This window comes from Mixophyes fleayi, chromosome 8 (assembly GCF_038048845.1).
Source record: "Mixophyes fleayi isolate aMixFle1 chromosome 8, aMixFle1.hap1, whole genome shotgun sequence".
Taxonomy (NCBI): Eukaryota; Metazoa; Chordata; class Amphibia; order Anura; family Limnodynastidae; genus Mixophyes; species Mixophyes fleayi.
In genome coordinates, this window is record NC_134409.1 from 128,888,073 (window position 1) to 129,026,927 (window position 138,855).

A 138,855-nucleotide genomic window follows, 5' to 3' on the forward strand; every position below is an offset into this window, starting at 1 on the left:
AAAATCATAACTAGAATTTGGTTGCTATGAGCAACACCTTCACTTTTCTATATTAGAAGGTTTGATCTATTTACCCCTTGAGAGATGCAAAATCTTAATACTGTTACATCCCTACAGGTACCATCAACCATTTTTGGTGACAGTCTCCTGGGTTTGCTGCTAAAAGGATTTTGGACCACTGAGGATAAGTAGGAAAGACTCCATGACTAATTTCAATGTCAGAAACATCACAGGAACAAAGCAAAATGTCCAATAGAACTGATGACCTCGACCTCATAAGCCCTCATGTCTTTCAAGAAGTCTAGATAGCCCAAGTCAGCATTTGGCCCTTCAGGAATTTAAAGGTTCTTTGCTGCTTATATTCCAACACTTAATAAACTAACTGTGTACTATTTCTTCCCTCTGTGTATATTTATATTACTGGAAATTGGTTTATTCAGCCGTATATTTTTAAGTATAAACTACATTATTCTCATGCATTAATATATAGTAATACTTTATTATAGTAGTAATATTTATTATAGGTGGACTGTGAATAAACTATTTGGATATATAGCTTGACGTTACAGGTATATTTAAAACGTACTTATATTCCACATAGCAGCAGTTCTACTGTGTATAATATTTGCTATGGTCTCCGACAAGAAGGTAATAATGAAATATATTTTTCCGGCCTGGTTTAATGATTTAGTAAGGATTGCTGGTGTAAGAATCTTTTAAAGGTCTCTTCCTTTTGTTGCTCCACATGAAACTCCATTGTACACTTTGTCCAAGCAGCCTTAATTGGCTTCTCACAGTTGCCTCTCTTCCATCTCTTTTTAATGAGCTGAATTGACCCTGTGCACAGCCAAATAGCGTTACTAACCCCTCACATCAATGCTGAGGACAACCTGTATAATGCAGGATCAACACTAACACTTCCAAGGCGCTTACCAGTAAGCTAGACATTGTACCGTTCCATGTTTTTATATTATCTACAGAATTGGTGCCTGTGGAGTCCTGTTCCCCCTCCATTCAAAATATGGGTTTGATCATATTTGAACCTGTCTGTCTTTTCTGCGTTGACACTGAGCCAAGCTAATGTGTGTCAAAATTTCCGGCTTAACCCCTAAAGTGGATCCAAACAGTCATTTTGAAATAAAATAGGTTTAAAATCCGGAGCATGTCAGGATTAAGAGTACACTGCTCACCTTAACACACTGTTCTTCATTGTCGTGAGATGAACTGTTTATAGGGACCTTATTCTGAAGGAGCTGGTGATATCACTTCCTTTTAAGTTGATAAAGGCTACATTCTCCTTTGCATTGGTCCAGCCCAGAAAATGGCTACCTGCACTCTGCATATTGGGTATATTTTAAATGGCCACTAAGCCTAAAATACAATAGGTTTCATTTAAAAGAGCAACTAATAACATTCACAGATTATTTATACGAGGATGTGCCCTGAGACTGGAGGGAATAGGTTCAGAGGAAATTTGAGGAAAAGTTTATTTTTACAGAAAGGGTAGTGGATAAGTGGAATAGCCTCCCATCAGAGGTGGTAGAGGATAATACAGTAGAGCAATTTAAACATGCTTGGCATAGACATAAAGATATCCTTACAAAGAATAAAGGACCAAAAAGGGTTTGAGGTTACTATAGGTTAAAAATGGGCAGATTAGATGGACCAAGTGGTTCTTATCTTCTGTCAAATTCTATGGAGTTTGTATGTTCTCCCCGTGTTTGCGTGGGTTTCCTCCGGGTGCTCTGGTTTCCTCCCACACTCCAAAAACATACTGGTAGGTTAATTGGCTGCTAACAAATTGACCCTAGTCTGTCTCTCTCTGTCTGTGTGTGTGTATGTGCGGGAATTTAGACTGTAAGCCCCAATGGAACAGGGAATGATGTGAGTTCTCTGTACAGCGCTGCGGAATTTGTGGCGCTATATAAATAAATGGTGATGATGATGTTTATAGTCTATGCATGCGGAGGCTGGAGGGAGTCATGGGGTGTAGAGACCTGGGATACTGGGATATTTTTTGAGTGGATACAGGGCAATGAGGAAATTAATTACAGGTGAGGGTGGGAGATTGTTACTAGGTCACACTTTCCTGCACAGCCAGGACTCATTTCGAGCTACAATGGAGACTGGACGCTAACTAGCGCTGTTTACCCTCTAGCCGTGCCCAATTCTGATTGGTCACACCTCAATACGCTGGTCATACTCCCTCTAGCACCTCTTCCAAGAGGCAGCACACACAGTACTTTTTTTTTGCCCATGGAATGGGCGAATCAAGCACAATGCACACCTTAGCTTTTTTTTTCTCCCCAAGAAGGATTGCTGTCTGTCCTGCCCACATTCCTGCTGATCCCTGGTTGGGTGTAGAGGTTGAGCTGCGTGCCAGCCTCCTACACATCGGCCTACGGATAGATCAGATTGTGTAAGCCAGCATGAAATGGTTCAGCCGTATTCCTGAAGCTATGTCCTGTCCTCTCGTCAGCAGTCATCCTGATTAACCCCCCACCCGCTTCTTACCCTCCAGTTCACCCACCTCCGTACCATGTGCCGACTGATCATCTGAAGTGCCAGCATCACGTCTCCATGGCAGCACCGTCAGTGTTTCCATGGCAGCAGAGCGTGCCGGCCTCGTTTCCCCTACCTCTTCCAGGCTCCTGCCCCGAGTTGTATTAAATATTTCATCTTCACCTCCCGCACCCTCGTACACACACCCTCACTGTACAGCTGTTCAGCTACTAAGATAGGGATCAGTAAATATATTTGGCAGACACTAAAATAGATGATGGTTATAAGGCTGGGTACACTACAGGGTTGTCAGCCAATTATCGGGCTAATCACATGAAAAACGACCATTCGGCCCGATATCGCATTAGTGTGTACGCCTTTTAATGATGAACAATTGTAGTTCCAAAGCACATTGTATTGTTTGATTTTTAAACCGGACCGAGAATCTTGTTCTGCGATGGAACGATGTTGTTCCAATCCTGCAGTGTGTATGCACTCAGGACTGGCAGTGTCCATAGATCTCTATGGAGTGTGTATACACTCAGGACCGGCAGTGTCCATAGATCTCTATGCAGTGTGTAAGCACTCAGGACCGGCAGTGTCCATAGATCTCTATGGAGTGCGCAGAGTCAGGATCTTTTCAGCCGATGGTTATGACACATGAAGAGCACAGATCTGAGGGTAAAACATGTTTAGTAGTACACAGGAATCAGCTGCAGAGCGGGACTTTTGTTTTAAATCGTTAACGATATTGCATCGGGTAACACTTTGTATAGCGTGTACCCAGTCTATGATAGATATGGAATAGATAGGTAGATATGAGATAGATGATGGATAAGAGTAAAATAGATATGAAATGGGGAATTTGAAAAGATAGAAGTCTGAGGTTTCACATTTACTCCTTTCCTTATTCACTACAATAGAAGTTGTCAATTAGATTGCACTAGTATTTGTTTTTTTACATTATTGCAGGTCTGCAAAACAGCTGAAAATGTAAAATTTTGTTTTATTAAAAAAATAATTATGCTTTGTAGATTAAATCGTTAATTTTCTGTACTTTAACAAGCATTCTTGAAGCCTATTTAATGCATTTTGATTATGATAGTCCAGAAATAATGTAAGGCAAATGGACCTGATCTGATGATGGCATTGGGTTTCACCTAGGAGGCTCCCCTCACGGAAATGGTGCAGGTGTTAGGTGGGGGTGGCATCCTCTACTCAGGGTGCGGTGCTTGGCTGTGACATCATAGCGACCCGTTACACTCCCAGCCAATCAGAGACCTAGTGGAATGGCAGACGACAGCTTAGTGGGTAAGAAGCTGGCGGCTGTAGCCCCATGTAAAGGTGATATTCATAGGCAAACCGAGGGGGAGGGGGTTTCCTAGTGCCTGGAAACCCCCTCCAAGCCTGGGGTCTGTATAATTGAGGTGGCTGGGCCCTGCCCTCGCTTCACACGTCTCTGCTTGAAAAGGGAGAGCTGTGTGCACCTAACAGTAGTGTACGCAGTGTTGCCCATGTATATTATAGGGAAAGGAAGAGTTGGAGAGCAGCCAAGCAACGTCTAAAATTATAGCCACGCCCCCATGCAGGCTGGTCACGCCCACTGACAGCGTGGTGTGGAAACCCCCCCTCTACAAATCCTGTGTTTGCCCCTGACAGTCGTTCATTCAGTGTTTTAACCATTGGTGTCCTAGGCCAGCGTCTAGGTTGGCCTAATGGTAGTGCCAGCTCTGCCATAGACCTGTACAAACATATTGTGACGAGGAATCGTTTCCCTTTGCTTTGCATAGCGCCAATTCCAACATGGCCACGCAGTTGTCACAAGTGTCATCGCTCGGTAACATACAATGTAAACGTATGAGAACCCATTAGAATGTACAGCCACAGACGCATTATATATCTTTCAATTGTTTTTTTTATTTCAATCATGTCAATTACTGTCTTTTGCAACCCAACAAATGATAATCCATATAATCAATAATCAAGTGTCTTTTCTTATAATCATATTGATCAGAAAAGTAGTCAGACTGTGTCTTTATTGACAGACAACCAGAAATGTACACAGGCTCCGGAGAGGACAAGACCATTAAAGCACAACACCAAAGAAAATGACAGTACTCAGTTCTGCGGTGAAATTATTTGGGCAGCAGCCTTAGCACAGTATCGGGAGGAGAGGACACGAGGACAGAAGCCTTCTCCAGGGCTTGGGTGAGGAACGACAGATGCTGAAGCCACAGTGATAGTTTGTTCTGCCGAAAATAAAGGACAATGACAGCAAAGTATGTTTTGTACAGTGCACAGGTTGTGAAATACACCTTGAAATTCAGCTACCGTCTAATATTGAATATACGTGGATATTGCTGGGTTTTGTATATGCAACACATGGTTCTCCAACTGTGGGTCAACAAGAACTCTCATCTGCCTTGACCTGCAAGTATTTAGGGTTCTTGATCCACTGGACCACATGTCCTAGTGCTGTTCTAGATAGGAATTTAAATGGACTTCTTCGTACAAAATGGGCAGCAAATCCATGCAAAACAGAATCCGTTCCTGAAGAGGACTATGGGTAGGCAGAACGGGCAGCTGCTTAGGGGCTCATCAATGGGTACACTTATATGCTGTAAGCCAGGCCTGTTCAACCTGCGGCCCTCCAGATGTTGTAAAACTACAAGTCCCAGCATGCCCTTCCAGCTATCAACTGGTTGTCTACCGGCAAAGCATGCTGGGGCTTGTAGTTTCACAAACATCTGGAGGGCCGCAGGTTGGACAGGCCTGCTGTAAACAGACAGCAGGCCTGTGATGTTGTTTGCCTTCTCTTCCAGACCGTGTCAAGTTAATTGATGCCCGTCCCATAGAATGATAAAACAGAAGTGACTTCGCGGAACTGAAAACTTTCTTCTCACTTTCTTTAACATCAAATGACAATTTATTTACAAGATAATTATAAAGGCCGATGTAGAAAACGGAAATCTGTTTTGCATCAAGCAGCAACATCGGATGTTGCAGAAATAGGGCACAAAATGATTTGGGGTTTTACTGCAATAGACTTGGCTCAGGTGTTCTGCTATCTAATGGGATCTAGTGGCCCTGTCTCTACACCAATGACAGCTGCCTGGACCATCTGCTGTTTGAGGCTCTAGAGACGTGACGCAAGACCATCCATCTGGCGTGAAACGACCGTATGTTCACGGCAAGGAGAGAATACAAGGTTCTTTATATATTACACCCCAATGTTGTAGATAATGAAAGCCGAATTAGTGCCATGGCTCGTCTAATGATCACCTACCATCGGATTTATAACTAGACAGCTAGGTTAGTAGATTACCGATACCACTAGGCGCCAGAAGGTTCAGAAAACACTAGTCGCCTCTAGAGTATCACTAGTTCAATTTATTTATAGCTGTATTCCCTAATTATTATTTTAACTCCTTCTTTTATTATTTTATTGCACCCACTTAATTTTTTTTGATTTAAGTATAAGCAATCCTTACTTATCAATGTGTGTGTGGTTTGGCATGGTAATTGTGCATTGTCTGGCTAGCTAATAGAAGCACAAAGATGTTATCTTTACCCCACACCCCCAAAACTGGACAGAATTTTAGTGTTTTGGTTTTGGCAGCTAAATGTTGTGTCACCAGCGATGAAATGCTGGACGAGTGTGAAAGTATAGTCTGTCTGACAGAGTTGTCTTAGATGTCACATTGACAAATGCAAACTCTGTACATTCAATTTTATCCCGTCCGTGTATAAAACCACAACAATAGATGCTGGTGGTGGGGAGTAATTGTTAAAACCTTTAATTTCCTTGGAGTTCCCCTTTAAGTGTAAATTCAACACTGCTCAATATTGACTACAGTCATTGTCATGTGAAGAAGCAGGTCTGGGTACAATGTACACAAACCCTCCACTCCTAGACTCCTCTATTATGAAACTATGCAGAAGTATGTCAGAATATTTACGTGTCTTTAACCCATTTGGAAATGAGTGTAGAAAATTAATTAGACATCCACATTCAAACATTTCCCACTGATTTCACCATCCAAATTCATGACTAGTGTATAGCTGATTCCATTGTACAATTTATTGCCACTTGTGTCTATGGTGAAGCTTGTGTATATGAGTGTATTATCCTCTTCTTATCTGTGTTACAGCCACTGCAAAGTCAATGGAGGGTGAACAGCTTTTGAAATGGGGATCTTAGATCTCAATACTGGATCGGCAATCTATATACAAGGATGATGGAGAAAATGCTCGACAGGAAAAAGAATGTATGACCCATGTCTATTTTCTAAAGCTGTGCGTACATACGGTGTTCCATAGATGTGAATATAGTGGGGCTTTTTTATCCACTTAGACCAATATATATTGTCAAAAAAGTTAGAATCCAGCCCATGACAATTTTTGTATTTTCCCTGCATCCTGATCAATACTGTCTTTGAAATATCCCCTTCACAAATCATGGGCTTGCCTCTGGCTTCAGCATAAGGATCAATGATCCCTGTTCCAAGATCCATTTGCGTGTGTAATTAATATGGTGATGGGAACACAGCTCAGATTTGGCTGAAGAGTCTGTGGGGTATATTTACTAAAATGCAGTTTTGAAAAAGTGGCGCTGTTGCCTATAGCAACCAATCAGATTCTCGTTATCATTTATTTAGTACATTCTACAAAATCATCATCTATTTACTTATATTATATTTGGTAAAAAATAATTTTTTTTTAAAGACGTGGCCCCCGTGCTTTCGTAAAATCATTACCATCTCTTAATAACAGCACCAGTAAAATTACGGGCAGTGCCCTATAGTCCTGAAGATAAGGATTTTGTTGGGTCTTATGTGAATGTTGAACTGGATTCACTGGTCTCGCACTCCCTGCAGGGCTATTAATAGATTGATTTCCATCAGGAATTATGTATCCGTCTTCCTACTCAATAACATATCCTGCGACAGTGTCGCTCGTTGCCTCATTACATTTTTATGACTTGTGCGAAGTGTCCTAAATGCCAGTTCACATGATAAAGGTCAGCTGGGTTCTCTTGCAGACACACACATTTGTTAAAAGCTCCACCACTGGTAGCATCAAAAATCTAAAAACATTTTTGCAAAGCATATTATAGATTGAGTGATATGAACCAGAAAAATAAGAGTTCCATTAAGGATAGATAAAACCAGCACTTTTGATAGACAATCCTCTAATATCTATAAAGAAGACTTTGACATGTATATCGTTGTGGAGTGAGATGAGAATGACAGGTTTATTATGTGCTTTGCTTATTAAAACACGTTACACTTGTTGAAAAAAAAAAAAAAAAAAGATATAATAGGATTTACTAATTTGCCGATTGATATAGGGGTAGATTGATTAAAACTTCTATAAAGGAAAAGTGGAGGTGTTGCCCATAGCAACCAATTAGATTCTAGCTATCATGTTCTAGAATGTATTAGATAGATGATAGAATCTGGTTGCTATGGGCAACACCTGCACTTTTCCTTTTTAGAATTTTTAGTACATTTACCCATTAGTCTGGTTTTTTTTGGGCATCCAAGGAAAAGCTCACTTGTGCTCTTTGGATTAATAAATCTGCATGTACCCTGTCGTTAACATGTCGGAGTAACTTTTTTGAAAGTGGGGAACAAAAGACGCTAAAGTTCTGGGTATGACGACCAACTTGTGTAACTTAAATGTTTGAAGCTCAGAGGTGGTAAAGATCAGGAAACTTTCATTCATGTATTTCTAGTTCCTCAGCCTCCATGATTCACCCAGAGAGCTCACCAGTGGAGGAGAATAGATCATTTTGGGGCTTATTGAATAACATGTTACAGTGTGTACACATGTGCTGTAACCCACGTTGTAGACCACGTTCTCACCTACTCTCCTGGACACAATATCTCTCCATGTCTGACTGCCCAGCAATAACTGACTGCAGCAGGATTGTAGGGTGGAGTCTCCTGCAGTCACTGTAGCTGGTCTATTGACAGTGAGATGAGGAATGGAGACAAGTGACAGAGGGGAAGTGTCCTACAGTGACCATAAACTGTAGGATTTGGCCTAAAAACAACCATTTTAGAAAAAAATATTGTATCTGTCTCGGCTTTTAAAGGGGGGGGGGGGTTGTAACACGTGACATGGACTGCATGTGTGGTAGTGGATTGCGTAATATGTGAGAGGGATCTCTGCCATGTGAGGCAGAGGAAGTGTAATGTGTGATAGGGATCTGTGGTTTTGAGGCAGGGGGTGTGTAACGTGTGAGAGGGATCTCTGCCATATGAGGCAGGGGGTGTGTAACGTGTGATAGAGATCTCTGCCGTATGAGGCAGGGAGAGTGTAATGTGTGATAAGAATCTGTGCGCTGCAATGTGGGGGGTGTGCAATGTGTGAGAGGGATCTGTGCGGTGTGAAGCAGGGGGTGTGTAACGTGTGATGAGGATCTCTGCTGTCTGAGGCAGGGGGTGTGTAACGTGTGAGAGGGATCTCTGTCGTATGAAGCAGGGGGTGTGTAACGTGTGAGAGGGATCTCTGCCGTATGAAGCAGGGGGTGTGTAGCGTGTGAGAGGGATCTCTGCCGTATGATAGGGATCTGTGCGGTGTGATGCTGGGGGTGTGAAACGTGTGATAGGGAGATTTCACTATGGGGCAGCAATCCCAAGTCCCCCACTGATGGCGCATAGCACTATGTCAGCACACAATGTATTTTTGAAGGCATCTTTTTAATAAATATTATGTTTTTGTTTTCTCATAAGGCTTTCAGATATAATTCTAGATTGGTTGACTGTCGTTTAAGCCGATTCACTGCCTATCATAGAGCCGACTGTTCCATTTTAGTAATAAAAAGTCCAATTTAACACAGTTACCCCAACATGTCTACATATGAAGCCTCCTATGTGTATTCTTCCATTTCCCCCCCTCTTTTTTTTTTTTTTAACCAAGACTTTTGCTTATATATTGTTCTCTGTCATTAAAACTTTACATTATAAGTATGGGGTTGCACTGCTCTGCAGATTGTCAGCAACTCATAAAGAAGTGAGAATAGCGATGATGCAATTCAATAAATGTACACTTTCTATAACAATTCATGCTGCCGCTTCTAACCTCCACCTGCGTTTCCAGTTGTAGACCACCACCGCCCCCCCCCCCCTCCGCCGTCTTCCACATGGATCAACAGACGCAGCATTCAGCATTTCAGTCTATAAGTAACAATAAGTCGAAACTGGCTTTTTGTTTTACCCTGTTGCGAGAAGTTCTTTGTGACCAATGTACATGTACAAATAACAAATAAATAGTTTTTGTGGCCCTGTACAAAAGGCGTTCGCTGAAATCAGGCCCAAGCGCACAGTGTAGCCAAACGTCAGCCAATCCATTATATATATAATATAATGCGCACACAAAGTTCGCAGAAAGTATTCCTCCCCCCCCTCCCCCAATTTAAATTAAAAATCCTCCTCGTTTTTGGGAGCGGATGTAACATCCAGGAAGGTTGATTTTCAGAGGTATAAATGCTTTGATTTCTTTTTTATTATTATTATAAAATTGCAACGCATTTCATGAATAGTCCTCAGCAGTCTCTTGCGGTTTTAATTAATTATAATGACAAATAAAAGGATGTGAAGCTCTTGTTCGTAGCATTGTTTCCAATGACCTTTGAGTACATCCGTGGTTGCAGTGGAGTAGAAGGAGCAGGTGCGATGCCAATGTTGGTACTCCCAGGACAAAGGGGTCTTAACTGTAGATAGGGCAGTGCAAGCACCGACTGGGTGGAGGAAGAATTCTCTTCAAGGCTGAGATGCAGAACCAGATTTTGCTGGCGGGGGCTCAAGGCAGTGTGGCAGCGGAGAGCAATACAAGAATAAGGTTAACGATACCAATGGGGCGGGAGGGCGGTCAGCCTGGAGACATTCCAGCGTTTGGTGAGGGTATCACGTGCCCCCTCGGGTTTCAGCTACTTTATATCCTCTGTTAAAAAAAAATTAAAGCAATTAGTTTGCATCCCTTTTAAATAAATATATTTTGCTATGCTTAAGAATGTATACAAACTCGTACATCATACGTTACTGATGTTACCTGTAAACTGCCTCATATATATTTCTCACATCAATCTCTAGGTATAAAATACACTATTGTTTGCTCTCAGATGCTTCAAGAACATGCTTGAGTGCTGCTCTATATTCATATCTGTAAACTGCCTCCTATATATATTTCTCACTTACATCAATCTCTAGGTATAAAATACACCATTGTTTGATCTCAGATGCCTCAAGAACATGCTTGAGTGCTGCTCTATATTCATATACAACAGATGTATCAAGTTGACTAGGGCAGTACTTGGTGAACGCAGACACTTGAGTCTTACAGCCAATCAGGAGATTACTCTTTATGACATGCACCAGCTATGCCAGTCACTGACTATTGTACAAATACACAACATCAGCCCCTAGGTGAGGTTGCCACGTCACTCTCTCCCCTCTTCTTTTGAGAGCAGAGGGAGGGGGGGGGGGGAGCACACTAGACTAGAGTGACATTGCGATGCCCCTACCCACATTTTGCTATGGTGGCTGGCGATACACCACGCCATTTAGAGATGACATTCAGGATCTTTGAACGTCCCACAGGCCTGGTGAAAATTTCTGAGTTGATGACGGCTGCAATTTTGCATGGGCCCTTTATGTCTTTATATTCCAGCTGGATTTCTCTCTTATTACACCCACCTACATCACAGAGCAGAATGAACTGATTCTATGGGGCATATTCAATTGACGGCGGGATCGCCGAAAATCCCGCACTCCAAAAATATTACCGTTAATACGGTAATATCTCGCTGGATTTCAGCTCGCAGCTCCCTGAAATCCAGCGAGTAAATTACCGTATTAACAGTTTTGACGCGTAGGATTACCGTATTAACGGTAATATTTTTCGAGCGCGGGATTTTCGGCGATCCCGCCGTCAATTGAATACCCCCCTATATTCAAAGACTATAAATTCCGGGAATACAAGGAATATGGTGCTTACAAATACTTTAAAGAATGGCCATTCCGTGAAATGTTGGGAAAAAAAGTTTGAACTTTGCATCGCTGGAACATCTGCCGCTAAATGTGATTCGTGCGATATGCCGACATCTTAGCTAGTGACCAGTTTACAATGCAGAGAGCATTCCAGGGACCTCAATACAACACAGGGAGCATCTTACGGACTGACATGCAATAAGGGGAACATTCTAATTGCAAACACAAGTGATACAGAGAGCATCTTGGGAACCGGTATACAACACAGAGAGCATCTTAATGACTGATCTACAAATCGGAGACAATTCTAATGACAAATAAACAACACAGAGATCTATATACCATACACTGAGCATTTAACTGAAATGCAGAGAACACTCCATTGAATGATGCAATGCAGACAGCCTCTGATGCATTTTAGTGCAGAGCTGCTGAAAGTTTTTGTTGCCTCTCTTAATATCCATCCCTATGTGTACGTTATACCGTTTAACTTGTGTTTATATTTGTGTCAGGTCTACTGAGCTTTGTGTCCAGCGAAGAGAGCACAACAGAAGCTGTGTTATATTCAACGGCAACAAAAACAAACAACTCTGTCTGATGATACAAAAACAGGTCTGAAAAGCCCAGAAGAGCGCTAGAAAAATAAAGTGAACCGAAGGTGGAAATAACACATAACTGTCCTGCTTTGACAATGTAATTATTTGTAGGGAGTGAGTAATATATTTATTATCTTTGGGCTCCTGCTGAGAAGGAATCTGTTGGGGAGCCTTGAAGATGTCATTTTCATTTTACAACACAGAACGTCTGCTTTTCTGGGTGTCTGCATTATGTGCATGAAAATATTTCAAAGAAAGTACGTTCAATGTCCCACAAACGTAACATGACATCTTCAGATCTTATGGTGTAAAATAAATAAATAAAACACATCACAGCTGTATGTCATAGATGCCTATAGGGCTGTTTCCAAGACAAACTGTCATATTAATTTAATACACTAAAATAGTACTAAGAAGCAGGGTGCTACGGCTGTATCTGGCCACAAAGGGGCACTCTTACTTCAGTTGCCATTTTATAGAAATCCTCCTTTCTGCCATAAAGCATATCATTTTCTGCTCTCTGTATATTTCTTGATACAGTCACAATAGGTACATCTGTGTTCTTCTGTCTTTGAACATACGGTGTTCTATGTCTTTGCTATAAAAAAAGGATTACATTACAAATTCACAAAAATGACAGGTTTATTCCACATTTAGGGCATACTTGCCGACTTTCAAACGTGGGTGTTACCGGACGGGGCTATGCAAATCACAGTATTGGAGGGTGGGGCCAAATGCCGCAATTCATTTTTGATCTAATTCTGCCCACTTCACTAGGAATTGGGCAGATGCTGGAGGCTGCCCTACTCTCCTGGGAGTCCAGGAGACCTACCCTGAATCCGGGAGTCTCCCGGACATTCCAGGAGAGTTGGCAAGTATGATTTAGGGGCATATTTAATTGAGCCGGCTACGCATTTAAAGCGTCAATACGATACCGCTGCATTGTGGATTTCCCGAAACGGAAATCCGCGGTGTTGCAGTGACGTGCTGACATTAGCCGCGTGTGGCTGCGATGTCCGGGCTTAATTGAATATGCCCCTTAGAGAATTGTGGACGGTACATTGAAAATGTTGCTCATATGACCGTTTTGGGGAATGTGGAAGGGGCCCTAAGAAGTTGCTGTACTGGGGCCCTAAATTCCTCTTGGCGTCTCTGGCTACACTTGGTGTCCTATGAAAGTATAGAGTGTAATGGAATTGTATTATCATGATACACAATGGTCAGGTCACGTTGGGTTGGTGTAATAATCTGTGTAAGCATAAAGCTATGTGCACCCTACATATACACTTTCAATTTTATAATAGCGCCTGGTCAGAAGTCTGCAAATTATTTTGCAGTGTTAAAAGTATTTATATATGCAATCTGATTGCAGTACAATTCATTCAGATGTTTTGCCTATACGTGCTTAAGGATTATCTCCATGTGATCACAATGCAGCCAGGCAGTGATCACTTCTTACATGTGTGGGTTTAATCATTCTGACCTCTCTTCTCTAATCACCAGATAGACAAAGTAAAACTCTAAATTCACTTACCACAGTTCCAACAAAATCTGCAATACAAGAAAGGACACAGGTGTAAATGAGAAGTTGCCACATTAAACATTAACTAAACGTAGATCCAATAAGATACAAATACATTTTGTTATTTGCAAATATACATATTTACCCTGGCAGAATGAGTTAGAGAAGTGTGTGTGCAAATAAAAACTACCGGTATTTTAATGATTACAGAAAAAAATTCATTCTAATATTGTGTGTGTTGGAACAATGGACCGAAGCGCCACTGATCTGTGATTCTGCTGCCGCTGAAGGACAGCAAAGTGCAAAATAAGTGAACCCTGGCTGCTTCCATGTTGTACTGATGACCTGGAGCTTCGGGGTAGTTACTGCTATGAGCGACTCTCAGATGTACAAATGTGATTCGTATCAGTGACTATTCCTGGAAACTCCAAATAATCAGCTGCTAAGTTGCCCCCCTGAAAGCTGGTCCCTTTGGATGAGCGGATATGGAACATTGGCTTGGAAATGTGGGTAAACCTGTACAATGTGACTGGTGATGTGTCTGTGCAATAAGGCTAAACCTGTGCTATCTGGGTGGGACTGTGCTATGTGGGTGGGACTGTGCAATGTGGGTGGGACTGTGCAATGTGGGTGAGACTGTGCTATGTGGGTGAGACTGTGCTATGTGGATGAGACTGTGCTATGTGGGTGGGACTGTGCAATGTGGGCGGGACTGTGCAATGTGGACGGGACTGTGCAATGTGGGTGGGACTGTGCAATGTGGACGGGACTGTGCAATGTGGCTGGGACTGTGCAATGTGGCTGGGACTGTGCTAAGTAGGTGGGACTGTGCAATGTGGGTGGGACTGTGCAATGTGGGTGGGTCTGTGCTATGTAGGTGGGACTGTGCAATGTGGCAGGGACTGTGCAGTGTGGACGGGACTGTGCAATGTGGACGGGACTGTACAGTGTGGACGGGACTGTGCAATGTGGCAGGGACTGTACAATGTGGCAGGGGCTGCTACATGAAAACAAGGAGCCTTCACACACAATACATACATTGCAGCAAACCTCTGAGTGTGCACATCCAATCACAGAGAACATGCTACATACATATTAACATGGTGGAGTATCTGGAAATACATATATAGGTAAACGTTGGCCACTGGGAATGCCAATCAAGACTCAAGTCACCCTTAAGAGTTTCCAGCAATATAGTGCTGGTTCCTGAGGTGTTTATGTGCTGCATATGTGGGGTGTAGAAACCAAGTGAGTAAGGGTCATTTTCCTTAAGTAAACATAACATAATCCATATATAAATGTCTACCATCCTAAAAACATAGGTCTAATAAGAAGCCAATAAGAGCCCCAAAATTTATTTTATTTTGACACCTCACTAAATATCTGCAGATCTTCAGGAGGCTCTGTTCAAGTAAAAACTTTCCTGCAGAAACTCTGTTCATACCAGTTCATTTATACTTAACCCAAAAGATAGAACTGAATGTAATGATGAGTGCACTGAGCCCTCACACAGAGGCGGCCATTTGTGGGCTGAATGAGAATGCAGCCTATCAATTCACTAGGACAGTGATGTCACCAGTTCCTAGTAAATGGATAGGCTGCATTCTCAGTTATGTCACTGATTCCTAGTGACCTCATAGGCTGCATTCTCAGTGATGTCACTGGTTGCTAGTGAATGGATAGGCTGCATTCTCAGTGATGTCACTGGTTCCTAGTGACTGGATAGGCTGCATTCTCAGTGATGTCACTGGTTCCTAGTGAATGGATAGGCTGCATTCTCAGTGATGTCACTGGTTCCTAGTGAATGGATAGGCTGCAGTCTCAGTGATGTCACTGGTTCCTAGTGACTGGATAGGCTGCATTCTCAGTGATGTCACCAGTTCCTAGTGAATGGATAGGCTGCATTCTCAGTGATGTCACTGGTTGCTAGTGAATGGATAGGCTGCAGTCTCAGGGATGTCACTGGTTCCTAGTGACTGGATAGGCTGCATTCTCAGTGATGTCACTGGTTCCTAGTGACTGGATAGGCTGCATTCTTAGTGATGTCACCAGTTCCTAGTGAATGGATAGGCTGCATTCTCAGTGATGTCACTGGTTGCTAGTGAATGGATAGGCTGCAGTCTCAGGGATGTCACTGGTTCCTAGTGAGTGGATAGGCTGCATTCTCAGTGATGTCACTGGTTCCTAGTGACCTGATAGGCTGCATTCTCAGTGATGTCACTGGTTGCTAGTGAATGGATAGGGTGCAATCTCAGTGATGTCACTGGTTCCTAGTGAAGGGATAGGCTGCATTCTCAGTGATGTCACTGGTTCCTAGTGAATGGATAGGCTGCATTCTCAGTGATGTCACTGGTTCCTAGTGAAGGGATAGGCTGCATTCTCAGTGATGTCACCAGTTCCTAGTTTATGGATAGGCTGCATTCTCAGTGATGTCACTGGTTCCTAGTGACTGGATAGGCTGCATTCTCAGTGATGTCACTGGTTGCTAGTGAATGGATAGGGTGCAATCTCAGTGATGTCACTGGTTCCTAGTGAAGGGATAGGCTGCATTCTCAGTGATGTCACTGGTTCCTAGTGAAGGGATAGGCTGCATTCTCAGTGATGTCACCAGTTCCTAGTGAATGGATAGGCTGCATTCTCAGTGATGTCACCAGTTCCTAGTTTATGGATAGGCTGCATTCTCAGTGATGTCACTGGTTGCTTGTGAATGGATAAGCTGCATTCTCAGTGATGTCACTGGTTGCTAGTGAATGGATAGGGTGCAATCTCAGTGATGTCACTGGTTCCTAGTGAATGGATAGGCTGCATTCTCAGTGATGTCACTGGTTCCTAGTGAAGGGATAAGCTGCATTCTCAGTGATGTCACTGGTTCCTAGTGAATGGATAGGCTGCATTCTCAGTGATGTCACCGGTTCCTAGTGAATGGATAGGCTGCATTCTCAGTGATGTCACCGGTTCCTAGTGAATGGATAGGCTGCATTCTCAGTGATGTCACCAGTTCCTAGTGAATGGATAGGCTGCATTCTCAGTGATGTCACTGGCTCCTAGTGACTGGATAGGCTGCATTCTCTGTGATGTCACTGGTTCCTAGTGACCTGATAGGCTGCATTCTTAGTGATGTCACTGATTCCTAGTGAATGGATAGGCTGCAGTCTCAGTGATTCCACTGGTTCCTAGTGAATGGATAGGCTGCATTCTCAGTGATGTCACCAGTTCCTAGTGAATGGATAGGCTGCACTCTCAGTGATGTCACTGGTTCCTAGTGAATGGATAGGCTGCACTCTCAGTGATGTCACTGGTTCCTAGTGACCTGATAGGCTGCATTCTCTGTGATGTCACTGGTTCCTAGTGAAGGGATAGGCTGCATTCTCAGTGATGTCACTGGTTCCTAGTAAATGGATAGGCTGCATTCTCAGTGATGTCACTGGTTCCTAGTGAAGGGATAGGCTGCATTCTCAGTGATGTCACTGGTTCCTAGTGAAAGGATAGGCTGCATTCTCAGTGATGTCACTGGTTCCTAGTGAATGGATAGGCTGCATTCTCAGTGATGTCACTGGTTCCTAGTGAATGGATAGGCTGCATTTTCAGTGATGTCACTGGTTCCTAGTGAATGGATAGGCTGCATTTTCAGTGATGTCACTGGTTCCTAGTGAAGGGATAGGCTGCATTCTCAGTGATGTCACTGGTTCCTAGTGAAGGGATAGGCTGCATTCTCAGTGATGTCACTGGTTCCTAGTGAAAGGATAGGCTGCATTCTCAGTGATGTCACTGGTTCCTAGTGAATGGATAGGCTGCATTCTCAGTGATGTCACTGGTTCCTAGTGAATGGATAGGCTGCATTTTCAGTGATGTCACTGGTTCCTAGTGAATGGATAGGCTGCATTCTCAGTGATGTCACCGGTTCCTAGTGAATTGATTGGCTGCATTCTAATGAAAATTGGTTTAACACAAAATGGCCGCCTCCATTGTGTAGGGTATGGCTGCTCTTTAATGATCGCTTTAAGAAAACGAATGCACTATATGGTTTTGTAATATTTTCCTAAACAGTGTTCTTAGTTGTCCTTCGCTGTAGACCAGAGTGATGCTTTATACGGCATAATTATGATGTGTTACCTTTGTTGTCTGCTTTAAGGTCCTCAAGGAGCAGATCATTCTGTCTGTTACCCAGTACAAAGGCCAGGAAGGAGAGGATGAGGGCGTTCAAGATCCCGATGATGGCCAGGATGTAGGCCCAGCGGACGGAGCAATCTCCCAGGGAATATTTCCCAGTCTTGTCCCCACACATATCCCTGATCGTCTCTGCGTCCCATCCGTCTGGGAATATCATGCAAGCAAGCACCAGGCATACAGCTGCGGAGAAAGAAAATTATTATCATTATCATTTTATTATCAAGAGCCACAATGTTCTGCAGAGCTGTATAGTGGTGGGAAGGGGGGGGGGGTAAAGGGTAATACATTATATACAAATACAAAATGCATAAAAATAGTGCAAAGATGTAATAATATAACAAGCATAAAACAGAACAAACATGAAGCATTGAACAAAGAAAGGACGAAGAGAGAGCAGTTGAGAACACAGGAGGAAAGAGGTCCCTGCTCCTGAGAGCTTACAGTCTAGTGAGAGTCTATAAATAAAAAAGAAATTGTTATAAAACAGATCTTTGCATGTACTTTATCTTATATATAAAAATCATTGGTCTGTTCGCTTGTCCGGTTATGCATTCAGACACCCCTGCACCGATTGAGATGAAACCAATGCGAGGTGGTCCAGTTGGATCCTGGCTAGGTTTTTGGGGTGTTAGGGTCCCAGTTTAACCTCCCGTTGGTGTACACTGGCCAGAACTTTGACCCAGGGAGCCTGTTCTGAACCTTCCACTGGATGGATTTGGACGAAAACTTCACAGACTGGTAACATTAGATTCCAGAACACATACTAGGGGGGCTGAGGTCCCTGTCAGACCTCCCGTTGGTGTTACTCAGGGAGCCTGTTCTGGGCCTTTCACTGGATGGATTTGGATGACATTTAATCTAAAAACAAAAATGACACCAGGCAGCCACCTCATGGGTGTGTTGGAAGCTGCTAAGCTGCTAATTATTTTAAAATGTTGACAGTTACATCCAACTCACTGATAACTTAATAATTTGAAGATTTAAACCCGGGTACTTCAGCTAGTGTTATATATAAAGGGATGACGTTGAATATTTCGGTTGCAGATGTTTACCATACCTCACAAAATGTCTAACTAAATAAATAAAACAACAGGAAAATATTGGTCTTGCTCCTAATGGCCAACTACCCTCCCTTTATCCATGATCACGTCCTCAATCTGATACTCCACATCTCTTTTGCCGGAAGTAAAACAGGACAGTCTCCACCATTTCCGACAGTTCTGTTTATGATTATGATTATGATTATGTCTGGCACTGCATGATATGTATAAGCTGCTGCACTGTCATATTATACAGATGAAACTTAAATAAAAAGGAACTTTTTCAACTAAGCGTTTCTTGGAGGGCTGGTTTCTTAGTCTAGCTCTGGATCTGATTTATTCATAGCTGCTGAGCAGGGCCCTCTTAACAACATTATGGGCCCCCGGGCAAAGCAGTGCACCGAGGCCTCTATATATATATATATATATATATATATATATATATATATATCACCTTCTTTCCATCTTTCAGCCGTCAGCGTCCCTTTAAATATAAAAAAAACAAAACTTTAACTTACCTTTTAATCGGCCTATTCTCCTCTTCACTTTTCTTCAGTCACTGCTGCTGCCTGCTGAATGCTAGGTATTACCTTTTTTTTTTTTGGGCAGGATTTTTCTTTTCAGCGCTGCCTCGATGGGCCCCCTGGGCTGCAGTGCCCCCGGGCACCTGCCATTTGTGCCCAATGGGAGAGACGGCCCTGCTGCTGAGTTAGAGCGGTCTTTATATATTTTTTGATTTTCTTAGCCCACATTCAGCAAGGGATTACGCCATATGCCCAGCTCTGTCCCTGCAATCACTTCCATCTTTGCACATTATGACATGCGCTCAACCACATAAAAGTCTAATACATAGTCGCATGACATCACATAATAACATTTGTAGCTGCACGGAAAGAACTTTGCAGCTTCGTTATACAGTATGCTGACGCTCTATAAGCTAAAATAAAAAAAATAATCTCTATAATAATAACATAAGCTGCGTAACCTGGAACATGTGACCAGCTGAGTGGTCTGGAAACTGTGACAGTTATGTGCAGCCCTGCTGAGTGACCTGAAACATGTGACCTGCTGGGTAGTCTGGAAACTGTGACAGTTTTTTGCAGCCCTGCTGGGTGACCTGAAACATGTGACCTGCTGGGTGGTCTGGAAACTGTGACAGTTATTTGCAGCCACATATATCAGCGCGTTTTGCGGGGACTATACCCAGCAATGTAACATCGATACAGATGTACAACTGTTAATACGAAAAAAAACTAATTACATTGTTACTATTGAGAATAACTTTTACACTGTCACAAATTTCACATCAGGAAATGTTTTTATAAGTTGTAGCACAATGAAATTAATTTGTCTTGTAGCCCCTGCGCCGTCCTGTTATATAGAATATTGTCAGGGAGATAAAAAACTACTTTTTATGTCTTTATTATTATTGAGGTCTGCACAAGTTGGGTTACTTTGGAAACATAAAGAAAGTCCCAGTAGGGAAAAAATGTTTGTTCTCCAGAAAGTCTGTAAAGTGGTCGAGAGATTCCCTGGAGTTACTTTGTCATATCACATAGTTCTGTCTTCTATAGAAAAAAAAGAACCAGAGATTATTTTTAGCCTCTTAATGGGAATTATATGTACTCAGGACTAAATGCAAGTAACTTGTTAGGTGAATAACATATCTATTCAGAATCCTTTTCACACCGTGGAGCGGAGACCATGTCCTGGTGGAACAAAGATCAGGGGTGTCTTATATTATAACACTAAGAATAGGTTAGATCCTATTAAAACTATTATTTATAATCTGGGGAGGGTCTGGGCATAACAATAGTCAGTGGTCCAGGCCGTATGAGTTATGGTGTTAAGTGCCCCACTCCCAGCTTACCGCTAGAGTTGAGTAGCAATGGCCGACAACGTCTCTTATCAACGGCGGGCGCTGCAGGGGCATTAAACTCCCTAGAGGAGTAACAGTATGCTCCCAGGGTATGATTAAGGGTGCAGGGCGCTCTTGGTTAATATGCTCGTAGCACCCCCTCACCTACCAAGCCAAGCTAAAGTTAAAAACAAACTCATCCACACAGTGGCGGAACTAACATTGGTGTGGCAGGTGCCATGCACCGGGTCCCGTGGAGATAATGGGGCCCACTGCATGTCAGATACAGAGGATCAGGGGCCCCAGTTCCCTCCTCCCTGCACCGGGGCCCACAGGTCGCTAGTTCCGCCTCTGCGTCCACATATTAGTGACTATTATGTATTGATCGATCATACAGAAAGTATTTTGCTGACCCTTATACAATTTGGAAATCAACGCTGACCATTGCATTTCTGCAGTACTGCTCTGTGCAGAGTGGAAAGGAATGTAAGGCAAGAGGCCAGCAAACCATCCTTCCCTTGGCTATAAAGGGTCCGGTCCCAGTCACAGTTTGCCAACAGTTCTGTCTCTGGTTGCCGGACAGTTGCAATTAACTCACATTAGACAAGCACAGGACCGTTACTTGTCATAATATGACCATTACATGTGACTAAAATCCAATTCTCCTATAGCTCAATAAGTCATACTACACAGCCCAAGTCATTAGTAAATAAGATTAATGACAGTTGTATCCGGCACACAGATGATAAATAGTGATATCATGCAGAACGTTAAGAATTGCACCAAGCAGACATAACAACAGAAGTTATACTGTGGACATGATCACCCCTACAGTATATAAACAGAATCCACAATTTTAAATCCCTTGCAGCTATAGCAAGAAGATGATTCTAAACTGCACAACAAATCATCATTGGCATCAAGACATTTATTAATGCAATAAATGCCGTTTCTGTATGTCTTAAGGTGATTTAGCGGGTGGATCAAAATATTGCTTATTTGTTTAAACTTTCTTTGCTGGAATAGCATAACAAACATACAGGATGTATAGTATGACAAACATAAATACGTTCCTTGCTTGATCAACTAGTACACAACAAAATATTGCTTTGATGTTAGATATACTGATATTTGGCATTATCCAATCACGCACCCAACTTATAGAAACGAGTGCCCGGGGGTTTGACTTACAACTGACTGGCAGGACAGATATGGATCACATCGTATGTGAGCACTTGGTGGGATATATTGTCCAGAATACACTGTAAGAACTGTCTTGTGTTTTTAATTTGAAGATTGCATTCCTCATCACTCACCCACGACAGTATGGAGCACAGCGTATCAAATGAATATAATATCAGAAAGTGATGTTAAGAACATGAGACACCAATACGTGAATGTAGATCGGATACAAAATAGCAATCTGCATTCTAGAGAACAGCCGCTGTCAGTGCATTTATTTACAATTAGCAAAAGCAAATCAAATATTCACCTCTTATTAAACCCAACCCCCCCCCCCCCACAAGTGTTTATATACTTAGACCCCGGTCTGACACTATAATTCTACAAGTAATAAGTATTAAACTAATGTTTTTCTCATTGTGTAGAGTTGTGAATTTATTACACTCAATTCCTAAGTCCCATTTACCTGGGCACATGTTGATGAGTTGTCAGCAAAAATATATCCTAAACTATGTTTTTTTAAATTATCAGCGCGTGGGGGGAGTTGGACATTAAAACCATTAAGGACAGGAAGCTCAGGAAACACTACATCTGGCACATTTGGAGGTATTACCGCTGAAAGTTCACAGCCAGGCACTGTGTCCCTGGGCACTACTGTAACTCTGCAGCGCCGAACCACTTCACCCTCGTTGGGGTCTATTCCTGACCCTTTGGGGTATATTTAAGAAATAACGGTAGTGCACTATCGTGCACTTACCGTGTAAATTAGTCCACGATGTCTCCTACTCAAATTTATTAAAAGTGCATCGATATCTGCTGCTTTGCACTCCTTATCGTTTTTGCGAGCAGTCACCATACAACAGTTTGATGACTGCTCTGGCCGCAATCTAACAAGTCACGAAAAAATCTTTTGTGTTTTGCTGAAGCTGGCGTACATTATCAGAATTGAAGAAATCCAATGCTGTCAGCTCTGCTCCGAAGAGCAGAAATGGACAGCGCATGTGTGGAGGGATCACATGATCTCTCCCTGTCACTCACACCTCTCTCTCTGCAACTATCGTTGCAGAGACAGAGCAGGGATCTTTGTGTTCTTGGAACTGCACATGCGCAATTGAAGAATGAAAAGAACGAGGAGAAGACCCGGAGAAAGCGCTTCCGAAGAGGGGGATAAGTATGATTTTTTTACATCACAGAAACAGCAGTTTTTCAGAACTGCTGTTTCTGTGCAGGGCTGTACATAAATGTGAGAAATAGTTCAATCCTTATCATTGCGATAAGGATTGAAAACTCCTTTTCACTTTATGTGAATATTGATAAATGTGCCCCTTAGTAACGTACTGAGCTAGCAAAATTGTTCAGCAGGAACAGTGGCTGCGATAGGAGCTTGTCCCGGCAATCGCTAAACACTTCAGAGCTTGATAAATTGGTCCATACCGCAGCCCCCGTTCAGAATTGAGAGGACTGCGCTATACTGCGACAGTCTAATGCAAGAGGTACGTTAAATAGCCAGGATACTAAAATATGCCTAAACCTATGCGGAAACATCCGTGGCTTGATAAAGAGGACTCATAGTTCACGTCTTTGCGCCACCAGAAAAAGGAAAATCAAGTAGAAAGCTTGCAGAGGTCGGCTGCTGAGACTCGGTTCAGCAGCCTATTAGGAACATTTTAAAGGGAAAAATGCAGGAAGCCGAGTGACCCAGCCCAAGGTAGCCGTTCGTAGGGCAAATGCCCCCCCCCAGCGCAGCCAGCGCCTGGTGTCTTGTCAAATGGAGGCACTGACTTATTTGAGTCACATAACTCTGCAATAAAGTGCATTCATTAGGGGAATAGGTACAGAGAGCTAGAGAGGTTGAAAGTAGAGATGCTCAGGCTCGGTTCCACGAGAACCGAACATATCCGAACTTAGCAGATCTGAACTCGGTACTTTCGCGCACCCTTGAATTTGAAAACGCGGCAAAACGTCATCGTTACGTCGTCGTATCTCGTGAGTTTTCGACTACATTTTAAGAATCAACATAACGGTGGGTGGGAGGGAGGGCGGTCCCAAGGACAATTCCATCTTGCACCATTTTTCTTTTCTGCCACTGCTGTGTCCCAATGTGTCCTAGATGTGCTAGGAACTGCCGTGTGTTTGTGGCATTGCTCTGTCGCTTACCATCCAGCCAGGTCGCTGCAGTATTTGTCCTAAAGTGTATGAAAATAATATTGTGATCTGTGCGGTGGTCAAAATTGACTGCAAATGACTTGAAATTAGCATATTAGCATATTTTAGGATTTTTTTCTAAAAAATACAAAACCAAAACACACGGGGGCGGTTTTACCAAAACCAAAGAGCAAAGTCAATCCAGATCCAAAACCAAAACCAATTCATGGGGGTCAGTGAGCATCTCTAGTTAAAAGTAACTCTCCGGATGGCCCGATGTTCACGGGCTGTCTGCATTATGTGACCTTGTGTGGCACAAGGGAATTGGTGCGGTGGGCAAAGAGCCACTGCCAACCTCCCCTGTTCGCCTCTGCCTATAATTATATTCTAAATAGAGGCTTAGACTTCCAATTTGCACAGTGCCATGATACAATATTGATAAGTGAGTCTTGAAGTGTTTTATTCCCCTCACCCAGAGGACCTCAGCGTAAGCCCTTCCGTGCAGAAGAGGCCTGTCAGGCAGTCATACATCTTGCTCTACATATAAAAAAAAGGCCAGGATGCCTCTTAATATCGCAGGTTTAGTTAAAGCTTCATTCCTCCTCTGCAAATTAGCAGCAGCAGCCAACATTAGGTTTAATGAAAAGCGCTCTCCCCAGCCACCCACCAGCACTTGCAAATACTTTCAATTTTAAGATTCGCTGCCTCCTAGACAGAATCTATTTGCCTTCAATATATCTCTCTTAACTTTGGGCTCCTTTGGGGCCCGGCTTCTCTAATGTGCTTGAGAATTAAGTGTTTATTGGTTGTGAAAGAAAAAGTTAGATTTTGTGGCACTCGACACACACACACACACACACACACACCTACCTGTCTTTCTGTAGCAAGTACTTTATATATATTCAATTAACGTTACTTGTCAATAGTATAGTCATTATACATGGAAATGGTTTTTTTTTTTTGCTAGAAAAACATTTATAAATGTGTTCCTAATGTCTACTGTACATTACAGACATATTACAGTCGCTCCTGAGTGCAAACACATGTTATAGCATGCACACTTGACCGTCATGACTAGTATTTGGGACTTAGACTAGCCCTGTAGCTGGAGCAAGAGATATGGCAGCAAACTCCCATACTTCTGTGTGTGCTGGACCTTTACGTGGACGTGGCTGCAGGTGACCATCCTTACTGTACACTGTCTATGTGCATCCGCCCGTTCCCTCCCCGATGTAATAAGAGTCATTTGTGCTTGAACCTGGCATGGATGTGGCTACATTCTGTTGCATATCATCCGGTTCTACGCAGAGTGACATTTGCGATCGATATGCACAAAACTGGCAGATACGCTCAATGGCCCAAAGTGTTAGAAAATAATAATAATAATAATGTCTCCATATTGTAAAGTGGAAGGAAGCATCTACGAAATGATAATTCCCATGCTTGTGCATAAGCGGCAGTCTGTGCCAGCCTGTGTACGTCGCTATCTAGAGTCTAAGTAGCCTAACGGTAAACGTGCAACTATGGCAATTGTTACTCGTCCCCCACTTATTTAATTAGCCCTGTAGAATGATATACAAGGACATGAGCCCATGGTATTAATCACTTGTATAAACTAGCAAGTCTGGTAAAATTGCCAGCCTACTGGAAAAGAGATTCATATATTCATATATTTAGAGGGAGGAATGGCCCAAAGCAATCTCATAGAACATCTACAACGTGATTGGTGGGATATAGATTTCTTAAACTCGTCTAGCTAACAACAATATATATAATGTCACAAAGAGTCATCCTCACACTGGATGGTTGTTATGACCAATTTTTGTAACAATGGAAGCAGCCTTATAATAAGCGACTAAGTAGTAGCTGCTAGGTGCATGTAAATACTACAGGAAATTCACTGTTGGAAATATAGTCATCATCACCATTTATTTATATAGCACCATTAATTCCGCAGCGCTATACAGAGAACTCGCATTAGTCCCTGCCGTAGTGGAGCTTACAGTCTAAATTCCCTAACAAACACACACACACACACACACTCACACGGACAGACTAGGGTCAATTTGTTAGCAGCCAATTAACCTACTGGTACATTTTTGGAGTGTGGGAGGAAACCAGAGCACCCGGAGGAAACCCACGCAAACATGGGTAGAACATACAAACTCCTCACAGATAAGGCCATGGTCTGGAATTGAACTCCTGACCCAGTGCTGTAAGGCAGAAGTGCTAACCACTGAGCCACCGTGCTGCCAGCCTTAATCAGCTGTAGTAACGACAGTAAAAATAAACAGTTTGAAATAAAATAATAATTCTAGCCCCTATAGTGGTCAGAGTGCCAGCTGACCACTATGCTGTAGTGTCATAACACACACACACACACACACACACACACACACACACACACACACACACACACACACACACACACACACACACACACACACCACAGTTCTTGTCCTCTCCTGAGCTCCTATCTGGCAGGATCCAGTCCTCAGGGGACAGATCACCTCTCCATCCCCTATTGGTCTTAAATCTCAGCATCACACTGAGGAGCTCTGCTCTGAGACCGCCCCTGAGCAGCAGGTGGGTGTGGCCACATGCCTTTTCAATGCTGCTGGGGAAGATCCCATACTCCAGGGCATGAACAGGTTACAAACTAGCGACCACCTATCTTGTAACTGTCACAATGCATAATCGTATATTTTATGGTAAGAAATGATACTGCAAATTATTTTTGGAGTCCTCTGTTCATCTTTAATATCTGCCTCTATTTATATTCCGGATTAACAATGACAACAACGTTCATATGCATCTTCTATCTTGTTCTCTAACCGGCTATTCTACCTTTTAGTTCTGGATTTGCAATGTCGACTAAAAATACTGGGGTCATTTATCAAAGCCTGCAAAGTGATGCTCTGTTTACAGCTGGCAACTCTCGGCTGGTGCCTGATTAATGATTCCTGTAAATTCCTCGCTTCGAACATCCACACACATCCACTCGCATCCACACACGGTCAAACAAATTTGTCTTACTCATTTTGGACTTAGTAATTCCAATTGCCCAGCCTTCTGCTCTCCTGGGAATTTTTAGTAATTGCTTGTGGTCATATGCTCCGAGCCTCCACTTCAGGAGATCAATGAGGACTGCTCAAAAGTTTGTGTCCGAGAAAAACAGCCCGTTTTTGGTGATTGTAAGACTTACCTGTGTCACTGGGCTGTATCCGGGGAATGTTAATGTGGACAATATCATGGGAGTTTATGCTCTATTAATATAATCCTTTCATATACATTAGTGACCAAACTTGTTTCCATATCTGATTCGGTTACACCCAGATTAATATGTTTTTAGGATACTACGCTGCTAAAATCCTAATGCCAATACTGCCTCCAATCACCTGTCTCTCCAACTCAAGCTGATCTCAAAAATGACTCTCTTTATCCACACACACTGGGAGAGTTCGCACCCACAGCTCGTTGAACATTGCACAATTCTTTGACAATTCATTTAGGATTACCTACATCCCTCTTGTTCTACAGGGCAGGCACATGTTAAATGACTATGTCCCAAAGCTATTGGATGTGACTCCATATCTGCAAATACAGATTGCTGTTGGTAGATTTCTCAATGTTGCATTAATACCCTATTTCCTGGAAATTTAAAATGTAGTATTAACCAATAACAACTAATATAAGATTATTCGAATAATCCTGACAGGAGTATTACTTAATACACCTGAAATGGTGGAAACTTGTCGATTCATTTTGCGGACTGAAAAATATAGGTATTCACAAGAATGCAGCTTCCGGTTAATCCGAATTTCAGTCCCTCTTAAATTTCAGTCAAGCCCATTGAATCAGGCACCATTATACATCTTGGGGTCACCCGTAACCTTATAGCCTCATGCCCAAATCCTCTTTATGGTGACTACAAGACAAAGTCCTTTGTGGTGGCTAGTATGCAAAGCATAGGCCAAATTGGTGATACCTGTACTAAACTGAGCAGTTCTGTTGGCTAGTATATAAAGCAGCATCCATGCTAGTGAATATTTTACAAAGCAGAACAGAGTCCAATGGCAGGTACACAAGGCAGTGCCAATTCTGGTGGCTAGTGAACAAAGCAGATTCTAATCTGAAGGTTAGTACATAAAGTAGCCCTATAATCTAGTGGCTAGTGTTTAGAACAGAGCTCTAATCTAGCGGCTAGTGTTTAAAGCAGGCCTTTAATCTGATGGCTAGTGTTTAAAGCAGATCTCTAATCTGGTGGCTAGTGTTTAAAGCAGATCTCTAATCTGGTGGCTAGTGTTTAAAGCAGGCCTTTAATCTGATGGCTAGTGTTTAAAGCAGATCTCTAATCTGGTGGCTAGTGTTTAAAGCAGGCCTCTAATCTGGCGGCTAGTGTTTAAAGCAGGCCTCTAATCTGATGGCTAGTGTTTAAAGCAGATCTCTAATCTGGTGGCTAGTGTTTAAAGCAGATCTCTAATATAGTGGCTAGTGTTTAGAACAGAGCTCTAATCTGGTGGCTAGTGTTTAAAGCAGGCCTTTAATCTGATGGCTAGTGTTTAAAGCAGATCTCTAATCTGGTGGCTAGTGTTTAAAGCAGGCCTCTAATCTAGCGGCTAGTGTTTAAAGCAGGCCTCTAATCTGGTGGCTAGTGTTTAAAGCAGGCCTCTAATCTGGTGGCTAGTGTTTAAAACAGATGTTGATGTTAGCCATTTTTAATGCCCATGAATATGACTTTAGTAATAGTTATATGCCAGCAGTAGTGTACACCAGTTAGTTACCCCTCCACCTACTTCTATGTGCTCCCTCTGTCACTGCACCTTACCCTCCTCTTCCGATGGGCAACACGTGCAGAGTTGGTGCTGCCAGGCTGCTCTCAGGGACATAATGGTGCATGCGAGGTGCAGTAGAGCGGGGTGGGGGGGCTCAGTGGTATAAGCCTTGGGAACACCAGGACCCGCCAATCTCTCCAGCCTCTTTATCACCTCTGCTTGTGTGCACTTGATGGCAGCACTGAGTACCTCAGGTATCTCCCTGCTTCCTAGTGAATTCATTAGCTGCATTCATATCAATATTAGATAAGCCCAATGGCCTAGTGCTTAGCACTTCTGCCTCACAGCACTGGGGTCATGAGTTCGATTTCCATGGCCTTATCTGTGTGGAGTTTGTATGTTCTCCCTGTGTTTGCGTGGATTTCGTCCGGGTGCTCCGGTTTCCTCCCACATTCCAAAAACATGCTGGCAGGTTAATTTGCTGCTATCAAAATTGAACTTAGCCTGTCTGCGTGTGTGTGTGTTAGGGAATTTAGACTGTAAGCTCCAATGGGGCAGGGACTGATGCGAGTCAGTTCTCTGTACAGCGCTACGGAATTAGTGGCGCTATATAAATAACTGATGATGATGATGATGATGATAAAGCTCCATAGCTGACTGTACAGGCAAATGTTTCAGCATAATGTCCCTTCAGGCATGTCTGATTTAATCCACCGGTGATAGGGATCTAAGGAGACTGTCTCTGATTCGTAACATTTAACCTGCTTGATTAGTGCTTTTTCAGCACTGTCGAGAACCTGGATGGAATACTGATAAACTCTAGGCCGGTAAACAGATACACGGTATAGATAGGTTACTGAGAGTCATCTGCGACTGCCCTGGGACATCCGCTCTATCCAGCTCATTTACTCAGATGATCTGCACTGGTTTTTCAGTTATACACCTAGGTCCATTGGTCATTTGTTGTGAAGGAGCAGATATAAGTTTGGCTAGAAGAGGACAGAGACGAGCATGCATCAGAGGAGCAGACCATTAACCTGACTATTCCTTAAAGTAACTGTATTGGCAGAGGCTTAATGCAGATGGAGTGAGAATCCGCTCCAATCGTTCATTACTCTCCCTGAGACGAGAGATTTGATTGCTAACCATACAGAACAGGCCATTAGGGCTAAAGATGAATACACTGCAGGGACGTGAAACACAGCTAAACTCAAAGATATAGAAGGACTTAGTGTATTCTCTGTGTTCTACTTGGGTCTTTTAATCTGATAAGTGTTAGGAAATGATAGGACATTATAGAAAATGCAGCCGGAGTCCCAAAAAAAGGTCCAACTGTGCCAGAAACGTTATATATATTTGAAGAATGTTTTCACGTTTTTGGAGAAAATATTTTACTAATAAATTTAACATTAAAAAGACAGAGAAGACTTAAAAATTCAGAAAAGGCTTATTTGCATACCTGCAAACATTCCCAATTCAAAAAATGAGAACACGCTTTCCTGCACCAGTAATATTGCAGCAGTAGTAGTGATTCGTCTGCACCACTCACTCATCCACCTAATCGTGCCAATGATCCACCCAACTCTGCTCTCAATCTGCCTAGGCCGTATGTAATCCATAGGATATGCAGCTAATTGCATGCAATTAAAACGGTCTGTTCCAAAAAAATAAATATAAAAAAGTCTGTTGAGATGGTATGTTAGCTTGGGTGAACGTCCTAGTCTCTTATCAGTCTTGCCAGGTACCCATACGGAGAACCGCGCTCTGTGTGCTGTTAGCAGCGGAGACCAAACCTTGTTGCGATAGTCCCTGGCAAAAACCTTAGCCGCGTTAGTCTCCGCACCTCCATGGTGTATGGAGCTAAATCAGGCAGATTGTGAGACTCCTACCGTTTCGATGTGCCCCGTGATAATATTAGATAATATCGATGGATTGATGGATTGAAGAACCACATTGAAACAATTACGAGCAACTTTACCTGGTAATCACACATGCAGCAGCCAGCGTCTATAGATGATAAACAGCACATCCCTCGCTCATACATTATGGTCCTGTCAAGCAACATAGGATCTGGAATCAGTATGTGTATTCAGAGGGCGCACCGGCTGTCAGTATTGGGAAAGGTCACAGTGGAGATCCATTGATTGTTGTCATAACAGGTGATAGATGTATCACTTGCAAATTGTTTCCGGTGTGTGAGAATGAGATGTCTTCAGATGTCTGTGCCCTGACTATTATACATAATCAGTGAATTTATTACAGCTCATAGTTAGGCCTCGGGAGTCACTGACCTGCTAGATATAATTAACACGTAATTATCTTTGTTTTATATCTTCAGTAACCAGTGCTTCCGTTTTAGCCCATAAAGGTTGGAAAGTGACTCATTCCGGAGCTTGTATATCCCTTGCGAAAGTTATTTTTCATTGCAAAAATGTTTTTGCATGGTAGCCGTTGGGATTGTGCCATTGTCACTACCCCCCTGAAAGTGATCTTGTCCCCCTCTCCTAGACTGTGGGATTCGATAATGTGATAGGCTTTAAAATATGCCAGTGTCACTACCAGCCAGCGTGCCATGGCAACTGGGTGGCACCAAAGTAACTAACTGGCACAGTATACACACAGGTAATGACGGAAAATGAAGATGTGCCACCCAGAATTCAGGGTAGAGCTGGTAAAGTTATTTGTCCCCTCTAACTTGTATAGATAAAGCCACTCAGCAGTACTCGTCACTATTAAATACCTGTCTTGCTGTGTGGCTGTTTACTTCTTCTAATTAGTCCACACCACCAATTATCCAGCAAATTTATCTGCCAGGATGATTGTTCTGCAGAAAGTAGTGCTCGCCTACTTATTTTTCATTATCACCTGTTAAGGAGTTGAAAGGTGTTATTACTCACGCCCCCACTTATGAGCCCCCCATAAATGTACATTATTCTTATTTCTACTTATACAAATTTCCTCTCCAATAGAAGAAGGGACCTTTAACTCGCAATACTCAGTCAGCAGTGAACAATTGGTTAGGTAAGTACCAATAAAATATAATGTGGTATTTTGAGGGGGAAGGCTCATAAGTGTCTGTGTGTGGAGGAGTTTTAACTGGGGAACCCCTTGTAATGTAAGCAAGCGGATTAGTTTTAGTTTGCACTGCCTTCCCCCAGTCATGGCCGCCTCAACACACCTCTCTGAAGTAACATAGAACCTAACTAAAATATGTTACTGGTACTAGCAAGATTCCCAAAATACTACAGATAACAAAGTGATGACATACTACACAATATTTTGTGGAGTTAAAAGGTTTGATGGGCATCAGAAATGTATAGTGTGAGGGTTATAGAGAGGAGACACATTTTTGCTATTTGACATGTTAAAATTAATTCAAGATAAAGACATTGGGGCTTGATTCATTAAGGAAAGTTAAGCAAAAGTAAGTAAGTAAGGCAAAACCATGATGCATTGGAATGGGATTTAAACCTAAAATGAGGGGACAAATTTATAATTGGGATAGGGCATATCCTAGATCAACTTTAAACTTCAGAGTACAAATAAACTATCAAATATTTGTGTGCTGCATAAAAGAACAGACAGTATTTATCGCACGTGCAAAATAATAAACTAATTTGCACCCCTTGCATTGCAGCATGGTTTTGTTCAGAAAACTTGAGTAAGAATTTTTTTTTGCTTAACTTAATTAATCAGGCCCATTGTCATTATTGTTGCTAATAGTTTATAGTTCCCATTTTAAGCCACGTTTTTAAGCCTCCCCCACTTGCCCACTGGCCTGGGGGGCATTTGCAAGATGTTGATTGACATTGGTGGTCTATTGGGACAATATAGGACTTGACGTGCCAGAAATTAGGTCCATAATGGTCTAACTAGCTGTCGCCATTCCATTTGTTTGTACTGTAGAGCGCATGGACTGACATATGACTGAGCAAGTGCAATAATCTATACATGCCAGTCTGGTGCCAAGTTCCATGGACTGTCAAGCATGTGCATGTCAAGACATCCATCTATATGGTGTTGTAGAGTGGAAGCTGTAGACATACAAGTGGTGATTACTGACATGGGTGTTCCTTAGAGGTTACATTGACCGATAACAATAACCTGCCACCTATTCAATCTTCTTCTCTGAAACACCGTTCCCTGGTACATTACCTCTTAACTACTTCAACAATTTTGGAACTTTTCTCTATAGTGAGTAGAAATGGAAGCCAATCTGGATAATGAGAGGGTTAGGAAATTGACCAGCGCCACTGAAAGAGTGCAATTTTGACACTTTTTGCAATTTTCTTGCAGTCTCTGTCCTTCGCAAACATTCGTCTTGTTCCTCTTTCATTTTCTCTGCATTTTAGAAGCCCCCCAGGGCGTTCGATTCAATGACTCAACCAAATATCAGTAACAATAACTCCGCTGCGCCTCCACACTAAATTATGTGTATTCATTCTGCTACTGGTAAAGATATTTAAAATGTCCCAGCACACACAGGAATGCAAGGGCTTTGGAACTAAAATGAGTAATTAGTGAGCTGTCAGTGCCTCCTGCCTCCCCGGCTTTGGGAATAAAACCACAATACTATACACCCATTAAACAGCAGTGCGAGAGATTTTCTCAAGACTTAATAACACACACATATCAGTAAGCTTGTCAGTTGTGCTTTGTACGTGAAAACTCCGACCAAGCAGGCTGTGTATCCAGGCTTCAAAATTACTTCTTAATAAAAGATTCAGATCTTTTTTTTTTTTCTCGCAATCCTATGAACATACTACATACAACCAATATTTTAAGCTACCAGAGGCTCATTTGGTTACAAATAACTGTCCAGCAAAGCTATATAGTCATTTAAGTCATATGGTGCGAAGTCATGATTTATTCACATTTCATATAAACTGTCCATCCATAAAATATGAGCGTGCGTACCCAATGGCTGTATGATTGGGAGCCACCAATTGACCACTTTTTAATTCCATGTATGAGCAGTTTACCAATCTACAATTGTAATTCCTTCAAATTGTCTCTGAGAAACGACATATAATCCATACATTGTGTCCTGTATGTAATACATGGACATATTAGATACCATTTGTTTTCAATTCTGCTCTGAGGTGTCACTACTTGGTCATGAAACCATAACATCTTCTCAATACGCCATATTGTGTTTGTTAGAGGGAAAGTGAAGGATTACAGTGAAACAACAAAAATCTCAAATGGATTTGTGCAATGGAATTGACAATTTGATTGTACAATATCAAAGATTGATAGTATGATTTTCAGTGTATATATATATATATATATATATAGACAGGGTTAAATGTTCCTTGGGATTCTCTTTCAGCACACACACAGGTGTCCACTTGGGTGTAATTGGTTTGTTTTGCTGTGATTTGTTTGTAGTGCTTGGGTGGAGGATAGGACACTCTTTGTATTTGTGGGCGGGACCACCGATGCCAGTAAGTGGCCGGATAGTAGTCAGATGTAGGTGGTGAGAGATTTTGTGATACTTTTGCTGGATATGACTGCTGTGCTATCGCTGAAACTGTTTAGCCATCCTGATAACTGCTTATAAACAGTGAAATGGTTCAGCAAACCTGTGTGAGATACCAGTGAATGTCGTACTTTATCACAATACATATATATATATATATATATATATATATATATATATATATATATATATATATATGTATATAATATATATAAAGAACCACTTAGTGCTCTGCTACTAATGATTTTACACAATTTATACTGTTCTCCCATTGTCATGGCCTTGGATGACGTAGCATAGTGAAAGAAAGGTATAGTATGGTATAAGGGGGTATGACCTTACATTTTGCAACCAGAGGCATAATTGCATAATACTGTGCTGAGGTTGCAGACAATTCCTAGTTACAGCTCAACAGGCAGCATTTCAAAGCCCTGGGAGTATATTTACTAAACTGCAGGTTTGAAAAAGTGGAGATGTTGCCTATAGCAACCAATCAGATTCTAGCTGTCATTTATTTAGTACATTCTATAAAATGGCAGCTAGAATCTGTTTGGTTGCTATAGGCAACATCTCCACTTTTTCAAACCTGCAGTCTAGTAAATATACCGCTTAGTCTTTAGATTTAACAACAGATATGATAGTGTCATTTTGCAAGACTGTAAACCTTTACTTAATAATTATCTTAACTTAAAGTTTCCAGATCAGTAATGTAAATCTAGCCTGTAGGCACACGACCCCTGGCATCTTAAGCCCCGCCCATCATCTAGCCACACCTCTTTTAAACAGTACATTCTCCAGGTTTCTCCCTGACACAGAGCAGAATATATGTAGTCGCACTATCCCCTTGTCAGAAAACAAATCATCTCTATGTTACTGATGAAAGAGGACAGACTGACGCACTCGCTGTGCAGGTGAAGTCCAGAGAAAGCGCGGCTGTGACAGAGCAGACTGGGAAAGAGAGCTACTGATCACAGTATGTGGAGAGCTCGCTGCTGAGCAGACTGCAGAAGTGTCAGTTCAATAAGACTCACTAAGCATTAGTTGCTGAGCTGTCAGCATGACATTGGGGTCAGGAGTAGGATACAGAGAAGCTTTGACAGGCTGTCACATTCCCCTGTGATGGCTAAAATTCCACCCCTGGTAGGAGCATACCCAGTACCAGTGTGTACATTCTGGGTGCCACCCAAACGCCACCCGGCCACTGCCCCACCCACTTCTTCTTACACAGTGTGCAGCGTGCAGTAACTTCGTGGGAGCTTAGCACTGGACTATGACATCATAGCTCAGCGCCACACTCCCTGCCCATTGTAAACATGGAGGATGCACCATCCAGCAGCTGCACAGGTAAGATGCTTCAGGCTGTTCACCCTTCATATCAGCGGCCAGTGACCCATAGCAAGTCATGTGACAGAAAGACCTACTTTTGATATGCCCAAAGCTGGAATCGGATGCTGCTGCGTGAGCTCGAGCGTGGCGCGCCCTTACTGTACATTAACTATGTGCATACGTCCCTTCCCCTACCTGCTCCGCCCATGAAATCGTAGACTGTAGTAACGCTACTTTGTGCTCCAAGATGATTTGCACTTTGCTGCGTTCACTGGCGTATAGTTTGGTTTTGGGCATGCACAGGGCGGTTTTACTCAAAATACGGCACGTATTGGCATTTCTGATCCTTAATGAATCAGTCCCTGAGTGATTTATGTAACTGTCAGTGTTTTAGGAGCCCCTACACCCTGGAACCCTAGCCTAGGTTTGCCTGAGCATACATGACATCTCTGTTCCTAGCAAGTATTGCATTAACTGGAGAAGTAGTATGTGATCAGTTATAGAGTGCCCCACTACAGCTAATATTTCTTCATATAGCGCTACCTAGCTCTGGTGCTCGTTAAGCTAGCCACACACTTGCCAAATCTGTCAGCTAATTTAGTTGTTCTCAACCGAATTGGCCTGCAAAGCTCAGTGTGTGGCTTCCTACGCAATCATGCTGAACAATCAAAATCAATGTATTGCTCGGAAGCTATTTTTAATCGCTCTGCAGTGCTGCAATTTAATCACCTCGCATCAACTTTAGGCAATGAATCTATTCCATAGAGTTTAATGGAACGAGCAATTAATAGCTCTTTACAAGAAATATTAGGCTATTATGGGCAGGAAACATTCCTTTTAAACAGAGAACACAGTAGGTTTTTTTTGTGTTTTCTTTAAGTGATTAATCTCATATCACATTAGATCTCACTGTGTTCTGAGAATAATCTCATGAGATTTATTGCAGAGACTGAAAATGCCGGTGTAGCCCTAGCTTTATCCACTGCAAAAGACTTGGCAAGCAGTCATAGCTACTATTTGTTTTTGTTTTGCTACTTTGTTGAAACAACGTTGCTGCACTCTGCAGTTACCTCTTTTACTGTGAAAAAGCTAATAAATTAAAAAATTCTATTTTGTCCTCACTTTTATCAGAGCCTTACTGCATCATAGCTTGCGAACACCAAATTAAAATCGAAGCAAAGTAAAACACAGCAAGCGCTTGTCAAAAAGTGCGTGTCTGTACAGGTCCTTTGCGCCTATGTCTGCTGGAAAATGGATGGATTGATTTGCAGGCCAAGATGGCAGTATCCTCAAGAGGGCAAAAGTTTGGGAGGAGTTGTGCAGATCGAGTGCGTTCCTTGCTAAGGGTGACATAGGCAAACTGAGGGGGGGGGGTACTACTGCCTGGAAACCCCCCTCCGAGCCTGGAGCACTGTATAATTGAGGTGGCTGGACCCTGCCCCTGCTTCACACGGCTCTGCTCGAATAGAGAGAGCTGCGTGTACCTAACAGTAGTGCACGCAGCATTGCCCATGTATATTATAGGGATAGGAAGAGTTGGAGAGCAGCCAAGCACTCTCTAAAATTATAGCCCCGTCCCCATGCATGCTGGTCATGCCCACAGGCGGCGTGGTGTGGAAACCTCCCTCTGCAAATCCTGCGTTTGCCCCTGGGTGATGTCACGTGGGCACTTTTCATGCAAGTGCTTTCTCAGCCTCAGAAATGCTCAGGGCTAATTTTTATTGTGTATTTATTTCAGCTGTAAAAATGAAGGTCTTTTAAATCTCTTTGCTTATAAGGAGCACTTAAACTCTCTGTACGTAGGACAGGATCTGCTAAAATATAATGATCTGCTAAATTATAATGTATTTCTATGGGAGAACGTTTTTATTGAGCACTTTGAACACTTGTCTGCATTTTAAAAACCGCTCGAGCCATTAAAGAGCACGTGCGACACTTTCTCCCTTTTACTGGTAGAGATGAATTATTGCAATTTGGAGAGATCAGATTCTGCATCTGAAATGTGGAGGGAAAAGCGCCTCTCTGGCACCACCCTAAGTGGCGATTAGATCGTACCTAGGTATACATTGAAGCGCGGAAACAAGATTTAATTCTGCAAGACGGTATTGTTTAAATGGAATAAATGGTCTAGGATATCAGGTTTAATCACCTTTCAGTTCCACTTCTACAGGAGACCACATTTCTAAGCTTACTTTGACCAATGTAAAAATGGCTGCAAACACACATAAGCGACACATGTAATAAAAGCATAACTGATTGCCATAAATGAGAGAAAAATCTACAAATGTAAAGAAAGGGGGTGGAGCTAAAGTGATAATAGGATGGACATCGTTTTGACGTTTTTACTGTTCTCAGCTAGCGCATTTTTCAGAGCATCAACTAGCCACAAAAATAGGCACAGATTGTTTTACAAAGGTGTCTCCAAAGACCTTGAAATGTGCTTGTCGGACAAGCAGATGGGACTGTGCACCTAAAAAAACATTGCTGGTCTCCAGATGTAAATAACAGTTGTAGGTTTATCAAACCTTCTTTAAAGGAAAAGTGGAGGTGTTGCTCATAGCAACCAATCAGATGCTAGCTATCATTTTATAGAATCTGACTAGTTGCTATGGGCAACATCTCCACTTTTCCTGTTTAGGAGATTTTCTATTAGCTTATATAGATTTTTGAACTGACCCGTATGTCATGTACATTATTTCATGTACATTATCCCTGAATGCTGAATAACCCGTCAATCTATTAAATGCCCTTTATTCAATGTTCAAAGGGCCTTTAAGTATCAAACTGCGGTAATGTTCTTCTTGTAGTGCCGAGATACAAAAATAAATTAACCTTTTCAGTTACTGATCACCCAATATGGATTAGTTCAGCAGCATCACCCTCTATCCTGACAGCTGCATTGTCAACGTCCCTCAGCTGCTTGTAGGATACGTTCGTTGCCCCTCTAAGGATTTTATGTCCATCTTGGAAATCTATGGAAGCTGCATACATTATAATAATATCTGTAACCAATCTGATCTAGAGCTTAGAGGATACACTGCTTTATACCAGGGTTTCTTAACCCCTTTTATGCTGAAAAACAGTATGAGTTGTGCCCCATCTTTCAGACATTGATTACAGATATATAGAAATACAGCAATATTGAAGATGGTTTCAAGCAGGTCATTGAAGCAAGTGATGTTTATTTGCTCTCACACTGGTTGAAGGTACCAGGTGATCAGGTCAGATGAAACAAGAAGAACATTTCAGTGTACAAGACAGTGCTTTTTATACTGATTTGGACACAGGCTCTTTTTAGAATCAGGATGCAATGTGTTTACACAAACATGGATTTACATGCATTGCAAAGCCAACAATATTTACGCTTATCTGTGATATCTTAAAAATTCTGTGATGTCCTGCATCTTGTTTTTAGACACAGGAAATCTATTAGCAAGTCAACAGGTCTAATTGACATGAATACTTTCTTCAGTCGCAGAATACACATTCCCAAAGAAAGGTACAAACCCCAAACAAGTCATTTCCCCACATCAGAATACACTAAAGACTTTCTAAACAAGGGCTCATTGCATCAGATACCTAAGAAATCATGCATTCCCTCTAGCAAGGTTAAAACAAATGAGTTTCTTCCCTGGTCTCAGAAATAAGGCATTTCCTATATCAAAATATACACAATATAAAAAATAAGTGCATTGGCAATGGCCTGCGCTATTTCCTTAAATTTGTACCAGTAGGTATTTATAAGTGATCCAGTCACACTAACCAATTGCACTGAGTAAAGTGGCTTTTAGGCAAGAGCAAGATCAGTTATAGGCAAACACTACTTCATGGGCAGCTTGGGCGTCGCTCTAACCTTTATTCTTAGTAGTAAGTTAAAACAAAACATTTAATCAAAGAAAGAGACACCTATCAGTAATAACACATCAGCAGCATTTTATACAAGTGTTACAAGCTAAAACAAACACATCTGACAATAAAACAGGAACACTAATATAAATATAAACAAATATAAGGAACAATAAAAATATTACGCTAATATAAATTTTCCAGAATAAACTATGAGTGTTGTTACGCGGCTACACATGAACTTTAATATTTGCTAAGAGGGTAAACTCGCCCCCCCCCCCCCCCCCAGACATGAATGGACTTGCCATAAAACGTCAGCAATATTTGGTCGCAAAGCAGGATGGGGCGTGCGCTACATTTGCGGCTTCCTTTCTGTACGTACGTTCACAACCCCTTGGGCTGCGTTGGCAAAATACCAGCGCTGCCACATAGCGGAGCAAAACGCCCTGAGAAAAAAGCAGACGGTGCAATTTCTGGGGCTCCGCTAAAGGGGAGGAGAAGGTCGGAAGTGCCCCTTTAAGTAAAAATAATCTGACCCTGCCTAAAACACTTTGGGGGTAGATTAAGCAAAGCTTCTAAGGGAAAAGTGGAGGTGTTGCCCATAGCAACCAATCAGATTCTAGCCATGATTTAGCTAGTGCATTCTAGAACATGATAGATGGAATCTGAATGGTTGCTATGGGCAACGCATCCACTCTTCCTTATTAGAAGCTTTAGTCAATCTACCCCTTGGAGTTAAAGAAGGGGGAGTACTACTGTGCCGCGTTACAGCTGACCGCTATAAATATTTCCACAAAATACGCCCCCATCTCTAGGCTACGTTGGGCAGAAAGCGGAGCAGTAATACAATAAATGCCAGTTTGTTCTGCACATCTTTATGAGAAGGGAGCAGATATTGACACAGTGAAAGCGCTGTGGGAGGAGTGGTCCTGTCAGGCTGCCACCTTCGCAGCTGTTATTCATTGTTAAAGGAGGGAACCCAGATATATCAAACACAAGACAAGGACGATGAGTGAAAGGGGGGGCTGGATTACTTTCCAGTGAAATCCATCTTTCTTTTTTACAAGCTCAGACATTATAGCTGTTGTTGAGTATGAAAAATAATAACAAGAAGCCATGATTCGCCCTTGGCGAAGAGAGGAAAAAATGAGTTAATGGAAAAGTCCAAAAATCCATAATCACAATTTACAGATAGATAAAAACCCGCCCCAGCCAAATGTGTGACACCATTCAGCTGGAGATTGTGTTCTGTGGCAGAATGTATAAGTCAGGCCTGTCCAACCTGCGGCCCTCCAGGTGTTGTGAAACTACAAGCCCCAGCATGCTTTGCCGGTAGACAACAAGTTGATAGGTGGAAGGGCATGCTGGGACTTGTAGTTTCACAAACACCTGGAGGGCCGCAGGTTGGACATGTCTGGTATAAGTGGACACTTATAACACACAGAGGAGAGATGTTCATCACAAACAATTTGGATCACTAATTATAAGGAACTGTAGACTGGAAAATGCTAATAAGGCTTAATTCTCAATCTATGTATCGCTCAAGGAAAAGTATCTAATATGATGACCTGCAAAACACATACAGCATGTTGGGGTTGCAATGTATGGCTTTGTAATGGACGTGCTTTCTTGATTGACTGATTATCCCAGCCAATCAGAGGATGCCGACTCTGATGTCACAATTTTGCTATTACAATTAATTCCATTAACATTTTCTACTAGTACTGTTATTCACGACTCGTTATGTTAGTCTTTTTTGTATTATCTAGATATAATATTTTTGGAGGCAAATATAGATGGGCACATTTTTTAAATCCTCCCGTTTGATAATGAGATGATTTGCCGACAAGGGGCCTGAGTCATTAAGGAAAGTAAAGCAAATAAAATAAAAAAAAAGGAATAAATGTTCTTTGGGACAAACCATGTTACAATGCAAAGGGTGCAAATTAGTTTATTATTTTGCACGTAAGGAAAATACTGGCTGTTGTTTTCATGTAGCACACAAATACTTGATAGCTTTATTTTTACACTAAAATGCAAAGTTGATCCCAACCCCATCTATAAATCTGTCCCCACATATTAAATTCACCTCCCCCTCCAATGCAATTGGCGCAAAGTTACTCCTTTTTTATGCTTTGCTCTCCCAAGGTCCTCAGTTTCTACTCTGTTTTTGGAACCTCGCAAAAAACAAAGTTGTTTGTGAACCGCAGCTAAAAAAACGCCGGACTCTCAGCGGGTTCCTTTGGGTGAGCTGTAAGTTCAGACCTTTAAGGCGCAGTGTTAATAAGAGGAGCATTCTAATGCATTCCCTGATTAATCCAGCACGTAATCAGTGAGCTGCTTCTGCCGGGGTTGTGAGGGGCTCGGTGTGCCTGGCAGATAAAAAATGATTACTCTTCACCCACTGTGCAGGAGAAAAGGAGGAGAGCTTCCCACGCATGGCCGATCTCTGGGAGAATGAATGCTCCTGGCATCAAAGCCTGGGATTAGATCCATGAACGGCTCCAAATCTATATGAGCCCTTTGCAAAGTGTTCTCCGAAGATGATGATTAACCCATTTGCTCCGGGCTAGAACCCACATCGCAGAGCTCTGCGGTATGAGTCGGCACCTGTGATTTCTTGGGGAAATTAAAAGATTCTTTTTCCCCCTCCTGTAATATAAAAAGGAGATTTCAGACCTCTGAGTGTCACATCAAGTATTTAACCACTTCATCCCCAGGCCAATTCTCCCATACTTGGCTCACGGGGGAATTACTTTTTTTTTTTATCTCTTAGAATATAAAAGTGATAGAGCTTTGGGAAGAAGGACGGAAATATTTTTATTTTATTAGCATTATATAGAATATATAAAAAAATGATTATCCTTCCCATAATTACTTTTATGCAGTTAGTTCAAGTCCAGATATTTATTTCAAAATGTTATGAGCTCTTTCTCCCGAGTGTTGGGATACCGGGCCTATGTACAGTACATCACATCAACATATGATTGCAGATCCTCCTCATAAGAAGAAAGGGGCAAACCCACGTGTAGGCCTGAGGAAGATAGCGATTGTTGATGAAACGCGTTGCTGGAGACAATGTTCGTGCATATCCCATATTTACCTACTTTTTATACCTCTGGGAGAGATCCTGGAGGGGAGGTCCCAGGGGAAAGTCTGTATGGTGGTGTGATGATGTGATTCGCACCAACACGGCCCTGCCCTCTGCTTCAGCGTTTTGCGTTACTGCGAGGCGCGTCGGGGAACATGATGAAGTGATTCACGGTATATCGTGTCATCTTGAGCCTGTCTACTTTGCAGGAAGGTCAAGTCTACTCTTCCAGGAGTCTCTGAAATTCAGGAGTCTACCGAACATCTGGAAGGATAGACAAATACGGTATATCCTGGTTCTACTATATGTATATATGTATATGTATTTGTATGGGCAGCACGGTGGCTCAGTGGTTAGCACTTCTGCCTCACAGCACTGGCTTCATGAGTTCAATTCCCAACCATGGCCTTATCTGAGTGGAGTTTGTATGTTCTCCCCGTGTTTGCGTGGGTTTCCTCCAGGTGCTCTGGTTTCCTCCCACACTCCAAAAACATACTGGTAGGTTAATTGGCTGCTATCAAAATTGACCCTAGTCTCTCTCGGTCTGTCTGTGTATATTAGGGAATTTAGACTATAAGCCCCAATGGGGCAGGGACTGATGTAAATGAGTTCTCTGAACAGCGCTGTGGAATTAGTGGCGCTATATAAATTACTGATTATGATGAATATATATATATATATATATTGTGTAGGTGGAATTGTAGTACTTTTAAAACTTTATTATTAGACTACAGCTTGCATCAGAGAAAAATACAGCTGAAAGCACAAAAGATAATATTTAGTGAAAGTCACTGACATATACAAACCGCTACATAAAAGTTGTCTGATGGTGGAAATCCTTTCAACACCTATTGATAGAGAAAGCTTTCCAGGGCTTGTTGGTTTATTATTTAGATCTCTGCCTCTGAAAGCGTTAACGGACTACAGATGGGAGATGAAGGCTAGTGAGCAGTGTGCAGGCTCTGCTCACGCCATGAGAGGCACTCAGCACATTAATAGGAAAACACATTTTCTCCCCTCCCCAACAAGGCTTGCATTTCAAAGTGGTCCCCGTGCGTCCGGGCTGCATCCTGCAGGTAATTCGGATTATTGTTTTCTTAACATTCCACGCTGGAGTGTTCCCACAAATGATTCCGAGACAAGGTAGATGTTGTTGCTCTACTAACTTTAATCTGACCCACTGGGATGGATGTAAGTGCAACAAAAGCTTTTTCAAATTTCCTGACATAATTGCATATTGCCACACAGGGACGGGTAAGAGGATGCTACTGCTGGTTGAGTCTCTTAAAAATCAAGTGTCCATTACTGATGTATTATATTTTGATTGAACCTGAATCCTCCCAGTAGGAACAACAATTTCAAAGTTTTCTCTCTACAGCTTCAATCAAAGTTTTACAGTGCACTTATTTTTAGAAATGAACTAGTGAAATACAAGTTCATCAACACAAAATGTTTCTTCCAGCAAACAGTGGCTCGGAGTCAACTAAAGAACTTGTGTTAGCTTTGTGAGAAATCTATGTTAGTTTACCTGTGAATAAATAAAGTTTGTTTAAAAAAAAAACAACTCACTGCAATAAATTCCGCTGCACCTGTAAACGGTTTCAAAACATAATCATCCGCAGTTACAATATAGGTACTTTCCATTACTCACAGTCATATTTCTTAATTAGTTGACTTCTGGCTAACTATATTTAGTAACTGGCATTGTCGCCGTTTTATTTCTGAATGTCAGAGGCGGGGACATTGCGCTCTTGTGCCTTGTACATGTGTAGCGGGAGAGGGCAAGACTCAACTTAGCAGCCTATTTTAAAGGAAAAAAATGCAGATGGCCCCGTGATCCTGCCCAAGGTAGCCCACTATGGGAACAGCCCAGGGGGCAAATGCCCCCCTGCCCCCCAGCCCAGCCTGCCTCTGAACCTTAGCAAAATGTGCATAGAGGTACACCACCGTACCGCCAACTTTGTACACATCCCTGGAGGGGAGGTAAAGGGTGCGGACAGAAGGGGGCAGCGCACAGAGATTCACTTCATTCCACCCCAACCCCCCCCCTGACACTACAGCGCAATTTTTTTGCTTTGGGGTGAGTGTAGGGCCAAAATGATGCAATTCACCGCAAATCGCGTCAGGTAAGCTCCCATCCTGTCCATTTCTGAGGCCCCCTCTCTGCTCTCCAAAGATCAGAAACGGGGCTTCTTCTAAGTATGCGTAGACCATTGGATGCGCCCGGTGCGGACTACCATATTACCAGAAGAGCCTCTGCTCTGCTCTAAATGGGCATCACCGTGGAGTGGGGGAGTCAGGGGGGTGCAGGGCTTCAGAGGTGGGGTAACCAGGAACTGCAGCGCCCCCCCCCCCAATTCCAGGCCATGTAGCACTCTATGCACCCATGGTAGTCACATTGGCAGCCACGGCACCGGCACCGTAGCCGGTGACTGTAAAGACGGAGATGTTGGGAAGAGGTACGTTGGGGGTCATGTCTCTACCTATCCTAGGATGGTGCTCTCTGAGTTGAGGGTCTCACCTCGCCTCATAGCAGGAACAGCCACAGCCGGAAGAAACATTTCAACATTAAACGAAGGATAAAACCACAGAAAAAATAAATACACCTACGTTAGATATTATCTACTTTACTAACTTTCTGTGTTACTCAACAATGCGGATGTTGGTTTGTCTTCAGGAGTATAATTTATTGAAAGATGATTCATTATACAAATGTCTGTCTCTCTTACCAATGTCACAGATGCTATTAATGTTTATGAATAGAGAGTACACAGAACTATATTTATAGCAGCTGCCGCCCTCGGTCTTGTGAGTGAAATCACCCTAAAATAGCAGTCGAGCCCCCGCATGTTCGTGTCCCTCTGACACCGCTCACTGCATATTGGAACTGGAAGAAGTGATAAAAACAAAGGGAAATAAACAAAAATACATGTAATATAGATGCCTATTCCAGAAGCTCCTAAAACGTCAGTTTTCGGGAGTTAACCGCAATGTTAAGAATCCCAGCTATTTCTAACGGAAGGATCGCAGCAGATATCTCTGATATCCGCTGCTGTCCCACTGTTACCATATACATTGTATATTGCTATATAGCGTAATTTACCAAGTTCCAAAAATCATAGATGATGTTAGCCATTGAAGCCTATAGGGAGAGCGTTGCGGTAGAGGGATCTTCGGATTTCTCACCGTATCTAACCTGTTCTTTCCTCCGGTCACTATCGCAAAGGTGGCCACCTTGCGATAGTCACCATAGAAGACATAGGAGATAGGTGTTCCCCGAGATAGCCGTTTAACGTGACTGCTGTTCCGGCTGATGGCTTTTCAGAAATGGTCACACACTTAACACTGCGATAAGGAATGCTAATGATCATGTCAAAAATATCACATGCATCAATGATCTCTATTACACCAGATGCTCAATCTATGTTCAGCAGAACCATTCCTAAAATGAGGTGAGAACCACATCTCAGGTGGCACCATCCAGTGGCGCACGCAGGGGGGGTTTCTGAGTCTCTAGTAACCCCCCCCCCGCGCTAACTAAGTGGCCACTGTCCTATACAGCAGCCGCGGCGCTGACAAAGAAGCGTCCGCGGCGGTGCTGTATTGTATACAGCACCGCCGCAGACGCTTCTTAGACAGCGCCGCGGCTGCGGTATAGGACAGCGCTGGCGAAACGGAGCAGCTCTCTCTCGGGTTTTTTTTTTTTGGGTCGGCGGGAGGAAACCCCCCCCCCCGACAATCCTCCGTGCGCCGCTGCCATCCTAGGGTGGGCAGAGGAGGCCGTTCTCTTGGACCGGTAACTACTTCTTCCCCCCTCCCCATACTCTGCGGTTACCTGATCTTCCTCCTGCAGTCAGCAACATAGTAACATAGCTGGTGAGGTTGAAAGAAAGACACCAGTCCATCAAGTTCAACCTACTTTGGATCTCCTGCTCTCCCTCTCTTATATTTGAAATTGATCCAGATGTAGCAACCGCCAATCTGTTTCAATCGGGGAAAAAAAAACTCCTGACACAATATTTCAGTCCTATTTCTCCCTGGATCCACTACTATTCTTCGTTTTAGTTAACGGCCAATACCCATTTCCGTTAAAATTGGACCATATAATGGACCATAGTGACTGACTCTACTGCAGATACTAATACCACCATCCGTCATTGTGCTGCTTCTCTGACTGCACGGAGGTCAGCAGTTGGTGACGGTAAAGATGGAGGTCAGGCAATTGGGGAGCAGCATTGGAACCACCGCTTCAGGCGGCCCAAGGGCGGAACGTTCCTAATACTCACCATGCAGTGCACGCAGGCTACACCAACAAAGGTAAAATACATGTTTTTTTACTTACTATGTGCTCTTATATTTTATTTTATACAAGTGTAAAAAATTGATTTGATGCTAGTTCCCCTTTAAGTATCTTCTGTGCATGAGGACGTAATGATTTTTACGGTTCTCCTAATGTATCCTATGTAACGAAGCTGAAACTGTACGGAGCATGCCCCCGTCATCAATAAATCATCAATCGATAATTACCAAGACCAGGATGGATTTTCCTCCACGGGTCGCTGGCTGTCTCTGTGATACTTAGAAGGGATAGAACAGGAATATAATGCAGCTCGGATGTACATATATTGGATAGTGTCAGAAATGAGGTTAATGTAGGCACTATACAGATAAATGCAAATCACGGAGACATTACAGGATAATGCTATTTAGAGTGCTTCCTCTCCAGCATCCTACTTACTGCTAGATATATCCGGAAGGATAAGTGTAAGGGTGGATGCAAACCAGCCCTACTCTCATGACTGCATCCCTTTCACATACTGGGTGGGAACCCCAAAACCAAGAGGTGCTATCCGAAAACTGCTAGTTGGCAAAAAAGTTGCAGTCAACTTATGCTGAGTCCTTCCTTATACTTATTGTATAGTATAGTTCAGTGCGTTCCAAACTCTTTCAGTTCAAGGCACCCTTAGGGCCAACATAATTTTTTCAAGGTACCCCTAAGCCAAAATAATTACCAAGTAGTCCCCTGCCTTGCTGACCACCAGCCCTGGCCAAGGCACCCTTGTGAGATCACAGAGGCACCCCAGGGAGCCTAGGCGCACAGTTTGGGAGCCACTAGTATAGTTAGTAGACAACCTTTATACTGTATGCAGAACCATTGTATGTATATATTATGCCCTTCTTGTAAAAGGTGAAATTTCATCAAGAAAAAAAGTGCTCTTTGTTTCTGTAGGGCCACACTATGAAATGACATTTTCATGCCTCTACGTCTGAGTCTGCCGGACTAGCTGCTCTGAAGATGTAATCCTAGTTTTTAAAAATGAAGAACCAGGACAGTAGTAGATCTATCTAAGTACACTGGGATCCTGTGCCATTACAATTACCAGCTGGGTGCCCAGAATGCTTGTAAGCCAGTCCTCCAAGAGACCTCTGGACTGGTCACCTCCATTTTTTGCCGTAGAACAATAATCCCGATATTATTACACCAAAGCCTATTTTGTCTGTCAATTTTTTTTCCATGCCTTCGCAACCCTAGATTCCACTCGATGGAGGCCATTCACCACCTCTGAGATTAGGTGCCCTGAGTCCACCACGTGGTCTCAGCACCTGACAACTTATGTGTATTAATATAATAACGTCCGTTCTCGCATCGTCAATGTTGGAGGTGAAGGCGTCTGTCAGCGTAGTCTGGCATTTAGTGATCGCCTCTAGGACCTCCAACGTCATTGATTTGACCAGTTATATGTGTGGCCAGAATGATCATTGATCCTGAAAGGGTCACTACTCTCGTCTTCATGAGTAGACTAACCGGATTTACTGATAATTTAGGGACATGACTGCAAGTATTCTTTACAATGATGGTCTGACAGTTGGGTAGAGATGATATTGGCAATAGGAACCTTTATTTTATAAATGACGCCAGTACTCATTATTATCACATCTATACCTCGTTTATTACATAAGATCATAGATCGCTGCTTCCTGTGTACTTTTTTGCCCTCCATAATTTAATAAAGACACATGCATATAGGAGCATTGCAATGGACGTGCAAATTATCAGAAGATTTAAAGATGTCCCTGGAACTGCATCTGTAGATGCAAACCAAGGTGAAATCTGGATGTTCTCGTATTCGGATGAAGGAAGAAGCTTTGTTTCTGGAACAAAAATGTTGATTTATTTGGATTTCAAGCTGCTGGCATCGTGCAGGTATTTGGATCTGCTGCTGCAGTATTTTGCATAATAGTTTCACTCTGAGGTGCCAGCCAAAAAAAAAACACATCGCTAGCCGTGGTGTACTCGGAGAGGAATATATTACACACACTGCTAAGGCCTAGCATTAAAAGCAGAAAAACCTCTCCCATTAAACAATTAAATCCTGGTGTGAGAAGCTACTGAGACACTTTCATATGTGTTACGTCTGTTGAGAAAAAAAAAAGACAGGGTTTCGTTGTGTCATTTGCTTGTACTTTTGCAAAAGGGTTTAGTTTTCGCTTTTAAAATGTTATCAGAACATTTCGTCACAAAAGCAAAGACTCTCGTGAAGGGGGATTTAATCATTTGAAATAATGTTTGCTAGGTTTGATATCAGCCTGTACAAACCTCCTGACATTTCAAGCATTTAAAGGTGCCCACCTTCAGATAACTTTAATTTATTGTCTTCTATACGCTTTTCTGCAAACTTTACTATATATATTGCTTTGTCTTTCTGGTGTTATTTGGTACTTTTTAACTGTACATTCAAATTATCAGCCAACATCGTTGAGTCCCTTTACCCAGATGTGTTCTCTGTACAGCTCTTTGTCTTATATCCCAGGGCAACGGAAATAATTCTATGTGATGGGAAAAAGACGTTGCTGAAAGGCACAGAAAGAAGCTACAGAATCAGTAAACTAAAATCATCTGAAGGAAAATGTCTTTAAAGAGGGACGATTTGGATTACAGTAAATAAGACCAGTTTTTCTCATGTCCCAAGTGTCAGTGTGTCATTGTTCTGTGAACCCAAGTGTCAGTGTGTCATTGTTCTGTAACCCCAAGTGTCAGTGTGCCATTGTTCTGTGACCCCAAGTGTCAGTCTGCCATTGTTCTGTTACTTCAAGTGTCAGTGTGTCATTGTTCTGTTACTCCAAGTGTCAGTGTGTCATTGTTCCCTGACCCCAAGTGTCAGTGTGTCATTGTTCTGTGACTCCAAGTGTCAGTGTGTCATTGTTCTGTGACCCAAAGTGTCAGAGTGTCACTGTTCTGTTACTTCAAGTGTCAATGTGTCATTGTTCTGTGAACCCAAGTGTCAGTGTGCCATTGTTCTATGACCCCAAGTGTCAGTGTGTCATTGTTCTGTTACTCCAAGTGTCAGTGTGTCATTGTTCTATGACCCCAAGTGTCAGTGTGTCATTGTTCTGTGAACCCAAATGTCAGTGTGTCATTGTTCTGTGAACCCAAGTGTCAGTGTGTCATTGTTCTGTTACTCCAAGTGTCAGTGTGTCATTGTTCTATGACCCCAAGTGTCAGTGTGTCATTGTTCTATGACCCCAAGTGTCAGTGTGTCATTGTTCTGTTACTCCAAGTGTCAGTGTGCCATTGTTCTGTGACCCCAAGTGTCAGTGTGTCATTGTTCTATGACCCCAAGTGTCAGTGTGCCATTGTTCTGTGACCCCAAGTGTCAGTGTGTCATTGTTCTATGACCCCAAGTGTCAGTGTGTCATTGTTCTATGACCCCAAGTGTCAGTGTGTCATTGTTCTGTGACCCCAAGTGTCAGTGTGCCATTGTTCTGTGACCCCAAGTGTCAGTGTGTCATTGTTCTATGACCCCAAGTGTCAGTGTGTCATTGTTCTATGACCCCAAGTGTCAGTGTGCCATTGTTCTCTAACCTCAAGCGTCAGTGTGTCATTGTTCTGGGCCCCCAAAAGAGACAATAAAATGTATTGCATATCTGACAATTAGGGACCTCAAAATTATCAAATGGAATCCCACATAGGATTCCCAGCCACAGACCGTGCACCCATTCTCTTAAAGATGGTTTAATTAATTGTAAATACATCAGTTAGTTCAGGTATTGCTCAATAATGCACAGACTGTAATATATATTAAAGAACATTTCCTCTATTAGATCTTATCAGAACTGGGTCAGCTGACTTCCGCATCATGTGACCTCTTCTGCACGCGACATACCCGCACTGTGCTCTCCCTCTTTTCTCTGTGTGGCCCCTGTGAAGTCTCTTGGGCCGCACCTCGGCCCTCCAATTACATCATGTTGCCCCTCATTACTCGAGAATAATGGTACAACCCACAAACTGACTGCCCCCATCATGTCTGTACACAACAGGTCCACGTTAATGCATATAAGTCCTCCTCGTGCCCCTTCCCTGTTATTAAATATTTCAGTTCTCTTACAAACCCCTTTATAGGGAACACGTTATAAAACATACCTTGGCAGGGTCCTGTAACAGTGAAGAACACGCAGGGCAATAAAACTAGATTAGAAGGTTTTAAAGAGCAAGTTGTAAATCAGGGCAGACTTGAGATACATTTTATCCGACATGAGATTAAAATGTAACACAAGGTAACGTATAGAAAGCTGTTTGGCTTTTGCAGATGACAATAAGAATGACAGAATGAAAGTGACTGTATCAAAAGGTGTTTATACAGATGACTTGTAATAAAAGCCAAGGACGAATCTGGCTTCCAGCTCTTAATAGATTCATATTTAATCCACAAGTGATTCATCTGCCTGGTTTTGATTTCCAAGCTTAAATGTCCCACATAAATAATAATGCAAATCATATGGCTCCTACTCTGTTTCGCAGCCCACTCTGCGCTTCTCCCAACATCTTGATATTTTTAGACAATTTCTTCATTTCAGAATGTGTGCTTTCTTTAAAGGTTAATGCACCTCAAAAAATGATGTTGGCTGATTAAATTCATCATGCTGGTTGCCACATCTTACAGGAATAAATCATGATACTTCAAATAAGATTTCTACCTGAAATTACCTGCTTAACACTCAGAAACACATTTTAGTTGCCATTTGAAAGGTAGGTTCTTAAGAACTCCTTATCAACCTCTGTAACCATGAAATCAAACTACAAACTGCACTGATTATTTTCATGTTTGAAAAGGTTACCAAGTACTGTCAGTCGTTAAGGACTTATCAATCAAATGACAGTGTGTTTCTGAGTTTTAAGAAGACAATTACAGGAGTTATATATACACACACACACACACATATATATATATATATATATATATATATATATATATATATATATATATATACTGTGTACGGCACTGTGGAAATCTTTTGGCGCCTAATAAATAAACAATATTAATAGTAATAATATATATACATTAGGGGTGTGCACCGGCCACTTTTAGTGTTTTGGGTTTTGGGTTTTGGGTTCTGATTAGCTTGAGGTTTTGGGTTCTGATTTGTTTTGCCAAAACACCTGACGAAAGGTTTTGGTTCTGATTTCGGGTTCTGATTTATTTTTTTAAAAAGCATAAAAAGCACTAAAATCCTGTTTTTGGGTTGTTTTCCACTCCTACGCTATTATTAACCTCAATAACATTCAATAACAATCATTTCCACTAATTTCCAGTCTATTCTGAACACCTCACACCTCACAATATTATTTTTAGTCTAAAACGTTGCACCGAGTTAGCTTTCTGGACTGCGTAGTGGAGTGGGCCCAGTACCCAATTTGGTACCGGGGCCACAATACCTCCGCCTTCAAATGGTCTCAATTCCACTGCACAGCTGCCTGCTCCTACATCCTCTGCAGCATATACAGGGTGTAGTTCGAGCGTGTCAATACCTCTTGTTTTTGACGATGACATTTTCATTAATTTTGGATTTGGACCCAACACTGAATGTAGTTGACACGCATCTATCTGGACTGCGTAGTGGAGTGGCCCCGGTACCCAATTTGGTACTGGGGCCACAATATATCACCAAAGCGTACGAAGGGCTTCATCCACAAGAGCTACATGCTTGGTGGAATCGCAATGGTTTACCAGCTCCTCCCTCACTTTCTCTTGTAATATAGATTGCAGTACCTAGTCTCTTGCACTGCTTAAAAATTGAACGTAGTAAATGTAATATAGATTGCAGTACCTATTATCTGGAACTGCTTAAAAATTAAACGTAGTAAATGTAATATAGATTTCACTACCTATTCTCTTCCACTGCTTAAAAATTGAACGTATTAAATGTAATATAGATTTCAGTACCTATTCTCTGGAACTGCTTAAAAAATCAACGTAGTAAATGTAATATAGATTGCAGTACCTATTATCTGGAACTGCTTAAAAATTGAACGTATTAAATGTAATATAGATTGCAGTACCTATTCTCTGGAACTGCTTAAACAATGAACGTAGTAAATGTAATATAGATTGCAGTACCTATTTTTTAGAACTGCTTAAATATTTTTTTTTTATTAATTTTGTATAATTTTTAAAATATTTTTTTTTTAGTAATTTTTAAGAGATTTTAATAATTATAAAATTTGTATGGACTTAGCACAACAAAGCACAGGACTAAAGCAACACTGGACTCAGCAGGACAGAGCACAGGACAAAAGCACCACTGGACTCAGCAAGGACAGAGCACTGGACACAGGCATAAAGCACCACTGGACTCGGCAAGGACAGAGCACTGGACACAGGCATAAAGCACCACTGGACTCAGCAAGGACAGAGCACTGGACACAGGCATAAAGCACCACTGGACTCAGCAAGGACAGAGCACTGATCACGCAGGAGCACCACTACCCTACACACACTCCCTCTTCCCTGATGTCAGGCGAAATGAAGATGGCGGCCGCAAGGTGAGTATTTATGACATCCGAGTATCGCGAGATCCGACGCGAGACTTGGATGTCATAGCCTCGTTTCGGATTCCTTTGGCGGCCGGAAGTACCCGAACAGTGCTCGGATCTTGTCGGATCCGCACTGTTCGGAATCCAAGCCCGCTCATCCTTAATATACATACACATGTGTATATATATATATATATATATATATATATATATATATAGATGTTATAAATGGAACAGATGTGTCTAAACACAATGGCATAGAAGATAACGAGTGTGAACATTTCAGAAGCACACAATCATGAAAGGGTGTCAGACTGTATTGTTTTGTATCTGTCATTATTTGGGAGCTCATTGATTATTTTATCCGGATAGTCCTTATTCTAGCCTACATCTTCTGCTGTGGTCAAGGAGCTGCAAATATCTAATTTATATTCAAATTGTTCAGAATTACAAGGTCACTGCCTGGCTGCCGTGGGTTGCGGGCAATTGAGTTGAAGCTCATTCATAGCGGTCATGCCTGGAATAGTTAATGAAGTATAGAGAGAATGAGAGAGAGACTTTCAGAGAGGAAAACACACGGATAGTAGCATAGAGACAGGATTTCAATGCTGTAGCTGAACACCCCTAGGTCCTGATGCTTGATATCAGCCGGGGCGCCTCTCACACCCCCCACCATAATACCGTACACCTAAACACCACGCACATCACACCTACTATGTCTGTGGATGTGACACCCAGGCCGCCTGATCTGTTCATTAACTCCTTCATTGCCTGTAGCAAAACTACTAGTTTACTTTGCGAGGGCAGCAACACCTGGCTCTCCAGCTGTTGAGGAACTCCCGTCTCGACTACTGCAACCTCCTCCTTACTGGCCTCCCCTGCTCCCACCTCGCCCCCCTCTGCTCTATACTCAATGCGGCTGCGAGACTCCTCTTCCTCTCACGCCGCTCCTCCTCTGCCTCCCCTCTCTGTCTTTCCTTACACTGGCTCCCCTTCCCCTACAGAATCCTTTTCAAACTCCTCACCACCACTTACAAGGCTCTCTCTCAGTCTACTGCCCCTTACATCTCTAACCTCCTCTCCATTCACACTCCCGCCCGCTCCCTGCGCTCAGCCAATGATCGCCGCCTCTCCTCCACTCTGATCACCTCTTCCCACTCTAGAATCCAAGACTTCTCCCGTGCTGCCCCCCTTCGCTGGAACGACCTCCCTCGCTCCATTCGTCTCTCACCCAATCTGTGCTCCTTCAAGCGGGCTCTTAAAACTCACCTGTTCCTAAAGGCCTACCAACCATCCACTTAACCTCTCACCTCTTCTGGTTCTCCCCTGCCCCCTTTCTCTCTCCCCGTTGCTTCACTGGCTCCCTTATGTACCTGATTCTGTTTACCCTCCCTTAGGATGTATGCTCGTATGAGCAGGGCCCATCTTCCCTCCTGTCTCCATACCTGTTCTTCCACTCCGTCTCTACTGTATCTGCCTGCCTGGAGTTTCTGAAGTACTGGTACTTTGTGTTTATTGTTCTGTACTGTTTTACCCTGTATAGTCTACTGTATATACCATGTACGGCGCTGCGGAAACCTTGTGGCGCCTTACAAATAAACGATAATAATAATAATAATAACTATAAGTTCCAGCATACCCTGCGCTTCAGCAGTTGAATATATGAATAGTTACATATTAGGCTTAATGTCTATTAGACTGTAAAGACTTATACCCAGGTCATAGATGGATGATTGTGAGGAAACGACGGGTTGTGAGGAGACGATGGATGGATAGGCCCGCAGGTAACTGGAGCCCCAGACTCGACATATGAAAGGAGTATTGGAGGTAGAGCGGCCTCAGGTCACCAGCAGGTGAGGGCAAACCCATGTAGTGGCCAATCATGTCAACACCGGGGAGGCTCAGCCTATTCGGCAACCCACGTATTGAGTGAGTCCTGAGGTCCTCAACATGATCAAAAAAGAGGTTGATGAAATGCTGGCGCTGGGTGTCATTATGCCATCCATTAGTTCCTGGGCAGCCAGTACGGTGGTAGTGCCCAAAAAGGACGGCAGCACGCGCTTCTGCATGGATTATAGGAAGCTGAACGAGGTGACGGTGACGGACACGTACCTCATGGCCCGGGTAGATGAGCTGTTAGACAGACTGGGAGCAGCTCGACTATGTGTCCACTCTGGGCCTTAGTAAGGGGTACTGGCAGATACCCCTGACCATGGAGGCACGGGAGCGGTCCGCGTCATCACTCAGTTTTGCGGTATTTGACTTTACCACCATGCCCTTTGGAATGAAGAATGCCCCGGCCACCTCTCCACGTACAGTAAACCGCTTGCTGACAGGGTGTCAGGAGTTCGCCCAGTTATAACTGGACAAGTGTTAGCCCTGGTTTGCCAGGCAGGGTTGACGATCAAACCCAACAAATGCCAGATGGGGATGGCGGAGTTGTTGTGTCTTGGGCACAGGATTGGCGCAGAAAATATTGATGCCGTCCTGAAGTGGCCTCACCCCACCAACTAAAAACAGGTACATGCCTTCCTTGGGATGGCGGGTTACTATCGCAAGTCTGTGCCCCAAGTGCAGCACCATTGTCAAGCCGCTGACTGATCTGACAACCTGAGTGTGAGCAGGCCTCTTCCCAGTTTAAGGATATCTTTTCCTGAACCCCAGTATAAGCCTCTGACTTCTGACGGTCCATTGTGCAAACAAATGCCTCAGGCTGTGGTATAGGAGCTGCGTTGAGTCAAGTAGGGGTGGATGGTTATGAACACCCAGTGGCCTATCCCTCCTGGAAACTTGTTGAACGCAAGATAGCTACTCTAAACTAAAACTTTACCAAAATGTTTTGTTCCTCTCAATGTATTTTTTTTTTACTGATACAAATAATTTACAGCCATACGGGAGAAATATGTTTAAACAAAAATTACCCGTTCCTTTTTAAAGCTTCTGTTAGCATTTCCATCCTAATGACAGCTGCAACCACAAAGGAGACAGATTGTGTAGTTATTCTGGTAGTTTAAAAAGAACATGTTTCTTCTTAATTCTCGTTTGAACGGCGTCACAGCGTGTGTGGTTACGACACATGTAGGAACTGGTAATGTGGAAAGCCTTTACAGAAACATCTCTTTAATCCCTCCCATAAAAATCTGGCGATGCAAATACGGATGGTTTCATGTGTACAATTGGCCACTTAACTCGTTCTAGCCTCCAAGTTAAGTATTGGCCACCGTGTGCTGGGACTATAGGGCCACTGACTTGTGACACCACCTAAGCCAGTATATTTTACCCTATTTTTTTTATTATTCTAAAAGCATTAGATATATTTGTTTATCAGTTAGTAATATTGTGTGTGGGAGTCTTGCTCATAAGTGTAGGTACTTAGCTGCTGTGATTAAAAATAGCAGGAATTGAAGCAGTACACAAAATAATGATCATAGGATAATTGCATGGAAGGAGGGCACAGAAAGTGATTCACAAAGTTGATTCTTGCATCTCTCGCAGAGCGTTTGATCCCCCGCTGTGTGTATACGCAAGTGTAGAAACTGGCTTACTGAGACGTGGCAGTGCCCAGAGGTCACTCTATAATGAAACAGTGAAACGTTGGTGTCTCAGGTACACAGTGGGCAACACAATTAATTAAAGAACTGATATACGCAATGTAAATTTTCTTTCTGGTGTAAAATTGGTTTCTACCATGTTATCAAAGTTGGAACTTGGGGGAGTCAACTTACTTCTATGTTTACCTGACCAGGTCCAGGATCGTCTCATTTTGGGTGGATCATTATGGGTCTCGGGCTGTCCCAGCAAAAAATGTTTAAAGCCAGGGGGTCCCTTTGTTGTATGATGGATGAGGGGTTCTACAAAGTGGATCAGAGTTCTGACCATGCAGATAGGGAGCAATGAAACAAAAAAGGACTGGGGGGGTTCAGAGGGCATGACCGTCCAATCATGTCTGGAGTGAGGGAGATTCCCACTTCTATAGGTCTTCATAAAAAGCTAGTAACTTTGATACAGATCTGCAAATTGTTTCGTTGTTATAGTATCATTGTATCGTATTATTGAGCTGGAGTGCTGGAATTTATTGTGTGCGCAATTGCAGGAAATAAAAAAAAAAGTTCATATATATATATATATATATATATATATATATATATATATATATCATACTTATATATCATACTTGCCAACTCTCCCTGAATGTCAGGGAGACTCTCTGAAATAGGGGTTATCTCCCTCACTCCCTGAAGAGTCTGGCATTCTCCCTGATGCTGAGCCAGTACAAGACGTGGTTGGCTTCGTCATCTGTGGCATGATGACACAGTTCAGAAATTGTGTCCTATGTCCATGTATTGATGCCTATAGAGGTGGCCATTTTCATGGAGACCAAGATTTAATCAAAGACTGACAGGTAAGACAACATGACTTCAGTAATGGAGACAGAAATGTAAAAGACACTTTAGTCTCTAGAGATTCATTAGCTGCTTTTCTTTAACGCATAGTTGCCTACTCTCCCGGATTGTCCGGGAGACTCCCGCATTTCTGGGAGACCTCCCGGAAGAGCAGAGCAACCTCCCGGTTCTCACCCCCGCAAAAGACAAAAGATGGGGGGGCTTAATGACGCAAATATTGCGTCATCTTAGCCCCACCAATGTGTAATTGGCCAAAATTGTGACAATCATTTAGGAGGCGGGGCCAAAATGATGCAATTTGTCAATCCCCGCCCCCACACGCCCACCTCCCCCGGGATATATATATATATATATATATATAAATTTAGATTGTCAGCTCTTCAGTGCCACAGATTGAGTTACTCATTATACAGCAGCGTGCAACAAGAGAGACTCTGGGACGATAACCAAATATGGATCTTGTATTGGCACGATGCCATTCCAGCAGATGACCCCCACACATCGCTTTACATGCCCCGCTTCAGCCGCTTAAGAGGATCTCTTTGTTGTGTGCAGAATACACTCTCACCAGGGTGATTGTTTGTTCCTCAGCCTCTGATCTTACTTCATTCTGACCTTATCCCCCAGGATTATTTTAAATCTCCCTTTCAGCAGACCCCTCTCCTCCTCCCCAAGACCCCAAACAAAGGGAGGAGAATAAAATTGAAAAAAAAAATAAAATAAAAAGAATTCTTTCTGCCTAAATTGGTTGATTCTGGATTTTGGTTGCCATGGAAACTATCTGCAGCGGTGGCTCTATGTAATCAGCTGTGCTCTCCGGCCGCCTCCCGCTGATACCATCACTTAGCTCCCTCCCTCCATTTATCTCTGGCTCACGTCCCCTCTCACTCCCCCCCCCCCCCCTTTTATCCTTCCCGCCCAGGAGCCCTCCTAATTCCCTCTCACCTTTCTGTTTGATTAAAAATAAAATGCTAATGCAAATATCAGACCTGCAGCTACAGTACATCTGCTACAAGTATGTTAAACTTGACAATGTCACCCTCCGCTACAAGATAATACCACACGTAGATTGTAACTGCTAACCCCTAAATATATGGTAAAGACGTAAAGGGTTCTTACGTCTTCATCACCTGTTTTTGAGGAGGGGGGGGTAGTTTTACTAAAGCTTCTAAAATAAAAAGTGTAGGTGTTGCCCATAGCAACCAATCAGATTCTAGTTATTATGTTCTAGAATGGACTAGTTAAATGATCGCTAGAATCTCATTGGTTGCTATGGGCAACGCCTCCACTTTTCCTTTTAGAAGTTTTTAGTGGATATCGGTGATATGTCGGTTTCCCTGGTGATAACCTTTTTTTTTAACCCTTAGTTTACACAAGTAAATTATTGTTTTTATCAGACAGATAAGAATTTATTTTAGTAGCATATTGGCAAATAATTAGAAAAATGGGGGGGGGGGGGATATGCGCGTTTCCATGATTCTTCCATTAGTTAGTTTAACCCAATTAGTGCGACCACAAATATTTACACCACCTTTAATTGCCTAGTCCTCCTGAGAACAGCAATACCAATAACCTTGCTCTTCGTACAAGGTCTGACATAATTTTCCCGGTTATATGTTGCGTTCATATGTAAATGAATATACTCGTGTGCATAATTTCTAGGATTGGATGATAGGGGTTGAGAAGGCAACTTTTTTGAGGCTGGAATTAATTTGGGGAGCTTTTGGTGACTGCTATTGAGTACACTTAGGCATTCTGTATATGTTTATATTTGCACAAAATGCATAAGTGTCACACCAAAGGCACAACATGGTCTTTTCATGCTTCAGATTGATAGAGGTACTTTTTACAATAGTTTTTTATTAACAAAAAATTCCTTTCTAATTTCCTTTTTTTATTAATTCTAAATATTTTCTTTTTATTTTTCATATAATTTCAGAGCCTCCCGTGATGAACGGGAGACTCGCAAATTTCTGGGACTTCAGATGGACCCCCAGCAGAACAGAACTTTCTACTTCCTAGTGATGGGGGAGGGATGCGGACCTTGATGATGCGACTTTGCCGCTGGGGGGGAGATTGGTAAATTTGGCATGTGTGCTTTTGATAGACCCTATACAATAAAGGCAGATTCTGATAGATCTCTCCCGCTACTAACATTTATAGATTTTCTGCTACTTTAACCTAATGGCAGCTTGAATTTAGGCCACTACTAGATCCAGGTTACACTGGATCTATTTGTTTTATCGCAGGGGAGATGTTATCTGGACCTCCCCTATACTGCCATTGGTGGAATCCGACCACATAGGTGACATCATTATGATGTTACCAGGTTACCCCGCGTTTCCTGGCTCTGATAACAGAAGTTCTTTGCACTTTTGTATTTATCACAGTAGCAACTTTGGGCACAGCAGTAACTACAAAATTGGGGTCTCTATTTGTCACATGGCTTAAGGGCTGATTGTTTCTTTTCCCCTCTTTGTAACTGAGATAACGCACCACCTATTGTGAATTATAAGGGTATTACAGGTCACTGAGGAGAGAATATAAAAGAAGAAGGCCGCAGATTTCACAGGACTGCCAGGTACCTTCTAATAATCTCCAATCCCATTGTCATTGGTGTATGTAGTATGTGGCTACTTTCACTTCCAGCATATCTTGATGCTATTTAAACACATACTTGTCTACTCTCCCGGAATGTCCGTGAGACTCACGAATTTCGGGGGAATCCTCCCGAGAGAGGAGGCCACCCTATCGATTCCAGCTTCTCTTTCCTATGAAGTGGACGGGGCCTTGATCACGCAATTCATCAGGCCCAACTTCAGCTGTGTGAAGATGTGATTGATGTCATTGTTCCTAGGTGGGTGTGGCCTGATTACGCGATTGGTGTCATCATGGCCACGCCCCCTGCACGTGCCCCTTGGTCCATTGTATCCACATTCTTATACACTATGTGAGTTCCCCGTAACTTAAGATTTGTAGAACCGTGAAATACCCAGGTAGGCGCAGTTTTGCGTCTGCATTTTACGCATGCGTTCGTGTTTATTCTTCCTGTCATCTGCTGTTGGATCAGTCTTGCTCTGTGCTTTAGACTCACAAACCCATTAGTGGAATAAAATCCTGTTATTGTTTTTGTAATCAATGCAAAATCCTCTTTCCTTTCATACTTTACTTCCTTTGATGCTCAGGGCAGATTTAAACCAGATTGATTTAAAGCTTTGTTTGAACCACTGTACTAGTCATTGTTAAACGGTATCTGAATATTTCTTGATCCCATTAGAACACATCGCCTTATTAGTTGTCTTCCAGCAATTAGTCTTCCACCCCATGAAGGTTCTAAAGCTGGGTACACGCTACACGGTTTTCGTCCAATAATCGGTTAAATCAGCTGACATACGACCGCTCGTTCAAAAGTCGGGTCAGTGTGTGCAGTGACACGATGGTCGAAAGTCTGCCCAAATGGACGATTGTCGCCTCATTTGGTTGGTCGTATCGTTTAATATTTTCGTTCCAATCTCATTTCCGCTGTGTAGTGTGTATAAACTTCCCACCGATCCACAACAGTGAGTACGAAATTACAGTCATTGCTCACGACAACATGGCTGTAAAAAGTCGCTAAAGGGACGTCCGCTCTTCCCTTTATCGTCCTAAACAAGGCTAGTGTGTATGCAGTCCATGGACCGAGCGATCGGACCATCGATCAGGTGTAAAATCGATCGGCATAAAAAGTTGGTGGAAAATTCTGTAGTGTGTACCCAGCTTTAGAAAATCACAGCATGATGAGATAGAGGGGAGTGAAAGAGGGGGGCCTGAGGGCACACTTTGGTAACTTCCCAAAAAAACCTCTTGAGGCACTGAGGTCATGTGTTGCCTATAAACAGCACAGAGATGAATGTAAACAGGGGGCCTGGAAAAAGCTGAATGCTGGTGTTTGATGGCGATTTTACTAAAGCTTCACAATAGCTCCTAAAGGGCATTAACATGTAAGCAGCGTCCTGCTATCAACATTGCAGGAGACTTTCAAATAGTTCAAAGTGTGTGAAATTGAAGCATGACTGATGCTAAGCATTTTAATTGAGACATTGAAGGTTAGACCTTAAACTTGGGGTACTGTAGAAACTACCTTCAAAATAAAACTCTCCTTAAAACTGTACCAAACTGTCATAAAAAAATCTGTATTGTGTAAAGTTTCTGTCTGTGTTTAGGTTAAGTCTTTGTTTATTGTGTAATATCGAAAGGACAAATCAATTTAGTTCACCATAAATGGCAGAGGGAGGGGAGGGGGTGAGTGGGAGGACCAATCACAAATAGAAATCTCTTGATTGCAGTTTGTGATTGGTTGTCATGCTAACACTCCCCCCACACTGGTTTTGCAATAGGGCTGCAAGAGGATTAGAGCAGGGGTCAGGGAACTTTTTTACCTTTTACCTCCAAATATATTTAGATACGCCGACGTTACCCCCTTGATTTGAAAGGAAGGAAATCACATATTATTAATTATTGGAATTCAAAATTTTATTGAATCTATTCAAAATTTCTTTGAAAGCTTCAACTTCAAAACTGGAGAAATGATGTTGCTTCATTTTTGATACGAGAGCATCAATATTGGGGCATTTTGATGTCAGAGCAATTTGGATACAGTCTTCAGCGTCCAATCGATTTCTCTGCTTTGTTTTTTTGTTCGTTAGAGTGGAAAATCCTTGTTCGCAAAGGTAGGTTGTTGCAAAAGGCAGCAACTTTTTGACTGCCTCCTCATGTGCAATTTTGAATGCCTTTGCAGCTGTTGACATCCAAAAATATGACAGATCTGCTTTGTTTTCAAATGCAATACGTGCTTCATTATTACATCGCAGCTCAAGAAGTGCCTCTGCCAACCCTTGAGGCTCTTCTGGTACAACAGCAATTTCACATTTAAAGGGGTCTACAATCCAACTGACAACATGTGAATCAGCAGCATTACCCCCATGAATTAAATTTTTACCCCATTTGGGCTCATTTACCCCTGTTCCCTGACCACTGGTCTAGAGGGAAAACTGGCTTTATGTAGTTGTCCCTGGGACTCCGGCTAGTCAGAGGGGCAAATTAGTAAAATCTTTTTCATAGGTGGTAATGCAGCTTTCAGTATATGTCATAATGATGATAATATGAAGGTAATATGATTTGCATATCACCTCTTATTATATATAATGGAAGTGGATTCACAAATAACAAACATGTTGACACTGAAACAGAAAAAGATATGGCAACAACCACAGTGCAACAAACAGTTGCTTGTTGTGTTGAAAATCCTGAATGCAAAGACGTGATTTCTAGAAAGACGCTTTTCTGCCCGTTCTCACTGCTGATTGGACACTGGCTATTACTTCTGATGGGGCATCTGTTCCGCCGTTCACTTTATACAGTTAAGCGTATTTCATCACATGCAAATATTAATGTAATTACAGGATCAAAATGTACAAATGTGGCCCCTGAAATAAAGACAACCTAATGTGCTATGGATTCAAAGATAAATGAAGAAAATTATTACGGTAGCTGGAAACTGTGTTCCCCTTGGGTATGTATGGTCTATCATTTAGTGAGGTTATGAGATTTTTAATATATAGTCTATTTATCTCAATTACACACACGTTATACTCTACACCAGTTATGGCTAACCTGTGACACTCCAGGTGTTGTGAAACTACAAGTCCCAGCATGCTCTGCCAGCTATCAACTAGTTATCTACTGGCAAAGCATGCTGGGGCTTGTAGTTTCACAACACCTGGAGTGTCACAGGTTAGCCATAACTGCTCTACACCATGCCTGGCCAATCTGTGGCTCTCCAGGTGTTATAAAACTACAAGCCCCAGCATGCTTTGCCAGTAGATAGATAGCCGATAGCTGACAAAGCATGCTGGGACTTGCAGTTTCATAACACCTGGAGATACCTACTATACACAATATATAATGGTTTCAGCTATTGGAGGACACAAACTTCACCTTTCCCATATTTTCCTTGTGAAATATTATTTAACAGCCTACGTTGATTGGTGCCCTTAAGCCAATGCCATAGTTACTTTGCTTCCTTCTTCTGTCTGAGCTTGCCTCATGTTAAATATGGAACTCTCATGGGATGATTTTCTTTTATTTGAGCCTTGGAATTGGAACATATGTTCCCCTCAATACACTCATCTGGAACCATTAAATTCAAATTGAATTAAAATTGATTAGTCAGGACTAAAAAAGCCCATAGACTGATGACTGCTTTGGTCTGTGTGTGTCGGGTCATTAGGCAACATGGAGACACTTGCAATCCAGTCATTCGTCCCACTCATTGGTTTACAAAGTTGGTCTACTAAGTATGTGGCCAAATCTCCCACAGACCTGATTGTGTAGATGAAGGTATAGGATTAAATGTATTATTCATATGGAACCTTGATTTGCATTTATTAAAATCAATAGAGATTGACAAACTGCTTCATCAGCAAAGATAACACTACATATTAGTAAAAGATTCAGATATAACAGTATTGCTGTGGTATAATGTTCTTTTAATGGCCAGCCCAGATAGATCCTTTCACTGAGTGCTAAGAGCTTCATGGGTAGCTTCACTAAACCTTGTAAAAAGGAAAAATAGAGGTGTTGCCCATAGCAACCAATCAGATTCTAGCTATCATTTATCTAGTACATTCTATATATATGCTAGCTTCAATCTGATTGGTTGCTATGGGTAACACCTCCACTTTGCCTTTTTTTTTAGAAGTCTACCCCTCAGTAATTACACTGGACCTTACGCAAGCCGACAAAATGGCTGCCCCACTCTGTGTAGGCAAAGGACACTCTGAAACATACTGGTAGATTAATTGGCTGCTGACAAAATTAACACTATTCTGTGTGTGTGTGTGTGTATGTTAGGGAATTTAGACTGTAAGCTCCAATGAGGCAGGGACTGATGTGATTGACAAATATTGTTGCCAAGCAGCTGGTACCATATATAATGTGGGATATACCGAGCGCGGGCTTATTTTTCTCTGGTTTTGTTTTAAAATATTGCCTTTTTGTCATAGCAGCTGTCCATCAAGCCTATTTAAGGCATTTGGGTGTGGCTCACAAGCCAGCCTTTGCTAGATGTAAACCTCTACACCTGGGAGGTGAGTGCATCTGATTTTAACTGCATTTTAATAGTGTTTAAAGCATATAGGTCAGTGTAGGACCTGCATATAATGAGGTACCCTTGATGTGGGATGCAGGCTTAAGTCTTTTGATCAAAATATGAACTAATACCTCATGTTTTCATTTTGCTAGACACACACAGATATGCAGTTTAAAGGATAAGCACTGACAACTTTCTTTCTGTTTTGACAAATATTCTCTGTACAGCATTGCAGAATTGGTGGCGCTATATAAATAAATGATGATGATGAGGTAATTGCTGTTATTTTCTCTATGAAGGGAGCTACCATATGTATAGCAGAAGTCTGTCTACCACGCACGATATTGCTGAGGGCCAGTCTGTGGGCGGATAAATATAGGTTGAGCTATCTTCGTTTATAATGGCGTTTCCTCCCTCATATTCATACTAATAATTCAGATGCTGAGAACAAGCATCTAAATTAGGATGTCTTTGTTCGAGTGGCATCGTCCTTTACTACTTTAATTGTCCGATTGGCTGGGAGCTTCTCTATAATGACAGTGCTGAATCCCATGAGTTACCTCACGTCCTCTAACACCACAATGAATGGTCACGTGTGTGTATATAGATAGATATATATATATATATATATTCAGTAGACATTCCCACAAACAGATTGTGTTTTTCTAGAATTACCACACAACATATGGAGCCAATTTGGTCACAGATCTAGTCATCTATAGAACCAGATTGTAGCGTTAACCGTAGATGTTTGTTGCTACAATTTAACTGTGACTCTGCAAGTGTTGTGAAACTACAATTCCCAGCATACCTTGCCAGCTACTGACTAGCTATCTGCTGGCAGAGCATGCTGGGGTTTGTAGTTTCACAAACCTGGATAAAAGGGCTTGCTGGCAAATGTTAGTCTGAGGGGGGAAGTTTGACGAGATTCAGCTCAACAGCCTATTAGGAACATTTTAAAGGAAAAAAAAATGCAGGTAGCACAGTGACCTAGCCCAAAGTAGCCCACTATGGGACCAGCCCAGGGAGAGATGCCCCCCCCTCTAGCCAGCCACTGCCAACAGAGGACGGTTTATTATAATACTTGGTGCCCTACAGGCTCTCTGTCACATCATCTATTTTCTTATGCTGTTGCCGCATTGAAAAAAACGCTGACTACAGCTAATTCTTGTACTACCTTTTTTTGTTTTATTATTATTATTACAGCTCACGGAGTTTAATGTAAAACAAAAATTCTGCTAAACTGCAAACTGATGATGCACAGCTTTGATACAAGGGCTCCCCTTGCAGTGCAGGCTCGGAGGAATGTGATACTGAGGGAATTCCTGCCTTGACATGATTATAAATGTGGTGCATGAGGTATACCGACTCTTGAAGGGAAATCGAGGACAGGGCTTTGGCAGGAGGAGAACACGGGCTTCATATATCATAACAAGACCAGAATCTCCCACATTATATTACGGAGAATGAAAATGGCTTAAGGGCACTCATCAAAACATAATTTTTAAAAAAAAAAAATATTGTATAAAATTGAGTGTTATAGGACAGTCATTTAGTCCATACTTACCTACTTTCTCTAATATGTTTCCGGGAGATGGGCGTGACTGGAGAGCGGAAGAGAGCCGGACGGGGCAAATCGCGTCAGTCAGTGGTGGCTGCAGCGGGATGCGGGAGATTTGCCAGCTCTCCCGGGAGTCTGGGAGACTGACCCGAATTTCGGGAGTCTCCCAGACATTCTGGGAGAGTTGGCAAGTATGATTTAGTCCAGTAGGAAAACTTGCTTAAATTTGATTATTTTATGTGTTTTATTCTGATGTTCTCTCTCTTTGTGAGGAATATCTAGTCAGAATAAGGAGGGGAAACTAGTCAGAATAAGGGGGGAATTCAATTGCCGGTGATGTGGAGCACGGACATCACGCCGGCGATTATGGTAGAAATCTCCATTCATTTGTCCTCACACTTCTATGGGGTGGAAAGAAGGATTTCTGTACAAATCTCCAGCCGCAGAGTGTCTCGCGGACGTTCCGGAGACGCTTCGCGACTAACTGAATCTCCGCCCCCCCCCCAAAACATGCGTGTACAGGCTAGGAAAAACATATTCACCAAAATATCTGACAGAGTGCATCATAGTAGCACCCCTACATACAATGAAAAAGAATATTTTAAAACTAGATTTATTTTTACACAACTATGGTAATTTTTTAGAAGTGCAAAAATGAGTCTTTCACGGTGCAAATGTTCCTGTTTTCTACGAACACAGTGATTGTTTACAATGTGCCTAGATTTTACATCTGGGGGTGCAAAATGTATTGTCTTCTGAAAGAAGGAGTCGCGAGTTCACCTGCAAAAACAAGATTTTGTTTCCACATTTTGCTAGAATCAAGATGAATATATGCCTAATAATTATGGCTGCAGGAAATATACTGTTATAGACAGAAAAATCCTTCTGTTCCTTTAAAAAAAAATCTATTTAACATAAATTAATGATGTATTAATTTATTCATTGAGGCAGCAGTCACTGCAACGGATATCCCTGATGGTTTAACCAATGGATGTTGGAGAAGGCATGTATGACTAACAGGCTTTCAAACCTAACCTTTGTCAGGCATTGGGCAGCGGTATCTGGAGAGGACAGCAAGCGTCTAACTAAAGGTCGCACATGTAGGAAAAGTGTCAGCTATAAGCCAGCTACGTCCACAGATTTGACCTCCCAAAGTGCATTGAAAATATGTCAGGATCTAACCAGTGTCAGACTTATATCTCAGCCCATCCATAATCCTAGTTCACTCTCCAAAAAGCAGTGATAGGTTTGCTGATTTCTATTTAAATGAATATACCCTAGGGTCTCCTGATGTCAAAAGTTTGGAACAAAGAATAAAATTGGTATTAAAGCAAGGATGACATTGTAAAGAAGATGACATCATTTAGAATTATCGAAATATATTTGCATGCACTTCCGTTAAGAGATCAATTAGTTAACCATCCTTTACCAGCTTTGCTTTGGTTATGATCATCACAATTTAATTATATAATATATATATATACATATATATATATATATATATATATATATATATATATATCTCCCTATTAAGGCTCTATAGCAACAGATCTGGCTCAAAACTGGTCATTTATTTATATAGCGCCACTAATTCCACAGCGCTGTACAGAGAACTCACATCAGTCCCTGCCCCATTGGAGCTTACAGTCTAAATTTCCTAGCACACACACACAGACTGAGAGAGAGAGAGAGAGAGAGAGAGAGAGAGACTAGGGTCAATTTGTTAGCAGCCAATTAACCTACCAGTATGTTTTTGGAGCGTGGGAGGAAACTGGAGCACCTGGAGGAAACCCACGCAAACACAGGGAGAACATACAAACTCCACACAGATAAGGCCATAGTCCGGTATCAAACACTTGACCCCAGCGCTGGGAGGCAGAGGTGCAAACCACTGAGCCACCACTGAGTATTTTGCAAAATAAATATGCCATCATTATGCATTGGCTTCCTGGACCTTTTAAAACACAGAAGTGTTAGAGTTAGAGCTTGGGGATTGTGGGAATATATACAAATCAATATATATAGAATAGATTTCCGAAAATCCTCGCCCACTGCATGTATGCTTCTAAAGCCATCTCCCCGATGCACCCAAGGCACATTCTCTGTGCATGCTCAGGAGACAGACAGCACGCTCATTACTACACTTCGAAGAAAATGCTTCAAGAAAACTTGTCACTAGGTTCTGGAATCCAATTGTGGCTCAGTGGTTAGCACTTCTGCCTCACCGCATTGGGGTCATGAGTTCAATTCCCAACCATGGCCTTGTCAGTGTGGAATTTGTATGTTCTCCCCGTGTTTGTGTGGGTTTCCTCCGGGTGCTCCAGTTTCCTCCCACACTCCAAAAACATACTGGTAGGTTAATTGGCTGCTATCAAATTTACCCTAGTCTGTGTGTGTGTGTGTTAGGGAATTTAGACTATAAGCCCCAATGTGAGCGGAATTAGTGGCGCTATATAAATAAATGATAATGATATGTATATATTTCATAGTGCCTTGGGCTCTACATATGTATGAAAATAAAAACAGTGTTTTGCCTTCGCCTTGTAGAGTGCTTGTGAAATAGCCAAGATTCCCTCATGACTCGAACTCTCCAGGAGGCTTCCTCCTACGTCTGAGCTCACCTGCCCTCAGAGCCTGGACGAGCTGTACGAGGGAGCAGCCCAGGAGAGAGCGTAATGCATTTTACAGCTGGACCCGAGAGCTGAGCACTTTATAACCTCTCTGCTAGGGAACGAAGGCCACGGCATGACACGGTTCTATTATACATGCAGGGCCTGAGTCCTTAAGGCAGCATACTGAGCGCATTGTGTGTTTGTTACAAACCTCAGGTAACTCGGCTCTGCGCACTCCTAAAGTGAACAAGGAACGGATCTAAAGATAAATGCGTTAATGGCTACGGCTGTAGGTTTACTCTTCTCTACCAGACCAGACAATGCAGGACACGTACAATACCTATGTAGAGTATAAAGTCTCAAAATAATGCGTATATATATATATATTTTACACACAATTAATGTTACTTGTCAATATTATAGTCATTTATGATTATACATGTAAATGTTTTAAAAGAGAATATTTTTAGTTTTGATTTTTTTTTATTAGGATGTACTTAATGTCTACTGTACATAACAGACATTTTTACAGTTGCTCCTGATTGCAAACACATGTTATAGCATGAATACGACATACTTGCCAGCTCCCCTTGAATGTCAGGGAGACTCCCTGATATAGGGATGATCTCCCTCACTCCCTGAAGAGTCTGGCATTCTCCCTGATGCTGAGCCAGTACAAGACGTGGTTGGCTTCGCCATCTGTGGCATGATGACACAGTTCAGAAATTGTGTCCTATGTCCATGTATTGATGCCTATGGAGGTGGCCATTTTCATGGAGACCAAGATTTAATCAAAGACTGACAGGTAAGACAACATGACTTCAGTAATGGAGACAGAAATGCAAAAGACACTTCAGTCTCTAGAGATTCATTAGCTGCTTTTCTTTAACACATAGTTGCCTACTCTCCCGGAATGTCCGGGAAACTCCCGCATTTCTGGGAGACCTCCCGGGAGAGCAGGGCAACCTCCAGGGTCTCGCCCTCGCAATAGATAAGTGGCGGGGGGGCTTAATGACGCAAATATCGTGCCATCTAAGACCCACCCCCTGCTGTAATTGGCCAAAATTGTGACAATCGTTTAGGGGGTGGGGCCAAAATGGTGCAATTTGTCAAGCCCCACCCCCGCACACCCACCTCCTCTGGGATCTCCCTGAAGCCAACTAGGACAAGTTGGCAAATATGGAATACGATACTGACATAACTAGGACTCAGGACTTAGACTAGCCCTGTAGCTGGTGCAAGAGATATGGCAGGAAACCAGCGTACTTCAGCGTGCGTCCGAGTCTGACTTGGACTTGGCTGCACTTGAACGCCCTCACTGTACACAGCTTACGTGCATCCGCCCACTCCTCGCCCTTTTCCTTCTCAGAAATCGTAGGCTCTAGTAAGTGTTGCTTGCGCTCAAAGATGACTGGGACGTGGCTGCGCTCTGTTGCGTATCGTCCGGTTATGGGTTTGCGCAGAGTGATTTTGCGCATGATATGAACAAAATCGGCAGATACGTTCCTTAGTGACTCAGGCCCGCAGAGTGCAGATTCTATTTAAATAGAACTATAAGGGTTAAGGTTGTACATATGATTGATTGCTTTAAGTTTTTCATTTTACAGTTTGCGGTCTTGCTTGAGGTGAAGTATTAGAATTGGGGTCTGAGTTAAATTATGTGTTGTCTGTGTAGATGACAGGCACAGTTTATGATCTCCTGAATATGTTTTGAACATTTTTTTTTTTTTATAAAAGTTCTCCTGCCCACTAAACGACCGCCATTCTCTGCCCAGCAAAGGACATAACTCTCATATCCAGCAAATGACGCCAACGTGTGCCAAAGACTCTTCACCATTTTCTTTGATTTAACCACGGGTTAACGCCAGAGAAATCAGAGACTTCATGCGAGTGGCGAGCTTAAGGAGCATATTTACTAAACTGCGGGTTTGAAAAAGTGGGGATGTTGCCTACAGAAACCAATCAGATTCTAGCTGTCATTTTGTAGAATGCACTAAATAAATGAAAGCTAGGATCTGATTGGTTGCTATAGGCAACATCTCCACTTTTTCCAAACCCGCAGTTTAGTAAATATACCCCTAAGAGTCAACCCAGCTTCATCTGTCATGGGATGGCAATGCCACGATAAGACATCACTTCAATTATGCAGATCTACCTGGATAATGCTGACATTATTCGACATCCAAGCACCGAGTTGTATAAGTAATGAAGACACCTGTACACTGGTTTTTGCTTTGAATGAATTAGCGCTTGATTCCCTCATTTAAAATTCAATTTTGAGGTGCCAAACTCTCGCTCCCGGCCAGTGGACTGAAAGGAGCTGTAAGGAATCCTGAACCATTCCTGGCAATTTTCTCTAAACAAGCAGACACAGAGGTGTCGGTGTAGATGCAGTAATATTCTCTCAGTATTCTGTGCCCAGCTTGCGTTTTTCAGTGTGAAGGGTAGAAATTAGAGAGCTGATAACACAGAGGCATCTCGCGTGTCGGAGATTGTGTAGCTCGCTGCAGTCTTTAATAGGTAACAAAAATCTGGTCACGTCTGCGCCGGTGAAGACTACTTGAGATCAGAAAATACATCGGCTTGGGGGAAAATTGATTAGCATTAGCATGTTTTTTTTTTCTTTTTTTTCTTCTTAGCCTTTGGCAGAAAAGAACAGAGTATGGCGACACAGAAGGAAGGAAATATGTAATGTTTGTGGAACTGCTCAGTCATTAAGGCGCCCATGTCAGACATAGCAATGACTGGGGGAGCAGGTTTTCGAACTAGCGATGCAGCGTAAGTGACCCAAAAGTGCTCTTATTATGTCACAAGTAGTTACAAGTAGTAGTAGGTAGTGTCGAAGTCATATAATTGGATGAACGAATGTATATTGGTTAATATTGTTTTACTGTGCGATTGTGATCAGTACGCACGTAACACATGGCACGGTGCGATCGCACGATAAAATACGCACAAATACACTCGCACTCCCACATTCATTTATATATTTATTTGATATTTATAATGGTTCCATTCCACAGTGATTTATGAGCAGATGGTATTTAGTTTATAAGTTATATATATTAAGGTTATATACACTTTAGTGAAATCAATGGTTCAGTTTGCAGGAACTATGTCATGCTTAGTATCATTTAAATCCCCTATTCATCAGCAGTTGTCCGGTTCATTCGCCGAAGAGATCGCACATTGCATACTCTATTTAGTGATGTTTGGGAATAAATGTTTAAAGTGATACTGACTGTAATATGCAAATAGACTAGTTGAAACTGGAGTATTGGCGGGAAAATCGGAGTACATCCCCTGGACAGTTAACCCCCACCTTTGGATATTTTGGTTTGAACTGGCCTATGACCTGCAGTACACTGGACCCTCCTGAAGCCTGGACCAATAGAAGCAAGCCACATCTGCTATGTTTTCTCTGTAACACTGAGTGTGTGTATATATAATACAGCCTTGCTGGACCAGCTGCAGTCATTCTCTGACCACAGTATTCTTGAGTGAAGTACTGTAGCTGGTCCCAGCGGAGCGCAGCTAGCACAGGCGAGCGCAGCGGTATGTAGGTATCGGCTGTACTGTATTATAATTATGTATTGAACTGCTAATACTTTTGCATCTGCTAAATAAATTGTTTGTGCTTTGGAAACACAAGAAATCGCTTAGACAATGCTTATTGGAAAATGATAAAATTACTTTAATAGTAGATTTTTGGAACGTGTATATTTTTACAAAATACAAATAGGTGGAATAATGTGCAGGACTGTGACTCCTATTGTTGAAGAAAGCCAGACAAATCCTACCGCATCTCAACCCCTTGATGTATAGGAGGATATGAAAAATAAAGCCCCATCACTGGCAAAAACACCCCTTTTCGGTAATAGGGCTTTTAAACCCTTGGATAAATATACCCCTATACTGACGCTTCTAAAAAAAAAAAGTGAAGGTGTTGCCCATAGCAACCAATCAGATTGCAGCTATCATTTATTTGGTACATTCTAGAAGATGATAGCTGGAATCTGATTGGTTGCTATGGGCAACACCTCCACCTCTCTCTTTTTGAGATCCCTGTGTGTCTGACATGTTTAGATTCTGGTTTGCCAGACAAGATATTTAATTGAGCATGAAAAGAGGACATTGAACATATCTGACGGTGTTCCGGGTTCTTTGGTTGATTCAGCGATTTTTAGCTTAACCAGCTATCCTAAAATCTATGGCATTTTGTAGGGTCGGAATTCAGTATTTTCTCAATGATTTTAACTAAGCCCCATGTTCCAAATACACTGTGAATAGTACACAATGCTCATAAATATGCTAGTGTAAAACTATATATTATTTGTCACTAAAATAGCCCTAACGATGTCTTACTGTCAGGAGTTGCATTAAACAAGTTGGTGAAGTGAGCAGTATACTGGTATAAAGATAGAAGCTTTTAAATGAATGATGGACCATGACCGTGTCCCATGCACCAGTAAAAGTATCTATAATTGTACATCTACAAATGGGCTGTGCCACCATGTTGTTCAATAATGACTGCTGCTCAGGGACTTGCTGGAGACCCTGGTTTGAATCCCAATGTCTACTCCTTGTGACCCTATCCTACTGTGGTCATTTAAGAATCGAAAAGATCATTAGACTGTAAGCTCCAATGGGGCAGGGACTGATGTGAGTGAGTTCTCTGTACAGCGCTGCGGAACTAGTGGCGCTATATAAATAAATGATGATGATAGTTGATATATTTGCCCTTTGGTTGAGTTTCTTTTGAACATGTATTGTGCTTTGAGATATTCAAGACAGGGCTGTAACTAGGGATGTGCACGAGGGGTGGCCGCCCAGGGCGCAGAGCAGTAGGGGAGGGCCCAGGATAATGAATATTTTAGGTTGGTTTATTTATAATTTAGGGCTAGGGTGGCGTAATATTTCCTTTCTTGCCCCAGGCGCTAACATTTCTAGGTATGGCCCTGATTCAAGATCTATATCTGCAGGGTGTCAGATTTAAGAAACTTGTGTCGCTGCTGCCTAATGTTGACCTCCTTCCTTCACACTACTCAGATGTCACCAGAAGTACAGGTGGAGCAGCATTTGTGTCAACAAATTGCTTCCACCCAGTGGCTGCAGCGGATGACCCCATCCTAACTCAGCCAGGTGTGGTTAAGGATGAATAGCATCTTTACAGGTAAATTGACACTCATCCAGGTAATAACTTGTGATGCTAGAGAGAGCCTGAGGCTATCGTTACTCATACTTAAGTGTCATATTTATTGATTTTATGTTTTATGTCATTGGTCATTTTAAAGCGTTTGCTCCTACGCTATGGCCATTACTCTGGAATGGGGACTAAACAGATCAATGGTGCACAGAAGCCTATAACATCTCCAAGTGATCAAGTTGCACTATCCTGACATTTGTACAGACTGGTAGATGCAAACACTTCTTCCTTTCGAAAATGTTTGATCTACCTTAGAAACTGTTTAGATATTAAATGAAAGAAGTTGTAGGAAGTGTACTTTGTCACTTGTTGAGGTTTGAGGAAATACTCCATCTACCATAATATCCGCAATATGGAAGAGAGAGTTGCTTTTGTTTTTACTAATAAAATGACTTTCAGATTATGTGTATCTGTAACTCAACCCCAGACTGCATTATTGTAGCTGTCAGACACATTCTCCGTAAACTGGTTAAATAAAGAGCCCAGCTCCACATTTCATAAAGGACAACTGAAAAAACCTTTTGACAAGTGTGAACATGCGAGAGGCCAACCTCCATCGCATTCAATTCTTATCTTATTCACACAAATTAATGATGCCCATAAGGACTGTCAGTCAGTAAATTGGTTAGTCACGGGGTCAACAAGAATATGCTTCCAAAGTTACGTATCAAGCCCAGATGACATGCTTTACTGGAAATGACATTATTGTATCGTACGGTATGGCTTGGGTGGATAATGACAATTCAGTGCTGCATTAAATGCACATTTTCACATTATACAGTGTTATATGACACTTCTGGGAATTGTCCCTTTTAAAAATAAATAAATCTATATACAGTATTTTTATTTTAATAATCTGAAGTTTCCAAGGATTTACTTACTTTCTTCAGCTATATTTGTTTTGACTGAGACACATCATATTTGCAAATAATACTCCCATTCTATTCTGTGTTTGTTATATATACTTTATTTCACAGTGCATATAGCAGTGATGGGCAACGGGCGGCCCTCCGAGCTGTCCACCTGTGGCCCTTAGATCCTTCCTGCTTTATTGTCACATTTGTTTGTTATAACATGTAACATCTGTTTATAATACCTGCTGATATGATATTACAGATAGGTGTCTCCCTCTTTGATTAAATGTATTGTTTTAACTTATTTCTGAGATTAAGGTGAATGTTATACAGCTATTTTATCCTCATCATAACTCATCAAGATCTAACCATCTCATCATAACTCATCCTATCTCATCATGACGCATCATGACTCATCATAAATATGAGATATATATATATATATATATATATATATATATATATATATATAATATATATATATACACACAAGTTAACCCGTGCATGATACTCATGCATTCTAGTCAAATCAAGCTACTTAAGGTGTTAAAAAGGTTCTTGTCATCTTCATCGCCACACACACACGCCGCTAGGCTTTTATATATTAGATAATGCTAAGAATTTAGTAGGTCAGTGTAGTATATGATGCCGCCCAGCAGGTGGCGCTGCAGCTTGAGCACTCTGTCACCCGGTAGTTGTTTCCACACACACACACACTTACACAAGCCGCTAGGTTTTTAGATATTAGATGGATATATATATATATATATATATATATATATATATATATATATATATATATATATATATATATATATATATACACATATTTAATATTAATATTGACATTAATCCGTTTTTGACATAAAACTACAGTAAAAATAGTATGATCTCTTTTGGGCTCGTTCCCACCAGTATGTTATAAAATTTTGGTAACTCGTTTAAACATTTTAGAACCCTGCGGATAGGAAACTACTCTATATCATCTACAAGAGCGTGTATATATTGTAGATGATTATAGACAGAGTAGGGGTCACATATGCAAAATAGACCCTTTCAATTTGTTATGTTATTTAACTACTAAGAACATGTCCACTAAAGTCTTTAACTATCTAGTTCTGCATCTTTTCCACATGAGCATTTTTATACATTTTCCACCTCTGTTCCTTTTAAGGATCCTTGGGACTGCTGGCAAACAGGATCCTAAACTGTCCCCAGGTCGATCTTGTCTTTACAGGACTGAGAGATTGATTGGTCTCCCTTCAGACAAAGGGCATAACTATAGCGATTGGCGGTCATGTGATTACTATAGGGCCTGATAGCACAGGGGTCCCAAACTTAATATTCTGTCATACTGACTTTATCCAGGCACTTAAATGATTTGGAAAATAATGAGGATAAAATGACTGTATAAAAAAAACACATATAAATGTGCCACTAATGCGTACTGCACTCTACCATACTATTACAGACAGGGGATAGAGTGGACATTGTGCTGGATATGACTTTATGAGGATGTGTAGAGGGTTGCATCAGAATTTTGCTATGGGGCCCAGACATTTATAATGATATCCCTGCTTCAGGCACTTAGTCAATGCAGTAATGTACGGTTCTTTGATCTCATCATGATCTCATCATGATCTCATCATGATCTCATCATGATCTCATCATGATCTCATCATACCTCATCATACCTCATCATAATCTCATCATAATATCATCATTACTCATCAGATCTCATCATTACTCATCATACCTCATCAGACCTCATCACACCTCATCAGATCTCATCACACCTCATCAGGATCTCATCATTACTCATCATTACTCATCATTACTCATCATAATCTCATCTCATCATAACTCATCATAACTCATCATACCTCATCATCTCATCATACCTCATCATACCTCATCATACCTCATCATGATCTCATCATACCTCATCATGATCTCATCATACCTCATCATACCTCATCATACCTCATCATACCTCATCATACCTCATCATACCTCATCATATCTCATCATATCTCATCATACCTCATCATGATCTCATCATACCTCATCATACCTCATCATACCTCATCATACCTCATCATATCTCATCATATCTCATCATATCTCATCATACCTCATCATATCTCATTATTATTATTATTTTTTATTTATAGGGTGCCACACAGAATCTGTAGTACCGTACAAGGAATCTTCTTGATTTCATCATGATCATGATCTTTTCATGATTTAATCATTATATAATATAAATGTAATATTAATATTGTCATTAATCCGTTTTTGACATCTGAAAACTACAGTAAAAATAGTATGATCTCTTATGGGCTCGTTCCCGCCAGTATGTTATAAAATTTTGGCAACACGTTTAAACAGCTTAGAACCCTGCAAATCGTATTTCAAACATGCGCTACTAGTAAAATAATCTTGGTAAAATTAACAAACACATGGAAAATTTGACACAAACGCATCATTATAGCGCGCTTTCGTTTTCATGCTTTCAAGCCATTTCCCCAGTGCCCATGTGTGAGTGAGCGCTTAAACTTATCAACTTCTCCGACAACAGTAAGGTTCTGTGCTAAGGACAGATGCCACATTATTTGACCAAAGGGCAAAGATAATTCTAGTCACAGCAGCTTGATAAGTTCTGTTGAAGAGAAGAGATTGGCCAGGGGGGCTCCAACTACCATTTTTTTTTTAAACTTGCTTGATTTATGTCAGCTCTCATATCAAGTATCCAGCACACAAGTAGATAGGTTAGAAACAGCTTTAGCATATGCTTATTTTACCAACATAATGCAGCAGATAACAATAATGTGTAAATCTTCTTGCTTTTAATTGGAGTTAAAAAATGTGTGGAATTTCTTTTAAGAACACTTTGGGTGTCAGGTTGCAGACACCAGACTCTATAAATATGAATGGGCACTGCAATTAAATCCCTTCTTCACAACATTCTTCACATAGATGAGAGGGAATCCTGTGTCTGGTAATTACATCTCGCGGAGGCTTGGTACTTAATGCTGCAAAATTACCAAGAAGAATCCAAGATATCTAATAATTGTGTCGGAATTATTTCCTAGGGCGGAATGATTAGTTTTATCATGTTTGCAAATCCTTTAAATCAGTCGTTTCCACTTAGCAAGTGCAAGGTATATTGATGAGGTAATGGAGTGAACGACGGCTACTGCTGCCCACTTATAAAACATTTATTTTTTTAATTTAATCGCCGTCTGGTTACTCTGGTAAGTCTAACAGCTCAGCACAAAAATGTTATCTTTCAGCGTGACCCAGCGATGGTCATTGTGCTCAAAACTGAAAACACAGATTCAGGTTGAGTTCCTATGTTACACATTAATTTATAATATTAATTACCTGGGTCCGGTGAGCTGCAGGTCTGGCGATGTCTGCCGTAGTTTAGAGACGGCTTCCGTCATACAGATAGCAATGGTGGGATTTAAATCATTCATACTGTCTCTCTAAATAGCCCAAAGCATTGGGGGGCATTTTTAAGGTCACCAGCAGTATACCTGCTATTATTATTATTATTATTATTGATTTTTTTAAACATTAATAATAATTTTAATAATAAATCATAGAATAATCTGAGGGGGGACAGGACATTCTGCAGTGGTGTAATCAATCCCCCTTCCTTTTAGTTTTGCCATTATGCCCTGAATTTCTAAATCTGCATTTCACTGAATTTATAATCTATGAATAGTGCAGATTGTAAAGCGCTACGGAATCTGTTGGCGCTATTTAGATAAATGTTGATGATGATGTGAAGACTGTCAATTCATTCTGCCCTGTTTCTGCGAGTGGGTCAGGACTGGGGAGCACTTAATGTTAAATTATTATATCTACCCCCCCATTCATAGAAACATAGGATTTGACTGCAGACAAGAACCACTTGGCCCATCTCGTCTGCCCATTTTTTAACCTATGGTAACCTCAAACCCTATTTGATCCTTTATTCTTTGTTTAAATTGCTCTACTGTATTAGCCTCTACAACCTCTGATGGGAGGCTATTCCACTTATCCACTACCCTTTCTGTGAAGTAATTTCCTCTGAACCTACTTCCCCCCAGTGTCAGTACATGTCCTCGTGTTCTAATACTTCTCTTCCTTTGTAGAATGTTTCCCTCCTGCACCTTGTTATAATCCTTGATATATATCATAGTTTCTATCATGTCCCCCCTTTCCCTTCTCTGTTCCAAACTATACAAATTAAGATCTTTTAGTCTTTCCGGGTAAGTTATGTGCTGTAGGCCATGCACCATTTTAGTCATCCCTCTTTGTACAGTTTCTAATGCATTTATATCTTGCAGAGGGTGAGGTGAAAAAAATCTCCTTACGCTGGCAAAAAATCCCTGAATATTCTGGCATTAGGTGTTTTCCCACTTTGATAAATACAGCCCTAAATTAGGGTGGAAGGAATGACGTTTTAGGATTAAAATGGAAAAGTTTAAATGAATGAAGGGGATAGTCCTAAAGGGACAGTAGGTAGGACTTTGAAGTGATGTTATTACTCTCCGTACCATGTACATTTTCTGACACTGGGAGGGTAATTGATCAAACGGAGGTGCATGCGCTCTATCACAACATATGAACTGAGCATAGTTTTGCGTGGTGAGATGGGACTGAGAGGAGAGGGGGGGGGCACTGGGAGGAGGATGGGTGGGGGAAAGGACTGGGAGGTGGGGGTGAGGGGGAACTGGGAAGAGGCTGGGAGGAGGGGGTGGGGGCATGGACTGGGAGGAGGGGTGGGGGGAAGGACTGGGAGGTGGGGGTGAGGGGGAACTGGGAAGAGGCTGGGAGGAGAGGGGGGAGGGGGCATGGACTGGGAGGAGGAGGGGTGGGGGGGGAAGGACTGGGAGGTGGGGGGGGACTGGGGATGGGGAAAGGACTGGGAGGAGAGGGGGAGCTGGCATGGACTGGGAGGAGGAGGGGTGGGGGGAAGAACTGGGAGATGGGGGTGGGGTGGAGACTGGGAGGAGGGGGTGGGGGGAAGGACACTGGGAGGAGACGGGGGAATGGTGATGGACTGGGAGGAGTGAGGGTGGGGGAAGGACTGTAAGGAGAGAAGGGGGGGGGATGGACTGGAAGCAGAGGAGGGGTGGGGGCAGGGCCGCCATCAGGGGGGTACAGGGAGTACAGCTGTATGGGGCCCCACAGCAGATTGGGGCCCCACCAGCCCTGGGCCCAAACAAATTTATTAGGGGTGGGGGCCTCCGCAATGAATTAAGGGAGGTAGCGGGCACCATTTCTAGGCAGCAGCTGAGTCTGAGATGTGAGAGGTGATGTGGGGAGAGACCTCTGCGCGTAATTAAGGATGCGGCAGTGGGCCCCTTGTAGGCAGCATGTCTGAAACGCTCCCAAGATGTCGGGGCCCCACAGTTTCCGCTATTTACTCCAGTCCTAGCTCTTAATAAAGTCACAGCGCTGAATAGAGAGGAGCCGAAAGGAGACAGCAATAACACGCAGAGAGGTAAATAAACTACTGCATGGGCTAGATGGAACTGGGGATGAGGGGTGACTGTAGAAAATGGGGTGGAAGGCAAATGTTGAGTAGAGAATAATTTAAAAATAACGGTGGGGGAGAAAAGGAAGGAGGGGGCCCTGCCTATTACATTTGTACTGGGCCCCGCAATTTCTGGTGGCAGCCCTGGGTGGGGGGGAATGAGTGGAAGCAGAAGAGGGCTGGGGGAAAGGACTGGAAGCAGAAGAGGGATGGGGGAAGGTCTGGGAGGAGAGGGGGGTGGGGGGAATGGCTGGAAGCAGTGGAGGGGTGGGGGGACGGACTGGAAGCAGAGGAGGGATGGGGGAAAGGACTGGAAGCAGAGGAGGGATGGGGAAAGGACTGGGAGGAGGAGGGGTGGGAGGAAGGACTTGAAGCAGAGGATGGGTGGGGGGAAGGAGACTGGGAGGAGAGGGGGGGTGGGAGGAGGGTGGGGTAGGGGGAAGGCCTGGAAGGAGGGTGGGGTGGGGGGGAAGGACTGGAAGCAGAGTGGGGGGAAGGATTGGGAGGTGGGGGGGGGGGGTCTCACCACTAATATATATTTGCCTATTCGCCTTTGCAGGATGACATATTTAAGCGGTCGGGCATCAGCAATTTTTTCATTTAAATTGAATGTCTTGCTTTGCCTGGTCACGACTAAGCCACAAATAAAGGTATAAAGCACATTCATCTGAGTACGTAAATTAATGACTTATATAATCTGATACATTTGGGACGTGTAGCTGGCTATGTGCTCTAGAGAACATGGCAATATAACATAATATAGGAATACTGCAGTGATCACACACAGATTATAATAGAAGGGTGAGTAAAAGGATAGATGGCATGGGGCTTCTGCATTCTCAAATCTCCCTCTATCTAGAAACCACTTAGGCAGAAGGCTTTATACCAGCGCTGCAGAGCTCCTTACATCAGGCCTGGAAAACGATCATGAAAAAAAAAAGAGTTTTAGAATAAATATTTAAAGACAGCAAGTGAATACCGTGGTTTATGTTAATCAGTACGGAGAAGAATCGAGTGCTGATTCCTGGTGGAGACAGTTTATATCTCTGCAGTGCCGGGTGTATGATTAATATTTTCTTCCCACTGCTTGTGTTTGTTTATGCATATTCAGCGCCACCCCGCACACAGCTAATGAGTTACAATCTATTCCCACCGGGGAGAGCAGACACGGGAGCGGGTTCAAGGGAGAATCAATATGTTCTACGTTTTCCTGCATAGAGCATGAGAGTCATGCTGCTCCGCTACATACCTGTCATGTAAAGTTGGGGGGATTTATGACCATGGAAACCCTTCAATGTTTGGCAATCTTTCTATTTTTTACCAAGTGCAAAGAACTATAGAGATAGTATGAAATATCTTATAAATGACACACAAAGGAAAAGTTTCGAGCTTTCCCTGGAGATGACACTGCTACAAAGGTTTGGGAAGCTTTGCAACAGGAATGTTATAGTGTATGTGTATATATATATATATATATATATATATATATATATATATATATATATATATATATATATATATATATATATATATATATATATATACACACTAGCTAAAGTACATTGCCCGTGTTTAAATCTTCAAGTTATTAAGTTGTCAATGAGTGGGATGTCACTGTCAACATTTTTAAAATGTTTCTGCTCAGTGTACATCAAAGGGAGGTCTGACCAGGACCCTAAACCCCCTAAAACCTGACCAGGATCCAAATGGACCACCTCGCGTTGGTTTCATCCCAATCCGTGCAGGGGTGTCTGAATGCATAAACGGACAAACAGACCAATGATGTGTATCTATATCTATATCTATATCTATATCTATATCTATATCTATATCTATATATATATATATATATATATATATATATATAGATAGATAGATACACATGAGATAGATATATATATCTTTTAATATATTTTTTATATAAAAAAATATATATATATATATCTATCTTTCTATATATATATATTTTAATATATTTTAGGTGTGAGCATTGCATGATCTCCTATTCACATCCAATCACATGCTGTTCTCTTCTATAAGGACCGCCCACTGCTTCAGTCCCTCTCCGCTGAGGGCATAAAACAATACGATTGGCTGGGGGTGTAAGTTATGGGATAAGGAAGTGAGCAATGCAATTTTACACATTTGTTTTGCAAATTCTACATCTCATTCTATCCACTAATGTAACTGTAAGAACATAAATGTACTAGGTGGAACCACAAAACAGCACAAACACTAATTGTGTTTATTTTATCCAAATTCAAATTGTTTATGGCACGATTGGTACATTTCAGCACAGCGGCTGATAGTATGTTGGGATAATGGTGATATTATGTATGGATGTATGGGTACAGCTTAGGTTTATATATCAAAAAGAAAACACTTCAAATGTCTGAGGACGTTCAAAGCTTTGAATGCGATTAATGTTAAATGTACAGTATATCATATATACTGATAACGAACGACCTTCATGTTGTGATGTTTCTAAGGATGGTCAGTACTATGCCGGAGATGATGATATCAAGAAAAACGTACAACTATTTAAATTCTCCTCTTTAGGGTTTGCTAGCATGTATTATTTGAAGAAAATAAACCTAAAAGTCTTATGTTGCACACTTTGCTGATGAAACACTTAATGGTTGATATTCTCACATAATAATAAGTCCCCCCTTTAGCAAATAAAAGGAGTTATTAAAAATACAATCGTTGTATGCTGAAGGAGAAAACGATAAGCAGTTCAGCCGGGACCAATTCTCCTTATTTCACAGTGAGGGTCATTTACCCTCTCAAGATCAATAAATGGGGAACTATTTCACCCAGGTGCACCCTTATCTTTAAATTTGGGTATCCCTTATCCCAAGCATCCACGTCCCTTCTGGGCTGACCGAACGACACAACCAACAAACCCGCCCCCGAGGAGCCTGTAAACCAAAAGCCTGAGTCTTCGAAGGGAGCGTTTTCTACCATTACATGAAATTAAGCTAATGTGCTCTCACCAAGCACAGGCCGCCGACTGCTCAATGTTTTCCACCAGACGCTTCCATCAAACCAGCTGGTGTTGGCACCCAAAGCGCCAGCCATAACATCCCACCAGGAGTAATATAGCATAAGGCAGCGAAGCCGAGGTATACAGGAACCCAAACCCGAAGCCATCCCAATGGGGGCACCAATAAACATGCCTTGTGCAGATGTTGGCACCAACAGAACCTGCAAAGAAGCTCCGAAACCAGGGAGGGAGGGCGGCAACTTGTCTTAGAGACTATCCCAGATGTTGTTCCATATTAAGCATAAACCCCAATCAGTTCTTAACAATTAGGGCTTTAAACTGATATTATCAGTATGTTTTATTTATCCAGCACCAATATATTCCTTTGTGCCGTACAGTGGAGACACAAAATAAAGAAACATTGATTTACAATACAAGAACATAACATGAGACAAAAAAGAGAGGGGGAGTCCCTGTTCACAAGAGCTTACAATCTAACACGGACAAGGTTAGATGAGTAATGGTCAGCCAACTAAAGGTCAAGCATACCTTGATCCTAGAATTTCTGCTCTCTGAATATAAACATGAATTGTTTCTTTATGTGACATATACAAAATATAATCTTTAAACTAGATTGTGAGAAATTGCTGTTTTATTGCCATATCTGCCATAAATCGAATTAGCCGCATAGACCAGCTCATCGCGAAGAGAATCCAAGGACCACTACACCGCCATAGTCATGTCTTAATGCAATGAAGTGGGAGCCAATTCAATTATCCGAATTGTTCAAGATGAATAAATGTATTTCATTTCTCATAGTGCAATAAATACATCCCCAATATTTCAGGCCTCTGGGCATAATATAATCAGATTTTAATAAAATATTTGCACCGTGCTCGGTTCAATTAGTCTAATGATTTTTTTTTGTGCAGCGTTACAATTGCTGTGACCTTCTCTTAGAAGGAATGTGCACCGTATATATTGGCGAACAAGACGTTTACCATGTGACCATATCAAAGGAGCATATTGATATATCAGTTCTTCAGTATGACTGAGAATATAAATATATGCGTGTAGCCTTAAGGCACCTCAAGTGTTGGGAGATTTGCATGAGGAACAGAACGGAAGTACAGGTTAAATGATGAGCATGTTAGCTTTATTTTGCTAAATCCAAGAAACATTTTTTGTATTCACTCATTTTGAAACAAGCTCTGATAATGGTGATTGTTAATCTCCCTAGGAAATCCAGCCCCGTGCTGACCGGCATAGGTTTGACATTTCAGCAGGGGGACTCCACGCTGCAATAGTGCCCCCTGCCCAGTGCTTGTAATAGTAAATTCGGGGGGACCCCTCAATTTTTGTCCCTGATTTTGCTAGCATCAGGCTTGGGTGTCGGCACTAGGGTTGGGTAAGTTGTTTGGGAGGGGAAGGGGGCATGATGTTTTTTTAAACATTGTCTGCTTTACTGGGCCCCAAAAGGCAGACAAAGAGGTGTGTCTTACGAAGTGTGCGCAAATTGCGCCCAACTTTACACGAGGCCCCAAATGATCAGGCTGCAAGACGGGATGTAAATGTGTGTTACCAGATTGATATAGCTGTCAATATTTTCTAATGCATCTAAGCCTGTCATATACTATTATGTCTTGAAGGATGTTAGGAATCTCATTTAACATTTTAATCGTGCAGTTGGTCAATAATGACAAACAGAGATTTCTAGGGACAACGTCTTTAATACTTGGGAATGGCTCTTTGAATATGGGACTTTTGTCTTAACACATGTTTGCCAAACAATATAATCTGCCATAATGTCTTAATTCAAGCTGGAATAATCAAACCAGTTGTTATGACTATGAAGATGGCCTGTTGGAACTATTTATAATGAAAGAAATATGGAACACGTTTCAAGGTACATTTACACAGGAAGCATGGAAACACTCTAAGGGCTAGATTTACTAAGCTGCGGGTTTGAAAAAGTGGGGATGTTGCCTATAGCAACCAATCAGATTCTAGCTTTCATTTATTTAGTACCTTCTGCAAAATGATAGCTAGAATCTGATTGGTTGCCATAGGCAACATCCCCCCTTTTTCAAACCCGCAGCTTAGTAAATCTAGCCCTAGGGGTTAAATGTATCAAGCTGCAAGTTTCCAGTGGGTTTGAAAAGCGGAGATGTTGCCTATAGCAACCTATTAGGTTATAGTTATGATTTATTTAGTGCATTCTACAAATGATAACTAGAATCTGATTGGTTTCTATAGACAACATCTCCACTTTGCAAACCCGACGTAAACTCACAGCTTGATACAGTTACCCCCAAGTCTCTGACTAGCATGGAGGAGGCGATGAACAATCTCACCAACGTACCTCCCAACATGTATTCAAGTAAAATGGATACAAAATAATTTGCGGCACTAATCCATCCAAACCCTTCCCAATCCAACCAATCCAATTTCAAACCAACTGTACCAAGCCCCTCTTCCTTCAAGGACCACATATCAAGACTGACCTGTTGAAATTAGGACATTTGGGAGAAATGTATCTCTCTGGCAACGTGTAAGAGCAAGAAAACAAAATTTTTATACACACTTGACAACTTCTGAGCTTTCCGCTCCTGGAGGGGAGATCGCGTCATTAGGCGAACATCACCATTTTGAGCCTATTAGAGCAGGGGGTGGAGCCATGATTCGTTGTGAATCGCGTCACTAAGCCCCACCCACTTCACTAACGAACTAGGCAAGATGCGGGGAGGTTACCCTGCTCTCCCGGGAGTCTAGGAGTACTCCCAGAAATTCGGGAGTCCCCTGGTCCTTCTAGGAGAGTAGGCGTCTATGTTCTTAAATGATTTCCTAAATAAACCATATATAATCATAATCCATTTGTTTAACTGCCTGGGAGAGTAATTTACTAACCTTGCTGAAACAAGCCAATCTGCCCTAAATCCATAACAACCAATCAGGCTTTTGTTTTATTGTCTAACTTATACTAGGCAGATAAAAGCTAATTGCTGATTGGTTTGCTGTGAACCTCTGTGTGTTCAGACCTAGATTAAGGGCCACATGGGCCTGGGGCTGAAAATGATAAAGGGCCTATTGTGAGAAGTGCCATCCCAGTGGAGGTGTGGCCAGTGATGTGTGGGTGTGACCAGCTGTGTGTGCGCGTGGCCAGCACCATGGAGGGCATAGCTTGAGGGTAAGAACAAATAAATAAATAAATAAAACTTGAATCTATGTATAAATATATATAAATACACTGTTTATTGTATGTATCTATATTGATCCTAATATATAAACATTCACTGTCCACTTTATTAGGTTTACCTGAATACCTGCTAGTTAATGCAAATATCTAATCAACCAGTCATGTGGCAGAAACTCAATGCATAAAAGCATGTAGACATCAGGGGCTGGCATCTGCCCCCCCGGGCTGGTCCCATAGTGGGCTACCTTGGACTGGGCCACTTGCATTTTTTTTCCATTTAAAATGATCCTAATAGGTTGTCGAGTCTTGGTCAAAAATTACAATTGTAGTTTAGACCAAACACCAGAATGGAGAATAAATGTGATCTAAGTAACTTTTAGGGCTAGATTTACTAAGCTGCGGGTTTGAAAAAGTGGGGATGTTGCCTATAGAAACCAATCAGATTCTAGCTTTCATTTATTTAGTACCTTCTACAAAATGATAGCTAGAATCTGATTGGCTGCTATAGGCAACATCCCCACTTTTTCAAACCCGCAGCTTAGTAAATCTAGCCCTTAGTGTGGAATCATTCTTGGTGCATCTCTGAATGCACAGCACATCCAACATTGAAGTGGATGTGCTACAGCAGCAGAAGACCACACAGCACCCTTGTGACTGCCACACAATACAAAGCACCCTTGTGACTGCCACGCAATACAAAGCACCCTTGTGACTGCCACACAATACACAGCACCCTTGTGACTGCCACACAATACATAGTACCCTTGTGACCTCCACAATACATAGCACCCTTGTGACCGCCACACAATACAAAGCACCCTTGTGACTGCCACACAATACAAAGCACCCTTGTGACTGCCACACAATACAAAGCACCCTTGTGACTGCCACACAATACACAGCACCCTTGTGACCGCCACACAATACACAGCACCCTTGTGACCGCCACACAACACACAGCAACCTATGACCATCATACTACACATAGCACCCTTGTCACCACCACACAATACAGAGGGCAACCTAGTGACCACCACACAATACAGAGGGCATCCTTATGACCACCACACAGTACAGAGTATAGCCATGAGTCCTCCACCCAATACAGGAGCCGTCAGAATCAGCATAACTATCGGAGTAGTAGCGCCGCTCGTACGAATAGGATATTGAGACTGCAGAGACCTTCTTACTGTCAAGGACATGACATATTTCATGCAAACAAGCAGATTAACATCAACTTATATCTTAAGAACAGACTAAGTGGACATTGATGTCATGGCTGCACATTATTTACTGTTCTAATATTTACCTTTTACATCAGATGTGCAAGCAGCTGAATTGCCAATTGTTTGAGGAACATGACAAAGAGTTTAAGGTGTTGAATTTGTCTCTTGTTGTTCCTGTATAATTGGGGCACCCTTGTTTTCCATATTCAACTCAGTGAACTGTGACTGAGACAGACATATATCTGCTGGGGATTGGAGAACTACTAGCTGAGTAGCAGAAAGGAGTAAGTTAACTCTATCCAGGTTTGAATACACAGACAGTAGTAGAGGCTCTGGTTTGATTTTGCAGGTAAACTTCCTTTTAGTATCTTAGATGTTGCACTAGTCTCTGATGACATTGAGAAGCTGGGCTCATTGATGGCATTGAGAAAAGACTCTGCACTAACATAACAAAGAAGCAGGTTTGGTGGACTATTATCTTGGTGCTCTACTGACAGTAATGGAAGAGTTCTTGGTTTCAGTCCTAAGGCAGGTTTCAATTTTAGGCATTTGAATGTTGTACCAGGTTGGTTGACAACATTGAGAAAAATATCCAGAAACACCGATGGCAAAAGTTAGCTTAGTTGTCTAGAAACCCAGGACTTACCTGACTATGATGGAGATGTCTAGAAGCCAGGTACTCAGTTAGCTGTGATGGTGGAGCTTGTTACATGAATCATTAGGTGTTTTCTCTCTTACTACCATGAATGTTGCACCTGGTTGGTTTGTAACATTGAGAAAAATACATGAGCTGGCCCAGAAAGTCACTGCCAGTGATGGTAGAGTCCCAGGTTTGAATCTGCAGACAGGTATCATTTTAGTACTTAGGATATTACATATGCTTGGTGACATTTAGAGAAGTCTTACCTCCTAAAGATAGTGTGCTGGGTCACTGGACTAGTACCCATGTGCTCTACTAACAGAGATGTTGAAGTCCTGGTTTATGTTCCCCCAGACAGCATTCTGTTAGTACCTTGGATGTTGCTCCAGGCTGGTTGATGACATTAAGCACAATCTCCTCCCATACGCAGCAAACATGGTGGCTCCATAGACTAATGTCCAGGCTCTCTGATCACAGCTAATAGTGGAGACTCTGGTATGAACCCCAAGACAGACTTCTTTTAATTACATTGCCTGATGCACCAGGATGATTTATGACACTGGGGAAACCCACTTAAATAAGCTTAAGATGGCTCAGAGGACTAGTAACCAGGTTCTCTGCTTGTAGAGATGGTTGTGGTCTTAGTTCAAATCCACAAACTGCTGAAGATTTTGGACTTTGGATTTTACACCTGCCTTGTTTAAGACATTGACAAAAGTGTGTCCACTACTTACACCATATGTTGGCTCAGATGACTAGTAGCCTGATTGTCTCCTGTGTGGAGATGGCTGAGGTCCAGGTTCAAATCCCCCTTTGAACATGGGTTGGTGCACCTGGTTGGTTTATGACATTGAGAAGAGGCTTCCTACTTACCTGATAGATGGTCTCTCTTTAGTCACATTGAGAGCATAAGTTAGTTGGTAAGCAGTAAATTACTGAACTGATTGACAATTGGAGACAGAGTTCCAATCAAGAGTAATCTAGTGGCAAGTTAAAGATGTAAGAAAGTGCTCTCTTTTACATACAACAGCAAAGATTATTAAATAATGCTAGACAAACAATTTAACAGATCATCACTACCAGGAGAGAACCCAATAACCAGCCCCCACTGAGCAGGCTGATGGCAGAGGAAAGACCATTCAGCCTGTCTGGGGAATTGAACTGGGACATCCTGCATCACATTCAGCAATCATGGCCACTAGTCTACTGAGCCAGTACATGATGTGAGCAGCAGTGAGACTTTTATCAATGTCATCAAGGGGCCTGGAGCAAAATCAAAGGAGCTCAAACTGTTGCCTGACTGGGGATTCAAACCAGTGAATCCATATAAACTGTAAACAGATCTCCTACATACTGCGCCACCAAGCTGGAACATTTGTTGGTGATATTTAGAGACTTTTCTCATGGACTTCATCCAGTTGAAACATGAAATTTGCAAAAAAAGAAACCACCCGGAATTCAAAGCAGGACCTCTACTATGGCTGTCCATGGGCACCTCACTACTAGTCAGCTGAGATAACTTATACTTTCTCAATGTCTTCAATCAACCTGCTGCAACATTCAGTTTACAAAATGAAACCAGACAGGGGATTCAAACCAGCACCTCCGCTACCACAGCAAGTAAAGAACCTGGCTACTAACCTGCTGAGCCATTGCTTAATTTAAGCAATACTTCAGACTTTTCTCACTGTCTTCAATCAGTAACTTTGTATCAGAAATGGGCCATGTTTCTGAACTACAAGTCCCAGCAAACTCAATAAACCTCTGTTTGACCATCAGTGCAGAGAGTCCAGCCACAAATATAGTCCTATATTTCTCTGACTGTAAAAGCCTTTGGTATCTGATTATCTTATATTTCCACAAAGGTACCTTTAGAGCTTTGAAACAATGTTGTCAAATCATTCTGCTCTGTGGTGGGGTTTGTACTAGAGATGCTCAGGCTCGATTCCTCGGGAACCGAACACACACCCGAACTTAGGGGATCCGAGTACTGAGCCAGCCGGCTCGATACTGTTGCGTGCCCTCGGAAATGAAAACGAGGCAAAACGTCATTGTGATATTATCGGATCTTGGAACATTTGAATTCTTTTTTAAGATCCAACATAGCGAGGGGTGGGAGGGAGGGTAGACCCCCACTTTTATTTTCTGCCACTGCTGTGTGCCAATGTGTCCTAGATGTGCTAGGAACTGCCGTGTGTTTGTGTCATTGCTCTGTCGCTTACCATCCAGCCAGATCGCTGCAGTCTTTGTCCGAAAGTGTATGAAAATAATATTGTGACCTGTGAGGTGGTCAAAATTGACTGCAAATGGCTTGAAATTAATGTTACTGAGGTTAATAATAATGTAGGGACAAAAAAGGAGCAAAATTATGTGATTTTTAGCATATTTTAGGGGTGTTTTTTGTTTTTTTGCTAAAGAATCCAAAATCAAAACCAAAACCAACCACACAAGGGCGGTTTTGCCAAAACCAAAACACGAAGCTAATCCAGATCCAAAACCAAAAGCAGTTCACAGGGGTCAGTGAGCATCTCTAGTTTGTACATGTCAAGGAATATAGGAAGGTAACAAGTGATATGAGGAGTGATGATGATGATTTTGGTGTGACCACCTCTCCAACAGACAAATCGCGTCTGGGGGCAGTTTGTGGTAGTGGTTAAGGAGAGACCTTTGGGGTCTCCTCACACTTGGGGAAGTTAGTGAAAAGAATATTTAAGTTAGGTACAATGATGTTAGAAATAAGTTAGATACAAACCTGAAAATAACTTACTGTGTGATGACTTTCAGATATTACTCTATAATATAGACACAAAGGGCTGATTAATTAAGGAACATAAATGCCAATATCTGCCGTATTTTGTGGAAAATCGTTTTGCGCATGCCCAGAAACAAACCATATACCAGAGAGTGCAGCAGCGTTCAATTCATCTTCAAGTGCAAAGGACCCTACTACAGACTACAGTTTCAGAGGCGGATCAGGGAGGGAAATGGGCGTATGCACGTAGTCAATGTACAGTAAGGGCGTGCCAAGCTCGAGGAGTGCAATCAGCAGCATCTGATTCAAGCTTTGGGCATCTCTAAGGTACGTGTTACTCTGTCATATCACTTGCACCAGCTACAAGTCTGGTGTAAGTGCAGATTACTAGTGATGACAGCAACATATGCTGCTAGAACATGTGTTTGCAACCAGGAGCAACTGTAAAAATGCATTTTATGTACAGTAGACATTAATAACATCGCCATACATGTAGTTTGTGGAGAGAAGAGGTGAGATTAATTGAATTTTTTTTTTCCGTGCATGACTTTATATTCCACATATGTATTGGGCGCATCCTGCAGTGTGTTGTCTGTTAGAGCAGAGCGGACCTAGACCCGTATTCATCAACAGAGGTAGGGTCAGATTAAGGCCAACATGGGGCTGAAAATGTTAAAGGGCCTATTCTGAGAAGTGCCGTCCCACCGGAGGTGTGGCCAGAGATGTGCAGGTGTGTCCAGCTGTGTGTGGGTGTGGCCACTTGTATGTGGGCGTGGCCAGCACCATAGAGGGCCTAGCTTGCACTTCCCACCAACCACCTGTTGCATTCCAAAAATGGGACCACCCGCTTTCAATCAGAAGTAAAAAAAAATAATTCTTCCTTGCTGACATGGGCCTAGTTTTGTGGAGAGCCCTGGGGCTGAAGCCCCATCAGACCCATTGTTAATCCGGCCCTGCGTGTGTTTAAAGGAAAAGTACAGTTTGCAATTACCTTCACTCTCCCTAAATCTAGAGTGGCACAGTTCCTTTTTTATTTCCAAAATATTATAATGCCTGCTGAATCTAGCTTGCATACAATGCCTTTGGTATCGGTTACAGACTAACCCAAAAAATAGTAATGATTTTGACTACAAAATGGCTTGTTATCCTATATATTTATTATTTAGTTTACTATGTATTAATCCCCAGAGACAGGCCCACTTCCCTCTTGCATTCTAAATACTTGAGAACGACTTTTTCTGGCATTATGAGACATGGTATAATTGATGCATATAACGGGAAAGGACTACACAGCAGTTCCGTCTCGTCACAGCTTTGAAAGACATTTGTAACTTTAATTGGCAGTCAGGTTATCTGGAGGAAGAGCTATTTTGTTGTGAATGATCAATGACTATTGTTTTTTTGTATTCTGGTCAATGATGGATCTTCCTAAGCGACATTCATTTATGAACTCTGACAATGTGGGTGGTCAACTTCAATCAAAGTAACAATAAACAAAACAAACAGTACAATACACAAACATGGTGCACTTAATATCACTGTTCACAAAGCACACAAGTTCTGTTACCTATAACTATTACTATATTTTATTAGTCCTGTCCAATAATGTAGCCCTGGTAGGTATGGTCATTCTGAAGGTGGTCCGGTCACCTACACACAGTTGAAGTAATTTATGAAGGGTGAAATGAATTTTGGTAGTACCCTGCGCCTTGTTTTATGCCAGTGCGCGTCGATTTCTGACAAAGCATATAGGTTTATGGAGCAAGGCGGCGATTTGTGCGGGGAAAAGGACGTTCGTATCAACCGATGTGAGGATTTGGCCGGGGTGAGGGTGTTCCTTACATTTACGGAGTAGGGGCAAAAGCAAGATTTTATCTTGCATTTTTAAGGGGCATTCCTTGGTGTGCTATTGGAGATTGGGTCTATAGAGGTTGTATGTTCTCCCCGTGTTTGCCTGGGTTTCCTCCAGGTGCTCCGGTTTCCTCCCACACTCCAAAAACATATTAGTAGGTTAATTGGCTTCTTACAAAGTTGACCTTAGTGTGTGTGGTTGGGAATTTAGATTATAAGCTCTAATGTGTAATATGATTGGCGCTAAATAAATAAACAAAAATAAATAAATAGATCCAAGGAATAGTCTTACTGCATTTGTGGTGGGGACTCATACATACAATAATTCAACGATGCACGGAAAAAACATGACTATTGCTAAGTCTAAAAAACAATCCTCTCCCCCCCCCCCCCCCCTCCAATCAACACAAACAAAAATGGAAGACTAGCTGTGTGTTTCGCTGTCAAATTCTGTTCCTAGCCCTGTGATTGGCCTGATCATCCAGTGGGTGTTATTTATTCAGCATATTTTTTGGTGTATCATGACCGATTCACAATTTTAATTCGCCAACAGAGAATCGTCCATTTCTAATATTATTGGCAAAAACAGATCTTTAGGGTCTATTTCACATATGTAAAACTTATTGAGATTCCAGAAAAGTAGAAGCTTCCCGTAAAAGGGGAAACTACTCCCGTCCAAACTGAAAATCGGGTGCTGGCATAAGTCAAGTGCTTGCTCTTGCAGCATCCGGTAAAATTATGATCATATTACTAATTAATCCACCGGCATTCAAGCAGGAGTGTCATCATTTGCCCGTCCTCTCCGGGGGCACTTGAGAATTGCATCCGAGAGCCACAGGGACATAGAGCTGGTGAGATTGATCTTGCGTTCAATAGCTTAATTTACCCTGCCGCCTAATTGCCATTACCTTCAAATTAAAAGCAATATGCTTTCTGTAATTAGGTGTCGACGTAATTCCCTCGGCCGTGTTTGCAGGATTTTCACACACTGAGCTCTTTGCGTTGTTGTCACATGAAGTTGTATTTTTTTTAACTTTCACAAACTTTTCTCATTCCAATTGTCACATCACAGCGTCACGTTCAGGGACCCATCCTGCAACTCTCCTGACCTTCTCTCGGAAATAGTCGATATCATCACTTATCCCGCAGGACAGAGTGTGGCTTATTAAGCCCGCCACGTCTTGCGATCGCTCTGTTTACTGGCAGGTACGCTCCACAATGTAATTTATCTTTCCATTTACTACGCAAGTTCCCATCCCCTTCCTATCTATCAGAAAGTGTTCAGAGAACAGGCACTTAAAATGCCAAGCCCAATTAAGATCAAGTGCCCTAGTAGCTTCATTAGCATATTCTGTGATAAATTTGCGACCAACAGATAATACCTACATTTAATACTCACATGGAGAAAGTAGTCGCTCAATTGGGAGAAATCTATAATGACGTGTTTCAGATATATCTAGATGTATCAGACCTGGCTAATCTGTGGCTCTCCAGGTGTTGCAAAACTACGCGTCCCAACATGCTTTGCCATCTATCGGCTGGCTACCTAGTGGCAAAGCATGCTGGGGCTTGTAGTTTTGCAACAACTGGAGAGTTGTCCAGGCTCAATCTAGACCGATAGGCTGTAAATCAGCTACATGAGCCACACCCGTCAATTTCTGAAGGCATTGTTCCACTCAGGGTCAGGACTCGGCTCAATAGCCTATTAGGAAGGTTTTAAAGGGAAAAAAATGCAGCTAGCCTAGAGACCCAGCCCAAGGTAGTCCACAATGGGACGGACCCAGGGGCAGATGCCCTCATTTCGCCCAGCCAGCCCCTGCATGCCCCCCTAAAGGATGCTACGCCGCTGTGTCCCCCCGTCCCCCCCCCCCCCACAATTCTTATAAGAGTAACCTGGGCAAAACCATGTTGCATTGGAGGGGGAGGTGAATTTAAAATGTGGGAACAGATTTATAGTTGGGGTAGGGCATGTCCTAGATCAACTTTAAATTTCAGGTTAAAAATAAAGCTATTCAGTATTTGTGTGCTACATGAAAAAGCAGCCAGTATTTAACTTATGTGCAAAATAATAAACTAATTTGCACCCCTTGCATTGTAACATGGTTTGTCCAGGAGCAAACTTACTCCTTTCTTTGCTTTGCTCTCCTTATTGACTCAGACCCTCTAAGTTAGGATTTTAATCAGCAAAAATAAAACTAAATCCAAATGTGTATTAAGTTGTTATTAAGTAATAGAGAATCTACAGAAGTGGATTACAATAGACATTGTTTGTACGTGTGACACAAATACTATCATGAGTTAAACTACCGTAAATAAAGGATCCAACAAGCCGAATTTTAGGAAAAATGTACAAATGAATCAGGAAGGATATCCTAATATCATTCATGTCATTAACTGTTTAGTGTTCTCCGTGATGCCCATAAAAATATACACACGCTATTACCTAAATGGACTAAATTAAATATTTCTTTCATATGTTAGGAAATTATTATCACCATTAATTTAGTGTATAAGGTGCAGAAAACGCACCTCAGTTGGTGCAAACGTCCTCATCCCTGTCATTAGCTTCTAACTTCCATTTATCCAATAAGATCCTACAGAAGACATTGCCAAATTCTGGCACATATAAAATATATTTGCACGAATATCTTCATTTATGACCTCATTATGGTGAAAAGTTTGCCCATTGAAGCTACAAACGACTGTCAATATGCGGAGTCTTAATTCTTTCTGCTATAGGGCTGGCTGCAGTGACTCCCAATTTGGCTTCTCAATGTGTAAAGAGTGCCAAAAAAACACAATGTACTCTTCATGCAGCATTTGATTGACCTCTGTGCCTCTTCTTTTATGAATTAGCGTCAAGTTAATCATTAAGTGGATCTGTGACTTGAATATCGTAGAGGCAGCCAGTTTCGCCTTCACGGGAGTACAGGCCTGGAAAGACTAGGGGGCCCGGACAGACCCCCGGCCTATACTCCCATGATGGTGGTCCTGGCTGCCTCTACGATGTTCAAGTCAAAGATCCACTTTATGATTAACTCGACTAGGAGGCTCCAAGTCTGCCTGTTGTGTCTCTGCATCCCTCCATGATGCGGCAGCTCTCATGCTCTGATAGGTTAGGCGCACGCGGTGCAGTGACATCATCACTGTGCGGAGCGCTCCCAGGCTATCAGTGTCTGGGAGCCGCCGCATCGCCTCAAGAAAGAACAGAGCTGGATTAACCTATTGGTCTTCCTGGGCTACAGCCCAGGGGCCTCGGGGCAGCCGGGGGGCCCTAAGAAAGATTTTTACCTAATGCCGGTGAACGGGTCCCATTCATTCATGTTCTGTTGGCTGCCCCGCTGTCATTGCGGATGCGGTGTACAGCGTGCGCTGCTTAGTGAGGAGGTCTCATGAGACTATGACATAGTCTAACAGGACCATGAGACCTCCCCACTGACCAGCACGTTGCGCACTGCGCCCGCACTGACAGCAGGGCAAGAAGGAAGAAGAGGTGCTGCTCGAAGGCTGCATTGAAGAGGGCCAGGTAAGTGTCTATGTATGGGGGGAGTGGAGGTCATACACTGGGGCTGAGGGGGAGGAGGCCTTAAATTACTGGGGACGTCTTAGCCCAGGGGCCTATGTTGGCTTAATCCGGCACTGAGAACGAGGTAAGTGAATTGGGGGTATGTATTGTGCAGAGGGGGACATTTATTGTGAAGGGGGGCATATATTGTGCAGAGGGAGGGGGCATGTACTGTGCAGAGGGAGGAGGCATGTATTATACAGAGGGAGGGGGACATATCTTATGCAGAGGGAGGGGGCATGTATTGTGCAGAGGGGGGGATGTATTATGCATAGGGAGGGGGCATGTATTGTGCAGAGGGGGGGATGTATTATGCATAGGGAGGGGGCATGGATTGTGCAGAAGGGGGGATGTATTATTCAGAGGGAGGGGCATGTTTTGTGAAAGGGAAGGGGGGAATGTATTATAAAGAGGGGGGAATGTATTGTGCAGAGTGAGGGGGCATATAATGTGAAGAGGTAAAAGGGGGGGCATGCACGGTGAAGAAGGGGGGGAATATATTGTGAAGTGGGAGGGAGGCATACATAGTAACGAGGGAGGAGGGTCCTGCCAGATTAATTTGGACTGGGCCCCACAGTTTCTGATGGCAGCCCTGGAGTCAGCTATTTCATAGGCCAAGTCACTACCCACGAGAGTGCAGCCTATCAATTAATTAGGAACTAATGACATCACTGAAGAATGAGGTACAGCGTGCCTCATGCCTCAATGCTAGTTTTAAGCGTATTGACAGACTGAATATCTGTCAGCCCACAAAATGGCGACCCCCACTGAGGCTGAGCAGAGTTTGACGCAAAATGTGAGTGGATTACTCTAAAAAGCATGGAAATTAGCGTATTTCTGCCCATATGCAGAACCGTACACATCTCCAGATGTCACCATATCAGCAGCATTTGTGTCTGGATCGTGACACGTCATCATCATCATCATCGAGTGTTTGCAACTGCCCTGTGGAATGCGCAAAATATATGCCCCTTACCAGGCGTATATTCATGTTCTGCAGATCTGCATGAGCCACATTTGCATAAACACACCCCGCCCCCTCCTGTCCTGTCTCTCCTGACGTAGGCGGGCTGGGTACACACCTACACAACCTTACTCCAAATGCAATTTCTGTCAACATTTTACCAACAACTGAAAGTTCCTATCAGCATGCAGATTCATGCATACACACCTACACAATTTACCTTCAGGTCTGTGATCTTCATCTCTCATAACCATCTGCTGCAAAGATTGTGACTCTGCACACTCTACAGATATCTGCCTCCACTGCTAGTAGTGAGTGTGTGCACACTGCCACATTTGCCCGACATCGTTCCATCGATGAATGTGATTTTTCGGAAGTTCAGAAAACCAAATCAACAAATGCAATGTGTTTTTGGTACGATAAAACATGTTCGAGGGAGCGTACACACTCTTGCAATATCACACGGTCGTGAATTATGTGATCTGCATGATAATTCAAGGGGCAAACGCAGGATTTGTAGAGAGGGGTTTCCATGCCACACCGCCAGTGGGCGTGGCTATAATTTTAGACAGTGCTTGGCTGCTCTCCAACTCTTCCTATCCCCATCATATACATGGGCAATGCTGCTTGCACTACTGTTAGGTGCACACAGCTCTCCCTTTTTCGAGCAGAGCTGTGTGAAGTGGGACATACCACCCAACTGTCCCTACAATCAGGACAAAGTCCTGACTGAGTGTGTCAGAACAGATGTCAGACTGTCCTGCTCTCTCCTACCTGCTCTTGCTGCTTTCAATACTTGTTGGGGAGAGATGGCTGTGAACAGTGCAGACACAAACGATCTGCACACAAGCTGCAAAGTGGCTGTCCTGGGGCAGGGTCCAGCAACCTCAAGCATACAGTACACCAGGCTGGGAGGGGGGGGGGGGGTTCCAGGCACTAGGAAACCCCCCTCGGTTTGTCTATGATTCCATAGGTGTGTATCCAGCGTGAGTGCCATAATCGGTCAAGTCTGCATAGGAGCTCCCACTTTCTGGGCACCCACAGAGCAATTTCACCCAAGATACGCTATGCATATTGGCGTATGTCCCCCACGCCTACGCCCTGCTGTGTGGAGGTAGAGGGTAGACTATAAACCCTCCACCAGGAGACATTTCAATATGAGTGAAAATCCAAGCGCAAATATAAAAACGGATAATCTCATAAGTGTGAGATAATTAGTGTCTGCTACATTTTTTAGAAAGCCGTACACTTTTCCTCTGAGAAGATGTAATTAAAATCTGCATTTGTAAATACCTTTATGATTCATGATGTGTCAGGGAAGGCAGAGTGATCGGCAGAGATGCCGTCTAGCTGTTACTATGCCCGGGTTGTGCGATACAGTAGATAGATTTCATGCAAGTAGCAGTTAACTCATCAGACCCCAAAGACGTAAAGAATTGATGGATCCTTTGAGATCACAAGGAACTAATGTAAACTTGTCCTGGTCATTGATATTCAAACAATTCAGGCTATTTACTGGTGAGTTATACAAAAGCCTACACCGTATAGTGAGTTTCTCATTCCCAAGAAGATATAGGAGTTCTTAGGATGTTGATCCCCTCTTGTAAAGATTCTTACTATCGAGCACAAAACTAGCCAACCTGTGGTCTTCCAGGTGTTGTCAAACTACAAGGCCCAGCATGCTTTGCCAGTAGTTAGCCAGCAGATAGCTGGCAGGGTATGCTGGGATGTGTAGTTTCACAACAACTTGGAGAGCCGTAGGGTGGCTAGGCCTGATCTAGCCTGTCAGTTATGGAGTGTTAAATGTTAGTGGGTTTTGAGGGATCTTCAAATGATCCCACGCAGGGGCGGACCTAGATGTAATTTTTAGGGGGGGAGATTTTGCACAATTGCGCCCCTCCTTCATTCTGATTGGCTGGCCCCGGAAAACCCCGCCCACCACCCGCGATTGGCCTCGCCCACTCCACCCCTTTTGATCGGCGTCTTGGAACCAAATTTAAAGGACTTGTACAGCTAGGGGGGGGGGGGGGGGTGGGGGGGTGGTTGCCCCGATCGCCCTCCCCCCAGGATCTGCCACTGATCCCACACAACCCACCTGTTCATGAAAGCCTACCCTTCCTCTGCCTAACTTCCTCTATCCCACACTCTACCCGCCTCTTCATGATCCTTCTTCACTTTTCATAGTCCCCCTCACCCTGTCGATCCTCTTTGTGTTTCCTGTTTAGTCTGCCCCTTCCCTTTAGATTGTAAGCTCCTGTGAGCAGGGCTCTCCTATCCTTGTGCCCTCCTCCTCTGTCACCTCTGCCTTCAGCACCCCAGCCTCATTTTCGCGCCTCGATACTAGGTCCCTTAGTCTCCTCTTCTCCTCTGCCTCTCCACTCTGATCCTGTACCCACACTCCTGGGCACAGGTTCAGCTTGTTTTAGTGCACTACCTCCCACTGCCCCTTCTGCCCATCTTCCTGCCCTCTTCTAGTTTCTAAAGTAATCTTGATGTCACTCAAACCTCTTTGCCCAGGGCACCTCTTCTCAGCTGGGTCCATAATTTAATTGCACATTGTTTTACTTTTGTTTCTGCCCTGTGTGCCATGTACTGTTTCAGCCTATGCTCTCTGTACGGCGCTGCGGACCTTTTGTGGCGCCTTATAAATAAATGACAAAAGATAACAGCCTGGTAAAGGGCCAGTCTTCTATAGGGAGCAGATAATCTGCTGCTCAATAATTATATTGATCTTGTTTCAACTTACATTATGTTGCTATATACTGCATTGTTATAGTATATGATGTCCTTAGTTTAATTCCCAACCAGGGCCTTATCTGTGTGGAGTTTATATGTTGTTCCCGGGGGTTTCCTCCGGGTGCTCCGGTTTCTTCCCACACTCCAAAAACATACTGGTAGGTTAAGGGGCTGCTTATAAAATTAACCCTAGTGAGAGTGTGTTAGGAACCGAAGCGAATGACAATTATTCTCTGTACGGCGCTGCGGAATAGGTGGCGCTATATAATTAAATGATGACGAAAATAAACATCTCCACCATTGGGCTTAATTCTCATGTCTCCCCCCCCCCCCCCTCCCATGCCGTGTAAACGATCACAGATATAAATATTTATGTGGAAGAATGGCCCTTATATCTGTGATTTGCCAAAATGTTCTTAAAAATTAGATTAGCTTTCAAAAACTTGACTGTAGGGCGACGTTGATAATGACGCATGACGTAATATATGTGAACGGTTGATCATTTTCAAAGGTTAGAAGGATTTATATGAGCAGACCTAGGGATCCTATGCCTTTCCCTTGTTGAACTACAAATCCCAGCATTCTTTTCTTCAGTACATGAGAGTAACAAAGAACGTAAACATCAAAACTCTGACAGCTGTTGACAACATGTTGTACTTGGCAGGATCACTCTCCCTCTCTCTCTCCCTTCTGTTGGATTCCAGACCTTATTTTGACCACGTATGTCTTATCTATGGCGAATAACTCTGTGTTATGCCTGTGATTATTTGTTTTTATTTTCTCCTGGTGAATAAATATAACCCCACTCTGCTGAGACTCTAGGCTGCTCCCATCTATATATTTACATTTCTCAACATTCTGCCATCATTTAACATCAAACAATGCAAACAAAAAACGTGATCAGAACATTGAACTGACTAATGCTGAAAGGGCAAATTTCCAATTTAAAACTCAATTTGCGTTGATGCACTTTTTCCCTGAATTGTTCATTAAAAATGTATGTATTTCTGCATTATCCACCCCAGTCATTAAGGCATATAGAGTCTGTACACAAAGATATATGGATGCTTTAGGGATGATTGGTGTTCTTTGTACTTGACCCAACGGCATTGGGGGGATACGGTACCTCTCTAATTTATAGTTACATCCAAGTATAACTACCTGGAAAATATGGTATGCTACAATGATGTCCTATGTGTGCTATATGCCCCCCCCCCCCCCAAAAAAAAAAAAGGTATAATCAAATTACAATTATACTATATTTTAAATTACCTCCATCAGTGAATATTAACTATTGCAATATTCAGAACAAGATCAGATTCTGTGGATTGTGCCTAACACAGAGAACATGAGAAGTTGTACTAAGCAGTTGACCGATATTAAAGACTTGGGTTATTTTTAATGGAATGAGCTTTAAAAACTATGAATTCCCTTGGAAATCAGGAAAACCCTATCTGTTCACAATGTTCAGCTGAAACCTTCAGCCAAAAAAAGACCAAAAAAAAAGTCTTAATCTACCCTTACCTTGCCTAACTTCCAAAAATGATAACCAGTTGAGTATGTGAAAAACTTGCAAACATTTGTAGCACTTTGTTGAATATCATTATCAAGAAAAAAACCCTTGAATGTAAAATAACAACAATCTGCAAAAAAACCCAAAATGTAATTACACATTCACCATGACACATTATACATTACACACAGAGAAAGCGTGTGCGAGGAGGCACACATTACACGGTTCCTTATAGTAACAATTAAGTCACCAAATCTGTGGGCAGGAACCTCGCTGCCACACAATCTGTTGCAAATTCAGCTCTTTTTGCTACATAATAGAGAACAAAAGTGTAGATCAAAACATGACATACCAGGGTCTACATGTCTGTAATTAATTAACACAGTGTTGCTTTCTCGGCTGTATAGCATTTTATTTTTTTACATGGAAAAGCTCACAAAGGATCACCCAGTGTAACAAATGTGCTATTTTTAGGTTAGCAAAGGCTCCGTAATGGAACTGTTGCAGCCAACAGGCTTTTCCCTGTCTGCTATTAGACTCTCTTGTTAAAATAGCATTAATACAGATCCCAGTGGGTGGTTAATATCTTGTTATTAAATCCTGTTCCACACTTCTCATTCCTATTCCACACTTTTCCTCCATCTAAAAGCTATATGACTAATAACTGTGTCCAGACACAAGAAGAGGGGGAACTGGCTATTTTGCTGGACGTTACTACAACCACACACCTTGCCCTGTACACAAAAGCTTCCTATAATGAAAACCATCAATCATCCGCAATACATACTGAAGCGCAACTTACAGCAAAAACGCAGTTCGTGAACTTCAGTGCGTGCGTTAGAGTCAGATAGACGCACAGAAAGAAATCATAGATATACTTGTAAAATCGTCAGACAAGGTTTGTGCCAGAGACAGCATTTAAGGTAACCCCCCATCCCCTTCTGTCAGCTAAGAGGTCTCATGTTCTGCTCCATATTGCATCTGACTCCCCCGTTACCTGCAAACAGCTGCATCCAAGCGCATATCTTGTACACAGTGGCCGTGTTGCAGAAGAAGAACAGGGCAAAGCAGGTGATGCAGCCCAGAATCAGCACCATGGAGAGCAGCACGAAAAATGCAGCTGCTTTAAAGGCTCCAGAGGGAATGGTGCTAAAATCTGTGAAGGATCCTCGGCAGGTGAACTCTCTGTTGGCAGCTCCATTGCCCACACAGTAGTGGAAAAGCCCAAAGTAGCCGGGCTTTGGTGTGTTGACACTATCCCCTATCCAGTAGGGTTGAATGAAGACCACCACGTTAATGATGGCAAAGCAGATGGTAAAAATGGCCCATAGGACGCCAATGGCTCTGGAGTTCCTCATGTAATTGTCATGGTACAGCTTGGAGGCTTCTTGAGAAGGGAGCATCTTGGCTGGGGCTCAGTTGTCCTCTGCACACTACAGACAAAACACCCCCCCTGCAAAACCTTCTGGCAACCCCTATGAAAAGTGCTTCTGGAGAATGTCTGTCTGCCCATGCACCCTTAGCCTGGGCATGCAGTTTGTGGATGGGGGTAACCCCAGCTGGATCGGGATTCCAACACTAGTACACAGAAGAGGACGCAGAGAGACAGATCCCGATGCTCAGCCAGCTAATCAGAGAGAACAGAGTCCCCGGGAGCAACATTTGCCTCTTAGACAAAATTAGAGATACCCATTAGGTGCCTGCTGGAGTTGCACAGATGGAAATAAGCCGAGTCCTGTACTGAGATGCTACAGACCCAGGCCATTGGTAGGGAGAGGAGAGCTGGGTTAATCAAACAGCAGAGACTTGGCTGACTTCATCCCACCCTGCAGCTGCTGGGAATCCATCTTTGCTGTGGTTCCTTCTGTTGCCTGCTGCGCGCTCCCGAGCATCTGCGCGCTCCCGCGGTAATGCAGATTTGGGGAGAAGAAAAGCACGATTTCCCAGGCAGCCGTGGGTTTAAAAAAGCTCACATGTCATTCGTTTTCTGATCCAATTGCTGACAGGATAGCACAGGAGAGACTCTGCCTTAACTGCACAAGGCAGAAGCAGATATCATTATATGCACAGAAAAATGTAGCTGATTATTTCTCCCAGCTCATATAATAATCCACCGGCTGGACCTGGCTGGATAGAGCAGCTTGTGTTTTAATACATCATGGAGTCTCCCGTAGTTATTTATAGAACCATAGATAAGGTGGTAGCACCAAGTCTGCACTATGACCAAAGCATTGGCTCTCCAATGTGTTTGTGCTGAGGCTTTCCTCAGACACCCCTCACACACTGGCTGCCGTGCCAGACTGGTGATGTGATGTGGCATGTGCCCACTAGGGGCCAGGAAAGACCACTGATCCTGTTCATCTTCATTAGACATAAATACATAGATTTTTCACTCCAGTTCCTGACAAATATTCCATTGCAAAGTACTGTAGTATGCATCTATTTAAGCAGGGGTCTGAGGCACAGTGAGTACTACGCCTGTTGTTGTATTGTATCGTGCATGAAACCGCTCTGCGCAAGCTCAGAATAGTGGCCACACGCATACGCGCCTATGCCGATTTCCGTGACTCAGACACTTACGCATGGTTACACCTGGGCGGATGAGCGACGGTCACCAGCAATAGCGAACCGCTTGTGATTGGCTGTTTGTAAATGCACCATTAATGCTGATTGGTGCTTTATTCATTGCAGGTGCATATACAATGCTTTTATGTGTGTGTTTATGTAAAACTTTTATTTCCCCATATGTAAAATAGTAGTAATTTCTCCCGTATTAGAAACGTTATTGAAGTTTTATTGATGCCCAACAGCGAATACGTATTTTGCAAACAAAACAAATTGTTACATGGGCATAAGTGTATATGAGGTATGCCCTGCATAAGCTGCTGGTACAATCCTGCACGTATCTTACAGCTTTGCAGATACCCGTAATTGCGGCTTTCTTAGTGAACGCAATTTGTGACTGCGATTTGTGGCCAAATCTCCTTCATCCCCATTGTGTTCGTACATATTATGGTTTACATCACGTATCATCATCAGCTAATTATATAGCACTAATAATTCTGCAGTGTTGTACAGAGAACTCATTCACATCAGTCCCTGCCCCATTGGAGCTTACAGTCTAAATTCCCTAACACACACACACACAGAGACAGACAGACTAGGGTCAATTTGATAGCAGCCAATTAACCTACCAGTATGTTTTTGGCGTGTGGGAGGAAACCGGAGCACCCGGAGGAAACCCACGCAAACACGGGGAGAACATACAAACTCCACACAGATAAGGCCATGGTTGGGAATTGAACTTATGACCCCACTGCTGTGAGGCAGAAGTGCTAACCACTGAGCCACCGTGCTGCCCAATTATGCACATATGTGGATATTATATAAAATATTTTCATACCAGGTGCAATCAGGTTACAATCAGGTCCCATATGGGGTTAATAATTTGCCACTAATTTATTTATTATTATGTTTTCTTTTTATGTGTGTCTCTACAGAAACATTGAAGTGCACCTGTCACACACAGTTAGATTGTGGGCTGAATATTCATGAGATTCCAGCATCATTCCTGATAAGTTATGATAAATAGGTTCCAGTAAATGATTGATGTAAATGGTATGACTGCCTCCACGGTGTGTTAGTGACGGATTTTGTCTAAGTTAAACAAGTCTAAATGAAGTAGCCGACAGTCATCTTTGGCACTAGCCCAGGTTAAGATCCTGCTGAGAAAAGGACAATGATAAAGTGTTTGGGGATAACGTCAACATTATCCAATTTCTCCTATTCTTAATAACTTCAGAGAATTAAATATATGTGACCACTGTTACAGATGCAATTTTAAGCAGTGTTCACAAGCGTGCAGCTAGGATCTATGAAGACCACTGAGGCCAAAAAATGTCTGCCTGCGCTATATATAAGTGATGGGTCTACTTACTATAGAGGTGATTTTATTCAGACTCCATACTTTCAGTAACATTGGTACAATAACATCCTCTCTATTACTTAACTTATGTCACTTTCAGAAATAAGGGCAATATTGTCACCTTGGTGATAATAATAGCACATTTTGGATGCAGTTAAATGAAATCATTAAATGCATTTGTTGGTGAGGCATTCAATCTTTTGTTTTTACAAAATTGCTTACCTCCTTTGTGCTAATATCATTATAATTCACACTATTTCATGGACAATTCCTATGTTGCATGTGATTTGGGAACCGTTGCACAAAGTTGGTGCAAACGTAAGTTGAAAAAGAAGTAGTGTAAAGAATGAAAGTCTAAAACCGATCCAAATATGTATACCTTCCAAAATGTCTAATTCCAGCCTTTACAAAATCATATAGTGCAATTTCCTCATTTATCTTCCAGTTGGACTAACCAGCCATTAAGTTCAACATTTTTATAATACTCACGCGAGTTGTGAGATGACAGCAGACCTGGGGCTAAATTTATCAAGCTGAGAATTTTTCGGCGGGTTTGAAAAACCAATCAGATTTTATCTATCATTTATTTAGTACATTCTACAAAGTGATAGCTAGAATCTGATTGGTTGCTATAGGCAACATCTCCACTTTTCAAACCCGCCGGAAAACTCTCAGCTTGAAACATTTACCCCGAGGAATTATTGATCCGAGTGCCTAAACTTGTTCTTTTCACACAGCAGGAGTTCAAGGTGTGGCCAAAATGTGAGAAAATCCGGCACGCTCAATTTCCCACTGTATTAGTCTGTACTATATTTTGCTTTACATTACATTTATTTAGACATTGAGATCAATGAGACACTTGTGTCTGTAGATGAATAACATTCATCTGAATGAGCCCTAAATGTGTGTGTATATGTTTTATATCAATTCATTTAACACAGATAACTGTAATTATAAACAGGAAGAAGTGGTCCTTAAACTTGCCCCAAGAGCTCACTAGCATCACGTTTCAAGGATTACTTACTAGAGCATGAGTAGATGAATTCGTACCTTTAAACAATTCAAGCATTAACAACAAAAATCTGGACATAGTTTGTCCTTGTCCTATATCTGACCAGTGATGCCAAATACATGAAATTATTCCCCCAGTAAGATCACACCCTAAATTTTATAGCCCAATCTCTATTCTCTGGACCCGGTGCTTGCAGCAGTTTTAGAGTGGTTGTCTCACATAGCGTGTCATTTAGAACATGGCTTGAAAACATTCTTTCAAGGAGCCAATTTGAATGAGCCCTTAAACCATGATTGTCACCAAACAAGTTATAATGGTCAGAACTTCCCTCAGGGGTCCGAACATTAGATGACATGTGAACGAGCCCTTAGGAGAAGACCCCAAATGTCAAGTTGGCCACACAGGCTGCAATATAGCCAACAATACCAGGTAACCGGCTCAGTATTGCAGCGTGTGTCATCTTACATTATTGCAATATCCATTAAACATAGGTGGGAATGTCTCACCCAAACATTTTGGCAGTGTATTTGACCAAAATCAGACAAAGTAATTATTAACATCTGGCGTAGCCAGCAGGACTTATTGGAAAAATCGCTGAAAATGAAATAACTTTCATAAGAAATGTCCCAAATTGAGTGCGGTTAATTAACCTGATGTTAATTCCTGAATTTGTTCAGTAAATATAATTCACTATCAAAGTTACCCATGTGCATGGTCATTTTGCAATGGCACAAACCAATCCCAGTGTATGATAAATGTAGTCTGGCCAAATCAACTATATTTACAGCATATTTACAGAGAGAGACGGACAGACAGACTAAGGTCAATTTTTTTTTTATAGCAGCCAATTAACCTACCAGTATGTTTTTGGAGTGTGGGAGGAAACCGGAGCACCTGGAGAAAACCCACGCAAACACGGGGAGAACATACAAACTCCACACAGATAAGGCCATGGTCGGGAATTGAATTCATGACCCCAGTGCTGTGAGGCAGAAGTGCTAACCACACAGCCACCGTCTCCTTGGAGTATTACAGCACCCAAAAAAAAATCAGCAATGTTGTGTAAACCAAACATGCCATTGAGTAGAGGTGTCCAAACCCACTCCTCAATATCTACCAATAGGTCATGTTTTCAGGATTTCTGTCTGTAGAAACAGGTGGGATAATTACTGACCCAGAAAAATAAATTCACTCACCTGTGCATGATTAAAGAAATCCTGAAAACGTGAACTGTTAGCAGCTCTTGAGGACTGGATTTGGACACCTCTGCTGTAGAGTCTCATCACGCAAGGTTACGTCAGGACTTTGTGTACAATTGAATTAGCCCCCGTATGTGAATTAGATCGAGATGATGAACACATTTGGGATATTTTAGGATATTTCAGGATCATCCACATCGGTGGTTAATTAATCTCTCTGCACATGTGTATCAATCAGTGACTCGCCCATTCTGACACGGACGTACCACGGATTTACAGACGGGATCCACTTGTGCTACTGTCAAGACATTTTTAAAACAAAAATGACATAGTTGTCAGCGCTTATCCGTTACACTGCACTGACAACTGTCTTTTTGTTTTGTATACATATAAGGGCATTTATATTGCCACGCAGCTGGTACCACATATAATATGGGATATACTGAGCGCAGGAATGTTTTTTTCTTCTCTTGTTTTAAAAACAACCTCCGGTGAAAAAACAAGTCAATAAATTGAAGCAAACACTTTTTTTTTGCATGGTAAAGACTCTGTACTCACTTGTATAAAGGATGTGTAATCCCCACTGACTCACAACAATGACAAGGTAATTATAATTCTGGGTAAAGTCATAATGCTGACACGAATACTAGTCCGCGCAGTGCAGACGGCAGGTTACAGAGGTTTGGAAGTCGGCCAGTTATAACTGCTCTCCTTTATAAAGCCTGGTACTCGCCACCGTCGCTGTCAGCAACTTTATCACAGACATTTTTACTAATAAGATTACATACTTTTTCTCACTCAGACTACCAATGTTAAATGAATTGCTACAATGATATCTTTATTTAATGAAATGCCAGTAGAGCGAACACATTTGCAGCTCTATAACTGCTAACCCGACCCTCCTCACAGTGTGATCATTCTTTCTTTCTGCCTTTTACACTTATTTTCCAACTAGGCTGAATGAATGAACTGGGAGGTAAATAAATACTTTTAACTCCACTTAAATCGTTCAGTGAAATAATTCAGTTAGCGCACTTTTTACACTTATTTTTCAATTGTAATAATATTAGAAATGCCTTTAAATTTGCATTAATCACCCAACATTTTAAGTTCATCATTATAAAACGGCTAGGGGGGCGTGTGAGGGGAAAGACCAATCAGATCTCACAGTGCCTATGACTTCGGTTTCTGATTGGTCCTAAGGCTCATAGCTCCTTTCCCCAGCATTGTGTCAGACAGCCCCGTTCTCAGCCTACTGTAAGATGAACTATGAAGCTTCGGGGCGAAATGGCTGAACAGGGCGGCCCTTGGGGTCCGGTCATTCATAGGTGGTAAGGCAGCTTTAAGAGCAAATAAAGTGTCTATTTGGCATACTTTATTAATAGGAGAGGCCTTAACGAATCTACTTATATGAAAGGCATGCGACTCATTTTTTAAATGATGTTATGTTGTGTATTTGCCATCACCACCATATGTGGTAAAGTGTCACAATTATACATGAGGGGTACCTGCTAACATTGACGCAGTTTAAGTAGGAGGTGCGGAGTCTAACGCACCCCCTGGTCTTCTCCAGGATCCTCCGCAAGGAGGTATGGGTTTCGTGGCAGGAGAAGCGCACGTTGCGGTCCATTACTGAGCCGTATAGCGAGGTACAAGACAGAGTAGTCAGGTGAGCCGGTTTGGTAACGTGCTAGCAATGGAGGTACACAGTGGAATCTAGTAGAATAGTCAGGCGAGCCGGGTCGGTAACTTTCAATGCACAGGGAGAATCCGAACAGAGAGGTCAGAGCCGGGTCAAAAGGAAACGCAGGACAAGCCAAGAAACACACAGGAACTCTGGACCAGGAATGGCCCAATACTCTGGCACCAGCGTGGTGCCAGATTCAGGCTTAAATAGGGCAGGTAGCCAATAGAGATGCCGGTGGCATGAGGTCATTGGCCGCTGCCATCGATCCCGTCGCAGGGCAACGGGTCGCGCATGTGCAACAGGGCCAGCGGTGTGGCCGGAAGTATCGCGCAAGCAACCAGACACGGCGGGGGCAGTATCAGGCGGCTGCTCCGAAGGAGTGGAGGGACGGCGCCTGACACGAAGCCTGACATTAAGAATTCCATGCTTATTTACTGTACAGATCGCCTTCCAATGCTCACGGTGAAACCTTCTTTTTTCCATTCGCAATTGATGATCTATTGTCCTCTGCATGGTCCTTGGTACATAGAAAACTAAGTGCTCTTTTAATATGACCCTTCCATTTCTCCTATGTCATTCTAACAGTAACATCCGTTTGTGTGCCGTATCTTGCATGAAATAGTTCTTCACGTACTCCGAAACGGACCTTATGCCAATGAACCAAACTGCATACAATTCTTATTGGAACCCAAATGACACGACAGCCTCCGACTTAAAGGGCGAAATGGGGGAGTGAAGGGGAGGACTAACGTAGGCCATGTGCAGTACGGAGCGCGCAGAGGGCGTTCTGAAGCAGATGCAGACGATTCAAGTGCTGGGATTTTTGTACAAGCGCTTGGTTTAAGCTGTATCTTTGCAATAGCTACAGGGCAGGTGTAAGTGCTGATAGTGATGACTGATGTGGCATAGTCTTTAATGTTAAAAAAAAATTATTAAAAAAATATTTTTTTAAAAAAATCCATATTTTATTAATGATTATACAATTAAGAGATGTTCATTTATATTATAACATATAATTGTTTTTATGCATTCTGATGTGACCTTATATTGAACATATGCTTGTACGTATACTGCAGTCTGTTCTGCTTACCTACGGGAATGTTTAGGTAGAGCCCAATGGAAATGTACCTTGAGATATACGTCTGGATTTGAATTTGAACACTGACGGAACTACGCACAAGTTCCGTGCTAATTTTTTAAAACACAACTTACATGCAAGTTGCATTTAGAGTTGAATCAAGTACACATTGTTTGCATAGTTATACTTTTTATGCATCCCTGGATTTTATTTGCCTTTGCAGCAGCTTTCTGGCACTGAGCGTCCCATCAGCTAGTACTCATCACTAGTATCCATTGTCAACAAAATTTTCCCTCTATTGTCAAGGGAAAGAAACTACATAAGAAGACACAACTAATGCCACTAATCCTCTTTATGCCACGTTGTGTGAGTATTTTGGCGATGTTGTAGTACACTGTGACATCCTTCACAGTCCCAGTCACTTGCCTTCGAATTTCTTCTTCCCCTCTGACATTCAGCAGCTCACACACCTCTTCCTCCATCCAGTGTGTCATAATTGCTGTTAATACACACTTTTTCAGTGAAATAAAAGCAATTTTCTCCAACAAACTCCGATTCTGCTTCAGCTTGATCTGCACTCCACCATCCACGATTTTCCTAAACTCCTTCTCTAATCTTCCACGGGCTCCCACCGATGACATCATCCTCCAGAGACAGGCAGACAGTCAATCAGTTTGTTTTCTGTGCAACCCGGGTTGAAAAACCCGGGTTGCACCATTCATAGTGCAGGCAACCCGGGTCCGACCCGGGAATTACCCCTCGATAAATCCCGGGTTGAAGACCCAGGTTTTTAGACCCGGGATTTTTGACTTGTACCATTCATACTGCACCAAGACCCGGGTCGTTTGAGCTCGCCCCGGCAAAAACCCGGGATTTTGGTGCAGTATGAATGGGGTATTAGGCAATGGAAACATTAGAAGGAGAATGAGGAGACCGGAGGTAGAGAGGGCCAAATTTGAGACAGTAACCTTAAGAGTTAAGAGAATTAGGGTAGTAAAAGTGCTATTGGTATGGATCTTCTTAATGCGTTTGTGTCGAGTGCTTTGGTTTCTTACCATGGTCTTATATTTTTTTTTTATTAGCTCTTATATAAAGATTCAGGTCTTAAAATATATTGCTCTTCTTTGTGGTAGCACTTTACTTACTGTAAAGTGGGATGAGATTGAACAAGCCAATTGCTGAATCCTTGCTCTATACATTTACACCTTTCACTTCTATTATCATCATTTGTAGCATATTCAGTGTCAGTTTTGAGCTCCATCAACACTTGTCTCTCTCCACCAGCTAAGTGAGCTGCTCTTACACCTTACAGAGACGGGTAGGGGTTAAATACTTGATTTGCAGTGTTATTGGGAATCTGTTTGTCTTGTCCCTTGATTGCTGATCTATCCATGAAGTCCTTTTTTTCTACTTTGCAAAAAAACAAAAGTCAGCACATTACACGTTAATCAGCTCGGGTGGGCTAATTTGTACAGCTATTGTGTCTACCAGATCAATAGATAACAGACCTTCTAAAACACATGTAGCGGAACATCTAGCTCTATTTTCATCCCGTCAGTCTAATGTTAAATGGATATCATTTGATGAACGTCTGGTATAACCTTTAGCTAGATGGAATCTTTGGCAGAGAATAAAAGTCAACCATGGTATTAGTGAATGACTCTCAGATACCGACAATATAGATATTCTATCTTAGGTTCACAAAACTAGACCTCTGATGTGCCCAATTATATTAGGCCAAGGTGGTCCAACTTAAAATATAGTACAGTCATGGTCAAAAGTTTTGAGAATGACACAAATATTATTTTTCAAAAAGTCTGCTGCCTCAGTTTTTATGATGGCAATTTGCATATACTCCAGAATGTCATGAAGAGTAATCAGATGAAATGCAGTTAATTTCAAAGTCCCTGTTTGCCATGACAATGAACTTTATCCAAAGACAACATTTCCACTGCATTTCAGCCCTGCCACAAAAAGACCAGCAGGTTAGTGATTATCTCGTTAACACAGGTTAGAGTGTTGATGAGGACAAGGCTGGAGATCACTCTGTCATGCTGAATGAGTTAGAATAACAGACTGGAAGTTTTAAAAGAAGGATGGTGCTTGAAATTATTGTTCTTCCTCTGTTAACCAAGGTTACCTGCAAGGAAACACGTGCAGTCATCATTGCTTTGCACAAAAAGGGCTTCACAGGCAATATTGCTGCTAGTAAGATTGCACCTAAATCAGCCATTTATTGGATCATCAAGAACTTTAAGGAGAGAGGTTCATTAGTTGTGAAGAAGGCTTCAGGGCGCCCAAGAACATCCAGTAAGTGCCAGAACCGTCTCTAAAGTTGATTCAGCTGCGGGTTCAGGGAACCACCAGTGCAGAGCTTGCTCAGGAATGGCAGCAGGCAGGTGTGAGTGCATTTACACGCATAGTGAGGCGAAGACTTTTAGAGGATGGCCTGGTGTCAAAAAGGCCAGCAAAGAAGACATTTCTTTCCAGGAAGACATCAGGGACAGACTGATATTCTGCAAAAGGTACAGGGATTGGACTGCTGAGGACTGGGGTAAAGTAATTTTCTCTGATGAATCACCTTTCTGATTGTTTGGGGCATCTGGAAAAACGCTTGTCCGGAGAAGGAAAGGTGAGCGCTAGCATTAGTCCTGTGTCATGTCAACAGTAAAGCATCCTGAAACCAAACTGTTGGGGTTGCTTCTCAGCCAAGGGAGTGGGCTCACTCACAATTTTGCCTAAGAACACAGCCATGAATAAAGAATGGTTCCAAAACATCCTCCAAGAGCAACTTCTCCCACCCATCTAAGAACAGTTTGATGATAAACAATGCCTTTTCCAGCATGACGGAGCACCTTGCCATAAGGCAAACGTGATAACTAAGTGGCTTGGGGATCAAAACATGGAAACTCCCCAGACATTAATCCAATTGAGAACTTGTGATCAATCCTCAAGAAGCTGGTGGACAAACAATAACCCACAAATTCTGACAAACTCCAAGCGTTGATTAGGCAAGAATTGGCGGCCATCAGTCAGAATGTGGCCCAGAAGTTGATTGACACCATGCCAGGCCGAATTGCAGAGGTCTTCAAAATGAAGGGTCAACACTTCAAATATTGACTCTTTGCATAAACTTAATGTAATTGTCAATAAAAGCCTTTGACAATTATGAAATGCTTGTAATTTTACATCAGTATACCATAGCAACATCTGACAAAAAGGGTCTAAAAACACTGAAGCAGCAAACTTTGTGAAAACCAATATTTGTGTCATTCTCAAAACTTTTGGCCATGACTGTATAACTGTGGAAACGGTAGGAATTGGTAGTATCCGATGACATGTGAACGATTCTCATCTGGTGATAATCAGAAACAATTTATGACTAAATAATTCATTAATTGTAAAAGTTTAATGGTGTTATATAAAATGATACGCCCCGTGGTAAATTTTATATAAGCAACATGTGAATTACGTATTCTCATTAATGAGCACATTAGGGATAGTCATACAAAGAAATCGAACTCCCATTGTCTTAGATTCTGAACGGTTTCACAGGGACTCATCTGAAGACCTGGGAAGCATATTTACTAAACTGCGGGTTTGAAAAAGTGGAGATGTTGCCTATAGCAACCAATCAGATTCTAGTTATCATTTATTTAGTACATTCTACAAAATGACAGCTGGAATCTGATCTCCACTCCAACATCTCCACTTTTTCAAACCCACAGTTTAGTAAATATACCCCCTAGTCTTGTAAAATGTACCAATCTGATAAAGATCAACATGGAGGCAATAGAGATAAATCTGTACGGATTTAAACTTGAGATGTCTTAGCCACTGGCTATTTATTTCCTACTGAAAAATATTGGATTCTTTTGATGTCTCTATCAATTATACACCATAGAATGTATTTGTATTATACTATTACTAATTTAGTATTTGTATTTATATATACACTTGTATTATGTCTATTGATCATATTTTTCATTAATCTATCCCTCAATTAATTATATATTTCAAATCAATGAAGTGAGTTTACACTGGGAATTACTATCATGGTAACAGTATTAGGTTTTATTGGGTTTTAGCTAATCTATCTATCTCATATCTCTTATCTATCTATATATCTCATATCTATCTAGCTATCTATCTATCTCATATCGATCTCATATCTATCTATTTCATATCTATCTATCTAATTCATATCTATCTATCTATCTATCTTTTATCTGTCTTTCTCATATATATCTATCTCTTATCTATCTATATATCTCATATCTATCTAGCTATCTATCTATCTCATATCGATCTCATATCTATCTATCTATTTCATATCTATCTATCTAATTCATATCTATCTCATATCTCTTATCTATCTATATATCTCATATCTATCTATCTATCTATCTCATATCGATCTCATATCTATCTATCTATTTCATATCTAATTCATATCTATCTCATATCTCTTATCTATCTATATATCTCCTATCTATCTAGCTATCTCATATCTATCTATCTAATCTAATTCATATCTATCTCTCCATCTCATATCTATCTATCTCATATCTATATGTCTATCTATCTCATATCTATCTATCTTCTATCTATCTATCTCCTATCTATCTATCTCCTATCTATCTATCTTCTATCTATCTATTTATCTACCTCATATCTATCTATCTCATATCTATCTATCTATCTCAAATCTATCTCAAATCTATCTATCTATCTCAAATCTATCTATCTATCTCAAATCTATCTATCTATCTCAAATCTATCTATCTATCTCAAATCTATCTATCTATCTATCTATCTATCTATCTATCCATCTCGTATCTATCTCTCCATCTATCTTTTTGGATTTCCTAATTATTCCAATAAATCATGTGATGATAACTTTAATTGGGAGGATTATGATTGTGAATGCCATATTGTATATCAATATCTACTTTTTCAATTATTTGAATGCATTTGTCGTGATTAGCACCCCTCATATTTTGTGGTTAATCCACCTTATAATAATCAGCTTTCTTATTAAAGATAAAAAAGACACAGTTATCGGTACATACAAGGCATACGAATTATTGTATAAAAATAAATATGTATAAATATATAGAAACCTTCCTAAAAAATTCAATATATTTGTTGTAAACAATGTATATTTGGTATCCCAATAAACAATACGTTTCCTAATAGAATGAGTGTGATCAGCTCTGGGAACACCATAGGCGGCTCCTCTACACCCTCGGAAATGTCAACTCTGCCCACGGGCGTCACACACCCAACAAGTGTTTTAAGTGCCCACTAACCATCGGCGCCCTAGACAGCTGCCATGGTTCATCTAACGAACACTGGTATTAATATAACAATAATTATTTATATACTGCCTTTCTCCCAATAGGCCTCTACGTGTTTTACATTGTTGTAGAGGGCGAGGCAGCCATCATGGTCGCCCTCAGCTGCTATTCTATGTCATCAATCACCTCAGTCCCTGCACCAATAGAGCTTACAGTCTAAATTCCGTACCACACACACGCACGTCCATTTTTTGGTGTGTCAGAAGTCAGTTAACTTACCAATACCATGTTCGTATGTGTTAGGACCGAGTGGTAGGAAACCCACGCAAACATGGGGAGAACATACAAATTCCACACAAATAGAGCCATGGTAGGAGTCTGAACTTTGACCTTAACAATGCTAACCACTGTGCCACTTTGATTCACCGATTTATGATTTTTTTCTAAATCATTGTAGACTGTGGACAATGTTGTGATTTTCTTCTTTGTGGAATAGTGCAACCCCTCCCCCCTCCCCCACAGCTCCTGTTCTTTACTTTGTCATTTTTGTAATTTGAAGCAAAACCTAAATAGTAGAGATGCTCACTGACCCCCGTGAACTGGTTTTGGTTTTGGATCTGGATTAGCTTTGTGTTTTGGTTTTGGTTTTGATTTTGGCAAAACCGCCCTCGTGTGTTTTGGTTTTGGATTTTATAGAAAAAACCCTAAAATATGCTAAAATCACATAATTTTGCACTTTTTTTGTTCCTACATTATTATTAACCTCAATAACACTAATTTCAAGTCACTTGCAGTCAATTTTGACCACCTCACAGATCACAATATTATTTTCATACCCTTTCGGACAAATACTGCAGCGACCTGGCTGGATGGTAAGCGACAGAGCAATGACTCAAACACACACTATGTTGGATCTTAAAAAGGAATCCAAAACTCACGAGAGCCGAAATCCAACGACGTAACAATGACGTTTTGCCTCATTTTCAAATCCGAAAAAGCGCGGCAGTACGGCTCGGTACTTGGATCTGCTAAGTTCGGTTTTCGGGGAACCGAGCCTGAGCATCTCTACTAAACAGTTAGGAAAATAAAAAGATATTAGTTCCAGTATGATGAAAACACAACTCCCTTCTGCTTCATAAAATTAACTTTTGTAGTAAAACTGCCACATCGCACAAAATAAGATTGACAACTTGTTCCTCGCAACGGAGATTTTTTACGAACATTCCGTAAAGCGCAATAATCTGCTGTCACCCGTATCAACCAATCAGATATCACGTTGTAGCCATTTAGCGCCGTCAGACTAATAAAAGCTCACTTCTGATTGGTTGCTATGGGATAGGTCATATCATCACCCCTCAGTGACTCTCAACCTGTCATCCGTGCCCACCCTCTTGGGCCATAAACCTGCCTATACTCACTTTTCCCCTCCCTCCCTCCCTCTCTTTCATGCTGTGCCAGAGCCCCCAGAGTTATAGTGCTTACTGTTACTTGTACTGTGCTGTTTCACCTTGTACTGTGCCATTGTTTGTCCTTGTACGGCGCTACGGATACTTTGTGGCGCCCTATAAATAAAAATTAATAATAATAATAATAATTTATCTTTGTAATATCTGTAAGTAATGTCTGAGCTTATACTGTTCTTGAGGACGCCTCGTCCGCTTGAAACTTTATATAGTGAATGCCGCAGAAGCAAATGAAAAGTATAAATTAATTTCTTTAACAGCATTCATCCATAATATATACATGTATGGGTTTTGTTATCACTAAGAATTCATGATGAATGCTACGACTTCTGACAATAAATGTTCTGCAGCTATGTGCAACAGTGAAGATGTAAAAATGTAAATATTTGATTCGTGACTGCACACCAATCCCCCTGCTGGCTGAGTCTTGTATTGTTGATCAAATATGAACAAAGATTCTCGGATACAGCTCCCAGATGTGTTTAAAAATCCAGACATTCTCGTCTAGTAATACGGCTCAGTCTCCTGCATAGCAACAAGCATTCAAATGAAAACATCACACTGCATTATAGGTTGGGTAACATACTGATAATTATATTTATCATGGTTTTTTTTTATTTTCCCATTTTAATTGTCTAATATTAATATTGAGAGATGAATGTTTAATCGTTTTGCTTCTTACAGCAATGTTGTTAAGATCTGTTAAAGTGTCATTAAGGGTCTGACTCATGTTCGGAGGTAACCTGCAGGCAAGTTGGGTTTTAAAAAAAGAGCACGGGAATTGAGTGTAGTTCCAAGTGGATCTCAAGATACATGTATTATAATCATTAATAAATATAGATTGATGGATTATATATTTTTTTACTGATGATCTAAAAGTTTGTAGACAACTAAAGCAGAACAATTCCAGTCTAAAATAATAATGAAAATGTCCCCACTAATATCAACACTTAAAAAATATTTGACTTATGTAAAAAGTATACAAACTTTGTTTAACTTACCATAGTAACATCCACAGCAAAACAAAATAAACCAAGGTCCCCACGCTCAATTAAATGAAGCACTCTGAGTTAAGCTGGGTACACACTACAGAATTTTCCACCAACTTTTTATGCCGATCGATTTTACATCCGATCAATGGTCCGATCGCTCGGTCCATGGACTGCATACACACTAGCCTTGTTTTAGACGATAAAGGGAAGAGCGGACGTCCCTTTAGCGACTTTTTAATACCATGTTGTTGTGAGCTATGATTGTAATTTCGTACTCACTGTCGTGGATCGGTCGGAAACTTATATACACTACACAACGGAAAGGAGGTTGGAACGAAAATATTGAACAGTATGACCAACCAACAATCGTCCATTTGGGCAGACTTTCGACCATTGTGTCACTGCACACACTGACCCGACTTTTGAATGAGCGGTTCTTATGTTGGCTGATTTAGACGATTATTGGATGAAAACTGTGTAGTGTGTACCCAGCTTTAGTGGTTAGCACTTCTGCTTCACATGGCCTTATCTTTGAGGAGTTTGTATGTTCTCCCCGTGTTTGCGTGGGTTTCCTCCTGGTGCTCCGGTTTCCTCCCACACTCCAAAAACATACTGGTTGATTCATTGGCTGTTATCAAAATTTACCCTAGTCTCTCTCTCTGTCTGTGTGTTAGGGAATTTAGATTGTAAGCTCCAATGAAGCAGGGACTGATGTGAGTGAGTTCTCTGCACAGCGTTGCGGAATTAGTGGCGCTATATAAATAAATGGTGATGATGATGATGATTAAATGTTCTTTGTAAAGCACTGTGTAACATGTTGGCGCTATATAAATGATAATAATGGGTGCCACATGAAAAAACGGAGGCTGATAAGGCTTTGACCAGATAAGCATGGCAGACAGAAGTCTGTAGGTTTCTCATGGCATGAACACAGATATAGTATGTCTAACATATGCTTGTACCTGTATTTTTGAAGTCAGAGAGCCCTTAAGCCATAAAGAAATTCTTGACAGATTGGTCTTATTTATACTGTATAAAAAAAACGGCGTAGAGTTGACCTATTTAACACATAAAAATACATTCAAGGTCAATGCAGAGAGTCGTCTAACAAAATGTTCATATCCAGCAGCGCTCGACAAGAAGAAAGGCGACCGATGGAAACTTGGCTCATTGACCGCATGGAAAATTGGTGCTTCATGGAAACTGTAGTAATTGAGGCTGAACTGAGCATTATGATACGTCCGTTGTATCGTATGAAATAAAAGAATTTCCAATGCGATCACTGTGGTTCCAAAGCACATTATTGGCAAAATAGATGTCGGCACTGACAACAAGCTTCTATAAGAACGCTCAGGTTTCCAACGCCAGAGATGGAGAATTTATACACTTTATAGTAATAATAAGCAGTGACATCACAAAGATACACTGATACAGTATTAAGGTCCACATCCATAGGTCGATGGGCCGTGACCTCCAAAGAACTTGACGCGCTATTGGCTGATTCTTCTGCCCATTGTTCCTCGAGGTGGGGGTCATCTTTCCATGTGTGGCCAGGTTTCCATTATCAAGCTCCCGTCCCTGGACCTCTATAAACTGGTTATTTTAAGGCATGTATGGAGTTGCTGTTTGGTGTATGAAAACTAATATTAGCAATGCCTAGCGTTCACAATGTGGGAACACCTAAATGTTACCGGAAACGTTCTTATGCGATTGTGAACAGAATGAGACTGTGCCGTAAAAAATCAATCAATCTTAATTTCATGTTGTTATTCGCTAAGATAATTGTTTGATTGCATACGATTCGCATCGCAAATGATATTAGCATATAGAATTTGCTGATCACCACCTTCATCCAATTATTAAACTTCCACAAGTCTATTAGTAGAAAACCAGAAAAGTTTGTATTAATTGGTGGTAAAGGGGAAGGAGGTTGAACATTTGCATTTTGTCACCACTTCTGTTCCACTCCTTGTAAACCTAGACACACTTCTACCTTGCAGAGGCGTCCCCCAAGAGCAGCGGCGGGTAGGTTCACGCCTTGAAGTGTGCTGGGCAAACCATTGGTGCGCTAAAGTGATTGGCGCTGTGCCGTCAGTGAGCGTCACACATGAGGTCCTGTGTATAGAACTCACTACCAAGTGTGGCTGAGAGTGAAGCTTTATTAAATGAAGGAATTGATTGGATATATGTATTGCTAAAATGTTTTTGGTGCTTAATTAAGGTTATTGATCTGATCGCCATTTATGCTGCCAAGAAGGAACTTTTTCCTATCACGAAGTTAAATTGGAAACTAATTTGCTGGGAGATGGCCAAAACTAATCTAGTAAAACCTCATACTCTTTAAGCCAAGCAAGATTACTTTACCAGACCAATTGCTTATAGTGGGGTTTTTTTTGTCCATTCTTTTTAGGAGCACTAAATTCCAGAAGTGAGATTTTCAGACATGAGCCATGACGTTAAAATACGCTCTTTGGGTCTGATTCTGAGTGCAACCCGCGTTCGGTATTATATGTAATTATTTAGGCTTTGCATTCGTCTGAATTCAGCAAACCGCGAATTGCAAGAAACCTGTAATCGGGGGCAGGTCTGGTGTCAGAACTTTAGACTGTAAGCTCCAATGAGGCGGTGGTGAGAATGACAAATATTCTCTACACAACGCTGCATAATATGGTAAAACCATACTTGCCAACTTTTCCTCGTTGGCTTCAGGGAGATCCCAGGGGGGTGGGCATGCGGGGGCGGGGGCGGGGCTTTATGAATAGCATCATTTTGGCCACGTCTATAAGCAATTACAGCAGGGGGCGGAGCTAAGATGACAATATTCTCACCATCAAGCCCCGCCCCACCAATAGATTCCAGGACAGTAGGCAACTATGCGTTAAAAAAAGCAGCTAATGAATCTCTAGAGACAGAAGTGTCTTTTACATTTCTGTCTCCATTATTGAAGTCATGTTCTCTTACCTGTCAGTCTTAGATCTTGGTCTCCATGAAAATGGCCACCTCCATAGGCATCAATACATGGACATAGGACACAATTTCTGAACTGTGTCATCATGCCACAGATTGCGAAGCCAACCAGGTCTTGTACTGGCTCAGCATCAGGGAGAATGCCAGACTCTTCAGGGAGTGAGGGAGATCACCCCTATTTCAGGGAGTCTCCCTGACATTCAGGGAGAGTTGTCAAGTATGGGTAAAACTATAGAAATAAGCAGTAATAATATGTATGTTTCTCCTATTGTACATTATTTACTTAATAGTTAATATTCCATTCAACCTTACAAATAAAAGATCCCCCAAATGATAAACGCATCAATTTCATGCTTTCATTTTCCCAGTAGTGTTTTTCTTACTTTAATAAAAGGTAGAAAAAACACTCTGAGCTGGAAGATTACATATCTAAAGTGAAGAATAACAGGTTAAAGTGCCATCTACTGGATCAAATACACTAAGCATGCAGAAGATGATAAAATCTTCAACTAGGTCAACTTTATTTATTGATCTACCAAGAATTAAACACAGTACTTAAAATATTATAATAGAATATTGTATCATTCTTAGGGGAAGATTCAATTGCCGACGTGATTGGAGCACACGGCTGCCAATTACGGTAGAAATCTACGATAATTTTCACCTCTATGGGGTACGAGGAAAAATGAGCATATTTCTGTCAAATCTCCGCCGTTCCGGAGACACCTGGGGGTAAATGTATCAAGCTGAGAGTTTTCCAGTGGGTTTGAAAAGTGGAGATGTTGCCTATAGCAACCAATCAGATTCTAGCTATCTGTCAGAATTGATGATACCTGCCAGCAGTTGGCGCTACTGAGTGCTGAGGCGCAGAGTGTAACACGCCCCTGGTTTTCACCAGGAACCCCCGCAAGGAGGTATGGACTTCGCTGCAAGGGACGTGCAGGTCGCGGCCCTCAGTATCAGTCAGCTGGCAAGGTAACAATTGAGGCAGCGGTGACAGCCCACCAGGATGCATCACCATTTATTCCGCAGCGCTGTACAGAGAACTCATTCACATCAGTCCCTGCCCCAATGGAGCTTACAATATAAAATCCCTAACACACACACACACACACACACACAGACAGACAGACAGACACAGACTAGGATCAATTTGTTAGCAGCCAATTAACCTACCAGTATGTTTTTTGGAGTGTGGGAGGAAACCGGAGCACCCGGAGGAAACCCACGCAAACACGGGGAGAACATACAAACTCCTCACAGATAAGGCCATGGTCAGGAATTGAACTCATGACCCCAGTGCTGCAAGGCAGATGTGCTACCACTAGGCCACCGTGATGCAGGATGGAAGAGTAGTCAGCAAGCCGGCTCAAAACCAGAGGAACGGATATAGCCAAATCAGAAGCAGGAGAGTGGTCAGGAAGCCGGGTCAATACCAAATATCACTCTAAGCCAGAATCAGGAACCAAAGGAGAAGTCAGGAATCCAAATAACAGCAACACAGGAACAAACGCTGGAGCAAGGCTGAAAGACCAAATACTCTGGCACTAGACATGTGTCAGAGGCTGTTTTATATACCCTAAGATGCCTCCTGATTGGGTTAGGGAGATTTTGGCGGTAAGACATGCTGGCTGCAGACCGGTGAGCAGAGATGGCGTCCCGCATCTAGGCAACAGGACGTGGTTGCTTGGAAGGTGCAGGCGTCCGTCTCCTGCACCAAGTGTCAGTGCGGAGACGGCGCCTGACACTATCGTTTTGTAGAATTTACTAAATAAATGATAGCTAGAATCTGATTGGTTTTTCAAACCTGCTGGAAAACTCTCAACGTGATAAATATACCCTTGTCTCTAATTCAATCTGCCCCTTAGTGTTATTTTCTTTGTGCAACAATGGGAAACACAAATAACAGAAATTGGGGGGGGCTAGGACAATGGGGGAATCCATGATGCACAGACAGGTAGAATTCTCTCCCAGATAAATTCTATTTTTTGTGACACAGCGCCTGGTGAGCCCCTGTAAAGTTTTTTGGGGGAGCACTGAGCTAGCGCCCCCTAACTACCAATATTATAGTGAGCTTCTGACTCCTCCCTGCTATCTGTACCTTGTTTCCTGACCTTCCTGTCTTGCATTCAAAATATAATACTGATATAGTAGCAGTATCAATAATGTGTCAATGAACGTGTTCAGTGCATGTCAACCACATACTACAGTCCTCAGCACTTTCAGATCCCATTTTTAAACTGTTCCTTAACGACAAATTTAGAAGCTTAACCGAGAAATTCATAAACTGTTTTGTGACTTCTAAATTGGACAAAACCTAATGCATCTTGAACCACACCAGGTCCGTAGTTGTCAACTCTCCCTAATATCCAGGGAAAATACCAGGTAATAAAGATTTGTCCATGGAACAGTCCCTATTTTTCAGAATTGATACTTTCAGAATAAAGGAGTACAGTTCCACTTTTTCTGTATAATGAATGTAATCTTCACTATTTATATATTCTGTGCTCTGTCATTTAATTTTTATCCAATACAAGTGCAGAAAAGAAAATGCATTAGATAACCAAAGCCAGTAAAAATATAAAGATGGGGATTGTAGTGGATGGAACGCCTATAGAGTCCCGTGTAAGTTGACGTGTAAGCTGCTATTTCTGAGCTGTCGATGACCCGTTAAAGTCCTAATTGCCGTCGCTGGGAGCCTGCAATGCGGTGCAGTTTTCGGCCGTCACACTGATCAGGAGAAAGCATCTAGTGCTGTTACTGGATAATATTGCCTCCTGCTGCCTTCTCCTTCCTGCATCAAGGATGGGCAATGGGCGGCCCTAGAGCCACATGTGGCCCTCCGAGCCTTCACCTGTGGCTCCCAGCTCCTTCCTTCTTTATTATCAGATTTGCTTGTTATAGCTTGTAACACTTGCATAAAATGCCTTCTGTTGTTATTACAGATCGCTGTAATGTATTGCTTTAACTTTTTATTGAGATGAAGGGTAGTTTGTGGCCCTTTTGAAGGTTAAAGGGTCGCACCATGTGGCCCCCAAATTGTTTCAGGTTGCCCATCATTGTCCTACAGTGAACCCCAAGGATCACAATCAGAGTTTACTGTAGGAGAAAGACGCAATTGCGGATAATAATCAATGACAATGATTGGTGCTTTCTATTTGTTTCCATAACTACAACTCCTGTTGTCAGTTGCCCAAACTCTTAGAACTTATCAAGGGTGAGACAAGCAGGTAAGGTGCTATATGCTGGTTAGAGGGGCTCTATGCTGGTTAGAGGGGCTCTATGCTGGTTAGAGGGGCTCTGTGCTGGTTAGAGGGGCTATATGCTGGTTAGAGGTGCTATATGCTGGTTAGAGGGGCTCTGTGCTGGTTAGAGGGGCTCTGTGCTGGTTAGAGGGGCTATATGCTGGTTAGAGGTGCTATATGCTGGTTAGAGGGGCTCTGTGCTGGTTAGAGGGGCTCTGTGCTGGTTAGAGAGGCTCTATGCTGGTTAGAGGGGCTATATGCTGGTTAGAGGTGCTATATGCTGGTTAGAGGGGCTATATGCTGGTTAGAGGTGCTATATGCTGGTTAGAGGGGCTCTGTGCTGGTTAGAGGGGCTCTAAGCTGGTTAGAGGGGCTCTATGCTGGTTAGAGGGGCTATATGCTGGTTAGAGGGGCTCTATGCTGGTTAGAGGGGCTATATGCTGGTTAGAGGGGCTCTATGCTGGTTAGAGGGGCTCTGTGTTGGTTAGAGGGGCTCTGTGCTGGTTAGAGGGGCTCTGTGCTGGTTAGAGGGGCTATATGCTGGTTAGAGGGGCTCTGTGTTGGTTAGAGGGGCTATATGCTGGTTAGAGGGGCTATATGCTGGTTAGAGGGGCTCTGTGCTGGTTAGAGGGGCTCTGTGCTGGTTAGAGGGGCTCTGCTGGTTAGAGGGGCTCTATGCTGGTTAGAGGGGCTCTATGCTGGTTAGAGGGGCTCTGTGTTGGTTAGAGGGGCTCTGTGCTGGTTAGAGGGGCTCTGTGCTGGTTAGAGGGGCTCTGTGCTGGTTAGAGGTGCTATATGCTGGTTAGAGGGGCTCTGTGCTGGTTAGAGGGGCTCTGTGCTGGTTAGAGGGGCTCTGTGCTGGTTAGAGGGGCTCTGCTGGTTAGAGGGGCTCTATGCTGGTTAGAGAGGCTCTGTGCTGGTTAGAGAGGCTCTGTGCTGGTTAGAGGGGCTCTATGCTGGTTAGAGGGGCTATATGCTGGTTAGAGGGGCTCTGTGTTGGTTAGAGGGGCTATATGCTGGTTAAAGGGGCTCTATGCTGGTTAGAGGGGCTCTGTGTTGGTTAGAGGGGCTCTATGCTGGTTAGAGGGGCTCTGTGCTGGTTAGAGGGGCTCTGTGCTGGTTAGAGGGACTCTGTGCTGGTTAGAGGGGCTCTATGCTGGTTAGAGGGGCTATATGCTGGTTAGAGGGGCTCTGTGTTGGTTAGAGGGGCTATATGCTGGTTAGAGGGGCTATATGCTGGTTAGAGGGGCTCTATGCTGGTTAGAGGGGCTATATGCTGGTTAGAGGGGCTCTGTGTTTGTTAGAGGGGCTATATGCTGGTTAAAGGGGCTCTATGCTGGTTAGAGGGGCTCTGTGTTGGTTAGAGGGGCTATATGCTGGTTAGAGGGGCTCTGTGTTGGTTAGAGGGGCTATATGCTGGTTAAAGGGGCTCTATGCTGGTTAGAGGGGCTCTGTGTTGGTTAGAGGGGCTCTATGCTGGTTAGAGGGGCTCTGTGCTGGTTAGAGGGGCTCTGCTGGTTAGAGGGGCTCTATGCTGGTTAGAGGGGCTCTGTGCTGGTTAGAGGGGCTATATGCTGGTTAGAGGGGCTCTGTGTTGGTTAGAGGGGCTATATGCTGGTTAAAGGGGCTCTATGCTGGTTAGAGGGGCTCTGTGTTGGTTAGAGGGGCTATATGCTGGTTAGAGGGGCTCTATGCTGGTTAGAGGGGCTCTGTGTTGGTTAGAGGGGCTCTATGCTGGTTAGAGGGGCTCTGTGTTGGTTAGAGGGCTCTGTGCTGGTTAGAGGGGCTCTGTGCTGGTTAGAGGGGCTCTGTGCTGGTTAGAGGGACTCTGTGCTGGTAAGAGGGGCTCTGTGCTGGTTAGAGGGACTCTGTGCTGGTAAGAGGGGCTCTGTGCTGGTTAGAGGGGCTATATGCTGGTTAGAGGGGCTCTGTGTTGGTTAGAGGGGCTATATGCTGGTTAGAGGGGCTCTATGCTGGTTAGAGGGGCTCTGTGTTGGTTAGAGGGGCTCTATGCTGGTTAGAGGGGCTCTATGCTGGTTAGAGGGGCTCTATGCTGGTTAGAGGGGCTCTGTGCTGGTTAGAGGGGCTCTGTGCTGGTTAGAGGGACTCTGTGCTGGTTAGAGGGACTCTGTGCTGGTTAGAGGGGCTCTGTGCTGGTTAGAGGGACTCTGTGCTGGTAAGAGGGGCTCTGTGCTGGTTAGAGGGGCTATGTGCTGGTTAGAGGGGCTCTGTGCTGGTTATAGGGGCTCTGTGCTGGTTATAGGGGCTCTGTGCTGGTTATAGGGGCTCTGTGCTGGTTAGAGGGGCTCTGTGCTGGTTAGAGGGGCTCTGTGTTGGTTAGAGGGACTCTGTGCTGGTAAGAGGGGCTCTGTGCTGGTTAGAGGGGCTCTGTGTTGGTTAGAGTGGCTATATGCTGGTTATAGGGGCTCTGTGCTGGTTAGAGGGGCTATATGCTGGTCAGAGGGGCTCTATGCTAGTTAGAGGGGCTCTGTGCTGGACATATGAGAAATAAGGAAACAATGATAACAATTAATGACAGCATTATTGTATAGTATATAGAAACAACATTTTTTAAACAAAGCTTTTTAGGGAAACTGGAATATCCTTATTTTAAAATAAGTCATCTTCAGTATAATTCCCCTTTTGGCTTAATGCGTTGCTCTTAATTTGACGATAAAAGGGTTGGTTATCAAAGACGTCTATCACAGACAAGACCTGTCCATTATAAAAAGCTGAAAATGATTCTGAAATCTTCTCGCAATACTGATTAAATCTGCTGCTAATTACAGGACAATGTGTCTTTTATGCAAAAGACATCTTATGGCCTTTACAATAAGATGATTTATGTGTTCATAAAGCAGTTGATAGCAACCTTTAAAAACCTGGCCATTTATTTAAAAATTATCCCGAGACACCGCCATGCTGCTTCACCAGAAATTTGCAAAACTTAAAATTTGTTACCTTATCTTTCCCGATCAGGTGACAATAAGAAGAGAGGGAAGCCCAAGGCGGCTAAAGCCATTGGCAATTATTCTTCCTCAACCTCTGATACATTTCCCTTCCTAACTCAACTCTAACATTGACATCGAAGGTAATGCCCATTGTTCAACGTTAATCTGATCTTCCACTGCGACTCTGTTAAAATATAAACTTAAAAACAGTATAATCTCCTCCATTATGGATATCAAAGCTGTGCCGATCAGCTGAGTCCTCAGCTCTGGGCAATCCCGCCTAAATCTGGACCCCTGGGAGCTATGTAACAGCGCAGTGGGTTCTAATTATGTGGCTAGCCATTGGGGTCTGTGCAATGAGGCGAGCACTACAACACAGACAGAAATACAACGAAATAGTCAAACAAGGAAGCAGCAACACACTCAGATGTGCGCATACACTTTTCTCTCCACATTACATTGTAACACCTTCAACAATTTCACAACGGGTAACACCTGGGTCTCTTGTACAAATCGGGTTTCAACCGATCAGGCGATCCTAATACCTATTATCCTTCGATGCGTATTGTTTTAACGCTACTACTTCTAGTGTGTAAGCTGTGCCATGGATAATCGGAGAAGAACAGACACTTGTGAGGCTGCGTGGGTGTCTAGGTGGGAATTCATTTCCTTACTTAGACATTCAGTTGGACTGAAGCGCACAAAAGCCCCCTCTACCCTCAGGACCTCATCATTATGCTACCAACGTCACGCAGTCCTTTAATGAGAACATCTCCGTGCTGTTACTAAGAGCCACAATCCAGATATACGAGACGCAGACTGGTAAACGGAATCTTTATCAACAGCAAAGGCACCTATTGATATTGTACTTAGCAGATGGAGGGGCGGCCAGCGGGGGAGGAGGAGGAGGGGGAGTGGGGGGTGATCAGCTATCAAAATCTTTAGCTGGGAATCTGGGGCAGCCGGAGAGTAAATAGATTTAACATTTTGTTTATTGTTTTTACATGCAGGGAAAAATTCTGCTGCTTCTGCCTGTAGCACACAAATTCCAAGGGAGGACTGTGGGAGACGCGACGATGTAATTTGCAACAACGCGGCCCACCCCGCATTGCGCAATGACGTGATTCGCATTATCGCGTACTTAGGGATGAGAACAAAGCAATGGACATCGATTATCCCCCTGCTAGTGACGCATGCTTTCCTCACCCTTAGCTCAAACCTCTGAAACCACAATTTGGGCATGTGCAGTGTGGTATTACACAAAATACGGCATTCTCGCACCTTAATGATTCAGGCCCGTTATATTTTGAACGGAGGCGGCCTGGCACCCAATATTTATTTAAATCTGCATTGCACTGCACTGCCACTAGGGGGCTCTCCACTGTATCTGTGGTTAAATTCCTGACGATTCAGGAGATGTTGCCTATAGCAACAAATCAGATTCTAGCTGTCATTTTGTAGAATGCACTAACTAAATGAAAGCTAGAATCTGATTGGTTGCTATAGGCAACATCTCCACTTTTCCAAACCCGCAGTTTAGTAAATCTAGCCCATAGGCTTCTAAATTAGGCTTTGAGATTTGTTTTCTCCCGTTAGCATTCACCTTCATGTGCTCTCATCTGTTTTGCACAAAGAAAATCCTAAACAATACTGACATTTGCTCCACCTACAGGGGAGGCTTTATTTGAACACTGCATTTAAGCATATTTTAATACATTTGTTTTATTATTTGTGTATTGTTTGTTTACTCAGTATGTCTGGTCTCTGTATTTTGTTTTTCACTTATTACGTAATGTGTTATGAATCATTGCTGTCTGTATATGTCATGCACGGTGCTTACGACCTTCATGGTGCCTGATAAATAAAAGAAAATAATAATAATTATTATTATTATTATTATTATTATTATTATTTTACCATGTACTTGGCTTAGAACCTAAGTAGGGTTTTATACTGTAGCAACAAATACTGTATTAACCATAACAGCTGCAGCACACAACACTGGACAGCGTTTAAAGGTAACTAACAATAATTCATTTATTCGGGTTATACCTCGCCTCTAAAAATGGAGCTATACAGGTTCGTGCATGCGGAGATACATAAAACTGCAGCATTGAACATAACAATCAGTTCATTATTATTCTCATATTTAAATTAAAAAAAATAAAAATAATCTTTCCCTCCCACTAGAGGTCAAACGTCATAAACCATAGTAACATCACATCCTGTTGCTCATAATTCCTCTGACCATTGCCGTTCTCCACTTTTGCCATCAATCAAGTATCTATCCCAATACACACTCTGCAACCATCACAGACATAAAATTCAGGACGCAGATATAGAGATATGAGCAGTCACCAAACCTTTGTCAACACAGTTCTACAGACTGATAATATTAGAAACAAATGCCTCACATCTTTAAGTCCTGATTGTAAAAAAACAGGATTTTCCTTCCTGTGTTGTCAGCAGCGGTTCATCCTGAAAACGCCGCTGTCTGATTGGATCCCGTAGCCTCAGGCAGCTGTGACAGTGGAGTATATACATCAATGATTCCTTCAGCTATTTTCCCAGACTCCTCGCTGGCTGCTCTCTGGCTGCATCTAATATCTCTGTGTCCATAACTGTGTCAAGAACATGCCACTGTTTTGCAACCAATTTATTTGTGCTGTGTACCCTGAGGATATTCACTGCTGTGTTGAATACATAAAGTGGAGTTCACTGAAGTCACTGTTTTCCAGTAATAGAAACAGACAGCATCAGTAGGAGAAGCTGATCCTGACTATAAGCGCCAGTGAATGAATCATACTTGAGTACTTTTTGGACCTAACCTCCAGAAGTGTGTGTGGGGGGGAGCGTAATAACGTGATTTGTGTCATCATGCCCTGACTGCCAATGACGCGCCTCACGTCACTGCACAGCAAGGGGGCGGGGCCATGCTGACGCGATTCACAGCAAATTTCATCATCAAGGCCCCACCCACATTCCGAAGGAAGTGATTCGGGAGTTTCCCTACATTCCGATACAATTACCTGGATACTATCTTTGTGCTGGATCTCAGGGCAATGAAAATAATGTGTCCTGCCTAAAATAAAATAATAGATGGCTAAAAAGCACAGTAGGATACTAAAAACCAATAAGCTAAACTAGAGATGCTCCGGCTCGGTTTTCTGAAAACCGAACCCACCCGAACTTCGGGGATCCGAGTAGGCTCGCGAGCCGGCTCGGTACTTTTGCGCATCCTCGCATCTGAATCGAGGCAAAATTGTTGCGTTGTCGGATATCGTGGATTTTGGATTCCATAAGTACCTTCCTCCCCAGGAGATCCTGCGCCATTGCTCACACAGAAACAAGGGTAACAGTGTTCTTGTCACTCTCCAGTGCCATTGCTCAGTGCCATTGCTCACACAGAAACAGGGGTAGCAGTGTCCAGTTCATGTCATCATTAACAACTCCTCTGCCTGTTTTAAATAGGACAGTCCATCAGTGGTATATCAACCTCAGGATTCAATCTTATCCTAGTGAACTCCACCCAATACTAGATTTTAACTTTTGGGTTAAGTTCTTCTTTAATGGCAGGTGGAGAACTTCCTTAAAGTCCTCATTGGCTTTCTTGTCCTTTTGCAGTTGACGTCTCTTGTCAAATGCGAGCTTCAATCTCTACAAAAATGAAAAGCAGGAATGAATGGGCCACAAGTCTGTATTGTGAGCCAGTGCCTGGTGATTCTTAATCACCTCCCCTCCCTTGGTTACTTTTGGTTTTAATTAGTTGCCATTCAACAACTTTACATTCAGTTGCTGAACTTTTGCTGACTGATTCAACTGGAGATTTAAGGGAGTGTAGGCCGACAGGGAGAGTACCTTCCACATTACCAGGGTCCCGGGCATCATCATCATCATTTATTTATATAGCGCCTCTAATTCTGCAGCGCTGTACAAAGAACTCATTCACATCAGTCCCCTGCCCCATTGGAGCTTACAGTCTAAATTCCCTAATATAGACACACACTCACACACAGACAGACTAGGGTCAATTTTGATAGCAGCCAATTAACCTACCAGTATGTTTTTGGTGTGTGGGAGGAAACCGGAGCACCTGGAGGAAACCAACACAAAACATGGGGAGAACATACAAACTCCACACAGATAAGGCCATGGTCAGGCATTGAACTCATGACTCCAGTGCTGTGAGGCAGAAGTGCTGATCACTAAGCCACCGTGCACATTAGTCCCTGCCCAAGTGGACCCCAGTGCTGTGAGGCAGAGGTGCTAACCACTAGGCCACTGTGCTGCCCCACAGTGGCCTAGTGGTTAGCACCATAGGACCACCATGGCTGAGCTAGTTGGCAGGAATCAGAGTAATATGCAGCCTCTAGTAAACATCTACTAAATAAAGAGATAATTAAGAAGTGTGTTTCGATGGACTTAATTAAAATAAATGATTTATCCAACATGGTTAGTTATTCTCAACCCACAAAGCTAAATCTTCTTTGAACATCTTCCAGGCGAGTGTCTTTGTCATTGCAAAGTGTCAGGACACCTCTCTTAAAGCAGGGACTCAGCCAGGCGTGAACAGAGGCATAATTACTCTCCTGCAGGCACATGTTGGCATCTTGCAGGCTAGCCCAGGCTGGCGTTCTGTCTCCTAAAACAGGACAGGACTTCACAGGTCAGCAAGGAAGCAGCTGGATATCCGTCAAAGTCGTCCGCACTAAGCTGTCACAAATATACTATGAGCGGGAAGGTGGTAAACATGTTGACGATAGATAGCTGGCAGCTGCCACGACCTGGCCACATCAGTCAAATTACACCCACTGGTAATGACAGGAGCGCACAGCGATTAACCTGCTGTACCCAGCCAAGGATATCTCTCCAGTTAATGGTAAATACCTCTCCAATCCAGTGATAATTGTCCTCCGGGGGACAGAGAGACCTGCGGTACAATATATTACATGAGAGAAGACATCAATCCAAACCGCATAATGACAGAAGGATCATCCTCATCGTTCCCTAAAGGAATGCAAAGCTGGTTTTCTATGGTGTTAGTGTAATTTTCAATAAATCGATATGACTGTACCTTTAATTGTCAGTTCATTGTATTTTATTAGGACGCTATATTTGTCTTTATTAAGTAAGAAAAAAACAACTAAGATTCCTATATTGAATAAAAAACCTTTCATGTCAGACAGTCTCCATGTCTTAAGCTACTTTGAATATTAATTACAATCTCATGTATTACTTGTGAAACCTAATCTAAATGTAAAAACTAGATTTTCACATATATTTAGTATACACAGCCTTTTGTTGCATTCACAAGTCAAACGTAGACACGGAAATATAAAAGGTCTCCACAAGGGGACAACACCTAAATGTGGAAAGTAAAGTTGAAACCAGTGTACACAATGTATAGGAACCAGGTCCTGATTAACATTCTGAGATAGACTACAATCTATTTCAATATCTTAATAATAAGTATTAGGTAAAAGGTTTAGAGTCTTGCAAAATGTCACTATTATATCTGTTGCTAAACCTAAAGACTAAGGGGTATATTTACTAAACTGTGGGGTTAACAAAGTGAAGATGTTGCCTATAGCAACCAATCAGATTCTAGTTATCATTTATTTACTACATTCTACAAAATGACAAATGCAACCAATCAGATTCTAGCTGTCATTTTGTAGAATGTACTAAATAAATAACTAGAATCCGATTGGTTGCTACAGGCAACATCTCTTTTTCAAATCCTCAGTTTAGTAAATACACCCCTAAATGTAATATTTCTATTTAAGATTTACCTGTGATTAATTGAAGAAAGATCCAGATGTCATCATTGTCCGAGGGGCCAAAACAAAAACGTCATTTCATCCGCCCAGACATAAGTTATTTCATATTGTAATTAACTTCTTTTCGGAACATTGTGTAAACACTGTAATTACCTATGTTTATGTGTGAACTAATCTCTTGTTCAAATAGTATAAAAATTCGGACTTACTATGGTCAGAGATTTCAGTTTTGAAAACTGTCGAGCTGACGTTAGCAGTGTCTGTATAATACCATAGTTAAACTAATGTTTTATCAATAAATGTTCTTATTTTTCTTTAAGCAGCTGGATCGGACAATCACTTATTTTATATTTATCACTGGTAAATGCTAGGTTTTACTTTATCATGTTAAAAGAATTTGCAATAATGGTAATTAAAGATCACACTAACATGCGGATGAACAATGCATTTTTTTTTTTTAAATCGTGTACAAATATGTGTATATCTACCTCATTTAGAGTCGGACGCAAAGTCCGTTTTAGGCGCATACAACAAAAAAACACTACCACGCATGTGTAGAAAGCACCAAATCCGCCTGCATCTTGGACGCAATTAACACTTGCGACAGCTTGCGACTCACTACGAGAGAATGGGAGGAACGCGGAATTGTGAAGGCGTGACCATGTAAATACATCCTAGTTGCAGTGAGGCGCAGACGCAACACACGTCAAAACAGGGCTAAAGCTGTGCGGCAGGAATTAGGTGGCGCAAGCGTTAGCTAGCTGCAGGAACTGCTCTCAGCTCGATAGGGTATTAAGAGTGGGACGCAAATGGGGCTGCTTGCCACTCGTAACACCCTACCAAAGCTGCGGCACACTCCCACTCCAACACTTCTTACACGGACTTTGCGTCCGACTCTAAATGAGGTCCTAACTGTGTACAGAATTATGGAAAAGAGTATTGTAAAGCTCAAAATGTATATTTATTACCAAAATAAATCCTTAAATCTCTAAAAACTCGCTTATATAGATGACAAAATGGAGAAAACTTATTCCTAGCTAAACAGATGTGTCCACAAAAATAAAAATTTGGCTGCTAACAAATGGACAAAACACCTCTAGTTGGGATTAGATTATGTTCAACGAAGGGATTTTACATTCCTTTTAAGCGCCCTCTATAACATTTCCATAACAAACCTCAAAATGACCTTAAAGAACGCTTAGTATTTAGAGTAGTTATTTTCAAGAGTAATTGGAGGAAGTGTTAAATTGTTAGAAGTAAATTGCTTGCGCAAAAACATTTTGTGATTTACTAGATTAAACGTCAGAGAAAAATCACCTGTGCGCAGTTAGTAGCCTTTACTAATGAAAAATGTATTAATTCACATAGTATCTTAGGGAGAACAGACTATTAATGCAGCCTGCATATAAGTTATTGTAAATAGATTGCATCTTATTTGATGATATTGAAGCAAACATGTTCCCTTTGACTGACGCTCACCAGCCTGCTGCTAATGTATTTTGCAGAGATTTGTATGTTGGAGAGACGCACAGCGCAGATTCAAAGACACTTATTATATTTAATTAGTGTGAAAGCTGAACCCATATAGGACCAGGAGGGAGGCTGTAAGATATCTCACATGAAGAGGGGGAATTCAATTCCCCCTGAATTAGCGCGGCGTTAAATTTATCCCGGCTTTCTGCTCGTAGGTCAGGGAGCTGCGAGCAAAAAGCCGACGTTGAATCTACCGTAATAACGGTATGTAAGCGCACTATTACCGTAATAGTGCGCAGGCTGAACTGAATTCCCCCCGAAGTGTACGAGGACACGAGGGAAGCTGGGATGCCAGAGATATGGATTGACCAATCAAAACTCAATTTCTTCATGCTCATTTCCATACTGCACATTGAATGTTATTTGCTTTAATTTGCTACCGGTATTACCGTATATCAGTCATTATACCGTGTGCTGATATTTGCATGTTGCCAAGCAACGATCCATTGTGTCCTTTCGCCTTCATTGATTGACCAATGATTTTTTTGTGTCCCTTCTGCTGGAGCAAAACCTCCACTTGTAGTCCATTGTTTACCTTGACGCGACATATGGTTAGGGGAGGGATGAGCAAGTCTAATAAGTCCATATCTGTGTGGGTCCTCCCAGACTTATATCGGAACTAGTATCGGACTGTACCGTCTATGATTAGCCAGATGGCAAAGACCACTGTGTGCCCAGCTGGTTGCATTAAGCATGTGGTCGGAGAATGGACAGACAGAGTCAGACTGGTGTGTAGCTTCATGACTTCAGCATCCAATTCAATGCACTGACAGGATACACGTTGAATCCCTGCCTTGCCTACAGTGCATAAAAGAGACCATTGGAGCTTTCTTTTTGTTTTTGCCGAGTCTTTTTTTATTAAATATTTTGCATATAATGAACAAAAATATACATATAAAAAATAACAAACATACACAAACACAATACACACATAAAAGTAAATTAAACCCCCTAACAATAAACAAAACAAAAAAAACATGAGGTACAAACATGTCAATAAGTGTTCATCTATTATACAGGGATAAAAGGGAAACATTAGTAATAGGACAATTACTGAAGAGAAGGAGAGATACATAAGTGAACCATTCATGACCCCACAGACTCTTTGAACAGATCAACCCACTTAAAAAAAAAACCACAAGAAGAGTCACTTCTGACAATAATAACCTTGACTAGGGTAAAGAAGTTAAAGACATATTGGAATGCACAATTCCTGAGACTATTTACTAAGGAGAGACCAAACAGACCCATTCTTGGAGTGAACCTATCAAGCTGCGAGTTTCCGCCGGGTTTGAAAAGTGGAGATGTTGCCTATAGCAACCAATCAGATTCTAGCTGTCATTTTGTAGATTGTACTAAATAAATGACAGCTAGAATCTGATTGGTTGCTATAGGCAACATCTCCACTTTTCAAACCCGCTGGAAACTCGCAGCTTGATACATTTACCCCCAGGTCTTTGACTGACAGTTTGAGTTTATAACTCACCTCAATCCATAGCAGGAATCCGAGACTTGATTGGATGCTGAAATACTTCATCAGGTGCCGACTGTTAATTCTTTTCATTTTTAGATGGTTTGATAAATCTAACGGACTGCAAAAACAGTCAAGGCTCACACTGCTTTTTTATTGTTGAACAAATGACCAGTACCCTCTGTATAATCAGTCTGCTCCTCTCTGAGTGTGGAGTCAGGAAAGGGCACATGGTAGAGACTGACCTGTCTGATAGTGTACCCATAAAGAAGGCCCCTTTCAGCATTTCTGCAGATGTGTGCCTGAACAGTCCAAGTGTAGCTGTGATGCACAAATTGAGGATGCCACTTTGGAATTGCAACAGGATGAGGGGGAGATTTGTGTAGCTGACGAGGGCGCTAATGAGGATGTTGATGAGGATGATGTTGCTTGTGTAAGTCCTGCACCAGTGGAAGCAGTTCTTGCATGTGATAAGAAGAAGGTCATTGTCATGTCTGGGCATAGGACCGAAAAATCCACTTCTTATGTGTGGAATTATTTTTACCCAAATCCTGACAACAGTTGTCTAGCCATTTGTAGCGTTTGTAAAGCCACAGTAATGTAAACATTGATGTCTAAATAGACGTGTATATGTATTACCTTCCACTGTGCTGCTGTTTCATCAGTATTGCACAAAGTGTTTGCAATCTGCACTTTACGTCAAAGGTACCTAACTATATTATAATTTTTTGGGAATTGGGGCTGATTCGAAGTTCAGTAATGAACTTGCTCTTTGCTGGGAATTACAATGGCTCTTTTTAGTGCATTGTCTGGCACCCTGGATTGGTCTAGATCTGATAAAACCACGCATCGGGGGGGGGGGGGGGGAAGGGGGTCAGCGCTCGTCGCTATGTATTAGCTGTAGAATTACCCCAGTTATCCAAGGAACGGGTGGAGCGACCAAATGAACCATAACTGATTTTGTGATCCAAGGACAATTCCATCTTGCACCACTTTTCTTGTGCCCATGTGTCCTAGATGTGCTATGAACTGCCGAGTGTTTGAGTCATTACTCTGTCGGTTACCATCCAGCCAGGTCGCTGCAGTCTTTGTTTGAAAGTGTATGAAAATAATATTGTGATCTGTGAGGTGGTCAAAATTGACTGCAAATGATTTGAAATTAGTGTGATTAAGGGTAATAATAATGTAGGGAGGAAAAATGTGAAATTACGTGATTTTAGCAAAAAAAATAGGGATCCAAAACCAAATCACGCAAGGGCGGTTTTTGCCAAAACACAAAGTTAATCCAGATCCAAAACCGAAACCAAAACCAGAACACGGGGGTCAGTGATCATCTAAGCATTTTTGCATCTTGTACTCCCATCCAATCATATCAGGAAGCAGACAGGCAGGTGCGGTGTGTGATAACGCCAAAAGTGGTGCCATGGTGCCGTATAGTGGACAGAGTAGAAAGAGAGACCAGACCTGTTAGATAAGCAAAGGATCCTACCCCTAAAACATTGGAAAAGGCAGGTATTGCAGAGAACTGCCTAGGGACAAAGCAGGTTATCTCTGTGTAGTGTTAGTGTGTGTAATGATCGTTATTACAGCTTAAGGTTTTGGGCCCAGGGGCTTAATGTTAAGTGATGGCAATAAAGTAAATTTCAAACTATGAAATTCTATTCTCATTTTCCATACTGCCACTTCTAAATTTCCACTTCGACCACTGTATACGGACAGATTTAGAGTTGGGAGGGGTGAACTCTAAATCGCAGTGTAAAACTAAAGCAGCCCGATATTGGTACACTGGGGGGGGGGGGGGGGGGGGTGTCTCCATCTTTCCAGGGGCCTGTAAACCCACGCGGACTGCCCCAATTGCTGCCTGCTCCCGGTGGGCAGGGGAGGGCGCCATGCCTTCTCCTCTCTTTGTTTTACAAAGTATTATTTATTACTGTGTTTGTCCCCAATTGTAAAGTGCTACAGAATTTGCTGGCGCTATATACAGTAAATAATTTATGATAATGATAATTACATGCAATAGTAGGAAGTATTTGCACTGCATGTAAAAAAAAATTACATTTGCCTCCCCTTGCATTGCAACATGGTTTGTAAAGGTGCAAATCTGTACATTTTAGCTCCTAACACTAAATAAGGACCCTATTATTTAATACAGCCCAGGTTATTCTAATAGGAAAATAAGTG

The 138,855-nt window shown here is 42.2% G+C and overlaps 1 protein-coding gene across 2 annotated transcripts; it reads right to left on the reverse strand.

Moving 5' to 3' along the window:
• Positions 1 to 9,190: 9,190 nt before the first annotated feature.
• Positions 9,191 to 104,360, reverse strand: LHFPL4 (LHFPL tetraspan subfamily member 4). Of its 2 annotated transcripts, XM_075183489.1 has the most exons (5): positions 103,069 to 104,360; positions 17,730 to 17,966; positions 13,629 to 13,645; positions 12,555 to 12,692; positions 9,191 to 10,452 (listed from the first exon to the last, which is right to left on the reverse strand). In XM_075183489.1, exons 1-5 carry the CDS (start codon positions 103,472 to 103,474, stop codon positions 10,444 to 10,446), a joined length of 807 nt encoding a protein of 268 aa, XP_075039590.1. In that variant the 5' UTR covers positions 103,475 to 104,360; the 3' UTR covers positions 9,191 to 10,443. The 2 variants fall into 2 exon arrangements, with proteins under 2 accessions (XP_075039590.1, XP_075039591.1); XM_075183490.1 differs by lacking the exon at positions 12,555 to 12,692.
• Positions 104,361 to 138,855: the final 34,495 nt, after the last annotated feature.

Coding starts and splice junctions, on each gene's coding strand:
- LHFPL4 (XM_075183489.1), bottom strand. CDS start 103,474: ATGCTCCCTTCTCAAGAAGCCTCCAAGCTGTACCATGACAATTACATG. Junction 17,967..103,068: donor TTGGATGCAGCTGTTTGCAG/GTAACGGGGGAG, acceptor CTTTCTCCGCAG/CTGTATGCCTGGTGCTTGCT.